The sequence below is a fragment of the Danio rerio genome, chromosome 21 (assembly GCF_052040795.2).
Source record: "Danio rerio strain M-AB ecotype USA chromosome 21, GRCz13ab, whole genome shotgun sequence".
In the NCBI taxonomy this organism is placed as follows: domain Eukaryota; kingdom Metazoa; phylum Chordata; class Actinopteri; order Cypriniformes; family Danionidae; genus Danio; species Danio rerio.
This window is the reverse complement of record NC_141041.1, coordinates 6457335-6592677: the sequence shown is the minus strand read 5'-3', so window position 1 is coordinate 6592677 and position 135343 is coordinate 6457335. Positions and strand designations below refer to the sequence as shown.

Below are 135343 nucleotides of genomic sequence, written 5' to 3'. Positions count from 1 at the left end.
TTATCCAATATTATTAATTATTAATAACCGATCAAGGAACAATTTACTCAACTTATACCGGACCAACACAATCCCACAGCAATTCGTAACTTTTTGATTTAGTGGCTAATTCGTATGAATTCATTCAATCTAATTCGTACAATTTAGTACAATTTGCTCATCCCCTCATTGACGGTTAGGGGTGGGGTTAGGTTCCACGCCTCCTTTTTAAAATTGTACAATTTCGTATGACTGAACTCGATTGTATGAATTGTGCGAATTTGTATGAATTAGCCACTAAAATACTTACGTTTTCTTGTGAGATCAGGCTGACCATACACATGCCGAAAACATGTTATGGGTTTTCTACAATGTCTACAAAAATCTCACTCTCACATGAAAAAACATTGCTAGTAACTCCTAGTAAATATTTAGCATAGTGTATTTGAACAATACTGTAGTAAAGTACTTGATTTATACCTAAATGAGTTTGTTGCAGTGATTCTGCAGAATGTAATAAGCATGTATGCCATTTCCCATTATTAGGTAGTGGCTGAAAGGGCATCATCTGTGTGTAAAAAATAGGCTAGAATATGCTGGTTCATTCCGCTGTGGTGATCTCTGATAAATGAGGGACTAAGTCGAAGGAAAATTAACGAATGTAGGCTATACCAAATAAAACATCCAATAAACATCTCATAAAAATTTAATTAAAACAAAATATCTATTTAAATCGTGAGTAATAGTTTGCTCTGATCTTTATCTTAAATAATAATATTAAATAATAATTAAAATTATAGATCATGTACACTGTATAAACGTAATCAATAAATTAGCAGTTTTACATAGTTTTCTAGCAGTTTTCTGACAACTTTAAACTGAATTTAATTAGCATTTTTAATAGTTTAAAGTGATATATTGTCTGAATTGGGGTTGTATAGTATGGTACAAAAACCTTGTAATAAACTGCCAGGACATTTTCTGTTATTTTACAGACTAATTTCTCATATAGATATTATTTCTTGTACATTATTTTATTTCAAACTACTAAAATATCAATAAAAATCACTTTCAATGGAAAGATAAATCAATGGGGAATGAGACAGGATGGGAGTACAGTGTTCAGACACAGGGATTGTCCCACAAAGTTGAGCTCCAGCCCTAGTAAACACACCTGAACCAGCATATCAGGTATTTGGGATTACGGTAAAACTCCAGGAAGGTGTGTTTGGGCAGGACAGATTAAAAACTGTTAAACACAATGTACATATACAACATTCCCTTAATGATATAGGAATATTTTACAAGTTAATATTCACTAGAAATATGCCATTTACATTAGCTTTTAACAATATATGTCATAATATAATACAGTTTTTGTAAATTCAATAAATTATAGTTTATATATACAGCAAATTGACCACATGTAAGAGACTTAATGTTTTTACATTTTGAATACTCAGAAATGTACTTATTCAATTGTGATCCTATTTCTCAATTTATTTAGAACTTCAGGGCAACTGTTTGATTAATAATGTAGAAATATAAAATGAATAATAATACAATATGAAATGCTTTTCAAAATGGATTGAATATAGGTCCAGCAAAAATTAGAAATATCTGTACATTAAATGCAAAATGTAAAGATTTTGCAACGTCTCATGATGCTGTTATTCATGTTTCTGTCTGCATCCCTGTAATGGTGTCAGTGTTTCCCCTACCATTATATCAGGGGGCACCCAACGGCTTTTGCCCTCTCAACGGCTTTTCCCGCCCCCCTTGAAGTCAAGTTCATTTCATTTTTTTTATAGATTTATATATATATATATATATATATATATATATATATATATATATATATATATATATATATATATATATATATATATATTACATATTGATATATTGTTTTTTATATTTTTTTTATAGGGCCCTTAATTTTTTTTTATAGAGCTAGATCACAACTTTTAATAAGCTAAATAGCCGTATGTAATATCTTCATTTTATAAGTATTAGACATTCATTTTGTAATTATTGCAAAAATATCAATAAGTCATCACAGAATTACTTAGTTGTTTCTGATTTTTGTTAGTCCTGATTGTTGTTTTCAAATACAATCAATCCATTATTATACAATTTGCAGTGGTGCTCATTCATTTTTGGTTGGTGCTTCTATATTTGTGAAGTGCTACCAAGTAAAAGAGTTCATTTCGAGCCCTGTACATGCTTAATGTACAGTATTAAAATGTAAACAATGTATTTTGTGACACCATGATATAAACAATAATTTTGTTAATACGATACAGTGGGGGAAATAAGTATTGAACACGTCACCATTTGTCTCAGAATTTTTAAAGTTGCTGGTGACTTGGAATTTGGTAACAGCCAAAGAAATCCGTGTATGCAAAGAAATCAAAACTAATTATTTTACAAATACAGTTACGTTTAATAAAATTAAATGACACAGGGAAAAAGTATTGAACACATGAAGTAAGGGAGGTGTAGAAAGGCATTGAAAGCCCAGACAGCAGCTGAAATCTCTCAGTAGTTCTTCAGCAACCCTCTGGCCTTTCTTAGAGTAAATGAATATTCGCTGCTTCAGTCCAGCATCTACATTAGCAGGAGGATGAAGATGAAACCAGGATGGACATTTCAGCAAGGCAATGATCCAAAACACAGCTAAGGAAACTCTCAAATGCTTTCAGAGAAAGAAAATCAAGCTGTAGAATGGCCCAGCCAATCACCTGACTTGAATCCAATAGAAAATACAAAATAAAGATCAGATTTGATAGATGAAACCCACAGAAGCATCAAGATTTTTAAACTGTCGAAGTCTGTGAGAAACTCAAACCTGAGAAATGCATGTTATTTAATTCTCCATGTGAGAGGCGACTTTAAGCTGTCATCATTTAAAAGCCTTTTCTATAAAGTATTAAATACATTTCAGTAGTTCAAGACTTTCTCCTTGTGTCATTTCATTGTCATTACACAGATCTAATTTTTTAGATTTTGTCTTGTTTTATTTTTATGTTTGTATTGATTCAATTCAATTCAATTCAGCTTTATTTGTATAGCGCTTTTACAATGTAGATTGTGTCAAAGCAGCTTCACATAAATGGTCATAGTAACTGGAACAGTGTGGTTCAGGTTTTAGTGTTTAAGTTCAGTTCAGTTTAGCTCAGTTCAGTGTGATTTAATCATTACTGAGAGTTCAAACACTGAAGAGCAAATTCATCGATGCGCAGCTCTACCAATCCTGAACCATGCGAGGCAGTGGCAACAGCGGAGAGGGAAAAAAAACTTCACCTGATGGGAGTGAAGAAAAAAAACTTTTTTTGGATTTTTTGGTATTGTTTGGATTTTTACCAAAATCTGGTTCAATTTCATGACAACAGCTCCTTTATATAAATTGCTCCCAGGAAAAAAACAACACATTTCCCCCGCTGTATATTGCACATCTGACAACTAAAGTCAAATAAAAAAGCTTGCTAAAATATATTTTCTTTCAACAGACTCACTGTGCTGTAAGAAAGACAGTCTAGTTTGCAACAACATGCGGGTGAGTACACGAGTGTTCATCTGAACTATTTGTTTAAACCACAAACTCATGCTCAGCACACTTTAGTTTATGTTTTGAATTAATATTTGTCTTCAAATTCCTTCTAAAAACCACCAACAATGCCCTTGAGCCGGAAATGAAGCATGTCAAAGATGACAAAGAGGACATTACAGAAGCTTTTAATTACCGTACACCTTTACACTATAAATAAGTGTACAGTAACTGACAATTAGACACTTGCATTAGAATGCTTAAGGTGTGGATTGAGTTCAGGTGGAAATGATTGAGAAATCAGGCCAAGATTGTTTTCCATTCAATGTGCACATATCATTTTTATTTGTATATTAAAGGACATGCTAAATTGTGAGTCTGTAATTGAAAGAAAGCAATTGTGAAAGTTTTTTTGTTTTTATTTTTATGACAAAGCTTTCAATTGCAGATTGAGATTGAGACTAAGACTTTGCTATGAAAGATCATTGTGTTTGATTTGTTCCACAGCTGTAAAATTAGAATTTTTCTTTTGTATATTTAACCTTAAAATATAAAAGCCGTCAACATCTATTAAAAAACTGGCACATCAAAGTATGAAAATTATAATAGATTTGAAGTAAAGGACACTGAATTTGGTTGAATGAGAAACTTTGGGGAAATACAGAGCATGAGAGATATTTTCCAGAATTCTCATGTTTTAAGCAGCGGATGCCCTTCCAGCTGCTATCCATCTCTGGGAAACATCCATACACACTCATTCACACACATTGACCATGGACACGCAACAAATTATGCTTTAGAGAATTTTTTTTTTTTTTTTTTACAGGAACAGAAAAAAAAGCTCATAACATTATTTCTGAGTGACATTTAATGCCCTGTGTAAATACAGCTTCATGAATCTATCTATCTATCTATCTATCTATCTATCTATCTATCTATCTATCTATCTATCTATCTATCTATCTATCTATCTATCTATCTATCTATCTATCTATCTATCTATCTATCTATCTATCTATCTATCTATCTATCTATCTTGTATGTCTATCAATTTACTGTATGTCTATCTATCTACTGTATGTCTGTCTGTCTGTCTAGATGTCTGACAAAAAAATAAAAAGTGATACAGGAATAACCAGTTCAGTTGCTCATTTCTGAATGGAAAGTATGCCAAGAAAGGGTTTGTGTTTTCAATAATGAAACCACTCGCAGTTCCTAAAAACATGTAGGTATAGGGACTAATTATCACTGTTATTAGGACATTGGCTGTTTATTATTGCTTATAAAGTAGATATTTTGCACAATCTTCAATATAATACAGTACAGTATGGTATCATCAGAGATGCTTGCGCTGAGATTCCATAACATGCAGGTTCTGATTAACGTGAATACTGTAATTACCAGTCTTTTCCTCTAGATGTCACTGTTGTATTTTCTTGGCTCGATGACACAAGATTGACTCAGTTTAGGCGGGAACATGGAGCTAGTCAATCAACCGATCTGTTCCTCCTTATATACAGTAAGCTACATAATAAAAATGGATATACTTCATAAAGCATGTATAAATACAGAATAATTTATCATCTCTAAACGCCAGAAACTGTGTCTTAATGTCAAACCAGAATCTGAAAAATACAGTATATACCCAATGACTGTAAAAAATATGGACGACGCGACAGCCCCTTTTCCCATTGAACGCCTTGAGGGCAAAACGCCTGCTTGACGGGCACAAACTGTCGCAAAAGACTGCTGAAATTGGAGCCTTGACATGCGCAGAAGGACTGTCTGATGGAGCCAGAGGAGGAGCCGCGAAAATGAGCGGAGTCGAGCTTCCAACCAAACGCTTTATGTAAAATCAACCACGCCCCCGAACTGCTCAGCATGCGTTTGCTGTCATATCAGCACAGATGGATGTAATAACGTTAACAAATATGAAGGTTTTATATATTTAATCGCGCCAGCTCCGGGCCGCAGCGCACATAATCTACTCGCGGCGTCGCGGGCTGATTCCGGCTCGCATGCGGCAGCGCCGGCTCGCTCGGCCGCCGCATCTGGCTTGATTGACTCGGGCTGGAATCGGGCAGTGAGTCCAGGCATCCGGAGTAGGTCCAGCAGAGGTAGTCAGTCTGAGCTCTGAGGGGTAAGTCTCCGGCAGGCGAGAATCTAGCCGAACTGGTCCTAGTGTATTTTGCCATCTGGGTGGTTAGGCGTGTCTCAGCAAACTAATAAAGCCCGAAAAAAGCCCTGACCTTAGCAAATAAACAGTGTTCCACCAGATCATGTATGTCAGAAACTGTAGTTTACTGCTGAACTCATGTTGTCATGGTAAAATAACACAGAAATCGAATAATAACACTTCAGTCTCCTGCTGAAGCTCAGACGGTCTGCTTTGAGAAACTGTCAATCACAGCTGTCAATCACGATGACACGCCCAGCATTAAATTACTGCTAAAAACAAACTGTTTACAAAAATGAAGATCTGCACCTATTTCAGCACAATAACCAGTGCCTTAATCGACCAGAACCATCTTTCGGGACATTTTATTGCAAGTGTAATAATTTTTTTTATTTGGGCTCAAGTCTCCTCCTTCGGAGGAGGCGGGCTTTATGACTTGTACTGCAGCCAGCCCCCAGGGGGCGATCTAACGGCTGAGACCTTCACTCAAACGCAGGCTTGCGGCACACTTGTATATACCTCAGTACAGTCATTTACAGTTTTTCTCAGTGGCTTTGGTGCATTTCAGGAAGCAGACGTTTCATTTGGATATTTTTTTACCCTTGGGAAAAGCAACATTTCAGTTCTGACATAACATTTATTTAATTAAAATAAGCAGTGGAATTTAAATCATAACAAAAACAGACAGGTGCAAAAATCTGGGCACCCCATCAGAATAATGACATCAATATTTTGTAGAACCAATAGATTTTTGATGATGTTCAAGTCTAGAGATTGGGATGGCCATTCAAGAACATTGTATCGTGTCTGAGCATGAATTCCTTGGTCGATTTGGAACTATGCTTTGGCTTATTGTCCTGGTGAAACATCCAACCCTGTCATAACTTTTGACTGATTTCTAAACATTGATCTTCAGAATCCGCTTATACTGGATGTAATCCATGTGACCTTCAACTCTGATAAGTTTTCCTGTACCATGTGCTGGCCTCACATCCCCACAGCATGACAGACCATTCACCATACTGTATGTAACAGTAGGGAGCAGGTTCTTCTAAAGCTGTGTTCTTTCTCTGCCATGCAAAAGCACCAAATAACTCTATTTTGGTTTCATCTGTCCACAGTGAATTTTTCCAAAATGATTCAGGCTTGTCCAAATGAGCCTTTGGATACCTCACGTAACTCTTTTTGTTGGCAGAATGCAGGGTAACACTTTATTTTGATGGTCCATTTGAGCATTAGTAGACTGTCTGCTTTATATCTGTTGATACTGATACTAAACAGACATTTAACTGACTTACACTAACCCTAACCCCAACCCTAAAAGTCTACGTATAATCTATTGAGAATTAGTTGGCTTGTTTATGAAATGTAACTTGAATTCAACAAACGGACCATCAAAATAAAGTGATAAAAAAAGGCTTTTCAGCGTCACTTTCCATTGAGCTGTTATTAGTGGAGAGTGTGCTGGACTGTGGAACGATCTACAATGACATTATCAGCAGCAAGATGTTCCTGGAGCTCTTTGGAGGTGGTCTGTTGTTTATCTGTGACCATTCTAACCATTCTTCGCCTTTGCCTTTCAGAAATTTTCTTGGCCTACCACATCTTTACTTCACCAGAACTGTTCTTAAGGCCTTCCATTTACTTACTATATTTCTAACTGTAGATATAGAGACTTTAAACCTTTGTGATAGCTTTTTGCATCCGTCTCCTATTTCATGTTGATGCATTATTCTAGTTTTAAGGTCATTAGGAAGTTCTTTTGAGGTTTTTGCTACTTTCTGGTGCACAATAAGGAGAAGCACAACTATCAGCTGCCTTAAATGTCATTGTTCATAATTGGTTGCATCTGTGTTAGGATTGTTAAGGTTCACTGAGTCACTCAAATCAATTTTGTGTTGTAATCAATTAGCATCAAGTGACTACAGGTTTTGAAGTCCACATGAAGTGCTTATGATTGAACACAGCTGATACTTCATCAGCTCCGTATATTGCACCAATCAGACGAATACTTTCACACTATAAGGGTGCTTTCACACCTGCCTTATTTAGTTCGATTGAATCGCTCTAGAGTTCGTTTCCCCTTTTGATACAGTTCGTTTGGGCAGATGAGAATGCAGCAATCGTACTCGAGTGCGCACCAAAAGCGGACCAAATAAGCGTACTGAGACCTGCTTGAAGAGGTGGTCTCGGTACGCTTTCAAACGAACCCTGGAGCGGTTCGTTTGTGGTGAGAATATGATCCGTACTAAAACAGGTCCAACCGCAAAAAGTACTGCGCGTTTTGGATTAATTCAGCTGCCGTAGGCCAATGCGCTGTGCATTATGGGATATGGAGGAAAAATATTTGTTGACAGCGCTTTACCAACAGAGAGAGAGAGGGAAAAACATTACCTGATGGATCGTTGGTAATATTTACGCAAGATGACCATGTCACAGTTTAGCTATATTAATTTACGTCTCCTCCTGAAGTGACGAGCGATGCATTAAAACATTGTTTTCCAGCTGCGGCCACGCTTCATTTTCGTAATGTATAGTTTGTCTAAAGCAGGGATACAATCAGCCAGCGCAGTCGTCCCTCCAGAGTAAAAGGTTTTGTTTACCTGCGGGAGCTCACTGGCATTTTCCCGCACGTGAATTCTGACCAATCAATAAGCAGTTTAGGAAATATATTCAACAACATCTGGCCAATGAGAGATGTGGATTTTGTCAGATGACTGCATTTTGGTTTGTTTCAACTGGTTTGGACCAAAGCCAGCAGTGTGGTGTGAAAACGACCCAAAGACGGCAGAAAGTGCAATAATCATTTTTTACCCTTGGTCCGGACCAAATGAAGCGAACTACAGATGTGAAAGCACCCTAAGTTACCAGAGCTTTCTACTCCAGTCATCTTCGTCTTGAAGAATCCCCCCTTCCAACTCTACTCCTCACCTTTTCTGATATGGCGGCATGGCTTCCCAGTGTTTAGCACTGTTGCCTCGCAGCAAGAATGCCGCTGGTTCGGCCTCTCTCAGAGCTGGTCGGCATTTCTGTACGGAGTTTGCATGTTCTCCCCGTGTCCGCGTGGGTTTTCTTCACACATGCACATTGCGCAAACACATGCACTATAGGTGAATTGGATGAACTAAATTGGCTCTGGTGTATGAGTGTGTGTGAATGTGACTCAAACCAGCAACCTTCTTGCTGTGAGCCAACAGTGCTAATACTGTGCTGCTTAGATTGTATTTTTTTTTCTTAATTTCTGTCTCTTAAAATTTGGGTTAGTTGAATGTTAATGAAATGAGTTTAATGTAAAAAATAAATAAATAAAAGCTGGTTCTGTATGCAATGAATGTTTTTCCTTTGTATGTTATTATTATTTTTTTTTGTTAAACTGGTTTCAGCCAAATACATTTCTATTGGTGGATTCAGTATAAAGTTTTAATATATTTTCTAATAACAATTTGTACTTTTTTCATTAAAAAATATATATTTTAATATGTAATAATTATGAGTTCATAAAAATACATTTAAAAAATGCATCAACTTGTTTTTGCTGCATTTGTTTGACTTGACTTTATCTTGATCCGCTGTGGTTCATATCATTGTGTGTTCTCATCAATTGATGTTGTCTTTACATTTTTCCTGTTTGTTTGTCTTGCACACACATCTTGGTTTAATGGTTGGGTTTTTAGTTATCGATCGATCTTTGGTTTAAAATGCTCTTCTGTTGAATGTGGCTTTTAGTAAGAGGCAGCTGTGAATTTCTGCTGAAGGCTGTGGTTTATGCACTTTAGGGTAGTTTCACTATGATGACAGATCTAAAATTTATTTACAGCGAAAAAACAGTAATATTTCAGTAAAGTTAAAATCAATTAATTACCCTATTAGCAAACGCTGTCGGTCATACTTTATTTTGATGGTCCGTTTGGTTAATTTAAGTTACATTTTATCTACATGCCAAGTAATGCTAATGATTTTTTTTTCTTTTTTTTCAATAGTTCTCATGTTTAACAGATGCAGGTAATTTTCACAGTATGTCTGAAAATATTTTTTCTTCTGGAGAAAGTCTTATTTGTTTTTTTCGGCTTGAATAAAAGCAGTTTTTAATTTTTGTAAAACCAATCAAGATTATTAGCCCCTTTAAGCTTTATATTTTTTCGATAGTCTACAGAACAAACCATCGTTATACAATAACTGGCTTAATTACCATAACCTGCTTAAATAACCTAATTAACCTAGTTAAGCCTTTAAATGTCACTTTAAGCTGAAAAGAAGTGTCTTGAAAAATATCTAGTCAAATATTATTTACTGTCATCATGACAAAGATAAAATAAATCAGTTATTAGAAATGAGTTATTAAAACTATTATGTTTAGAAATGTTGAAAAAAACAGAAATTGGGGGAAAAAATAAGCAGACTTCAACTGTAAATACATTTAGATCATTTACTTTATTCCTTACTATTGGAATGTGAAGAGACTTTCAACAAGCACAGCAAAAAATGTTTCTGAAGACAATCACCTACTACTGCACCTTTATTAAGGCTGATTTATACTCGACCCATCCACATATAATTATACATAATTCTGTAAGTAATTATTTTATAGTTTGAACTTAGTTGTGGTTTACTAAGTAGTTTACTTTTTTGTTTACTGACACATTTTTTACTTGAAGGATTCAGATTTCCACCTTCCAATCAGCATGGATCAGCGTTTATCCTTTTCTCATCATCCTGTTTCTTTTTTTTTATTAAAAATTATTATTGAATAATGAATAAATTTAACCCATTGCCTAATATAAGAATGTTCAGTGCATTTGCCTGTATTTTTGAAACTATTTTCAGGAGCCACCAAACTAGGTCATAGGTCACGGAGACCTCGAGTGAAACTGAAGGGCTGAGGACTGGAAACATCTGTTTCTATTGTTATTTATATCAATAGTTAATACTGTCTAAAATGTCTAAAGTGATTTTGCTATTTTTACAGTTAATTTTTAAAAGTTATTCCTTTTTATGCTCGATAGACTTTGTGTGTAGTGAAGATATTGTAGCTGAATGTTGTTTAAACCAGGTTTTAGCTAGTTTGATAAGTCAGCTTAACGTACACAAAACAACCTTGAGTTTCCTTAACAGATTGTCTCTTGCGTCTATGGATGCCTCCATGGTTCAGCTTTTCACATGTCGGAGATCAGCTCTTTATAGTTTAGGGTCAGCCTGACCCCAAGAATCATGCTGTCATCCATATCTGGAGTTAGATATAATCCTTCATTGATGCACACATTTAGAATAGTCTATTTTTGCTTTAACCAATGGGATGTTTACCCAATCACACCTTTTCTGGACTTGTATAAAGAGTATAATTGCTGCATTATTGTACTGTAAGGCAGACCGGCCTATAGGACCTCATTGCGAGTGTTGAAGCTGGATTCCAGCTCTTCTTCATCTGACAGACTGGTCATTCTTTTGGCTAAAACTGGAAATAACCCCTACATACTACTAAAAATAGCCCTTGTAACTGCAGCTTTTTTGGTAAATCAAACTTAAACAAAAATCAAGAGCTTGTGAATCTTAATCAGCGCTTGTCCTGCATCACATGATATTTTACAGTACTCACACATAATTATTTATTAAAATGTTTATTAAATGCCCCCAGGATAAATTTGGGCCTTTATTTTATAAAACATTACATCAGAATGTCACAGCAAAAATATCACATACAGTACAGCAAGTGCTCCAGAGACAATGCAAGTCATACTGTTGTGTATAAAACAGGCTGTAGAAGATTGTTTATTCAGAGCATCAGGAGGAAGGCGATCAGAGGAAGACAGAGAATCAGAAAGCTGAGTGACACTTTTAGCTCCGTTACATAGATTCCCTGAACAACAGGAGAAGCTCTTAAATGGACCCGTGTCTTTGGCATCACAGAAAGATTTCGATGCACATCCTTTTAAAATCTCTGGCTGGCCTGAGAAATCAGCTGGGGGAGGGGAAAGCTTAATTAAACTGGATTCTGGTAGATTGTGATCTGTATCAAATCTCAAACACAAGAGAAATACAAATAATGTCTCTTTTTTTTGTTTCCAGATTCTCACCTGTTGCTGTAACGCAGTGATCTTCTGTCCCTGAGCAGCTCAGAGAATATAAGCAACTGTTCTCCTTACAGTAGTAACACATCTTTCCATTAGGAGTGCCAGTGCTGGGATCTACAGCAGGAAAACAAAAGGTATTCCTTTATTTACTTTAGCTGCTGCATTTAGTCAATGGCCCATATGCACAGCTAGTGCTTTTCAGCCAACTATAAACTTCCAGTGAAAGGTTAATGTGACTATTTTCTATTTTATACTTTCTTTGTACAGCATCCATCATGTAATGTAATTAAAATACAATCAGTTATATAGATTTAAGCATTCATTTAGTTGTGCAAGCGTAAAACGAGATGAAAGACCGTGTAAACACAAAAATCATAAATAGCAGCAGGCTAGCGCAGAAACTCCATTAAAAATACTGGGGTATTACTCCATATTTTAAAGATATAGTGGGAAAAATTTAATTAAATGCAGTGCTTTCTGTCCAGTCTGAGACCCACTTTATATCGTATACAGAGATGGGAAGTAACGAGTAGAAATACTTCGGTACTTAAGCTGATTTTTCTGGTATCAGTACTTTACTCCACTACTTATTTTTTGAAACTTTTTTTTTTTTTACATTTTTACACATATCTATAATTTCTACTCCTTACATTTGTTAAACCACGGTTGTTACTTTCGTGTTCATGTGTTTGGTGGTGCGATCTATATTATTGCTTGTCATTGCGCAATACAAACAATTTTTTCTTATTGCGCAACTGCGTGCTGCAGCGCGCGGCCTTTTCAAGGCTATCGCGCACCATACATGGGCTTTATGAAGATTACTTTGAGAAAGGCTAGGATGACTACCCAGATGAGACGGAGGGAATTTAAAATGGCTGATGCTGCCCTGTTTACTTGGTAATATGGAAAAAGTTTTTTAAAGTTATGTGAAAAAAAAAAGTATTCATCAGAGTCATTGCTAGACATAAAGCTCTACTGGGGCACAGCACCCCCTCCAAAAAAAATAAAAATACACATAGCAGTATTATTGTTATTATACAATTTTTTATTCTAAATAAATACCAGAAATTAATCCTAAATGTAACTAAAAACAAAACACAACTGTAGTGATGCTAAGATACACTGTAAAAAATGGCCGTGATTTCAACAGTAATAAAACTGTAAAAATGCTACAGTACAAATCCGTAACCTGGTTAACGGTATGTTTCCTTAATATACACGGCCAATAACCGTAATTTGCTTTCCCAGAATTGCCTGTAACGCACATCACTTTTTAAGCTTTTTGTTGACATTGCTATGGATCTTTTTAGTTGTTTCCCCATCAGTTATGTACATTAGAAATTTATGTTACATCTAATGTTGATAAACAATGTATATTTCATGAGTTTAATTTTATGCATGTTACCATACTGGTGTTTACGAGCTGTGTGAATGACACTGAACACCTTCAATACTGATACACTTTTCTGCTTGTGGGAAAAGTTGATTGTGATGAGCATTGGTTCCTTTTTTGTAACTTGCTCTTCACCACCTGCATATGACTGTGTTAACGTGTCTAACTGTGTAACAAAAGATGTGTAGATGTTGATCATTCAAAATACAGACATATTACCTCTATACATTAATACAATATGGTAGTTTACCGTAAAAATGAGAAATTACTTTTACGGTTTGTACTGTAATTTTAACGGTAACGTACTGGCAACCACAGCATCGTTTTTTTTTTACCGTAAACTTTACGGATTTATTTTTTAAAGTGTAATTTAAGAAATCTTTTGAATAAATATTAATTTTATTAGAATAAAATTATATAGACAATTCAATAGACTACAAATGTTTTGCTAGAATGTTTTATAGAATTATCTGTTGTGTGTTGTCTTAGACCCGACTCAAGGCCGAGAATTACAGTAGGTTTATTAAGTCTTACCTCACTGACTTCATCCCTCCTTTCTGCTTCATACCAAAAAATCTATTAGGAGCCATGCAGTAAATAAGATCACCATCACATTATTTAAACTTAGTTTTGTTGACTTGCAAAACTCACTGCTTGTCGGTTTTCGGATTTTTTCGGCGTGCATGTTCACAACCAGACCGGGAGCAGAGCAGTGTGTCAGCGTCAAGCAGGAGTGGTGTGGCTCAGGCGCGCGGGTATTTTTTTTTTCCCCCCACATGCTCAGTTTGCTTTTTGATTAAACTACATTGCTTTCATCAGCGTTAGTTTGGTTGCACATCGAGAATAACATCTTTATTCAGGGATTTACACTCGTAATAAATACACTTGCATATAAGGTAAATCGTATCTCAAAGCATTTACTGGGGCACTGGCGATTTTTACTGGGGTATGAGCCCCAGTAAATGAGGTCTCTATAGCGATGCCCCTGGTATGTACACAACTAGCGTCTGCTTGTTTTTACATGTTTTTTAAAATATGTGGCTAAAAAATAGCTAATTAAAATTAGTTTTTTGATCGGTAAAAAAATGCTTAGCAGTTACCCCCTATGTACTGTAAATCTGAAATTTCATTTTTCATGGTCTTGAAAAAAGTTATTTGTGAAACCAGCAAAAACCCTGTAATAATGGACAATATTACTTAAATGCACATTTTAAAATAAATTAATATACCGTACTATACTGAAGCTTGTGATGCAAAACTTAATTAAATATTTTGTGTTGTTTGTGTTTGTTTGGGTGTTTTTAGACATCAGCTTTATAATCAGAAATGCTGCCGACAGGCACACTTAATTTTACAGTGTAAATAGTGTTGAATTACTGAAAAAATAGGATATACTCAGCATGGTATAATACCTGGAGCATCTTCTTTGTTGCACCGGTCACTGTTACAGCATGTAGAAGACATCTGTGAAACGCCAAAGTTTATGGTCCCAACTTCACAATCAGCAGAACAATCTTTACCCTTCATTTTAAGACCTAAAAATCATGAATGATCCATTTATGATCAACAGAACTGCAGGAATTGTTTTAAAACATTTAGCATTTTTAAAATACTACTTGTATTGTTAGCATTAATTGTCTGGTAGAAATGAAATAAATGCTGGGAAACTGTTTCTAATGATTTGTAACTGCACTATTATATATTCCTCCAAAACACACATGAGAAGAGTCATTTCCACTGCAGCAGCAGAAAACAATACCACAATCTGCATCAGTCAAATTCAGCAGTAAAGTTCAGCTCATAATATTGGCCTTACCAAGTTTGCTGACATATGTGAAACTCTCACACATAGACTTTCCACTGGGACAGGTTCTTTCTGATGGAAATATACATACACCCATCACACTGCCACACTGGTAACAGCTGAGAGAGTGTCCTGTAGTGATGAAGCAGAGAGAGAGAGACATCAGGGATCTGTGTTTGTGTTCAGTAGTCAGTAACATTACAAACACTGCGACTTACCTGAAGTAAAGGCGACAAAAAGAAGAAAAACTGACACTTGCAGATCCATCTTGCATGAAGCACTGAATGAAATAACGTGTGTCTCACTACACATTATATAGCTTGTAAGATGGGGAGGGTCTTCAATTTTTTTAAAAGAGGGGTGGGTTATGAAAAAAGCGAAAGTTTAACAGACCCTTGATGTATTTCTGGAATCAGAAATGTAAGTCATTTATTTGGCTGTTTGTTAAACAGGTTGAATGCACCATTACAGGTAGTATATCATCCTAAATCATTTTTAAAAGTGATAGTTCAGTCAAGTTGACTCTCATACTGATGTCTATCCAAGACCAGGGCTGAATCTGTAAAAGAAGGTTTCGTTTTCACACTTGAATTTACAGCCAGTTCACCCCAACTTCACATTTGTGAAACTTTACAGAGTGGTCAGATAGTGAGGGGGTCTCATCATGACCGCACACAGAAAGGAATGCAGTTCTTGGTGAGAATAAACTCGGCAATGTTTTAGGTTGTAAAAAAAATTCCGATAAGGATAAAGGTGTTTCCTTCAGTTTTTTGGCCAGGCAGTGGATTTGTGTTAACCCTCTCATTGACTTACAGGTCAAAAATGAGTCGTGCACTATTTCATCAGCAGAAAATAATCTTTATCTAAGTTTGGGGGCGACATGGTGGCTCAGGGGTTAGCACTGTCGCCTCACAGCAAGAAGGTTGCTGGTTTGAGTGCCGGCTGGGCCAGTTTGCATTTCTTTGTGGAGTATGCATGTTCTCCCCGCGTTGGTGTGGGTTTCCTTTGGATGGTCTGGTTTCTCACACAAGTCCAAAGACATGTGCTATAGGTGAATTGAATAATAAACTAAATTGTTCATAGTGCATACCTGTCAACCCTCCCGTTTTTCCCAGGATTCTCCCATATTTTACAGTTTTATCCTGCTATCATCCCGTAAAGGTATTTCCCTGTATTTCTCCTGTATTTTCAGTCTTTCTCTGAAGGGTAGCAAAAAAACATTTAAGAGCCGATCCTCCCTATACTCAACCCATACCACCGAACCACCAGGGGCCGCCATGACTCTTAAATGTGAGTCTGTTCTGTGCTTTCGCTTTGTTCGAGTATGAAAACACTTTGAAATAAACATAAAACGGTGCCATTCCCTTTTATTTTTATAACAGGTGCTGTCTCCCCTTCATATTCAATCCTCAAAAACAATAAGTCATATAGCGCTGCATGACTGTCAGCTGACGCGCACCATAGTGATAAAATAGAGTAGACGCTGTTTCCTAAATGGATTCTGTACTCGTGATTTGAAGCAGAGTGAAAGTCTGGGTTTTGGGTGCATGTTTGAACAGACATATAGACATCGGGGTCGGGGGAATCCCTTATTATGGTGGGCATATCCCTTATTTTCACATCCCAATGTTGACATGGTATAAGTGTGTGCGTATGAATAAGTGTGTATAGATGTTTCCCAGTACTGGGTTGCAGCTTGAATGACATCTGCTGTGTAAAACACATGCTGGATAAGTTGGAGATTCAGCAACCCCTGATAAATAGAGAGACTATGGGCCTACTCACTCTATGCCATCCATACCGTGCCCAGGCCCGTTTCCCGGACCGTTTGAGAAGTGTGAGTGCGCTGAATCGGGCTCAAGCACGGTTCACTTGGCCGGCCCTGGCCCGGTTGGAAGAGGTGGGCCTGAGCGCGGTTCACTTGGGCTTTGGCACGGTACGCTTGTGTGTGAGTGCAAAACGCGCCAAAGCCCGAAACTGAAAGCGAGACGTGACTTTTAAGGGGCTGTTTCATATGGATTTATTAATCATTCTTACTGTTCAGTGAACGCAAACTACCGTAGCTTATTAAATACGCAAACCGATAACTGCACGCCAGCTGCGCGCCTTCAGCAGACCTCCTCATTCCTGCAGCACGAGAGCTTTATGATTGTTTATGAGCGCCAAAAGTGGCGGATCTGTTCGGCGAAATATCTGACTGCGTGTCACCGCATCCCTAAGGACTGTTTGGCGAAATATTTGACTGCGTGTCACTGCATAACAAACGACTGAAACGATATAACTAGAGAAATCTCCTCTGTGCTGCTGAGTGAGAGAGCGCTTCTCATTGAACAGCGCAGCAGCGATGACGTAAGCGTGCCCAGGCCCGATTGTGTTGTGAGTGCGGGCCGGGAGGGGGGACAAGCGTGCTTTGGCCCGGTTCGAGGCAACTGTACCTAGTGTGAGTACAGCCTAAGCCAAAGAAAAAAATGAATGAATGAATGAATCTAAATTTGGGGATATTTTTTGTAAATGCCCCTTACATTAGAAAAAATGAATCATTTTTGTATTTTCAGTAGACAATAGAATAGAATTTTGTTTTAGGGTACAACTGTCCTGCCAGCTATCAAACCTTTTTTACACCACACCAATACAACAAATTCCAGAGGGCCAGGGTTTGAATTACAGAGAGGGTTGGGGATTCTGACCCCCTATCTAACGCTAAATCTCCCTGAAGAAAAACAAAACAAGATGTATGGGCAGTCACTACTTAAATAGTGAGTAAGAGTTTGCTCTGATCTGGATCTTACATAATAACATTAATAACAAAAATAATAGATCATATACACTATGATCTGTAATATTTGTAAAGTTTTTCCAATTTGTTTCATTTTTCCCAGTTTCCCTAGTGAAAAAAACAGCTTAAACCAGCCTAGGCTGGTTAACTGGTTTTAGCTGGTCGATCAGGCTGGTTTTAGAGGGGTTTTGGCCACTTCCAGGCTGGTTTCCAGCCATTTCCAGCCTGGTCTTAGCTGGTCAGGCTGGGAGATGACCAGCTAAAACCAGCTTGACCAGCCTAGCCAGGCTGGGAGCCCAGCCAAAACCAGCTATATCCAGCTTAAACCAGGGTGGTCAAGCTGGTTTTAGCTGGATTTAGCTGGTCATTTTCCAGCCTGACCAGCTAAAACCAGACTGGAAATGGCCAAAACCCCTCTAAAACCAGCCTGGTCAACCAGCTAAAACCAGCCAACCAGCCTAGGCTGGTTTTTGAATTGCATTATGAGACCTTGATCTTTTTTTTTTTTTAAGAATCTTTAACCTTAAAATGTACTTTTAAAAACTTTTGATATATTTTAAATTTATATATTGTCTGGGTTGGTGTGATATATATTACAGTACAAAAACCTTGTAAGAAACTGCCAGAACATTTTCAGTTTTTTTACAGACTTAATTTCTATAAAGATATTATTTCTTATAAATTATATTATTTCAAATTACTAAAATGTCAATCAAAGTCTCTTTCAATGGAAAGTGAATTCAATGGTGAATAAGACAGGAAGGGAGTTCAGTGTTCAGACACAGGGAATGTCCCAGAGTGTTGAGCTCCAGCCCTTTTAAACACAACTGAACCAACCTAAAACAGGATTACTGGAAACCTCCAAGAAGGTGTTTTTGTAATGCTGTGTAATATTGTGCTTATATAAAAAAAGTATTAATGTAAACAATGTATTTTGTGACACCACGATATAAACAATAATTTTGTTCATATGATATATACATGTGGGGAAATCAGTATTGAACGCGTCACCATTTTTCGCAGAAAACATATTTCTAAAGTTGCTGTTGACTTGGAATTTCCACCAGATGTTGATAAAGAAACCCATAGACAGTATGCTATGAAAACTAAACTAATTAGTTTACAATTGCAGTTATATGTAATGAAATAAAATGAAACAGGGAAAAAGTATTGGACACATGAAGTAAGGGAGGTGTAGAAAGGCAGTGAAAGCCCAGACAGCAGCTGAAATCTCTTAGTAGTTCTTCAGCAAACCTCTGCTCCTCCTTATGTGTAAATGAATATTCGCTGCTTCAGTCCAACATCTACATTAGCAGGAGGATGAAGATGAAACCAGGGTGGACATTTCAGCAAGACAATGATCCAAAACACAGCCAAGGAAACTCTCAAATTCTTTCTAATAAAACAAAATCAAGCTGTAGAATGGCCCAGCCAATCACCTGACTCGAATCCAATAGAACAGTGGTCTTCAAAGTATTTTCACTAAGTACCACTTCAGAATAAACTTGTCTTACCAAGTACCACCATAAGCAACAGTATTGAAAAAAAGTAGCGCAGTTAGCAAAATTAAGCAGCTACAGCACTACACAGTTTGAAAACAAGGCAGAGTCATATTTATTCAACGAAATTATATTCCATACAAAATATAAAGCCTATCAGTGGGTTTTTGTCACGTGACTCGAGGTGCAGTATTCTAAAAAGTTAATATGTTTTTAAGTGGGGACGCCTGCAATATGCAAGCGCGTCGTGCTGCAGTTTTTACTCATTTTGCTAGTCTGAGGGTTAAATTTTGGCACTCTAGTGACCGAGATGTTGATGTTAATTGAATTGATTTTTAGCAGCTGATGACTCGACGCACTAAAGTAAACATTTTAAACACATCACTTTGATCATAGGCTTTAGAGAACAGCCAATGCTGATCACAGTGGTGTTATTGTATGAATAAAATTATTAAATTGTATTAGTTTTTTCTTTCATTTCTCAGTGATTCCTCCGCGTACCACTAGTGGTACACATACCACAGTTTGAGAACCACTGCAATAGAACATACAAAATAAAGATCAGATGAGACCCACAGAAGCATCAAGATTTTTACACTCTGTTGAAGTTCACACTTGAAAAATCACACCCAAGCAATGCTTATGACTTCATTTTCCATATGAGAGGCGTCTTTTAGCTGCCGTCATTAAAAAAAAACTCTCTCTTTGTGTCATTTTATTGTTACTTAACCAATTTTTCAGATTTTTTTTGTTTCATTTTTTTTATGTTTGTATTGTTTGTATTTTTACCAAAATCTGGTTCAGTTACATGTCAACAGCTCCTTTAGAAATGTTATTCCCAGGAAAAAAAAATCTTATTGTCATATTGTACAGCTGACAACCAAAGTCAAATAAAAAAGCTTGCTAAAATATTTTTTTCTTTCAACAGACTCACTGTACCGTAAGAAAGAAGTCGTGTTTGCAACAACATGCGGGTGAGTACACGAGTGTTCAGCTGAACTATTTGTTTAAGCCACAAACTCATGCTCAGCACACTTTAGTTTATGTTTTGAATTAATATCTGTCCTTGAATTCTTTTCAAACACCACCAACAATGCCCTGGAGCCAGAAATGAAGCATGTCAAAGATGACTAAGAGGACATTACAAAGGCTTTTAATTACCGTACATCTTTACACTGTAAATCAGTGTACAGTACCTGGCAATTAGACACTTGCATAAGAATGCTTAAGGTGTGGATTGAGTCTGGGTGGCAGTCATAGGAAATTATTGAGAAATCAGGCCTATGTAAAAGGACATGCTAAATTGTGATGTCTGTAATTGAAGGAAACAAATAGGAAAGCCTTTTTCCATTCATCTTTCAGCAATGATACTTTGATGTAAAATGTTGTGTTATATTTGTTCTACAGCTGCAAAACTTTCATTTCAACTTTTCATTTTTCACCTTAAAATATAAAAGCCGTCAACATCTTTTAAAAAAACTGGCACAACAAAGTATGAAAATTATAATAAATTTGAAGTAAAGCACACTGAATTTAGTTGAATAAGAAACTTTGGGGAAATACAGAGCATGAGAGATATTTTCCAGAATTCTTACATTTTGAATTCACTTTTCATAGATATGCTTGGATGTTGTCAGACTATCCCGTATGTGCAGAAGTATGTGGACTCTTCTCCTTTTGATTAGTGGACTGACATCCTAGTGATTAAAACGTAAAGTAACATTATAATCACTCTTCACAGACTTTTGGGCTAAAATGTGAAAGACTGCATGAATGTGTAGCGCCCTCGTGTGGACATAAGAATAATACTGCTATAAACAAAAATGTCTATTTAGTTTAATTTATAAATGCTCGAATCACACAAAATCTGCAGAAACTCACGTCTGGTCCGAGCCCTTACCCTGGAGAATTGTCATTCTATAGCGATTGCTGATTAGCTCCAGAATCAGGGCTTAATTTGCCATATTGACAGTTACACTTTAGCCCATTCAAAAGTATTCGAGTGACATGTCTTTTGGTTCTACAGTATACAGCAGGGCCGGAGTGGGACTCCTTTTCAGCCCTGAAGTTTCAAGCCTTAGACCGGCCCACCTCAGTTCCCGACCAGTCATGTAAAGTAACTAATTACAAATACTCAAATTACTGTAATTGAGAAGTTTTTCTCAGAAATTGTAATTTACTTAGTAGTTTTATAAATGTGTACTTTTACTTTTCCTTGAGTACATTTTTAGTGCAGCATCCGTACTTTTACTCCACTACTTTCCTTCAACCTGCAGTCACTACTTAATTTTTTTTTGTCTATAGGAATTAGAAAAGTCAGTCCTGTAATTCCTGTCCAATCAAATCACACATAGAAGGTAAACCACCTCATAATGAACTACTTCAAGACATGAGCACTTTAAAGTGTCCAAAAGTGTCCAAGAAGATGTTCAAAATCTTTACACGCATTGACCCAGAGACTGTTTAGATCAGGGATGCCCAAACACAGTCCTGGAGGGCAGATGTCCTGCAGATTTTAGCTCCAACTTGCCTCAACACACCTGCACGGATGTTTCTAGAAAGCCTGGTATGAGATTGATTAGCTAGCCCAGGTGCGTCTAATTGGGATTGGAACTAAACTTTGCAGGACACCGACCCTCCAGGACCGAGTATGGGCAGCCCTGGTTTAAATGCATGTCACTGATGAGAAGATGACGGATGTTTACTCTATGATGGCGAAATGGCCTGAAACACCCAGCAGGCACAAGACGTCAACATGATGTCAGATTAAAATTGTACCCTAACGTTTTGGAGACGCTGCATTTTGTTTGGAAATGAAAATCGGGTTTACATCAGAACTCAACGTTAGCCCGATGTCAATGTCCAACGTCCAACCTAAAACCAACCAAATATCAACGTCTAATAATGTTACAGCTTGATGTTGTGTCGATGTTACCACTATAACATCTATCAGATGTTGAATTTTGGTTACCATAACTGATGAATAAATGTCAGTATTTTACATCAATATGATGTTTGTTAAAGATGTTGGCTCGACATTGGATTTTGGTCATTTTCTAACAACCTAAAATTAACCAAATATCAACGTCATTTGATGTCATTATTGGACATGAAAATAATGTTGTCCTTAGACACTGGCTAGACATTGAAATTTGACATCACAACCTAAATCTAACCTAAAATTAATGTTTTATGACATTGTGTGTCTGCAGAGCAATAACCAAATGCACTACAGAATGTTACGTTTACACACACACATCCACAAATTACATATAAATGCATCAACTTTTAACAGCGTAATACTCACTACTCATGAGTACTTTTAAAAGGGCTACTTTTTACTCCTACTTTGAGTAATAAAAAAGTAAAGTTTTGAAAGCTTGCAAGCTTTTCTAAGCATAAAAAACAATGCAGGACTTCCTCACCCTCTGGACCGATGCCAGCAATGAAACTAAGATTGAGGTAGGACTGATCATATTTTCTGTGTGGCTCCTTTTTAGATTTGGTTTGATTTGAAGACAAATGATAAGTCTGCGACGCCTTTAGTTTTAAAAACTGTTCCATTTACCAAACACTTTGCGTGCTGCACGCTTCTGACCTAGACACGTGACAGTTCAAAACAATGAATCTGACTCATTCAATGAATGCTGATTCAGACTGTTTCAGCTCATGTGTTTTAACCTAAATGATTCATTTGAAAAACAGAATCGTCTCTAAAGAGTCGTTCGCTCATTATCGTATTGGTTTTGATTCACTGCAATGTAAATATGGCTGCAGCTACGTGACGTTGCGCGACCCACCTTTGTTCACTGTGGGACCAACAGTTTGAAAACCCCTGGTTTAAACTGACCTCAAACAATCATCAAAATACGAGCTAATGGTTTCTTTTCTGGATTGAAGCATTAAGAAGTGACTCTAATGTGTTTATTTAGATGTGTGCAATCTGAATAAGATTTTACTATAATATAATTATTTATCAAACACACAGAAAATACAATTTAAAACCTGTGGTAACAATTATTATATCTATAAAATGATAGCAACTTGATCTGATAGTTGATTGTTAATAATTACATTTGGCCAAAGGTGCAAAGGAATTTCAATTCCAGGAAGATGATGCAGGTCAAAGCTTGATAAGTATGTACAGTATAAACCTTTGTGCCTGACAGTCATGTTTACAGTATGTAAAAATGCAACACAGAACCTGTTTTGGGAAGTGATGGGAAGTTTTCGAGATACTTGTTGCAAGGATTAAAATAGGTGAAGTATCAGTACGAGTTCCCTTTACAGTTTACAGTATTGGCAGAAAAATTAAACACTACAACTGATGTTTACCATGTTATCAGTAACCAGCACTCATCCTGATGAATAGGTTACACTTCAAAGCTCTTTTTTTTAGTTATTCGCATAGAATAACCTTACAGTCTTACAGTATTAAAGTCTAAAAGTCTTACAAAACTTGTCTTAAAGTCCCACAGTATATTTTGAAATAGACAAACATTTATAGAAGAAATCATGCATGGGTCAAATTTATATTTCTTTTATGGCAAAAAAAATTAGAACTTTACATAAAGATCATGTTCCATCAACATTTTGTGAATTCCTACAATAAATATATCAAAACTCAATTGCCGTTTAGTTTTGGTCACTGCTAAGTCCTTTACATAGACAACTTTAAAGGTGACTTTCTTAATTTTTTTTATAGTTCTTATAGTTTCTTAATTTTTAGATAGTTTTTTGAACAGGTTGTTTCTCAACCAGATATTGTTCTATTCTAACAAACCATACATCAATAGAATATCCAGTAATTACTTTGGAATAATGGTCCATAAGTTGATGTTAAAGTAACACTTTATTTTAATGGTCCATTTGAGTATTAGTAGACTGCCTGCTTAATATATTTTAATACTGCTCCTAAAGAGACATTTAACTGACTATAAGAACCTTTCTTGCAAGTTCATGTCACGTTCAAAAGATAAGAGTCAAAGAGGATCCAGGTGCGAGTGATTAAAGTTTATTTGACCAAGTCAAAATAAACGAACAATGAAAGTGACAGGCATGAAAGTGACAGTACATGTCAACTTACCCCAACTCTAACGCCAACCTAACAGTCTACTTGTAATCTAATAAGAATTAGTTGGCATGTAGTTGCAATGTAACTTTAATTCACCAAATGGACCATCAAAATAAAGTGAGACTGATGTTAATGTATTTGCTAACATTAACTAAACATGCATTACCTTGTAAAGCATTTATTATTCATAGTTCAACATTAACTTTAACATAAACTAATGTTATTTAATCTAAGTTAAATATTATCAAACATGCTGTGAAAATGTCCTTGCTCTGTTAATCATCATTTAGGAAATATTTAAAAAAGAAAACAAAAATGAAAGTGGGGCTAATAATTCTGACTTCAACTGTATATATATATATATATATATATATATATATATATATATATATATATATATATATATATATATATACAGTTGAAGTCAGAATTATTAGCCCCCTTCAACTTTTTAAATATATATTTTTACAATATTTACAAAAAAAAATTCCAAATGATGTTTAACAGATCAAGGAAATTTTCACAGTATGTCTGATAATATTTTTTATTCTAGAGAAAGTCCTATTTGTTTTAATTAGGCTAGAATCAAAGTTTTAAATTTTTTAAACACCATTTTAGGGACAAAATTATTAGCCCCTTTAATTTTTTTTCCCAATAGTCTACAGATGTACTATTACTTGCCTAATTACCCTAACCTGTCTAGTTAACCTAATTAACCTAGTTAAGCCTTTAAATGTCACTTTAAGCTGTAAAGAAGTGTCTTGAAAAATATCAAGTAAAATATTATTTACATTCATCATGGTAAAGACAAAAGAAATAAGTTACTAGAAATGACTTATTAAAACTATTATGTTTAGAAATGTGCTAAAAAACTGCTCTGTGTTAAACAGAAAGTGGGGAAAAAATAACCAAGCACTCTAATTATTCATGGGGGCTAATAATTCTGACTTCAACTGTATAAATATATATATTTATTAAGTGGATAAGACAGGGTTTCAGACAGGAAGTGAAGTGGGAGAGAGAGAGAGAGAGAGAGAGAGAGAGAGAGAGTGAGAGAGTGAGAGAGTGAGTGAGTGAGTGAGTGTGTGTAACCAGGGGAGAAACACTGACAACAGAAGTGAGGATCCATGCTGGTTTATTAGAATGGTCAGGCAAGCAGTGGTCAATACAGGGGCAAACAGATGTATGAGGGCAAACCATAGTCTTAGGCCCTGTTTACACTAGTGCGTTTTAGTTTTAAAACAGCGTTTTGGAATGAAAACGATCCCCGTCCACACTAGCGTTTTACCCAGTGTTTCTGAACTGCTCTCCGTCCACACCAAAATGCTAAAAACGCACATCACATGACCACACACACACTCGCGGGCAAGCGCTGCAGCCCATCTACCCAGATGAGAGCCAGGCCCAGATTAAGAACTCAGGGGCCCCTGGGCACATTGTCTTGTAAGGCCCCCTACCTGGCCGCAGCCCTATAGTTGAATTTAAAAAATAAGAATAATATAACAATTTTTAAATATGAATCTATAATTTGTTGCCCACATATTTAAATTAATGATATATAGTACATATGTATTTCTACAAAGATTTAACTTATTTTTCAAAGCATTGAATAAAATATTAATAAAACTAAAAAATTAAAATAAAAAAACTATATATATATATTATTATTATTATATATAAATATTTTTTTTTCTTTTTTTAAGGGTATTTTAATGTATTGCTTTTACAAACTTATAAAGCATATTATTGCCATGGCATATAACGCATAATGCTTCTCCAATCCAGTTCTATGAATCTGAGTTCTATCAATCTGAGTCTTTCATAATACAAACACTGATTTACTCTCTCCTCCTCTCCCTGTATTTTCTCTACTCTTCTCGTGATGAAGACTTGATTATAAACCTAAAAGTATCCGAAATCACACACACTATACCTCTTCTCTCCCGTCTCTCTCCTCTTCTGGGCCTCTCTCTCTCTCTCTCTCTCTCTCTCCTTTTCTGTCTGTCTCTCACACGATGAATTCAGTCCGCGCTGCGCTGCCGTTAGCCTCCTCCGCCTGGTTAATGCTAGCTTCTCATCATTTAAAGTTACCATAACGTCTTCTTCTGTACCCTCATTCTCCTGATCATGGGTCTGTTTAAAGATGGTGTGTATGGAAAATGCCTCAATAAAGATGCCTCATCTCCTCTTTCTCTCGCGTTTGCTAAATCCACTTGTCCACTCATTTTTGATCTATGACAGATATAACGTTAAACTGAAGTCCGCTCAGTTTAGTGCGGGTTATTTCAAAACTGACGTTTCCGCGCTTGACCAATTACAGCATTCTGTTTAGTTAAAGAAAGAAAGGCAATATAAATCTAATAATAATATTAATATGTGATCGCGATTTTTTTGCTCAGAGGAAATACAGTTGTCTGAGCAATATAGTTTTTGCAGAGAGGGAGGCACCTATAATAAGGCTAAACATTATTAAATACCCACGAGACACTTGTGACTTTATATCACATTTGCATTATTTTAAAAAAATGTTTCCTTCCTGTTAAAAATAAATATATTTCCAATCTGATATGTAATGGGGAGAAAACAAGTAGCACGAGTTCAGCTGATGGTGGATTCGAACCGAGTTTATGATTAATCGCGTCAAAAGAAGCTGTTGTGCGCCTTACAAGGTGCGCCACTGCGACTGTAATGAATGACAGCTCTTTACTCATCTTGTCTCTATCAATCAGGCATCGATGGGCGTAAACCCTGAATAGCTTATTCCAATTAGATGCGCTTTTTTGCAATTAGCCAAAAAAGACACTCCGAAATTGTCTTTTTTTTCTCCCCCTCGCAGGGGCCCCTAGTGCGCACGGGCCCCTGGGCCTGTGCCCATAAGGCCCATTGGTTAATCCGGCCCTGATGAGAGCTGTGCTCGTCGGACTGCTCATCAAGCATCTCACGCTGGATCTAATCTCACTATATTTGTTAAACGTGATATTTCATTCATCTTGTTGTCTTTATCTAACGACATATTCCTTGACTTTGGTCAATGGAAATTATTACTTGTTCTCAGGTAACGTGTTTTGGCTAAGCGCAAAGATGAGTTAATGATTAATGCAGGGGTCACCAACCTGTATGAAACTGAGAGCTACTTCTTGGGTACCAATTAATGTGGAGGGCTACCAGTTTGATAAACACTTCTCAAATAACACATTTGCTCAATTTACTTTTAATTATACTTTATGTTTTTGGTAATAATTAATGATATTCATCCAGGTGAAGACACTGATCATGTTAATGATTCTCACAAAAGTTATCAACAATGATTTAACAGGGTAGGAAATACCCTGTATTTAATGTATCAATGTGCAACACTTTATTTTTATATATCTCTGCAAATATTTACATTTTTAAATGGATACTTCTATATTAGATGAAGAAGCTTACTGGTAAGTGGCGCTAGTGAGCTATTTTTGGAACAGGTCTGCGGGCAACACATGTGATCCTCACGGGCTACCTGGTGCCCGCGGGCACCATGTTGGTGACCCCTGGATTAATGTAACCACGTAGCCTACATTCTGTATATTGACTGATCGCTTGCCTTTATTTCCTATAATGTATAAACTTATTGTATGTTATAATTTTATAATGGCCATTATCGATTATTAAAACTGATATTCAGCAAAAGAGAGGGTGTGTTTCGTATTTTCACTGAAATTGAAAGGAGGCAGTTGTTATCGGCTCCGTTTTGTTATAAATATCCACACAGTGAAGATGACGCTCATAAATGCAACACAACGCCTCAACATTTCTGCTGATGTTAAGTTGCTAACATTAAAATGAAAACATAAAGGCAGTTCCTTAAATCATGTTTACATTTTGTTGTTGAGAAAGTGAAACAATGTAGCCAGGGTGATGGGAATGAGGTTATAAAGTATGTTCCCTTTAAAGATCACACTGAGAAGGGGGAGACTGCAGCCTTGATCAAACTTGCAAAGTCTGAACTTACAAGGAGAGGATGCAGGGCTGAACTGTGTGTGTTAGGTTACTTATTATTGAGGAAAAGCCCCAATCAGATAGGCGAATGTCTGCAGCCCAGCCTCCATTTTCAGATGTCTCAGTTTCCCCCCATCCACATTGAGACGGAGAAGCAGCGATTTAGAATGAAAATGGCCTCTCCAGCGTTTTCCAGCATTTAGTGTGGACAGTTGGTGTAACCGTAGCAAAACTTATGCATTTTAAAATGAAAACGCATTAGTGTAAATGGGGCCGTAGTCAAAAGGCAGGCAGATGGTCACAAGGCAGGCAGCAGAAAAGAATTAAACAAATAAACAAGGCAAGGATCAAAACCAAGGAAAAACAAGACAAAGGAAAACGCATCGTAGTGTCACTAAACAGATAACAAGACTCAGCAACAGTGTTTGAGCTGTACTTATAGTCCATGAATCAGTCCTTGAGCAGCTTCAGCTGTGCGAGTGTAATCAGTCAGGATCTAGAACATGTGTGTGAACGGAGTGCATGTATGAAGTTGTGGTCCATGAACTGGCGGATTTGTTTGAACATGACAGAGAGGAGGTAAGGACATGAAATGTCCACAAGCCGGGATTCTAACTTTGGACGCCCTGAAGTGCTACTGCACCATATGTCAGCACGCTAACCACCAGGCTATTGCGCTGACAGAACAATGAGATTTTTAATTAACTTATTTTAATTTAGACATTGGTGTTTTATTTCTTTTTACTTGCAAGCACAGTACAGTGTTAATTTTCAAACTATTTATATTGTTTAAAGTGGCTGACAATAATAAATATTCATAATAATAAGAAATAATCTGCCTGGTTTTTGAACTGTGCAGTGCAGTGCTACGCTGCTGTATTTCTATGTCGGTCATTATGGTGATACATGGAGAGACCGTTGTTTTATTGAGGTGGTACTTGGTGAAAAAAGTTTGAGAACCACTGCTTTAAAGGGTTACTAATTATTTATTCAGTTTTTTCTGTTACACTTATTTGTGATCCAGGGTCACAAACGACAAGCATTATTAATAAACAAAAAAGGTTATTTAGTACATTTTAAAATAAAGTATTGTATCAGAACGTCACAGCAAATAATCAAATCAGTGCTCTAGAGATGTTACAGAGGGAACACAAACTATACTGTATATTGTGTATAAAGCGTGTCAGATTGTAGAAACTGAATGTGTGTTCAGAGCATCAGGATGAAGGCGATCAGAGGAAAACAGAGGATCAGGAAGCTCTGAGTGACACTTTTAGCTCCATTACACAGATTCTCTGAACAACAGGAGATGTTCTGAACTACACTAATTGATGTTACAGCAACACAAATAGAACTTGAAGCACAGCCTTTTAGAGTCATTTCCTGGCCTCCGATAGTCCCTGGTGAACAGAAAGAAAACTTGATTTAATCTGGGATTCTGTAATCTGTGTCAAATTCTCAAACACAAGAGAGAGAAAAAAATAATGACTACAGTGTACGTCTTTTTCCAGATTCTCACCTGTTGCTGTAACGCAGAGATCTTCACTGCCTGAACAGTTCAGTACATTAGAGCAGTTATTACTCTCATCACAATAGCAACAAGTGTTTCCATTGAGAGCGTCAGTGTTGGAATCTGCAGGAGGGAAGCAAAAGGTATAGTTCTTTATTTTCTGTACAAATTACGATATCTAATAAAGCAACACTCCTTTAGCTGCTACATTTAATCAATTCTTAACCAACATACAACCTTTATTTTAAAGTACAGGGCAATTCAGTTGGCGGCCCGCAGATCAAACCCGGCCCCTGATACAAAAAGTGTGAACAAGACATCGCAAAATAAATTTAGTTCAGTTGAAAAAATGGCCGCTGTAGTCATAAAGTGACCAGGCTGATCTAACGACAAAATGTATTACGATTTGTCAGTATAGTGGGTAATTTGTATAATTGTGTATGAGTTAAATCGTTCAAAAATGTACGATTTTAAAAAAAGAGTCGTGGCACCTAACCCCACCTTTAACCCCAACCATCATTAGGTGATGAGCAAATCCTACTAAATTGTATGAATTAGATCTGGGGTTCCTAAACTTTTCAGCACGCGACCCCTAAAATAACAATGCCAGTGACTCGCGACCCCCAATATCCTCTGAGGTGGTTATAAATACAGAAAACTTACATGCAATGGCGCACACACACACACCAATAGACCAAAGTCTATTCTTTGTTTACATTTTTTTAAATGTATGTCAGTGCTGTAAATGGGCCAGAAAATCAATCTGCTGCATCTGACGCTTTTGCTGTCTTTAATATAATGTATTTACCCCAGGGGTCGCAATCCAATAGAACTAGTAAATAGGCTACTATAAACGACTGTTTTTTTCTATCTTCAGTTGATTATGGATAAAATATGGTAATCCTTATGGCCTAATAATAATAAGTAGATTTTTGGAAATCACCAGGCGACCCCCCTTCATTGTTCCGCGACCCCTCAAGGGGTCCCGGCCCCCACTTTGAGAACCACTGAATTAGATCATACGAATAGATACGAATCAGCCACTAAATCAAAAAGTTACGAATTGCTGGGAGATTGTGTTGGAAGTGACGTGCTTCTGTTCAATACAGCAAGAGCTGTAGTTGAAGGCTGAGCAGAGTGAATTAAGCGAGTGGCACAGGCAGCCAAAAACATGTGGATATATTTATAGAAAAGGCCTTTTGGACAATGCACTGATATCGTTAATAGGGATGCAATGATTAGCCGATTTCACAATTAATCGCACTTTAATTCATTACAGTTAATTAATCATAAAGGCACCTCAACGCCACGTTTCTGTAGCACAGAAAAAACTGCTGCAACTAAACAATGCCTACTGTGTGCTTGTTTAAAGTTCCAAGCTTATACCCAGGCTAATATGCACACAAATTGGATTAACTATAGCAGCAGGCTGTTCAAATATTGCGTCTTTTCTACATGCAAGTTCATTATTTCCAATGGAGACGTGCGCATATTGCAAGCGATGCGCGCACGACTTGCAAGTTGACCGACACACTCGCGCCATCCAGACGCACACAGTAGAAAAGATCTCAAGCTGTTGAGAGTTGCATGTGGCTGTACAGTGCAGTGTAAACAAAATATACGTTAGACGAATTATGACAAATGATTAAAATGAATATGTATGTATGAGCGCAGATAATAACAACAACTCATTTAAATCTTTAGCTAATAGATAGCTTAAATTAACATTAGATAAATACTATTTTTTAACCCAAGTTCATTCTGAAAATGTAACCGCTGGACGTTTCTGGAGACCGTGATTTACATGGCTGGAGGTACGTATGGGCGCATTTCATTTTTTCAAGAGAATGCTACGGGTGGTGTGGCGCCGCTCCTCTTTGCGCTTGCTGGCTGACAGCTCACTTCCGTTTGAAGGGCTTTCCCGCTGCAACCAGTTTGTCCGGTTAGCTTGTCGTGTACGGCGGCGGAGCGGAGAGCTGGAGGGGAGCCGACGGCGATGACAGGGTTTGAGTCCGGGGAAGAGCGGTTTCAGAAATCAGGTAAAACAAAAACAGAATCCAAAAAATAAAGTGAACGAGTTCATAACTGGGGAGACTTTTCTGAAATCCAAAAACATGGTCAAAATCAGGCGAAGTCTTTTCTTTTACTGGAGGGCTTTTGTAAATTGTTGCTTGGGTTTAGGGAAGCGAGCGGGCAGGCTGGCAGGTCAATCGGTAAAACCGGTTGGGTTTAGGGAAGGAGGAGGAGGAGGATGGGTCGGACAAATAAGCCGGCCACCCAGTCAGTCATTCAGTCAGTCCGACAGACGGTCGCTCGACAGCAACCTCTGGCGGCTTTATGCGAGAACAGTGCGGGCACGAACGGTGCTCGCGAGAGGCATTCGCGATGCAAAAAAGCGCGCACAGCGGCCTCTTGTGGATTCGCGAAAACAAAAACTGCACAAATACGTACCTCCCGGGACTTTTTTATTCATTCTTACTTTTATTTATTTCTTCATTGTTTTGTTGTTTATTTTTGTTGTAAAATTATCACTCAAACAGACTATTTTTTATTTTTTATTTATATTTTGTGCTTTATTTGGTTACTGAGTAGCAATAAACAACACTTTAACACAGCGGCGTCCAAACTCGTTCCTTGAGGGCCGGTGTCCAGCAGATTTTAGCTCTAACTTCCCTCAACACACCTGAAAGGATGTTTCTAGAAAGCCTGATAAGAGCTTGATTAGCCAGCCCAGTGTGTCTGACTGGGGTCTGACTGCAGGACACCGGCCCTCCAGGACAGAGTTTGGACACCCCTGCTTTAACAAATAAGCTGTTTTCATGTAATTTTCTAAACTAATAGTGTTTTGAATAAACACATAATAATGGTGATAACTGTAAAACCATGATTATTCTTTAGACTATTTAATCGTACAACCAAAATCTATAATCGTTGCATCCTTAATTGTCATGCAGTTCAAAACATACAGTAAGACATGAATTTGTTTGAATGTAGAAGATGCCTACTTGAGTAATACACTGATTTTGTTGTGCTTCGAAACACAACAAAAAAAAAAAGCCACACTGTACAATGCAGTGATGTTATGTAGTTTTAAAATACAACATATTAAAGTTTTAGGGCCCTATCATACAGCCGGTGCAATGCGGCTCAATGCGTGATGCAATTGTTGTTTGCTAGTTTCGGCTCAGTGCAAGAGTCATTTTGATGTTTTGCACCACGTTGTTTAAATCGCAAATGCATTTGCGCTCATATGCGCGCCCATAGGTGTTCTGATCTACAAAATGGGGTGTGTTGAGGCCTATTGCTGGTGCGTTGCTATTTTGAGAAACTATAATAGACTGTTCTAAAGACCAGAACAAAGCCAATCTAAAGTACAGCGCAGAGCGTGTTAGTTGTGCGCCTCACTTACACATTGCTTAATACACACAGGATGTATAGCAATACGCAAGTATCTTTACATATGAAAAAGAATTCAAATATTAGGGATACATAAATATAAAGGATTAAAATATTACAAAACATATTATTTTCATGCCTTCTTCATCTCGGGGAGGCTTTTTTAGTTTATTCATAACAATTTGCTTTTTTATAATGTTATCATTTTTAGCAGTATTATTTATTATCTGCATATTTATATTAGTTTTATTAAAAACAAGCTTAGATTTGTCCACCTGTCAGGTTTTGGACCATATGGAGCACAGCATGTGTATTAGGATATAACTCAGTTTTTTGAGCACACTTCATTATTATTGTTCATTTATTTGTTTGCTGGAAATTAGAACTGAATTTAGAAATAGTTTTGAAACAAATCTTTGCGGTTAACAAACAAAATGAATTATTTATAGGCTAATTGATGTCTGTGCCTACAACACGTTTCTCTATCCACGAGAGTGAAATTGAAAGTAAAGAACGAGGAGGCTCATCTCTCATTCTCGCGCTGCAGATGCTATATTTAACTGTTTCCTCTTTAGTGAAGTGTTTAGTTTTTCCACTTACAAAGTCCGTTATGTAAATAGCAAATGCGCTATGGTGCGATGCAACTGACTCCCAAAGGGAATGGGAGATGAGACTCTGATTGGTTTAATCTCAAAACACACCTATAACTCATTAAGAACATAAGCTCAACCCTGTTAGACCATGCGCTACGGTGCAAAGCGGATTTTTCTGCCCTTATATTAGCAAAAAGTGGATTCTGACACGCCCTTAATGCTTATGCGCACTGCGCTTCAGACTTTGTGCAGGGATCTTCAAAATAGAGCTCATTATGTAGAAAAAGCCAACGTGAGTGTCTTAAAAAACAAAAATGCAGCATACAGGCTCTTATATGTGGTGTCATCACTCATATTGCAAGTCATATCTCTCAGGCCCCTCATTTGAGATGCTTTTTATGAACTGGCCCCCATGACAAAGTAATTGAATTGAGCCCTGTTACAGTGTAACGAGTCGTGACTTACAGATAAAATAATCAATTGGATATGGTGAGTGTAGTATAATACCTTGTGCATCTTGGATGTTACACCGGTCACTGTTACAGCACTCAGAAAATATCATTACAATGCTGAAGTTGATCGAGCCATTTCCACAATCAGCAGCACAACCTTTAAACGTCTTATTAGTACCAAGGTCAGCTAAAAACAATGCGACAACACATTATTTTAGTACATTTCACACATTTTCCTTTTTTATTTTTTTATGCACAGTTAGCATTAGGTATTGGTAGGTGTAAGATTTTGAAGTTATGATAATCTTGGATATAAATATCACGATTTCACGGAATCACTGTATTGTGATTACTGCTATAAAATATACTATTTTTAAAAGTCTGGGGGAAAAAAACAAAGACATCTTTTCCCATTTAACACAGGGTGGGCCATTTATATGGATACACCTTAATAAAATGGGAATGGTTGGTGATATTAACGTTCAGTTTGTGGCACATTAGTATATGTGAGGTGGCAAACTTTTCAAGATGAGTGGTGACCCTGGTGGCCGTTTTGAAGTCGGCCATCTTGGATCCAACTTTGTTTTTTTCAATAGGAAGAGGGTCATTTGACACATCAAACTAATTGGAAATTTTACAAGAAAAACAATGGTGTGCTTGTTTTTAACGTAACTTTATTCTCATATGAGTTATTTACATATAATGTGTCCAATGTGCTGCTCATTGTATTGGATTGTCAATGCTACCCTCTTCTCCCATTCTTCACACACTGAACTCAACACCGCAGGAGAAATGTCAGCACAGGCTTCCAGAATCTGTAGCTTCAGGTGCTGCACATCTTGCATCTTCACACCATATACAATTGCCTTTAGATGACCCCAAAGATAAAAGTCTAGATTGGGAGACCTTGGGGCCATTCAACTGGCCCACGAAGACCAATCCACTTTTCAGGAAACTGCTCATCTAGGAATGCTTGGACCTGACACCTATAATGTGGTGGTGCACCATCTTGCTGGAAAAACTCAGGGAAAGTGTCAACTTCAGTGCATAAAGAGGAAAACACATCATCATAGCAATTTCAAATATCCAGTGGCCATGAGGTTTCTATTAATAAAGAATGGCCCCACTATCTTTGCTGTCTATGGTGTGAAGATACAAGATGTGCAGCACCTGAAACTACGGATACTGGAAGCCTGTGCTGGCATTTAGGGTCCTGCGGTGTTGCTATCAGTGTGTGAAGAGTGGGAGAAGAAGGTTGCATTGACAATCCAACCCTGCTGAAAAAAACAGCTTAAACCAGCCTAGGCTGGTTGGCTGGTTTTAGCTGGTCGACCAGGCTGGTTTTAGAGGGGTTTTAACCATTTCCAGGCTGGTTTCCAGCCATTTCCAGCCTGGTCTTAGCTGGTCAGGCTGGGAGATGACCAGCTAAAACCAGCTTGACCAGCTTAGCCAGGCTGGGAGCCCAGCCAAAACCAGCTATGTCTAGCTTAAACCAGGCTGGTCAAGCTGGTTTTAGCTGGATTTAGCTGGTCATTTTCCAGCCTGACCAGCTAAGACCAGGGTAGAAATGGCTGGAAACCAGCATGGAAATGGCCAAAACCCCTCTAAAACCAGCCTGGTCAACCAGCTAAAACCAGCCAACCAGCCTAGGCTGGTTTAAGCTGGATTTTTCAGCAGGGAACACAATGGGCAGCACATTAAACACATTTTTAAGTGGTCAGAAACTTGTAAATAACTCACGAAGGAATACAGTTACGTTAAAACCAAGCACACAGTTGTTTTTCTTGTGAAATACCCAATAAGTTTTATGTGTCAAATGACCCTCTTCCTGTTAAAAAAACAAAAGTTGGATCATAGATGGCCAACTTCAAAATGGCCACCATGGTCATCACCCATCTTGAAAAGTTTGCTCCCTCACATACACCAATGTGCCACAAACAGGACCTTATCAACCACTCCCGTTTTATTAAGGTGTACCCATATAAATGGCCCACCCTGTATTTTAATTTAATTTAATTATTGTCTGGAGCAGTAAACATGTCAGACTCAATTTAAATGAATCGTTGACTTCTGCTGTCTTCATTTCTTTTAAAAACACTGATTTCTTTACAAATTAAATGTCATCTTTGGATATATTTTCTGCTGGAGTTACTGTTGTCCTTATACTTAAAAAACAGTAATAAAGAAATCTTACACATACACTACCTTAGGAAAGGTATTACAGAAAATTTTGGCCATTTTAAAACCCTGACTTTTCCTAACCGCGGTATACCTTCAAAACGGTTATCGTCCCATGCCTAGTTAGCATAACTGGTAGGAAATAAATAAAATGCTGGAAACCTGTTTGAAACATACAACACTAGCACCTTCCTCATTCAAATGCAACAGTAAAATTCAATCCATTATATTGGACTTACCAAGTTGCGGTATCATTGTAGTACTCTCACACATAGTAGTTCCACTGGAGCATGCTGTTTCTGTCAGGTTTACACAAGAACTGTTACACTGGTAACAGCTGAGAGAGTGTCCTTTAGTGATGAAAAAGAGAAAGAAAGAGACGTCAGCTTGTACACTGCAATTAAAAGCCATCTAACTACAAAAAAAAAAAGATTTAAGAAGATGTAGACTAGAAACAAGTCAAATCATTCGCTAGTTCAACAATACTGAGTACTTTTTAAAAAACGAGTACAATAACACTTGTTTCAAGCAATGTATTTAGTTGAATAATCTTAAAACTAGCTTGTTAAGAGATTTTTAAACTTTATGAAACACCAACTAAAGTTACTATACAGGAGAATTCCTCTTCATTTAAGAATTGTCATTGTACAATGCTCAGGATACGAGTACACCACTCATAAGTCTTTCTTTAAAATTTATATTTTTAATAGGAAGCTTTACTATATTATATTTGTGCATATACATTAGATTAGTCAGTTCTGAAGCCTAATCTGGAGTTTATGTAATGAAATAACTTATAATAACAGTCGAAAAACTTGTACAGCCAAATTTATATGTCATAAAAAATATTAAATACAAATAAAAAAAAGAGGAAAAATCAAGAGAAGCAAACAAATTGGAAAAAAATATTAGAAATTTTGTAGATTGTAATTTTTATTGTGATATTAAGCATGAATTTAATTGTAGTATATTTCAATTTCTAAAGATGTTCAGTGACTAAAATACTATTTTAATAAATATATCTGTTTAATATATCTGTTTTGTTTAAATGCACCTAAATATTCCCTGAGAAATACTGTAGATAAAATATACTGAAGCTTAATGCGAAAAAGACACAACAAAAATATTTTGTTACGAAAGAACGAGCATGTGTGATTGAATTTTTTTTTTTCATCGGTAAGCATAAAACAAATTACAACTGCTAAAATAAGAATACGTGTGATTATTGAACATTTTTGATGGGCCAAAAAAAAAAAAAACACACACACATACACAAACAAGTTATTATGAAGTATTTAAAATACAACTAAAAATAAACTATTATAAAGTATTTAAATTCTACTAAAACAAGTTATTCTAAATTATTTAAAATACAACTAAAATCAAACTATTATGAAGTATTTAAAATACAACTAAACAAGTTATTATAACGTATTTAAAATACAACTAAAAATAAATTATTATAAAGTATTTAAAATACAACTAAAAACAAGCTATTATAAAGTCTAGTAACACTGGATACTGCTCCTTCAACAGACATTTACCTGACTATAAGAAGCTTAGCAAGAACATGTCAACTTACACTAACCCCAACCTGACAGTCTACTAATAATCTAATGAGAAGTAGTTGGCATGTAGATGCAATGTAACTTAAATTCAACAAACAGACCATTAAAATAAGGTGTAACCTGAAGTCTTTAAAAGACAACAACAACAAAACAGCTAAAATAAAGTCTTTAAAAAATCAAGCTAATCTTAAATTATGTCTCTGATTTAATCTAACTTTGCATTTAAGCTTCATGAACGATAAATAATCTGTATATAATCATATAATGTTACACTACTTGATATTGCATGATAATTTGTTTTTAATACAAGATCAACATGATTTTTATTTACTAGAAATAAGATTTAACTTTAGTTTTTTTAACTAATTATTTGTCTTTGTACTGTACCTGTGGTGAAAATAACAAACAGAAGAAAAACTGTGATTTGCTTATCCATCTTTGATCAGGCGGTGAATGAGAAAACACACCTACTGTATGCGGAGCTCATATACGTTTTCAAAAGGGGAGGGTCTTGATGACAAATGAGAGCGTGGCAGAAATTTATTTGGACTTCTGGCAACACAAATCTGAGATTAAGTAATTTAGTTAATGTTAAATACGTGTTAGAAATTGCAAGGCATCTATAGGTTTGTAATTTAAACAAAATAACAACAACAAAAAATCTGACATCTCTTTGACATCTCTGACATCTCTTATATCTCACATTATCACTGTATGTTCAGTTTAGTAGAGAGAACTTTAATAAAATATGATTACTCTTAAGTTAAATAGGATAACTCTTAAGTAAAACTGTCAGAACTGTTCATCTCAGTGATGTTAGATAACGTTGATAGAAAGGTACTGTTAGTACCCGACAATATTTACACAATCATCAATAGTGTGTTGGTTCACCCTCAGTATAAGTGACATCCTGTTGTCACTGGGCTACGGTCAGCCAGGTTCATGCAAATCAGAACTTATTCAAAGCAACATTTTCACAGACTCGCCACAGCAGATTATCCAATATAGGCTGGTTTTAATTCACCAGAGTTTCTGGCAACTCAAGGACACCGTACAATAAAACAAGAACACTAAAACAACAAGAGAAATAATAAAATTACACACAGCAATAGTGCAGATAAAATTAATTCATTAAGTATTTCAAGAGTTCGCCCTTAGCTGATGATGGATTATGGAGCTTGTTTGGCATGCTGTCCCGGGAGAGAGCCCTGAACTTGTGAGATCCTCGAGCCCGGGGCTCCCTCCCATTGCAGGGCGAGAGGGGAGTCCGAGTTCCGGTAGGTCTCGAGAACTCCCCTGCTTGATAATGTTGGAAGTAGATTAATGCGATGAAGTGTCTATGCTGTCAATTTAGATTTGTCACATTACTTATGTTACATGTTTTTGGTCTGTGGGAGGAAACCGGAGAGCCCGGTGAAAACCCACACAAACACGAGGAGAACATGCAAACCTTGCACAGAAATGCCGACCTGGCCAGGAAGTGTCCGAGCCGGTGACATTCTTGCTGTGCAGCCGTGGTGCTAACCACTAGGCCTCCGTGCTGCCCTGACAAGGAAATGAGAGGAGTAGGGGTGGAAGGGGGGATTCTCCAAGACGAAGATGGCTGAAGTAAGATACTCTGGTTATTTATAGAGGTTAAGGAGTCGTCTGATTGGAAAATCAGCGTTAGCTAATGTGGACCAGGTGCTATTAATCGTAAGCACGTGCTCCTCTCGAAATTAGTTTATAAATAAACTTCACTAAAAGCCATCTTAAATAGGTGGGTTTGGAGTTTTGATTTGAATAATGTAAGGGAGTCAGTGTTTCTGATGGCAGGTGGTAGTGAGTTCCAAAGCCAGGGAGCAGAGCGGCTGAATGCTCTGTTGCCCATAGACGAGCAGAGGGAACAGACAATTGGAGGGAGGAAGAAGATCACAGTGTGCGAGAAGGAACAGAAATGTGGATGAGGGCAGATAAATATAGAGGGGCAAGATTGTGGATGGCTTTGAATGTTAACATCAGGATTTATAAATCAATCAGAAAATGAACTGGTAACCAGTGAAGCTGTTGCAGGACAGGGGTGATGTGATGAGAAGAAGGGGTTCTGGTGACGATATGTGCAGCTGAGATCTGGACCAACTGAAGGTTGCGGAGGGATTTATGAGTGAGACCAAAGAGAAGTTGCAGTATTCTAAACGAGATGTGACAAGGCATGGGGGGTAATAGAAGGGTGAAGACGGGTAATGTTGCGTAGGTGGAAATAAGCAGATCGGGTGATGTTATTGAAGTGAGAATCAAAAGATAGGGTGCTATCGAGGATGACACCCAGACTCTTGACCAGTTTGTAGGGATAAATGGAACAGTCATCAATAGAAAGAGCGAAGCTGTCAGTTTTGGAGAGTGATGATTTGGTCCCAACAAGCAAACCTCAGTTTTTAAGTTATTTAATTTGAAAAAATTAAGAGAAAGCCAGGATTTGATTTCTGCTAAGCAGACATTGAGGGATGTAGGTGGAAAACAAGAAGAGGGTTTGCCTGAGAGATAGAGCTGGGTGTCATCTGCATAGCAGTGGAACTGTGTGTTATATTTACGGAGAATATTACCAAGTAGAAGGAGATGGATGAAAAAAAGCAGGGGCCCCAGGACTGAGCCCTGGGGAACACCTGAAGAAAATGTAGTATGCTGAGAAGTGTGTGCTGAGTACAGCCAGAGAGATAAGATTTGAAACAGTCAAGTGGGATATTGGTGATGCCAAGAGAGGATAGTCTATTGATGAGGGTGCTGTGATAAATAGTGTCAAAGGCCGCACTTAGGTCAAAGAGAATAAGATATTAGTCCAGAATCAGCTGCCATAAGAAGGTCATTTGTGACTTTAATCAGGGCAGTTTCTGTGCTGTGGAGTGGGCAGAAACCGGACTGGAAATGTTCAAACAGGTTATTCTGAGATAAGTGGGTTTGGAGTTGTGTTGTTACAATTTTTTCAAGGATTTTGGAAATATATGGTAAATTAGAAATAGATCATAAATTATTAAAATTAGATGGGCCTGAACCAAGTTTTTGGAGTAATTGCTGAAGTTTTGAAGGAAGCAGGAACAGTTCCAGTGGAAAGAGAAGAGTGAATAATGGCTGAAATGAGAGGGACGAGAGAAGGCAGACAAGCTTTAACCAGAACAGTGGGGAGAGGATCTAAATGAGAAGAGATAAAACTAAAATGAGCAGTGCTTTATGGTTTTCTGGGGAGTCAAACAGTATTTAGGTGCAAGCGAATATCCAGATGTTAAAAAACACTGCATACTCTTCACTAAAGAAATAATGCTTGAAGCTTTCTTACAAACATGCAAATGACGGACTTTCACTCTGTTATGGTTAAACACTGCAGTGACTCTACAAATCTTGTGTGTTCTCAACTTTTGGGTTAAACAAATCACAGAGAACATCAACAGAGTCTGCAGGTACCTGTGTGCTCTGTGTTGAGATATAGCCTTCATAAACTGCACACTAGTGTTCTCATTTAGGCAGATCTTTCTGTCAGGTACTGACCAGTCTTCAATGCTTGAAGTGATATACTGCTGAATTCATGATTATTAGCCCTCCTATTTTTATTTTTATTTTTCAAATATTCCCCAAATGATGTTTAACAGAGCATGGAATTTTTCACAGTATTTTCTTTATTATTTTTACTCCTGGAGAAAGTCTTAATAGTTGTATTTTGTCTAGAATAGAAGCAGTTTTTAAGTTTTAAAAACTATTTTAAGGTCAATATTATTAGCGATATTTTTATTTTGATTGTCTACAGAACACGCTATTATGTTTGGAAATGATTTGAATAAAACTTCTTTCTGTTAAACAAAAGTTAAGGCAAAAATATACAGAGGAGCTACACTGAAAAAAATTATTCAAAGATGATTCCTTGGATTTACTCAATTTCTTTATGTTAAGAGGTGGTAAACAATCTATTTGGGCTGAATTTAAACAAACAAATTAAGTTGAACATTACTAAACTTAATTTGTTTGTTTAAATTCAACACAAACAAATTGTTTGCAACAGTTCTGCATGCAACACTTTTTACAGTGTATAATTTAGGAGGGCTAATAACTTTGGTCGCAAACGCATTCAGGGCGTGTCAGAATCCACTTTTGCTAATATAAGGACGGAAAAATCCGCTTTTCACCATGGCGCATGATCTAAAAGGGTTGAGCTTATTTTCCTAATGACTTATTGGTGTGTTTTGAAAATAAACCAATCAGAGTCTTATCTCCCATTACCTTTAAGAGTCAGTTGCATTGCGCCATAAGCCCATGTGCTATTTACATGATGACTTTGTAAGTGGAAAAACTGAGCATTTCACTAGCAAGAAGACAGTTAAACAGAGCATACAGCGCGAGAATGAGGGATAAGGCCTCTCATTATCTACTTTCACTTTCGCTCTCGTGGATAGGGAAACCTTGTACACACAGACATCATTTAGTGTATAAATAATTAATTTCATTTGTTAAGCGCAAAGATTTGTTTCAAAACTATTTCTAAATTCAGTTCTAATTTCCAGCAAACGAATAAATGAACAATAATAACGAAGTGTGGTCAAGTTATATCCAAATACACATGCTGTGCCTCATATGGTCTAAAACCTGACAGGTGGACAAATCTAAGCTTGTTTTCGATAAAACTAATATAAATATGGATATAATAAATAATACTGCTAATAATGATAACATTATACGAAAGCAAAATGTTATGAATAAACTGAAAAAGCCTCCCGAGATGAAGGCATGAAAGTATGGTTTTTATATTTATGTAGGCTAGAAATAATGTTTTGAAATATTTTAATCCTTTATATATATATATATATATATATATATATATATATATATATATATATATATATATATATATATATATGCATCCTTATTATATCCTATGTATATCCTTAATATTTTAAATATTTTTCATATGTAAAGACTATTGCGTATTGCTCTACATCTTGTGTGTATTAAGCAGTGTGTAAGCAAGGCGCACAACTAACACAATCTGCGCTAGACAATAGACCTACTTTGTTCTGTAGTATCTTCTGAGGACAGCATGCCAAGCAAGCATTGTTGTCAATCATCAGCTAAGCGTTAAGTCTTGAACTTGCACTGTATATACATACAGTGCCCATAAAATTGATTTTAGGCTGCACGACCAATAATTGGTTATTTCAAAGGCATATGGTGATTTTCTATTAGCACTGTATATAAATAGAGCAACAATGCCTCCATCACTCCTATCAGCTCTCTGTTTCATTCAGGGTTGCTGTACTACAACTGTCATCTAGCCTAGGGATTCCCAACCTTTCCAGCTTGTGATCAGTAGTGGAAAGAGTACCATTAGTTGTCTAAAAATAGTGCAAGCAAAATAAAAGTATCTGTTGTAAATATTACTCAAAGTATGAGCAAAAAGTAGACATTTCAAAAGTACTCAAGAGAAGTGAGTAGTGAGTATTACGCTGTAAAAAGCTGATGCATTTACATGTAACATTGTACAACGTAGCATTCTGTATTGCTGAGTTATTGCCCAGCAGGCACCCATTTTCATCACACAAAAAAAACAGAGATGTGGAACGCTACAGGCGCAGCTGGGTTTTCACTTGTTCTGTAAACACTTGATAAAGTTTCTGTTATCATTGCAGGGACTCAATACTCATCACTGAGGATCGTTGTTGTGTTCACCAGCTGAAGATGGAGAGTTGCGTTGAGGGCAGAATGCTCTCACGGCTTTTTGGTAATGACAGTAACTAAAATTTGACTAGATATTTTTCAGGACACTTCTATACAGCTTAAAGTGACATATAAAGGCTTAACTAGGTTAATTAGGTTAACTAGGCAGGTTAGAGTAATTAGGCAAGTTCTTAGATAATGATAGTTTGTTCTGTAGACTATCGAAAAAAAATTGCTTAAAAGGGCCAATAATTTGTCCCTAAAATGGTTTTAAAAAAATTAAAAACTTCTTTTATTCTAGCTAAAATAAAATAAATAAGACTTTCTCCAGAAGAAAAAATATTATCAGACATGCTGTGAAAATGTCCTTGCTCTGTTATACATCATTTAGGAAATAAAAAAAAAAAAAATCGAAAGGGGGGCTAATAATTCTGACTTCAACTGTATCCTGTATTGCTTCTTTATGTATTCAAGATATGTCTTCTGTATAGCTCATATCTCACTTTTGCAACTGTCTTACATGATGCCTAACTCATATTTTCTATCATCAAGGCAATTTTAGGGTCAAGATTATTAGCCCCTTTAAGTTATATTTTTTGATATCCTATCATTCAATACATACAATAACTTGCCTAATTACTCTAACCTGCCCAGTTAACCCAATTAACCTAGTTAAGCCTTTAAATGTCACTTTAAGCTGTATAGAAGTAAATCTAGTCAAATAAATATAAAAATAAGTAAAAATATCTAGTCAAATATTATTTACTGTCATCATGTCAAAGATTAAATAATCCGTTATTAGAATTAAGTATTAAAACTATTATGTTTAGAAATGTGTTGAAAAAATCTGCTCTCTGTTAAACAGAAATTGTGGGAAGAATTAAATAGGGGGCTAATAATTCTGACTTCAACTGTATATCGTTTATAGGTATAATTTATAATTCTGTATATTTATTGTGGGCCCCCTGATATCCTGCTTAACTTGCTATGTGTGTGTGCACTTATCGCGAGTGCACATGCACAGCCGAGAACTGCGAAGGCTTCTATACTTGACGCGCTCGCCGGAAACCAACTGTGCAGACGAACATCAAATATCGCAAATTAGAAAAGGTTGGTCAGTTAAATTATGCTACTGTAAGTAATGTTTATTCAGCAATAATTCTCTAGTACCGATAGCACTACCGTTAACGTCAGAGCTTATCAATACATCAGTCTTTTATACTGTAGCACCGATACCGATAAAGTACAGAGTTTCAGTACTCATCCATAATTTTAAGGCAATGAAATTACTTACTTAAAGTCAACTATTTGCTTTTAAAAATAAAAGCACTTAATAGATTTTTACTGTGCATCTTGCAGCAATAGAGTGTTTATTTCAAGCAAACTCAAGTTTTCCCATTTTCTCTGTGGAATTTAATAGGAGGATTTCGGAGAGACTGATAACGTGTCTGACGTCTGAACCTGTGTTATTGTGTGCTAAAATGTTGCCCTGGCTTTCCAGGTTATTTTCCAGGAGATTATCCTTGAGTCTTGAAGCTGTTCTGATATGAGACAGTGTATCTATGGTGAACATTGTGTTGGCTGCATGGTGTTATCATTGCTCTTGTGGGATGTGGCAACATTGTTTAAAAGGACTTCAAACCATTATAATCGAATTCAAAATATGATTTTCATTCATTTTCTGTCATCTCACCTCTCAGGTCGATTAAAACATTAAGAAGTGACTCTGAAGTAGTGCCATGTTTATTTAGATTTGAACAGTCTATCAAATACAAAGCTGAATTTTCATAGCACCTTGGTCATGGCAAGGTTATAATAGTTTTGGATTTTTCATTAGTTTCATTTTTCATTTAGTTTCTATTTCGTTTTGACTTTTTGTTTCGAAAATCAGTTAGTTTTAATTAGTTTTAGAGGCAGATTTACTAGTTTTATTAGTTTCTATATTTTAAAATGTATTAGTTTTAGTTTAGTTTGTATTAGTTTCAGTATCAGTTTCAGTTTAGTTTTTTTTCTAAATGAGTATTTTGTTGGGTGCAATATTTAAAATCATCAGAATAAATAATGTATAATAAAAACTCAGCCATACATTTTTGAAACCTGTATTCAGAGAACACATCACCACAATCATCTGCCTCTACCATTTACCCATCCTCACTTTCAAATACAACAGCCCACAAGATAGCAGCCTGAAGTACAATATGTGTGCAAGGCTGCTTCTGAGGTTAGAGACACAGTAGTGATGGGAAGTTCAGATACAGTATTTAACACAGATGTTTGGACTCAACATATTCAAATGATGTCGTCAGCAATAGTAGTTTCAGTCAGTTAAAACATCACAATGATCTCAAAAATGTCTTACAGTAAAGTTTTTCAACCCAACTGAATCATGATTTTCTTATTTAAATTCCATTACGATTTTCTGTTATGAAATAAACTTACGTCTTTTTCACCAGATCCTCTCATTTAAAGGTGCAGTAGGTGATCTTCCACAATGCTAACAGCTTAGCATAAATCTCTGAATCACAGTCCCTCCCCTGCTGTCTAGAGCCACGCCTCCTGAAACACGAGCACAGCAAAAGAACCCTCTTTCATGTGTTAAAAGCGACTAGTGCTTGTCCAGCAGCGTGCGAGCCAAACTGACATGCGATTTCAGAGTGAATATTTATAGTTGCATGGTAAACAATATAGGGAGAGACTAGGCGGAATAGCTTAGACAGCGGAACAGTTGTTCAAATCTCAATATATATGTTCAAATACTTATCGGTATTATGGGAGATGTCGGTCCGACTCTATTTAATTGGATGAACAATTTTTAGTTTTATGCCTTACCCAAAATATAAAAATACATAAAAATACATTTAGATCATTTACTTTAATCATTACTATTAGACTGTGAAGAGACTTTCAACCAGCACAACAAAAATGCTTCTGAAGACAATCCCCTACTGCACCTTTAAGCCCTCGGTTTACCACCGCTGCAGTTGTTCATGTTTAGTTCAGTCACAGCAGGCTGTCAAGTACTGTTTGTGTTCGGTTCACTGAATCACGCATGTGCAGTATTATCGGTTCACTGCTTCTCAATTTGATCTCAGAGTAGCATCACTGTTAACTGAATGAGAGTATATCTTGGATTATTTAGAGTCAGAGGAGGGTATTAGGCTTATTAAAAAGTAAGTAGTTTGTGGATAAGGGCTTACTGGGGACGCGAATCATTTCAAATGATTCAGTTCGATTAGGTGAACTAGTTCAACCGGTTCACTTAGAAGATCCGGTTAAAAAGATTCAGTCGCGATCACAGAGATAGATATAAAACCCATTATTGGGCACAAACGTTTTAAAGTAATAGTTTTAAGTCTCTGTATTTAATGCTGTCACCGTACTGCTGTCATGTTCACTCTTTATTTTTGTCGCGGAAGCAACAGCGAGGAGCTGAAGGAAAACCGGCTCGATCTGGCCAATTGCAGCAGGACTACAGACTCTAGGTGCCGCACGGTCAAACACCTGCAGCGCGAATTATATTTACTTCTAAAGGTCTTACAGTAAGATTATGTATTAAATACATTTACAAATACGAAAACGAATGAGGTTGTTGCTATAATTCTAGTTAGTTTCAGTTAGTTTTGTATGTACACAAAGCAGTTTCAGTTCAGTTTTTTACGAAAAAAAAAAAAAAACGTTTTCATTTTTATTTTGGTTAACGACAATTATTTTACATTTTAGTTTTTGTTTTTTCGTTTGTTTTTGTTAACTATAATAACCTTGGAGCATGGAATAATTAGCAAAAAGACTTGAAACTTAATAAAGTTGTGTCTTTCTGTGAATTTAAATGCATTATAAAGAGCGTGGTATTGGAAGCATGAGGTTGGTTTTAATGAGAGGACTATTGAAATGTGTTAAATTATGTATTTTAAATGTATTTTAAAATTGTTATACTGTATGACTGTTTCCTTGACCAGGTGTGTTACAGGTGTGGTCCTCAAATGGTTTAGATCTTACCTTGAAGGTAGAGGTTATCATGTCAGTATAGGTGACCATAGGTCGAGGTGGACACCCATGACGTGTGGAGTCCCACAAGGCTCGATTCTGGCACCTCTCCTGTTCAACCTTTACATGCTCCCTCTGAGCCAAATAATGAGAAAGAACCAAATCTCCTACCACAGCTATGCTGATGACACTCAGATCTACCTAGCCTTACTGCCTAATGACTACAGCCCCATTGACACCCTCTGCCAATGCATTGATGAAATGAGCAATTGGATGTGCCATAACTTTCTTCAGTTAAACAAAGAGAAAACTGAAATGATTGTGTTTGGAAACAAAGATGAGGTTCTCAAGGTAAATGCGTACCTTGGCACTAAAGGTCAAACGACAAAAAATAAGGTCAAGAATCTTGGTGTGACTCTGGAGTCAGATCTGAGTTTCAACAGTCATGTCAAAGCAGTCAGTAAATCAGCATACTATCATCTCAAAAACATAGCAAGAATCAGATGCTTTGTTTCTAGTGAAGATTTAGAAAAACTTACCTGCCAATTATTGAAAAAGTTTGGCAAAATTTGCATGAGAAACACAGAAGAAACTATTTTTGCAGCATTAAAAATAATTTTTATTATAGTCTATATTTTTTATTAAAAAAAAATACCTGTGTAACAATGTACGTTAAATCTTATATTGTTGTGATTAAAACCTTCTTCTAGGTTAAAAGATGAAACCATTTTGAAAGATGTAAAAAACACAGTAACTGCTAGCCAGTTTTGAGGAAAACATGACACAGCGGGGTTAGTTGTTACAGGGTGTTACAATTAAGCCACACACTGTTGGACACCAATTAAACTAACTAATTGTTGAACTTTGGGTGTAATGTTGGGAACTTTTTAAATAATTTTTTTTTTAATAGAAAATATTATTTTATTGAAAAAAATATTTTATTGCTAAAAATGCAAATAAACGCATTGTATAATAATGGATAAATGGTTAATAATGCAAATAGATTCAAATGTGTTTATCCAATTACCAAATAAATAAATAAACATACTGTGCTATGTAGAATAAAAAAGAAATGTGACAATTACTGAGGAAATATAGATACTATTTAAAGTAAACTGAATTTAAATTAATCGTGTGAAATCCGCCTTTATAAGCATGTGCTACAACTAACCCTCTGACTGTTACAACTTGCCCCACAGGTGAGGTAAATAGTAACATTTTTACTCCTGGCACGTTTGGCAGTACTGCACAGAAACCATAGGTCCGGCGATCATACTTTCAGTGCTCATTTGTACGAGAGGCTTGTGTGTTGCTGGTAAAAAAAAAAAAAAAATGGTTTATCTAACCCCATTACCTTGTTCATTATTTAGCTAAAAGCAAAAAGTGTTATTTTTTGTGCCCCGCTCCCCCCAATAATGTATTGTAATGTAATAATAATAATATTACCAAATAAAATATCCATCATGGAGCAACCCAGCAATCAAATTTACAGTATATATAAAAAAAACATTTATTATTTTTATTTGTAAATTAATTTTAAGAAAACTAATCGCTTACAATGAGATTGTGTTAATTTAAAACAGGGGTGACAAACTCAATTCCTGAAGGGCCGAAGCCCTGCACAGTTCAGTTCCAACCCTGCTCCAACACACTTGGAGCAGGGTTTCAAAGGTGTAGGTTTCAAACAAGCCTGAAGGACTCAATTAGTTTGATCAGGTGTGTTTAATTAGGGTTGGAACTAAACTGTGCAGAGCTGCGGCCCTTTTGGAACTGAGTTTGACACCTGTGATTTAAAATGTCCAAAAGATGATTGAGTGAACTAAAAAGCGGCAATATAAATAAAAATTAAGCAAAAGTAGAAAGGGTGCATATTCAGACCCCATGTCTGGAATTGCTTAGGGCTTCAAAATCACTAAATCCACCCCTGTGAATGACTAAACACTAAAAGTGGCATTCAACTTGTTATAAATAACCAGCACATTATCATTAACAGCTGTGTTTGTAGTTCTTTTGCTGGTTGCTCGCATGAAACAATTGACATGTTTTATTAAATATGACCACAGCAAAAAAGAAGATTTAGTTATTTATTTTTCAAATCAATTCATGTTTATTTAAATAGTGCTTTTATAATTGTGTCAAAGCAGCTTAACATAGAAGTTGTATTAAATTAAAACTGCATCCAGTTTTTAGAGTTGAAGCTTAGTTTAATTCAGTTCAGTGTGGTTACATTTTCACTGCTGAAAGTCCAAACATTGAAGAGCAAATTTATCAATGCACAGCTCCACAAGTCCCAAATATAAAATGTTAATTATACAAGATTTACATCAGAATGTCAGAACAAAAAATAAAAAATCTATTCAGTGCTCTAGAGATGTTACAGAAAGAATGCAAACTATAGTGTATACAGTATTGTGCGTAAAAGAAACTGAATGTGTGCTCAGAGCATCAAGATGAAGGCGATCAGAGGAAAACAGAGGATCAGGAAACTCTGAGTGACACTTTTAGCTCCGTTACACAGATTCCCTGAACAACACGAGAAGCTGTCGATTGAAGAAACGGATGTCGCGGTATCACAAAAAGATTTGGAGACACAGCCTTTCACAAGCCTAAATTTTCCTAAGAAAATCCCTGGTGAACAGAAAGAAAACAAAGATGAATATAAGCTGGAAGATTGTGTGTGATCTGTGTCAAATGCTTAAACACAAGAGAGACGATGTTTTGTTTTCCAGATTCTCACCTGTTGCTGTAACACAGAGATCTTCACTCCCTAAGCAGCTTACTTTTTTTGAGCAGCTCTTCCCATCGCAAGTGTAACATGTGTTTCCATTGGGAACGCCAGCGCTGGGATCTACAGGAGGAAAATGCGGTATTATTTTATTCGATTTCCTCCTGTAGTTGTTGCATTAAATAAATGTTAACATAATCAATGAAAAATAATACCTGGAGCATCGTGTAGGTTACACCAGTCACTGTCACAGCACGTGGTAGACATCTGTACAATGCCGAGGTTCAGGGACCCAGTGAAGCACTCAACAGAACAATCTTTAACCTTTAATTTAGTAGTAATGTCACCTAAATATCAAGAACGATCCAGAAATGATCAGAAAGCAGCATTTTTTTCAAAGTTTGTTAAACCACATCTCTTCATCAATTAGTAAAATTCAAGCCATATTATTGGACTTACTCCTTTGTGCTTCCATTGTTAAACTCTCACACTTGGAAAATATACCGTGGCATGCTGTTGCTGTTTGAGCCTCACAATTCGTTCCCAAGCACTCATAACAGCTGAGAGAGCGTCCTTTAGTGATGAAACAGAGAGAGATCAGTGATCTGTATTTATAATTATTAACATCAGAAACATTAGTTGTCTTTTGTACTGTACCTGCGGTGACAAATGCGAGCAGAAGAAAGAGCGAGATTTGCAGATCCATCTTTGGTCAGGAGGAGAATGAAGTAACGCCTCTGCAGAGCTCATTTTATAACTGTTTGAAAGGGGGGGGAGGGTCTTTAGGAGAAAACGAAAGTTTACCAGAACCTAAATGCCTTTCTAAAATCAGAATAATGAGCACTACTCATTATTCATTTTCAAATGAATATAAGAAAATAAAAACAAAGAATAAAAATGATTAAAAAAATTATTAAAACAGCTTATAAAAGAATTTAAAAAATAATAATAAAAAAGACATTAATAGTGTGATCTGTGGGACATAGCAGTGCTCATTCAGTAAAGGCACAGCTAAACAGATGTGTTTTTAGTTTTGATTTAACTGTCTAATGTTGGAGCACATCTGATAGTTTCTGGAAGCTGATTCCAGCAGTGAGGGGTGCAGTAGCTGAAGGTTGATTCACCCAGCTTTGACTGAACTCTTGGAATTTCCAGTTTATAAGATCCTAAAGATCTGAGTGATCTGTTGGGTTTGTATTCAGTCAGCATTTCTGTAATGTATTGAGGTCCTAGGCCAGTTAGTGATTCATAGACAAATAATAATACATTCAAATCTATTCTAAACGTGACTGGGAGCCAGTGTAAAGACCTGAGGACAGGTGTGATGTGCTCTAATTTTCTGTTCTGGTCAGAATCCTGGTAGCAGTGTTCTGGATGAGCTGTCTGTAACTGTCTGACTGTCCTTTTCAGATGGCCAGTGAGGAGTCCATTACACAGTAATCCGTCCTGCTGCTGATTAAAGCATGAACAAGTTTCTCTAAATCTTCACTGGAAAAAAAACATCTAATTCTTGCAATGTTTTTGAGATGATAGTATGCTGATTTACTTACTGCGTTGACATGACTATTGAAACTAGATTCTTGACAAGATTCTTGACCTTATATTATGCTGTTTGACCCTTAGAGCCAAGGTACACATTCACCTTGAGAACGTCATCTCTGTTCCCAAATGCAATGGCTTTAGTTTTCTCTTTGTTTAACTGAAGAAATTTTGGCACATCCAACTGTTAGTTTTATCAGTGCTCTGGCAGAGGGTGTCAATGAGGCTAAAGTCATTAGGCAATAAGGCTAAGTACATCTGAGGCCCCATTTACACTAGCACGTTCAAGATTTAAAATGGTGTTTCAGAATAAAAAAGATCCATGTCTACACTAGCGTTTCACCTAGCATTTCCGAACACAACTCTGTGTCTACATTAAAACGATAAAAACGCACATCACATAAGCACACACACACACACACACTGAGATCAGTGAGAGTTCGGCTTTATTACGGTGGCTTGGATCGCCGGCGTCTTGAGTTTAGTTGGAGTTGTGGCTTGCGTTGTGTGGGGCAGTTGGAGTAGAAGTTGGAAGAGCTGGTGTGCTAGCGTCTTGCGGGAATTCAGGCTTGATTGCTAGCAAGGCACCGATTTTGGTGAGAGCGGAGTTCTGGCTGAAGTTGTTGCTGTTTGTTTGTTCTTCCATGTCGAAAGGTTAAATGATGCTGAAGCGTAGGTTAAATGCTGGAGCATTTGTGGCGGGAAGCATTCTTCCAAAACGAAGATAGAGCAGTAGGGAGTAAATGATCCATTTTTAGTAAACTAGGATCACTCTGATTGGATTATTACTGATTACAGATGAGCGGCTAGTAGTGCTCAATCATATCACGTGCTCTTCTCGAAATTAGTTCATGAAACTTCACTTATTCTAAAATGAGCCTATTTGTGTCTCTGGAATGTGAAGTTTCAGGTCAAAATACCCATCATAACATCTATTATACACTGTTGAAATTGACAATATTTGTTCATCTACTCAAGGCAAATGTGATTCCCACCAAATGAGTAAATGCTGCTGTGTACTGTAGAGATCCGGGACTCCTGTTGTGTGATTGAAGTGTCCTCATTTATAGTTGTGTGCAGCTTTGCTGATTACAGCAATAATGAATTACCACAGTTTAAAAGGTATAGTTCAAAATGCATTAAAAACACAAAGTGTAGCACTGACTGCTTCTTGACATCTACCACAGCTATGCTGATGACACTCAGGCCCCGTTTACACTAATACGTTTTAGTTTTAAAACACATACTTTTTGCTATGGTTATGCCTTCCGTCTACACTAGGCTGAAGTTTTTAAGCCTTGAAAAGCAAGCATTTTGGAAATGCTGAAGAGGCCGTTTTCATTTTAAAACACTGCTGCTCATTGTGGATGGGGAAAACGGAGACATCTGAAAACAGAGGAGGGGCTGCAGACATTCGCCAATCTGATTGGGGCTTTTTCCTAAATATTAAGTAGACTTCACGCAGTTCAGTCCTGCATCCTCTTGTAAATTCAGACTTTGCAAGTTTAATATGGAAAACAAACTCCAAAGGACATGTCGGGTAAATCTTCAAAGGGAACAGTGTACTTTACTGATCATTCACATCACCCTCGCTATGCTGTTTCACCATCAATAAAATGAAAACATCATATAAGCATCAAACATCAAATATCATATAACATCATGCCTATTTTCGTTTTGATATTAGTAACTTAACAGACATCAAAGATGTTAAGGTGTCTTGTAGCTGCATAATATGACCACTAACTTCATATGCATAACAAAACAGAGCTTTTAAAGGTGAAACAAAAAGCATAATTTCATTCTTATTTGTAAAAATAAAAAAAAAGTAGTTATTATAGTTGTTATACAGTTTTTTTAATGCAAAAATAAACAAGAGAAGGGTGTATGATGGCAAATCTGAAGCAAAGATATACATTTTCCACCAGAAATTTTACATTTGAAGTTATTATTAGTAAATGTATATTTAAATCTGGTGTTTAAACAAACATATTTTAAATGTCATCTAATTACAGATCTGACAATGTGACACTATTTTTGCTGTTTAATTTCTGATGAAGTAATAATTGTCATATGAGAGCAAAATTGTATGACATGAGATAATTGTTACATTATGAACATTTCATTGCTATAATGATGTAGTAATAATCACATTATGTGCAGTTTTTACATTACATGTAGTTATTACATTATGATTTGCTACTTCTGGTTTTTGATAATGCCTTCACTCTTGCGGATGGGCTACACTGTTTGCCTTAAACCCCTGCCCACAGCTCTTGCTCACCCATGTTGAAAGGAAAGCCTTTTCAACATCATTATGATTTAGTTTATCACAGTGAAAATAATTGATACAAAAATGCACTTCACAAATAATTGTAGTTATGGAAAGCAAAATTGAATTAAAGGGATAGTTCACCTAAACATGAAAATTCTGTCATTATTTAGACTCCTGTTCTTTCTTATGTTGAACTCCAAGTAAGATATTTTGAAAGAAGATTATTTGAAAAATAACTTTACAGTTCTTAACAGGAATGGAATAATTGAGAAAAAAATAAAATAAAATAAATAAATATGTATAAAATAAAATAAAAAAACACAGAGGAGAAAGTACATAATTATCAAATTACATACAAATATATTACACACATTTCTTCAATTTTAGTTATTAACAAGAATCCCATATTTATTTTTAGTCTTATTTTCAATAAGTGATTTAGTTATTCACAGTGGCCTATTTTTGATGGCTGGATATCGCCACCAGTTGGATAAATGATGTAATTGCTGCCTACAAACTGCTATAAACCTCAGTGGTTTTATTTTAGCTATAAACTCATATCTCAGTTCTTCTGTATTATTTGACTGTTTGTAGCTTCATAACTAACTCAAAAGACAAAAGACTGAATCTCTTTGTTGATTTCTGCATTTTTCAAACACAGATTTGAACGCAGCGATTCGAAGGAATAATAGTCATATGCAAATCATCATTATTTATAATTTAAGATTGCAATCTTTTAATGATTAATGCAGCTTACACCGAATGCCTTAATGCAGGCTAAACAAGTAGTGACAGAAAACACATTTAATTAAACCCACCACATCCCAAATAATCTACCACAACTTCTGTCATCATTGTATTTACAGGAAAGCCTAAATGCTTTCATACATATGATTTGGATGATGTGAGAGACGATCTCTCTGTGATCGTTACAAATTTAGGATTAATCTACAAGTAAATAAATTTATTAATCCGCGGATCACATGTTCTGAATCGTGGGTTGTGATCCGTATGAATTACATATCAACCATGATCCGTTACACCCCTACTGAAATACTAAAATCCAACATCATCAAATCAGAGACGAGTCCCAGAGACACTTGTTTATTAATGTTTATGTTGACATTGTTTAAACTGACTACAAACCATTGCTAAAATTGATTTATTCTTTAAAGTTTTGCCTTGTGTATTTATCAAACACACATAGATAGACATCACAATTTAAAAACTATAATATATTTGTTTGAGTGTGCATTATTATATTAAAAAATGAATAGCAATAATTGTTATTTTTACATGTTTAATAATAATTTGTCTAGGGAGTGTCTCTTCAGTTAAAAGTCTAAAGACTAAAATGCTTTTCTTGTTATCAATATCCAGCGCTTGATAATGAACCGTTGCAGTTTGTAGCTTTTTTGCCAGTTACTCACATAAGAAACGACAAGAATTATTACATACGACCACAGGAAATAGGTAATTTAGCACTTCATTACATAAAAAGTTACATCAGAATAACACATTGAAAATATATTTTTAAATCTATAGAGATGCTGCAGAGAGAAATCAAGCTACACTGCATACAGTATTGTGTTTAGAGCATGTTAGATTATAGAAACTGAATGTATTCAGATCATCAGGATGAAGGCGATCAGAGGAAAACAGAGGATCAGGAAGCTCTGAGTGACACTTTTAGCTCCGTTACACAGATTCCCTGAACAACAGGAGATGCCCTGAACACTACTGACTGATGAGGCATCACAAATAGATTTGGAGGCACATCCTTTTACGACTATGGACTGTCCTCCAAATGTTCCTGGTGAACAGAAAGAAAACAAAGCTGAATGAAAGCTGAATGCTGGGAGACTGTATGTGATCTGTGTCAAATGCTCAAACTGATATAATGAATGTCTTCTTTTCCCAGATTCTCACCTGTTGCTTTGATGCAGCGATCTTCACTGCCTGAACATTTCAGTACATTTAAGCAGCTGTTCCCATCACAAGAGTAACATGTGTTTCCATTGGAAGTGCCAGTGCTGTGATCTACAGGAGGAAAAGGAAGGTATCTGTTTATTTTCTGAACTCCGTTAACTGTTGTATTAAATAAGTGCTCAACTGAAAAGACACACTCTTTATTTTATGATTGAGTGTCTTTTGAAAGTGCAAATGAGTGTCTACTTATTGAGAAGACAGTCAGTGATGTATAATACCTGGAGCATCTTGGACGTTACACCGGTCACTGTTACAGCACTCAGAAGACACCATTAAAATGCCGAGGTTCATGGATCCAGTTGCGCAATCTATAGAACAATCTTTAGCTTTTACCTTATTGGTAACTCCACCTAAAAATCAAGAATGATACAGAGATGATCAATTATTTTAAAACAGCATTTTAGCAGTGCTTTTTAGAAACTGACAGCAAGGTTATTATAGTTAAAGGAAACTAACGAAAAAAAGAAAAATGAATTGTAAAATGATTGTCGTTAACTGAAATAAAAATAAAAATGAGAGTTTTTTTTAAAAAACTAGAACTAACTGAAACTGTATTGTGTGCATCCAAAACTAACTGAAACTAACTACAATTATAGCAAAAACCTCCGTCGTTTTAGTATTTGTGATTGTATTTAATAATCTTACTGTAAGCCTTTTAGAAGTAAATGTAATTCTTGCTGCAGCTGTTTGACCCTTTTGCACCTCTTCGCCATTGGCCAGATCGAGCGGTTCCCTGCCAGTCATCCTCGCTGTTGTTCCCGCGACAAAAACAACGAGTGGACATGACAGCAGCACGGTGACAGCATTAAATACAGAGACTTAAAACTATTACTTTAACACATTTGTGCCCAATAATGAGTTTTATTTCTGTATCGCGATCGCAAACAAATCTTTTTAATCAAATCTTTTAAGTGAACCGGTTGAATTAGTTCACCAAATCGAACTGAATCATTTGAAACGATTCGCGTCTCTAAGGGCTCAAATGAGAGGATCTGGTGAAAAACATAAGCTTATTTGATAATAGACAATCATCATGGAATTTAAATAAGTGAATCATGATTCAGTTGGTTTGCAAAACTACTGTAAGACATTTTTGAGATCATGGTGATGTTTTAACTGACTGAAATGACTATTGCTGACTCCATTATGTTGAGTCCTAACATAAAAATCTGAACTTCCCATCACCAGCCCCGGATTAATAAGTCAGAGTCCCCTGTGCACAATGTCTTGCAGGCCCCCTATAGCCGCACCCCATAGTTAAAAAATAAGATTAATATAATATCTGTAAATAAAATTAATCGAAATTTGTATTGCCCACATTTTTAAAATAAGTGATATAGAGTACACATATTTCTACTCTACAAAGATTTAACTTAATTTTAAAACATTTAAAGCACACTTTGAAAAAAAATACTATTACAACTAGTGAAAAATGAATGGATTTTAATATACTTGTTTACTGAAGCAGTACTAAAAAAAATATATTTTAGAGTATTTTTAATGTATAACTTCTACAAACTTATAATGCACTGAATATGGATAACACCTCTTCAATCCAGTTCTAGGAATGTGAGTCCTGCATAATACACACACTTATTAATGATTCCTACTTGTCTTCCTCGTGATGAAGAGTAGACAAAATCTAAGTGCGGACGGGCCCCTTGGCCTGTGCCTAAATGCCCTATGGTTATTCCGGCCCTGCCCATCACTACTGTGTGTCAGTAGTGATGGGCAGCCATGAAGCAGCCTTGCACACATATTGTATTTACGGCTACTATCTTGTGGGCTGTTGTATTTGGATTTGAGGATGGGTAGATGGTTGTGGTAGATGATAGTGTTCATGTGTTCTCTGAATGCATGTTTAAAAAAATGTATGGCTGAGTTTTTATTTTACAATATTTATTCTATTGACTTTAAATCTTGCACCTAACAAATATCCTCATTTAGAAAAACAACTGAAACTAATACTGAAACTAATGACATCTTTATATATATATATATATATATATATATATATATATATATATATATATATACCAATTACTTTGCAATGTTGCCATTCCTTTTCACAACACTTAAAAAACTGTTAGGAACTGAAGACACCAAGTGATGAAATGTTTCCGGTGTAATTTTTTTTCTTCTTCATGCAAACAAGCCTTACAGTGAACAACAGTACAGGGTCTTCATTGTTATATTTGGCGCTTCAAAATGAGCCACATATTCTCTATTGGAGACTTGTTGGGACTACAGGCAGGCCAGTCAAGCTGCTGTATCCTCTTCCTCCACAACCAGGACTATGTAATGTGGTTTTGCATTGTCTTGTTGAAATAAGAAATAATAAATTTTCTTTTCAGCACTTTTCAGCATTAATGGTGCACCACATAAGTGCGAGTTACCTTTGCTAAAAGCACTGACTACATCCAATACCACGACAGACCCTGGCTTTTGTACTTGTTGCTGGTAACAATCTGGATGATCCTTTTCGTCTTTAGTCCAGAGCACACGGCGTCCATTTCTCCCAAAAAACATCTGAAATACTGATTCATCTGACCAAAGTACATGTTTCCACTGTGTGATGGTCTATTCCAAATGCCTTGGAGCCCAGAGAAGTCGAAGGTGCTTTTGGACACAGTTAACATAGGGCTTCCTTTTGGCAAAGTATAGTTTTAACTGGCATTTGTGGATGCAACTATGTATTGTGGTACTTGACAAAGTTTTGGTAAAGTAATCCCGAGCTCATGTGGTGATATCTCTTACAGATGAATGAGGGTGTTGCAGTGTCACCTGAGGGATTGTTGATCACGGTTGTTCGGCTTTACGCTCAGTATTTACGAACTGAAATTACTCCATATTCCTTGAATCTGTTAATGATGTTCGACACTGTTGAAAGTGAAACATACAAGTGTCTTGCTCTCTTTCTTTGAGGAACATTGTTTTTAAACATTACAAGAATTTATTTATTATTTGTTGGCAAACCGGCGATCATCTGCCCATCGGTGCTCCTAACTCACTAGACCTTTATTGATGCTGCTTTTGTACCAGATCATAACTACAATCACCTGTTGACATCACCTGTATCACATCACATCATTATTTAACCAGTTCACCTGATAGCCTTAAACTGCTCCTGTCACAACCTTCTTTTGGATTGTGTTGCAGGTCTGAATGACAGGAAAGGATGTATATTTACAAAGAACATGAAGTTGACCAGACAAAAGTATTTTGTGTTCATATTGTTTGCAATGTAATACAAGTCAAAGTAAATTTGTAAATTGATACTTTCTTTCTTTTTATTGGCATTTTTTCATACTGTCCCAACTTTTTCTGATTTGTTGTTGTTTGTGCGACTCTTATTTTGAAAATGGGACAGTCATTAGCTCTGGGGTAGGTCAATGCAACAACATCTTATCTATTCACAACTTGTCAAATAGCTAAATATTGGGATATATGGATTATAAATGTATTTATTCAGTTGATTAAATGTATTTAGTGCCAACCTGAAGAGACATAAAGTTTTATCTTGCGTTAGTGTTAGTGTAATGTGTATATTGTGAAATTTACTCTGTGTGTTTTTAATGAGGCAACAGACACATGTACATTTCTGAATATAAGTATTTAATGCACATTTATGCATTGTGTCATATCACTCAGCTCTTGCTGTCTTTTTTAATCTGGAGTGAAAAGGATGCCAATAAACAATACAACTGTTTATGCAGAGGTTGATAATACTTATTGATCTTCATATTAATCATCGCATCTACTCTATTTGTTTCTGTATTTTTTTACAACTCTATTATTTTGTACATGTATTTACATGTATTTCAGAGTACATCACTGAGTATTGAAGATATGAATCGCCGAAGCCAGAGCAATATAGGGCAGTCTATGAAAGCAGAGCTCATTATTATTCATGACCTTTCCAAATATGGTAAAAACAGCTTTCCGTTCTAGAGGGAAATTATAGGGCTCTAAGTGACCTTGTGAAACATTTTCTGGAGTTTTTTTTGCACTTAAATCACTTACAAATCACTGTACAAAAAATCCAGATTTTTCACAACATGTTACTGTAATTTTTTCAAAGTAAATTACATTAGTATTACTTTACAGGATTTAATTGTAAATATTCACAGTAATGTGCGGTATTCAGAATTTTACTGTGAAATTAATCAAATGAGCATGATTACAGCAAATTACTGTAGAAAGGGCTATATATTTTGCATTTTAGTTAGGAATTCACACTCTTTTTATTTTATTGAGCATAGGTATTAATACAAATTAACGTTTATGCTAGTATTGGCAGTTTTTTGATATTTAGAAATAACAGAATGTTATTGAGGACCCCCCACCCCCCCACCCCCCCAAAAAATAAAAAATAAATTTTAAAAATTGGCTACATCTTCAAAAATAACTCATTCTGTTTTGAAATGTCATGAATGTCAGTAAATTTTCATTTTTGCATGCACCGCATCTATTTCAATTTATAAGGTTAATGTGGAAATATTAAATAATTTTTAATGAACAAAAACACAAAATTTTGTGTTTAGCCAAATAAAAATAAACAAATAAACTGGAACAAAAGTAATTGATTCATAAAACCAAACACTGTTAAACAGCCAAAATGATTTCAAAGTCAGGGTAAATGTCAGAATGACTAGCCGAGGAAAGCCTGCTTCACAGTAAAATATATTTAATTCTGCAAGATAATACTGTAAAATCACAGTAATGGGCTTTACTATCTACTGTGAAGTTGCACTATATGCTGTAATTTCAAAGAAATTTTATGTAACAAAATCACAGTAAACCACTGTGAACTACCTCACAGTACATAGTTGTGAACCTACATACAGTATTTTACTGTGAAAGTAATGCAATTATTAGCCAGTAATTTACTTTGAATTTAAGGTCATTTTCTTTACAGTGTACCTTTTGTGCAGATAACACAGAACAAGTTAAATATAATGTATCAATGCATTCTATGGCCTCTTTAATACTTTTACTTCTTTATAGTTGATGCATATACTTGTACAGTCAGTCCTTTTAACATTTGTATAAGTGTATGTGTTTCATGTATGTAATTCAAACAGTGTTGTTGAATTGCCTGATAATGTTACATGACACTTTCCAAGGCAATGTTTGATTTGATTTGATATATTTTTTTTACCAGGATGTTTGCTGTAAGATCAGTGATCTCTTTGACAAGAGAGAAGACCTGCGCTAACAGCTCCCTCTTGTGGGTTATACAGGTAACTGCTCCAGCTTCTAATTCAGTTTTGTTCTGGGCTGTTTCTTAAAGGCATATTAGGATTAATAGAATACATGTATTCATAGTCTGTTTACTTTTTTAAAATCCATCATTATTAATAAATTAAATATTTAATATAGGAATTACTTGATAATGGTTCAAATAAGTCATAATTGAAAATAATAAAGTGGTTTGTGTGAATAAAGAAACATGTGTTTTTTTAACAAATAAAAATGTTTTGCTGAATAATAAAAGCACAGCTGAAACACTAAAAATCCACACAGTAAACTCCTTGATATTAATAGCATATATATTTTTACCGTTTTTAAAGAGGAACTATTATGGCCCTTTTTACAAGATGTAAAATAAGTCTCTGATGTTCCTAGAGTGTGTATTAGCTCAAAATACCACACTAATAATGTTTTATAACTCTTTGAAACTGCCCCTTTTAGGCTTTGATCCTAATTGTGCCATTTTGGTGACTGTCGTTTTAAATTTAAAAGAAATTGTGCTCTTTTCACAAGAAGGAGGAGCTACAAATGCCCGTGCATCAGCATAGTGGCAGATTCAAAAAGATTATCACTAATGGGCGGGGCTTTACCATCTGTGATGACACATACAAAAGGAGAATGTCAAAGTGTTTCTGCAGTGTTTCTATTTTTATATGAGGTGATTATAAAATATAAAATTTATTTATTTTTTTACAATTAGAAGCTGGTTATTTTCACAGACTGTTGTCATACAACTGTTTAAACTCCTTATAAAAGTGATTTTTGCATAATCAGCCGCCATCAATCAAAACAATTTATATTATTGTACATGCTGACCAGACTTTCTCATTGTCCATCATTTTGACGGAGAGGGTTGTAAAAATTCCGTCATAACCTGTTATTGACTGTCATTTAATTAGCAGACTTTCTAATAGCTTTTTTTCATTCATATTTTAATAATGAACTTGCACAACGAGCATATAGGATAAATTATTCATTTATTTATTTGACAAATAAACAAAAACTCCTATCTGCCTTACTTGCCTTATCTGTGTCGACCTGAACTGGGTGCTTGCCTGTGCGTAATCAAACACATCAAGGGAGACTGATGCAGAGGCAGTTGTCCTTAAATTCTGTGTCTTTGCCTCCGGGAGTTTTCCGGGAGATAGAACAATACGGGAGATGAGTCTGAAATACGGGAGACTCCCAGGAAAAACGGCAGTGTGGCAGGTTTGTCTGTTTTTGCAACTTCGCAGAAGTTAAAAGAGGAGACAAAACAAGGGCAATCGCCATCAGCTGGAAAACAGTGGGAATTACAGTTAGCAACAAATTACAATAGATCCCCCTCAGTCAGTCAGTGCTACACTTTGTTTTTAAATGCTTTTTCAACTATATCTTTTGAGTTTTGTAATTCATTATTGCTGCAATCAGCACAGCTGCACACAACTATAAATAAGAACATTTCAATGCATTTATTCGTTTTGTGGGCATCGCATTTGCCTGAAATACTAGATAAACAAAAACAGCACAACATTTTAGTTTTCCCACAACATGTCAGGACAGGCTTTCAGACCTCCTGTTCTCAGCACTGAAATTGGCGCACGTCTCAGATTTCAGACATTGTGAACTTTGTGCAGAAAAATGCATGAAATAATGAAGTTTGGACATTTTTATAGGTGAAACAAAAAGCATAATTTCATTCTTATTTGTACAAATAAATAAATAAAAGTAATTGTTATAGCAGTCTTGCAATGCAAAAATAAACAAGAGAGGGGTGTATGATGACAAATCCGAAGCAAAGATATTAATTATCCACCAGAAAATTTACATTTGAAGTTATTATTAGTGAATGGATATTTAACTCTGGTATTTAAACAAACATATATTAGGTTTAAAAAGATTATTACAGATCAGGGGTGTGTTTCCCAAACAACGACGTAACTCGCGGCTGTACTGTCATGGTACGATGCATCGTTTTGGAAAAGAACAATGTAGTGACGATTGTTTCCCAAAACGCATAGTTTATCTGTCGCAGATCCATCGCTGGAACCATGTTAGTTATAACGTAAAATGCCCATAATGACGCTCTAAACAGGGTGAAGTAACATTTTCTTTAGAGAAGAACTGTGATCTAAAGATACCTGAGATCTGTTATCCGTTACACCCCTACTGAATTTCATTGCTAAAATCGAACATCATCAAATCAGAGACGAGTCCCAGAGACACTTGTTTATTAATGTGTATGTTGACATTGTTTAAACTGACTACAAACCATTGCCTAAATTGATTTATTCTTTAAAGTTTTGCCTTGTGTATTTATCAAACACACATTGATAGACATCACAATATAAAAACTATATTTGTTTGAGTGTGGATTATTATATTTAAAAATGAATAGCAATATTATAGTTATTTTTACATTTTTAATATTCATGTGTCAAAGGAGAGTGTCTCTTCGGTTAAAAGTCTAAAGACTAAAACATTTACCTCGTTATCAATATTCAGTGCTTTATGATTAACATTTGCATTTTGTTGCTCTTTTGCCAGTTACTCACATAAGAAATGACAAGAATTATTACATACGACCACAGAAAAAAAGCTGATTTAGCACTTCATAACATAAAATGTTACCTCAGAATGTCACATTGAAGATATACTGTATATGTAAATAAATCTAATCAGAGATGCTGCAGAGAGAAATCAAGCTACACTTCATACAGTATTGTGTTTAGAGCATGTCAGATTGTAGAAACTGAATGTCTTCAGATCATCAGGATAAAGGCGATCAGAGGAAAACAGAGGATCAGGAAGCTCTGAGTGACACTTTTAGCTCCATTACACAGATTCCCTGAACAACAGGAGATTTGCTGAATACTACTGTCCGATGAGGCATCACAAATAGATTTGGAGGCACATCCTTTTACGACTATGGACTGTCCTCCAAATGTTCCTGGAAAACAGACAGAAAACAAAGCTGAATCAAAGCTGAATGCTGGGAGACTGTATGTGATCTTGATCAAATGCTCAAACTGATGTAAATACAAACATGTATTTACATGTATTTCAGAGTACATCACTGAGTATTGAAGATATGAATCGCCGAAGCCAGAGCAATATAGGGCAGTCTATGAAAGCAGAGCTCATTATTATTCATGACCTTTCCAAATATGGTAAAAACAGCTTTCCGTTCTAGAGGGAAATTATAGGGCTCTAAGTGACCTTGTGAAACATTTTCTGGAGTTTTTTTTGCACTTAAATCACTTACAAATCACTGTACAAAAAATCCAGATTTTTCACAACATGTTACTGTAATTTTTTCAAAGTAAATTACATTAGTATTACTTTACAGGATTTAATTGTAAATATTCACAGTAATGTGCGGTATTCAGAATTTTACTGTGAAATTAATCAAATGAGCATGATTACAGCAAATTACTGTAGAAAGGGCTATATATTTTGCATTTTAGTTAGGAATTCACACTCTTTTTATTTTATTGAGCATAGGTATTAATACAAATTAACGTTTATGCTAGTATTGGCAGTTTTTTGATATTTAGAAATAACAGAATGTTATTGAGGACCCCCCACCCCCCCACCCCCCCAAAAAATAAAAAATAAATTTTAAAAATTGGCTACATCTTCAAAAATAACTCATTCTGTTTTGAAATGTCATGAATGTCAGTAAATTTTCATTTTTGCATGCACCGCATCTATTTCAATTTATAAGGTTAATGTGGAAATATTAAATAATTTTTAATGAACAAAAACACAAAATTTTGTGTTTAGCCAAATAAAAATAAACAAATAAACTGGAACAAAAGTAATTGATTCATAAAACCAAACACTGTTAAACAGCCAAAATGATTTCAAAGTCAGGGTAAATGTCAGAATGACTAGCCGAGGAAAGCCTGCTTCACAGTAAAATATATTTAATTCTGCAAGATAATACTGTAAAATCACAGTAATGGGCTTTACTATCTACTGTGAAGTTGCACTATATGCTGTAATTTCAAAGAAATTTTATGTAACAAAATCACAGTAAACCACTGTGAACTACCTCACAGTACATAGTTGTGAACCTACATACAGTATTTTACTGTGAAAGTAATGCAATTATTAGCCAGTAATTTACTTTGAATTTAAGGTCATTTTCTTTACAGTGTACCTTTTGTGCAGATAACACAGAACAAGTTAAATATAATGTATCAATGCATTCTATGGCCTCTTTAATACTTTTACTTCTTTATAGTTGATGCATATACTTGTACAGTCAGTCCTTTTAACATTTGTATAAGTGTATGTGTTTCATGTATGTAATTCAAACAGTGTTGTTGAATTGCCTGATAATGTTACATGACACTTTCCAAGGCAATGTTTGATTTGATTTGATATATTTTTTTTACCAGGATGTTTGCTGTAAGATCAGTGATCTCTTTGACAAGAGAGAAGACCTGCGCTAACAGCTCCCTCTTGTGGGTTATACAGGTAACTGCTCCAGCTTCTAATTCAGTTTTGTTCTGGGCTGTTTCTTAAAGGCATATTAGGATTAATAGAATACATGTATTCATAGTCTGTTTACTTTTTTAAAATCCATCATTATTAATAAATTAAATATTTAATATAGGAATTACTTGATAATGGTTCAAATAAGTCATAATTGAAAATAATAAAGTGGTTTGTGTGAATAAAGAAACATGTGTTTTTTTAACAAATAAAAATGTTTTGCTGAATAATAAAAGCACAGCTGAAACACTAAAAATCCACACAGTAAACTCCTTGATATTAATAGCATATATATTTTTACCGTTTTTAAAGAGGAACTATTATGGCCCTTTTTACAAGATGTAAAATAAGTCTCTGATGTTCCTAGAGTGTGTATTAGCTCAAAATACCACACTAATAATGTTTTATAACTCTTTGAAACTGCCCCTTTTAGGCTTTGATCCTAATTGTGCCATTTTGGTGACTGTCGTTTTAAATTTAAAAGAAATTGTGCTCTTTTCACAAGAAGGAGGAGCTACAAATGCCCGTGCATCAGCATAGTGGCAGATTCAAAAAGATTATCACTAATGGGCGGGGCTTTACCATCTGTGATGACACATACAAAAGGAGAATGTCAAAGTGTTTCTGCAGTGTTTCTATTTTTATATGAGGTGATTATAAAATATAAAATTTATTTATTTTTTTACAATTAGAAGCTGGTTATTTTCACAGACTGTTGTCATACAACTGTTTAAACTCCTTATAAAAGTGATTTTTGCATAATCAGCCGCCATCAATCAAAACAATTTATATTATTGTACATGCTGACCAGACTTTCTCATTGTCCATCATTTTGACGGAGAGGGTTGTAAAAATTCCGTCATAACCTGTTATTGACTGTCATTTAATTAGCAGACTTTCTAATAGCTTTTTTTCATTCATATTTTAATAATGAACTTGCACAACGAGCATATAGGATAAATTATTCATTTATTTATTTGACAAATAAACAAAAACTCCTATCTGCCTTACTTGCCTTATCTGTGTCGACCTGAACTGGGTGCTTGCCTGTGCGTAATCAAACACATCAAGGGAGACTGATGCAGAGGCAGTTGTCCTTAAATTCTGTGTCTTTGCCTCCGGGAGTTTTCCGGGAGATAGAACAATACGGGAGATGAGTCTGAAATACGGGAGACTCCCAGGAAAAACGGCAGTGTGGCAGGTTTGTCTGTTTTTGCAACTTCGCAGAAGTTAAAAGAGGAGACAAAACAAGGGCAATCGCCATCAGCTGGAAAACAGTGGGAATTACAGTTAGCAACAAATTACAATAGATCCCCCTCAGTCAGTCAGTGCTACACTTTGTTTTTAAATGCTTTTTCAACTATATCTTTTGAGTTTTGTAATTCATTATTGCTGCAATCAGCACAGCTGCACACAACTATAAATAAGAACATTTCAATGCATTTATTCGTTTTGTGGGCATCGCATTTGCCTGAAATACTAGATAAACAAAAACAGCACAACATTTTAGTTTTCCCACAACATGTCAGGACAGGCTTTCAGACCTCCTGTTCTCAGCACTGAAATTGGCGCACGTCTCAGATTTCAGACATTGTGAACTTTGTGCAGAAAAATGCATGAAATAATGAAGTTTGGACATTTTTATAGGTGAAACAAAAAGCATAATTTCATTCTTATTTGTACAAATAAATAAATAAAAGTAATTGTTATAGCAGTCTTGCAATGCAAAAATAAACAAGAGAGGGGTGTATGATGACAAATCCGAAGCAAAGATATTAATTATCCACCAGAAAATTTACATTTGAAGTTATTATTAGTGAATGGATATTTAACTCTGGTATTTAAACAAACATATATTAGGTTTAAAAAGATTATTACAGATCAGGGGTGTGTTTCCCAAACAACGACGTAACTCGCGGCTGTACTGTCATGGTACGATGCATCGTTTTGGAAAAGAACAATGTAGTGACGATTGTTTCCCAAAACGCATAGTTTATCTGTCGCAGATCCATCGCTGGAACCATGTTAGTTATAACGTAAAATGCCCATAATGACGCTCTAAACAGGGTGAAGTAACATTTTCTTTAGAGAAGAACTGTGATCTAAAGATACCTGAGATCTGTTATCCGTTACACCCCTACTGAATTTCATTGCTAAAATCGAACATCATCAAATCAGAGACGAGTCCCAGAGACACTTGTTTATTAATGTGTATGTTGACATTGTTTAAACTGACTACAAACCATTGCCTAAATTGATTTATTCTTTAAAGTTTTGCCTTGTGTATTTATCAAACACACATTGATAGACATCACAATATAAAAACTATATTTGTTTGAGTGTGGATTATTATATTTAAAAATGAATAGCAATATTATAGTTATTTTTACATTTTTAATATTCATGTGTCAAAGGAGAGTGTCTCTTCGGTTAAAAGTCTAAAGACTAAAACATTTACCTCGTTATCAATATTCAGTGCTTTATGATTAACATTTGCATTTTGTTGCTCTTTTGCCAGTTACTCACATAAGAAATGACAAGAATTATTACATACGACCACAGAAAAAAAGCTGATTTAGCACTTCATAACATAAAATGTTACCTCAGAATGTCACATTGAAGATATACTGTATATGTAAATAAATCTAATCAGAGATGCTGCAGAGAGAAATCAAGCTACACTTCATACAGTATTGTGTTTAGAGCATGTCAGATTGTAGAAACTGAATGTCTTCAGAGCATCAAGATGAAGCCGATCAGAGGAAAACAGAGGATCAGGAAGCTCTGAGTGACACTTTTAGCTCCATTACACAGATTCCCTGAACAACAGGAGATTTGCTGAATACTACTGTCCGATGAGGCATCACAAATAGATTTGGAGGCACATCCTTTTACGACTATGGACTGTCCTCCAAATGTTCCTGGAAAACAGACAGAAAACAAAGCTGAATCAAAGCTGAATGCTGGGAGACTGTATGTGATCTGTGTCAAATGCTCAAACTGATTTAATGACTTTTGTCCAGATTCTCACGTTTTGCTGTAATGCAGCGATCTTCACTGCCTAAACATTTCCATACATTTAAGCAGCTGTTGTCATCACAAGAGTAACATGTGTTTCCATTGGGAGTGAAAGTGCTGGGATCTACAGTTGGAGAAAAGAAAGGTCTGTTTATTTTCTGAACTCCTTTAACTGTTGTATTAAATAAGTGCTCAACTGAAAAGACACACTCTTTATTTTATGATTGAGTGTCTTTAGAAAGTGCAAATGAGTGTTTACTTATTGAGGAGACAGTCAGTGATGTATAATACCTGGAGCATCTTGAACATTACATCGGTCAGTGCTACAGCACTCATAAGACATCCTGTAATAGCCGAAGTTAAAGGACCCAGTTACACAAACAGCAGCACAATCTTTAGTCTTCCCTTCAGTTCCATGTTCACCTAAAAATCAAGAATGATACAGAGATGATCAGTTAATTTAAAACAGCATTTTAGCAGTGCTTTTTAGAAACTGTGACAGACTGGTAGAAAATAAAATAAATTTACAGTCAAAAATATCCACACCCATTTATTTACAGTTATGGGGCCTTGATCTCTTCTCTCTTGACTTTTGATGTTGTAAATTCAACTCTGCAGTGACTTTTATTGACATTTTACTAGAAACAATATATCGATGAATGATTTGCACGACACATTTATTAAGTTTGTAACATTACAGAAAAAGTACTGGCAGTTTATTACCAGGTTTTTATACTGTACACTGTAATGCTGTACACACCAGACACGGCACACTCAAATAAAATGCGCGATAACTGCGTAAATAGACGCATGAACATTTTGAGTTCACTCGCTTCATTTGTGTGTCAAACATGCTTTATTTGTGAATTGAAATTCGCTTCACAATATCCTTTTCTAACATAGATAAGAAAGCACAACACTGATCTGGCAAGTTTGGGCGTTTTCTCGTAGAGGGTGGACTAGAGCCTAAGCGATCTGCCAGGGGGAATATGCTGATATCCAGGTCAGGTTGGGCCAGAGAGGCGCAACTAGCAAAACCTGCTCCTCGTCCTTCCTGGCCTTGGACAGTAACTCATTGGGGGAAACGCATATTTGCCATGCCCCGAGGCCAGCTGTGTGTCAGTGTATCCGTGCCGAGGGAGCACTCGTCAGGAAAAAAAAACACTGGCAATAAGCATTCTCAGGCGAAGCAAACAGATCGATCTGGGCTTCCCTGAAGTGAGCCCATATCAGCTGTACAGACTCGGAGTGTAGTCATCACCCTCCTGTACGTAAAGGCTGCTGTGTGAGTGCGTCGGCTGCATGCTTGAGCTCACCCGGAATATGAATAGGACGCAGCGATTTTAGCCATGCATTACTCCAGAGTAGCAGACCACAAGCAAGCTGAGACATGCGGTGAGAGAGGATACCCCCCATACAGTTGATATTCGCTACTGCTGCCATGCTGTCCGTCCTGACCAGCACGTGATGTCCAGTGATGTAGTCCTAAAAAAAGGTGGTGTACTATTACCTACCCAATCCAAATTTAAAAAGTAGGCAAAGAAACGACAATGTATCTTTAATTCAATATATATATATATATATATATATATATATATATATATATATATATATATATATATATATATATATATATATATATATATATATTAAACATCAGTTACCTGTAACTATTGACTTTCACAAAATAAAAAACAAGTAAACAAATACTATGGGAGTCATTGGTCACAGTTGTCCAGCTTTCTTCAAAATATCTTTTTTTTGTGTTCCACAGAATAAAGTGAGTGAATAGAGTGAACTATCAATTTAAAAAAGAAAAATATTTAAACATATTAATTCATTTTAATCCCAATTCAAAGATAATAGACCCCAGCAGCCCTGGAGATTGGCTGAGTATACTGAGCTGTATTTAAATGTACATGAGCCTATTTATATATGTATATATTTTTTTAATCTAGAAAACAAAAGCAAAGCGAACTTCTTCAACATTTTTTTTCTATGTGTTAAATAAAACGGCAACTTTTTAAACTCACAGTGGCATAAATATAAACATATTAAAAACTTACAGGCTATTTACTCACTATCGTAATATAAGTCATAATAGGAAATAATTTTAATACGATACAACACATGATGTTTCACACTGATGTCACTCAGAAATGCAGTTAAAATGAACATTCATTATGTGGTTCTGTCACTGTGTTTAATTTTGTGCATGAATGTATAATATAGTTAATGCCACATGCACTGTGTTTTATTTTCATTGTTAATTGTAAAATAAACAGCAACATGTCTGTTAAGAGTTACATTTTCACTGGAGGAAACAGCTGTGATGATGAGGGGAGTGCAGAGGAAACAAGTGTTCCTATAGCAAAGAACTGCAAATTTGCAAACATTCTAACATTCATTCATTCATTTTCTTGTCGGCTTAGTCCCTTTATTAATCCGGGGTCGCCACAGCGGAATGAACCGCCAACTTATCCAGCAAGTTTTTACGCAGCGGATGCCCTTCCAGCCGCAACCCATCTCTGGGAAACATCCACACACACACACTCATACACTACGGACAATTTAGCCTACTCAATTCACCTGTACCACGTGTCTTTGGACTGTGGGGGAAACCGGAGCACCCGGAGGAAACTCACACGAACACAGGGAGAACATGCAAACTCCACACAGAAACGCCAACTGAGCCGAGGCTCGACTCAGCGACCCTCTTGCTGTGAGGCAACAGCACTACCTACTGCGCCACTGCTTCGCCCCGACATTCTAACAATCTATTGATAAACACACCTTGTGCTCACGGTCTTCACAGCAGTGGTTTGCTGACTAACTGAAAAACGAGTTAAAAACAGAAGAGCGGGATTTTGCCGCCGTTTTGATATTAAAGGGGACTGAGGCGATCATTTAGTAGTTCATAAGGTAATTGCAAACGTTTCAGAGGGGGCTGAATGGAAATATGGGCTAAAGCGCCCATGCTGTTTTATAATTTTTGAAAAACTCAAATACTCAAACTCAGTACACAAAAATTAGGGAAGTCTAATCACCAAAACAAATGAGTATACAGAGGGTATGATACTCAGAAGTCATAATACCCAAACAGCTCATGGAAAAAAGTAGGCATACTGAGTATACGTGCGTAAACCAAGGACTACACCACTGGTGTTGGTGCTTCAGCACTAGTGAAAAACGGCAGAGAGTGAGAAACACTGCCAACAGCTCTAGGCAATTGATATGCCAATCCAACTTGGTTCCTCTCCACAGACACGCAGCTGCATGCCCGCAACACATGGCCCCCAGCCTGTGCTAGAAGCATCTGTTGAAATGACAATATATCTGGACGCCTGTCCTAGAAGCACTCCGGCCTGTAGGAAAGTGGGGTCGTTCCAAAGCTGATGGCGCGGCAGTGACAGTCACCCGGTGTGTGCCCGTGCGCCATGCACGTCTTGGGACTCGATCATGAAGCCAGCGCTGAAGTGGACTTGTATGGTGTAATCTGAACGGCATGACAGCAGCCCCAGGAGCCTCTGTAAGGGTTTCAGGGGGACCACTATTTTCCTGTCGAACTCTCTCAGACAGTTCAGCATTAGCTGGGCACACTCTCCACAGAGGCGGGCTGTCATGGTGACTCATGTATACTCTTTCAGATGCTTGGATCGGACGAAATCCTCCAAGTTCCTACATAGCACTGCTAATTCCCCGAGGACAAACTGAATTTTTTTAAAGGTGCAATGACTTTGTGAAACTTGTGGAAACCTGCTGAAAGAGGGGGATCGTTTAGAAAACTTAAACAGTATGAAAGGTTTGAGTTTAGAATGTTCCCAAGGAACTGCCATGTACTGCTATGCTGAATAAACCGCCTTATCATTTCTTCTTACAACACCAACTCAAACAGTATATAACCTCAGGCTCAAACTATTAAAAATATCAATAAAAGTCCTTTTTTACACATCAGAAGTTATTAGAGAGAGAGATCAAGGTACCATAATGCAATTCAAAAGCATAAATAAACATACAGAAATAATTTACTGATCTTTTTTGCTGTGTGTATTTTCAATATTTTGTAACTGAAATAATAAATTCATCCAGGAGCACACACAGTAGTTCTATAAGAACTTACATTTCCACTGCAGCAGCAGTAAATAACACCAGCATCTCCATCAATCAAATACAACAGTAAAAATTCATGCGCATTATTGCACTTACCAACTTGTGTTACCATTGTTGTACTCAGACAGTTGGAAGCTTCGATTGAACATGTTGTTTCTGTCTGATCTGCACAAGACGCTCCTTTACACTGATAACAGCTGAGAGAGCATCCTTCAGTGATGAAACAGAGACATCAGTGATCTGTATTTGAAATTAATAACATTAGAAACATTAGTTGTCTTTGTACTGTACCTGCGGTGACAAATGCGAGCAGAAGAAAGAGCGAGATTTGCAGATCCATCTTTGATCAGGAGGAGAATGAAGTAACGCATCTGTGCAGAGCTCATGTTATTCAACTTTTCAAAAGAGGGGAGGGTCTTTACAAGAATTTACTGAACTTCTAGAACAGGGGTGGGCAAACTCGGTCCTGGAGGGCCGGTGTCCTGCACAGTTTAGCTCCAACTCTAATTAAACACACCTGCTTATAGATTTCTAGTGATCTTGAAGCCACTGATTAGCATGTTCAGGTGTTTTTGACTAGTGTTGGAACAAGACTCTGCAGGGACACCGGCCCTCGGGGATCAAGTTTGCCCATCCCTGTTCTAGAATCAGAAATCTGAGAATAAGTTATTAATTTGGTGGCAAACGTTAAATAGCTGTTAGGAATTACAAAGAATCTGTATTTAAACCCAAAAAAATAAATTGATAACTTTCGTACTCTAAAACACGAAATATGTCATTATATAGAAATATATAAAAAACGATAAATATATAGTTTTTAACATTACGCTCAAAATTCAATAACATATTTTGTTAGTTTAATTAGTGTCCAAGAGTTGTGGATATATATATATATATATATATATATATATATATATATATATATATATATATATATATATATATATATATATATATATATATAAATATATTTATAAATCAGTTGAAGAATTATTAGCCCCCCCTTTGATTTTATTTATTTTTTCTGTTTTAAATATTTCCCAAATGATGTTTAACAGAGCAAGGAAATTTTCACAGTAGGTCTAATAATATTTTTTCTTCTGGAGAAAGTCTGATTTTTTTTATTTTGGCTAGAATAAAAGTTTTGAATTTTTAAAAAACACTTTTAAGGTCAAAATTATTAGCCCCTTTAAGCTATATATTTTTTAATCGTTATACAATAAGTTGCCTAATTACCGTAACCTACCTAATTAACCTAGTTAAAGGTGCAGGTGATTGTCTTCAGAAACACGTTTTGTTGTGCTGGTTAAAAGTCTCTTCACATTCCAACAGTACTGATTAAAGTAAATGATCTGCATGTGTTTATATGTATTTTTATATATTTTTTATATAGATAAGGCATAAAACTAAAAAATGTTCATCCAATTAAATATCGTCGGACCGTCAAGTAACTCAATTACGACAGGTATCTCAAACTGTCAACATATTTAAATTTCTATTAAGCAGATAGATATGTCACTCGTGCACTCACGTGAAGCACGCATCTACCGCTGACAGAAAGCCTTCATCCTGCAAACTCTGCATCAACCTGAACTTCTTTCTGAAAGACCTATGTGGCCATGTATGCTTGAAAAGAAAGATTGTATCTTAAAGGGCTTCTGCCAAAAATGCAGAATAAAAACTTCTAAACCCTGAATCAGTATCAGAATCACTTTTGCACAATGGAGGGCAATGACGTTATGCAGTTCAAAACATCGATGAGAATATGACATGTATATAAATAAACAATGATGACGTGTATGTGTGTGTATACATATATATATATATATTAGAGCTGCACGATTCTGGCTAGAATGAGAATCGCAATTTTTTGCTTAAAATAAAGATCATGATTATCTTACGATTCTGTAGATGTAAAATGAAGGTATGGTAAAAACAAACATATGGCACAACATCAATAATAATATTATGTGTAGGTCTACTGGTTTTTATAAATAATTTTATTCTACTTATAATAATCCTGATGTTGAATTATTAAATTTGAGATATATGCTTGCAATCTGTCATTGACAACATTATTAGACCGGTTCGCTATGAAAAAAAAAACATCAAATGCTTGTCGAAATCATAACTCTAAAATGTGATATGATCATTTAAATGAAGTGCACACTTTCGGTTTCATTTTGACTGCTAAGTGCTGTTCATTTGCTCGCAAATGATCACCCTGTGCCACAAACTGAATATTATTAACAACTGTATTACCTGTTCACAGCACGAGCACATGCAGGTTCTGTTCACTAAAGTAGACGCGCGCGCCCTCTCTGTGGTAACAGCTTACGGTTAGCAGCACACGTCACATGTGATTTCCCGGGCGCGAAAACATCATTATATGAAGAAAAAAATGACATTTTTAGGTGAATTATACCTTATAAATACAGTATGTGACTCATTCAACATCAATTGGTGGTGTCTATTTCACTGAGCAACAGGCCCGTGTAGAGACTGTCCAAAGGGTGGTGTCGCGGGGGCACTTTTTATCGTTTTGGAAGGGCACTTTCTATCCAAGACTAAAAAGGGCATGTGCACTGCACAGGTTGAGCCCTATGTGTGCACGTGCCTGCTGAGCAACGTGTGTGAAACAATGAAAAGACTCGCAGCCGCCTTTTCTTCTCTCCTGAAGTTGAAAATATGATTGACAGAATCGTAGAAATGCTGGATTAAGATCGTCTAGGGCAGTGGTTCCCAACCTGGGGTCAGAGTTCACAGGGGGGGGCACGGGAGAGGATAAGTATTGAGGTAGAAAAAGGCATAAAAATGCTCCACTATTATAAAGGGCTTTGCAATTAATCGTAAATCCAATTTAGATTTCGGTTTCAAACGATTATAAAAAAGCATTAATCGAGATAAATGATTATTGCATCATATTTTGCCATGTTCCAGTTGTACACGTGTTGCTCTTAAAAGCGCGAAAGAGCGCGTGCTTATGTGTGTGTGTGTGTAGCACGATCACGCAGTCAGAAGCATGCGGCCGGTCAGCATTCACTCTCATTCACACACTGAGACGAGCAGAGGAGCGCAGACATCTAAAGTCATCTTAACGTGAGCGCTTAAATGGTCAAATAGGTGTCAAAACGTGGTGTTTAGTGATTATTTACATTAACCCTCATTTGTGTAATAATCAAACTAGTTGAGGATCAAAAGACGTGAAAGAGAAACCATTAAAGAGACTAGTGCGCTATAATTCTTCTGCCGCCTGTTTTTATCATTATTAAACAAACATAACGAGAAAGCCCTCGCTGCTCTTGACTGAAGGACTGCTGTAGCTAAAGTGTTTTTCTTACAGTGAAGATGCTTAAAGCACAGTTTGTTTCATATTTTTATTCTATTGTATTTATTTCTCTTTCCTTTGCAGAGTGGAAAATAACTGTATGTATACAGTTGAAGTCAGTACTGTTAGCCCTCTTGAATATTAGCAAACCTTTTCCTGCCCAATTTCTGTTTCATGGAAAGAATATTTTATTAACTTATTTCTGAACATGATAGTTTTGATATCTCATTTCTAATTACTGATTTCTTTTTGTCTTTGCTATAATGACAGCACATAATATTTTACTAGATATTTTTCAAAATACAAGCATTCAGATTTAAATTTGAGTGCAGTTCAAAGGCTTAATTAGAGTTTATTAGTTTATTCTGCAGACAATCAAAAATATGTATTGCTTAAGGGGGCTAATAATATTGACCTTAAATTGGTTTCAAAATATTTAAACCTGTCTTTATTCTAGCTAAAATAAAACAAATAGAAGAAAAAATATTATAGGAAATACTGTTAAAATTCCTTGCTCTGTTAAACATAATTTGGGAAATATTTATAAAAATAAAAAAAATCTCATGAGCGCTAATAATTTTGACTTTAACTGGCAATGGTTTTGAATAATCGTGATTACAATTATGACCAAAATAATCTTGATTATGATTTTTCCCAAAATCGAGCAGCCCTACTATTATATATGTATTTTTAAGTACCAAAAAATTAAAAATAATCTAAACACATGCTTAAAATTCCAACATAATAGTGAAAATAATTAAAATAAATAACTTTGAATAATTATTTAAATTTTGCTCACTCGCGCAATCTGCTTGTCAACGTGTCGTAAAGGCAAAATCAAAACAAAAATGGCAGAGAAACGTAAATGCAGTGATTCTTCAGAGGCGAAGAAAAAGATTAGACAGTATGACAAAGCCTACCTAAATTTTGGTTTTATTGAAGGCCAAGACAAGTTAAAACTGATTAATTAATATTTTCTATACGTATTACTATATATTAATATTACACAAACACACACACACACACACACACACACACACATATATATATATATATATATATATATATATATATATATATATATATATTGTGCAGCTCTAGTATATATGTGTATGTACATTTATTGTATTTGCATATAAATTTGTGTACAAGTTGTGCACTTTTATTATTTTTTTCTTCCATTTGAAGTACATTTCTTCAATATTTTATGAACCATGTTGTTTTTTACAATCTGTTTTGCTAAAAAATCTTAGCAGTTACTATACGTCGTTTACACAGGAATCCTTCAGTTAGTAGGAATGTACTAGTGCAGGGTTCCCACACTATTTGTTAGAACTTAAATTAGGGATGCGTCATATTTGACATTTATTTCAAGAATGAACATGTACAGCTTGTTGTTGTGTTTGGTAGTATTTAACGCTGCATGTATTTATATTGAAATGTTTGCCAGAAGGCTAACTCCACAGATTTACTCCACGGCAATCACATCCACAATTATCACATCAACCAAACATCAATATCATAGTTGACCAGGCACTACAGTTCAGAACACATGTGGTTTGTGGTGTCACTGCAACATTTAACCTTAATACAGTACAGGTCTATCATTTGCATGCGTTTTTAAGGTCTGCAACTGTAAATATTTCAACAAAGATGATTTGTTTTTAGTTATTTACAGGTATAGAATGAGAATCTGGATACACCTACAGAGCTAAATAAGGGGGAGCGGGGCACAAAGTAACACTTTTTGTTTTGGCCAAATAATGAACAAAGTAATGGGGTTAGACAAACCATTTGTTTTTTACTAACAACAACCCAAGCCTCTCCTACAAATGAGCACTGGGTGTATGATTGCCGGACTTATGGTTTCTTTGCAGTGTTGCCTTAAATGCCAGGAGTATAAATGTTACTATTTACCCCACCTGTAAGGCAAGTTGGAACAGACAGGGGTTTAGTTGTAACACGTGCTTGTAAAGGCGGATTTTACACAATTCATTTCAATCCAGTTTACTTTAAATAGTAGCTATATTTCCTCAGTTTTTGGCTCAATTTATTTTTTAGCTCAGTTTATTTATTTATTAATTTATTGGATAAACACGTTTGGATTTATTTGGATTGTTATCCATTATTATACAATGCATTTATTTGTAGTATTAGCAATAATATATATTTTTGTCTATTAAAATATTCTCTATTAAACATTTTATTTAAAAAGTTTTTAACATTATGCTCAAAATTCAATAAAATATTTAGTTAGTTTAATTAGTGTCCAATAGTGTGTGGCTTAATTGTAACACGCTGTCGCAACTAACCCCGCTGTGTCATGTTTTCCTTAAAACTGGCTCACAGTCACTGTGTGTTTCATATCTTTTAAAATGGCTCCATATTTTAGCCTAGAAGACGGTGATAACAATATAAGATTTCACTAACATAATTTCACAGATTTCACAGATAAAATAATATTGACTTTAATCAAAATACTTTTATGTTGCAAAAATGGTTTCTCCTGTGTTTCTCATCCAAATTTTTCCGAACTTTTTCAATAATTGGCAGGAAGACATCTTCCAACACTGTGGTGAAAGCCTCGGAAGCATAACATGGTTAACCCTGAGCAAAAACCTTAAAACTCTGTGTTACTTTCTACCCTGAGTTACTTTAGGCCCTCGCTCCCCTAATAAGACTTCAGTACATGTAATGACAAATCGTGGCCCTTAAGCAGCCTTGTTTCCTTGCTCTCATTTTAATCATGTGTGTGTGTAAAATTTGAAAATCAGTTGAAAATCAGGCGTTTGACTGACCACATTTCCTAGTAAGAGTACAAAAATTATTACTGTTTTCCTTATTTTCAAAGTTAAATACAGCTTATTTTATGTCCTGTGTCCAACCCCCAATCAGAAAAAGTTAATAAAACACAAATAAAAAATTAAAGTAGTGATGTCTAAATTTACTTTGACTTGCGATTCATTGCAGACAATGCAACAAAGATTACTTGATTTATGTGTTTTACATATGATTTATGTGTTTCTTATGATTTTTATAGTTTTTTAATAAACATTCATTCATTCATTTTCTTTTCGGCTTAGTCCCTTTGTTAATCCGGGGTCGCCACAGCGGAATTAACTGTCGACTTATCCAGCATATGTTTTTTGCAGCGGATGCCCTTCCAGCTGCAACCCATTTCTGGGAAATCCACACACACTCATTCACACACATACACTACTGACAATTTAGCCTACCCAATTCACCTGTACCACATGTCTTTGGACTGTGGGGGAAACCGGAGCACCCGGAAGAAAACCACGCGAACGCAGGGAGAACATCCAAACTCCACACAGAAATACCAACTGACCCAGCAGAAGCTCGAAACAGCGACCTTTTTGCTGTGAGGCAATTGTCCTAACAACTGCACCACCGTGTTGACAAGAAGCCCACCACATCTCAAATACAATACCACAACTTCTGTCATCACTATATTTACAGAAAAGCCTAAATGCTTTCATACATATGATTTGAATGAAGCAAGAGGTGATCTCTTTGTGATCGTTACAGATTTAGGATTAATCTACTAGTAAAAGAAATGTATTAATCTGTGGGTTACATGTTCCGTGGGTTGTGATCCATACGGACCAACCGTGATCCGTTACACCCCTACTGAAATACTAAAATCCAACATCATCAAATCAGAGACGAGTCCCAGAGACACTTGTTTATTAATGTGTATGTTGACATTGTTTAAACTGACTACAAACTATTGCTAAAATTGATTTATTATTTAAAGTTTTGCCTTGTGTATTTATCAAACACACATTGATAGACATCACAATACAAAAACTATAATATATTTGTTTGAGTGTGGATTATTATATTTAAAAATGAATAGCAATTATTGTTATTTTTACATTTTTAATATTAATCTGTCAAAGGAGAGTGTCTCTTCGGTTAAAAGTCTAAAGACTAAAACATTTACCTTGTTATCAATATTCAGCGCTTGATGATGAACCGTTGCAGTTTGATGCTTTTTTGCCAGTTACTCACATAAGAAACGACAAGAATTATTACATACGACCACAGGAAATAGGCGATTTAGCCAGAGAGAAATCAAGCTACACTACATACAGTATTGTGTTTAGAGCATGTCAGATTGTAGAAACTGAATGTGTTCAGAGCATCAGGATAAAGGCGATCAGAGGAAAACCGAGGATCAGAAAGCTCTGAGTGACACTTTTAGCTCCGTTACATAGATTCCCTGAACAACAGGAGATGCCCTGAACACTACTGACTGATGAGGCATCACAAATAGATTTGGAGGCACATCCTTTTAAGACTATGGACTGTCCTCCAACAGTTCCTGGTGAACAGAAAGAAAACAAAGCTGAATCAAAGCTGAATGCTGGGAGACTGTATGTGATCTGTGTCAAATGTTCAAACTGATATAATGAATGTCTTCTTTTCCCAGATTCTCACCTGTTGCTTTGATGCAGCGATCTTCACTGCCTGAACATTTCAGTACATTTAAGCAGCTGTTCCCATCACAAGAGTAACATGTGTTTCCATTGGAAGTGCCAGTGCTGGGATCTACAGGAGAAAAAGGAAGGTATCTGTTTATTTTCTGAACTTCTTTAACTGTTGTATTAAGTAAGTGCTCAACTGAAAAGCCACACTCTTTATTCTATTTTAGGATTGAGTGTTTTTTGAAAGTAAAATGACAGTCATGTGGTCACAGTCAGTGTATATAATACCTGGAGCGTCTTGGACGTTACACCGGTCACTGCTACAGCACTCAGTAGACATCATTAAAATGCCGAAGTTCATGGATCCAGTTGTACAACCATAAGAACAATCTTTAGCCTTTATCTTAGAAGTAACTCCACCTACAAATAGTTTAAAACAGCATTTTAGCAGTGTTTTTTTAGAAACTGTGACAGGCTGGTAGAAAAAAAATTAAATGTACATTGAAAAAAATATCCATATTTTGTCATTTATTTAAAATTATTAATTGAGTTATGGGACCTTGATCTCTACTCTCTTAACTGTTGATGTTGTTAAGTCAACTCTGCAGTGACTTTTATTGACATTTGAGTAGTTTGAAACAATATATTGTTTAATGAATAAATTTAAAAATGTGTTAAGTCTGTAACATTACAGAAAAAGTACTGGCAGCGTATTACCATTTTTTTGTACCATAATTTAAAACACTAAGAATATACAGAAGTCTGGTATATATATATATATATATATATATATATATATATATATATATATATATATATATATATATATATATATATATATACATTTATAACATATATAATTTTTGATTAGCCTAATTTCAAGGACCACAGACAGGTTTTTTCTTTCTATTTGGCATGCGGTATCAAATTCTATTAAAGCAACACTCTTCCACCAGTCCTTACTTCACATTTTCATTCAATATCTCAGTTTTCTATTAGGGCATAAACAATATGTTGCCGAATGAAAGTGAAACTGCCAAACTGCAGTTTAAGTTGAAAAATTAAAAATGTAACTCTGAAGGAAACGTGGATACCCTGGTGACGCAATGACGTTTACGTTAATCGTTTTATACTAAAACTTTCCATGTTAAAGTCCTTCCTTGGTTTTATCCAATTTTTTGATGAACATAATGAACACATGTCGTCCGCAACAGGAAATAAAAAACCAATCACGATAATTACATTTTTTTTTTATCAAATTAATTGCATGCTTTATTGTGCTGAATTTGACAGTACTAATATATATATATATATATATATATATATATATATATATATATATATACATACATACATACATACATACATACATACATACATACATACATACATGCATACAGTTGAAGTCAGAATTGTTAGCCCCCCTTTGAATATTTTTTAAATATTTCCCAAATTATGTTTAACAGAGCAAGGAAATTTTCACAGTATGTCTGATAATATTTTTTATTCAAGAGAAAGTCTTATTTGTTTTATTTTGTCTAAAATAAAAGCAGTTTTACATTTTTTTAAACACCATTTTAAAAACAAAACTATTAGCCCCTTTAAGCAAATGTTCTTTTTCTCGATAGTCTACAGAACAAACCATCGTTATACAATAACTTGCCTAATTCCCTAACCTGCCTAGTTAACCTAATTAACCTAAATAAGCCGTTAAATGTCACTTTAAGCTGTACAGAAGTGCCTTGAAAAATATCTAGTCAAATATTATTTACTGCCATCATGACAAAGATAAATCAGTTATTAGAAATGACTTATTAAAACTGTTTAAAAATGTGTTGAAAAAAATCGTTTTGATCCTTTCAATTTGGTAACTGATGGGTGGACTGTTAACTAGCAATCGTAAATGGCTCTAAGGTTTACATTACAGGTTTACAGCAGCACTCATATGGACACTCAAGTATTTGAAAGCCACGTCTATTAGCTGATAGTCAGCGGATTGAACCGCCATTCAAAACCTGACAGACAATTTTAAACGCTTGAGTTCCCGAGGACTTTTATGTCCTTTCAAATTAGGTATGCGAGTTCAAATTTTGAAATAAGCACTTTTAAAATATAGAAACCTCTTGTGTTCGCTCTGATTTTAGGTCAGTATGTATTGCTGACAGACGGCGGTTGCTCACCCTCCTTTTTCTTTCCTGCTCTGCCTCATCATGCCTACACCCATGTCATCTGTATACAGCTTTTCAAACCTATTTAAGACTCCTTTTTTTTTTTACTTTGAGTTTACACCAAATCAAACAATATATAACTTCAAACTATTAAAAATGTGAAAAAAAGTAATTTTTTTACATAAAAATTAGAAAAGTAGATCCCATAATGCAATTCTAAAATATAAATAAATATACAGAAATTATTTACGGACATTTTTTGCAGTGTACATTTACAATACTTACAATACAATATTGTTAACTGATATAATAAATTATTCCAAAAAACATCACTACATCAGCTACATCAGCAGTCATCTTTATCAATCAAATACAACAGTAAAATTCATATTATTGGACTTACTAATTTGTGTTACCACTGTTGCACTCTCACAACTGGAGGCTCCAGTCGGACATGTTGTTTCTGTCTGACCTGCACAAGAACCTGTGCACTTATAACAGCTAAGAGAGTGTCCTAAATAAAACAGAGAGAAATCAGTGATCTGTATTTGTATTAATTAATATTAGAAACATTATTTGTCTTTGTACTGTACCTGCGGTGACAAATGTGAGCAGAAGAAAGAGTGAGATTTGCAGATCCATCTTTGATCAGGAGGAGAATAAAGTAACGCCTCTGTGCAGAGCTCATTTTATAACTGTTCGAAAGGGGGGAGGCTCTTTACGAGAAAATGAAAGTTTACCAGTACCTGAATTGCTGGAATCAGAAACCTGAGAATAAGTCAATTGTCTGGTGGTAATTGTTAAACGGCTGTTAGGAATTACAAAGAATCTAGATGTATTTAAACCCCAAAATAAATCTATGACTTTAAGATATTAAAAAAAGGGTAATAATTACTATATATTTATTATATATTTTTTTCTCTTTTATTGGAATAGTTTTTGCAATATTGTTTGGACCACACCGTTCTTTACAGCATCTTTTTTGCAGAAAGGTTTTGTAGGTGTTATACTTCTATTACACATCAATGTTTCAGTTATCGCTAACATTCTGTCTAGACTGGTTGGTTTTTGCATTTTGATATGGTGTATTGTTGTAAATAATTAACGTTTTACAGTTGGTGCAATTATTATGAGCCTCGCCTACACACCTGATGAATCACATCGAGTTCAAGCAAACCCTTAAGTTTCCCTTTCTCAGGAACAGGGAGCTTTAAGACTTGAGTGCTGCAAGGACTGTGCAGCCACGTGTGGCCTTATGCCAAAAGAGTAATGTATTATTATTTAATAATTTATTCATTAATTTTCTTTTCAGCTTAGTCTCTTTTTTAATCTTGGGTCACCACTGCGTTATGAACCGGCAACTTATCCAGCATATGTTTTACGCATAGGGAAACATCCATTCACACTCATACACTATGGACAATTTACCTTACCCAATTCACTTATAGCACCTGTGTTTGAACTTGTGGGGTAAACCAGAGCACCCAAAGGAAACCTACGTAAACACAAGGAGAACATGCAAACTCTAGAAATGCCAACTGACCCAGCCAAGGCTTGAACCAAGGCTTGAAGTGACCTTCTTGCTATAGGGTGATTGTTGCTACCAATTGCGCCACTGTGCTGCCCTATTATTATTTTTTTAATGTAATATATTACTTTTTTTTCTTTTACTGTAACAATCCAGGGTTCCCATACTATTTGGAAGAACTTCAAATAGGGATGTATTAAATTTGACATTAATTGTAAGAATAAATGTGTATGTCATTTTGTTTGTTGGGAGTATAAAATACTATTTATGGTGAAATGTTTGCCAGAGAATAGCTTCAAAGAAGTAGTATTATTTATATAGCGCCTTTGCTCAAGGTTGCTTAAAATAGCGAACATCCTTATTGACAAAACAAACACACAGGGGCATTGAGGTAACATACAAAATACAGATTGAAAAAAAATGCTTTTAGCTGAGCCTTAAAGGTAGACAGATATGCTAAATTCAGTGCTTAATTAGTGAATTGCAAAGTCCTGGAACAGATCAGGGTAATGGATCTGGCATGTTACCCGAGGATATCGAGGTGTCGCGTATGAAACAGTTTGTTGTCGCAGACGAAAGTGAAAAGCGTGGGGGGGCTGACGGTTTGGGAGTCGGGGATGGGGGTGGGGGTTATGGGCCAGTTGTCACGGACGAAAGTGAAGAGGGTTGGGGAGTCAAGGAAGTGAAAGTGAACAGCAGATGGAGGAGGGCGGTTGAGGAGGGGGATTGGTAAAATGAGGTGCCGGATCAGATTTCAGAGGTTCCGGATTCGGTGTGTTCTGGCACAAATTAAGCCCTGGCTATATTTCTACAGAAAGTGAATATTACTTAACTTGGAAGCAGAGGTCTGCATTCCTAAAAAAGCGTCAGAGCGGTTGGTAACTTGTGTAATTTTAGACGGGAGCGGGCAGTCTAAGAATATCCCTCCCGAGCGAGCGAGCACGTGTATGTATGTTTGTGAATGAAAGAGCGTGATGCTGTGTTTAGCTTGATTGTTGCTGTCTGTCTGTCTGTGTGTGTGTGTGTGTGTGTGTGTGTGTGTGTGTGTGTGTGTGTGTGTGTGTGTGTGTGTGTGTGTGTGTGTGTGTGTGTGTGTGTGTGTGTGTGTGTGTGTGTGTGTTGCCTCTGTGAAAATCAGCGCGTGCCCCAACTGACACCCATTTTTATGCTAATTTATAAGTAAAATGTTGCTTTCGAATGCACCAAAAATCTAAAAGTCTGTGTTTATTATTTTTATTTTAGATAGTTTATTTTATCTAATATCTGTGAGTAGCTGAAGGCCAATTCTCTCTGCTTTGACTGAACTTTCGGAGTTTCTTATATGATCCTAAAGATCTGAGTGATCTATAGGGTTTGTATTCAGTGAGCATATCTGTATTGTATTGAGGTCCTAGGCCATTTAGTGATTTATAGAAAAGTAATAATACTATTCTATACTAATACTAATCTATTTTGAATGTAACTAGCAGTCAGTGTAAAGACCTGAGGACAGGGGTGATGCACTCTGATTTTCTGGTTCTGGTCAGAATTCTGGCTGCAGTGTTCTGGATGAGCTGTAACTGTCTGACTGTCTTTCTGGGAAGACCAGTGAGGAGGCCGTTACAGCAATCCACCCTTCTGCTGATGAAAGCATGAACAAGTTTCTCTAAAACTAAGTCTTCACTGGAAACAAAGCATCTGATTCTTGCAATGTTATTTGTGGCGAGGGGGCGTGGCCGAGAGCCGTGGAAACGGAGTGAGGCCACCGCGTAAGTGAATACACCTGCGGTGCGCACCTGCCTCGAATCCCACGGAAGGAGCTCTGGACCAAAAAAAGGAGGAACGGTTGCAGAGGAAGCCGAGAGAGGACTGGGCCCGGACATATTTTATTTTGCTTTCAGTTTGACGGCAGTCTCCATGAGGAGCTGCCGTCACTGTTATTAATAAATAATTTAAACCTGCGTCGGTTCTCCGCCTCCTTCTTCCCGGCGGCCAAAGGGCCGTGAACGTCAGTACAGTGGTGCCGAAACCCGGGAGAAGGAGGGACGCGTTGTCCAGATGCCCTCGCCGCTAAGAGAGAGGGCGAGTGTTTGGGAGTTAACCCGAGTGGGGGAGAAACCCGTTCGTCTGCCCAGAGTGCCGGGGCGGCCTGAGGCTGGCGAGGAAAGGATCTGCCTGCTGCCGTCTCCCAGCATGGGGAGGAGCAGGGGACGAGAGGCTCCCCACCGGAGGGGAAAGTGCTGAAAGGAGCCATCCCACAGAAACCGGGGGAGTCGCCGCAATCCGCAATGATGCCAGAGCCTGCATTCGTCCACCGAAGCAGGAGCGGAGCAGGAGACCAGAAATGCCGCCAGCCAGCCAGGAGAATCGCCGCCGGACGCCAGAAGACAAACAGGTGGACAGATTCCGCCACAGGGCTCCCAGCACGTCGTCGCATCTCTCAGCTGGTGGAGGACAGAGTGGCAGCGTGTCTGGAGAACCGAACCCCAATTTTTATTTATTTTTTTCTCTCTCCCCTTTCTCGGTCTTTCCTCCTTTTTTTTCCATCTCCTTTTCTCTCGGCCCGTCTCATATAGTATGCACAGCCACGGGGTGCCTGTGATGGGAGATGGGGGTATGTGGCAAGGGGGCGTGGCCGAGAGCCGTGGGAACGGAGTGAGGCCACCGCGTAAGTGATTACACCTGCGGTGCACACCTGCCTCGAATCCCACGGAAGGAGCTCTGGACCATAAAAGGAGGAACGATGGCAGAGGATGCCGAGAGAGGACCAAGAGTTTGTTTTGGTTTAGATGGCAGTCTCCGTGAGGGGCTCCCGTCACTGTTATTAATAAATAATTTAAACCTGCGTCGGTTCTCCGCCTCCTTCTTCTCGGCGGCCAAAGGGCCGTGAACGTCAGTACAGTTTTTAAGACTATATTATACTGATTTACTAACTGTTGACATGACTATCGAAACTCCGAACTGACTCCACAATAACACTAAGATTTTTGACCTTATTTCTTGTAGTTTGACCCTTATAGCCAAGGTACACATTCACCTTGAGAACCTCATCTCTGTTCCCAAACACAATCCCTTCAGTTTTCTCTTTGTTTAACTAAGGAAAGTTTTGGCACATTCAACTGTTAATTTCATAAATGGGTTGGCAGAGGGTGTTAACACTTAAACTCTGCGGACCCGGTACCGGGTCCGTGACGTCATCGACTTTCGCTTTCAGACTTAAAGGGCTAGCGTTGCACCAGACCCCCGTAAGTGGTGTCGTTTGAAAGTGTAGAATCTATATTTTATGCACATATGCATCACTTTGGTTTTTATTCTACTGTATAAAAATTATTTACACTTAAATACACAGTATTTTGGATACCCGAGCTAGGTATTTTACATTGGTTCATTAGGGACCGAGCACCGAAACGGTGCGTAGGCCCTATTGGAATTGCTCTGTTTATTATTAGGGACCGAGCACCGAAACGGTGCGTAGGCCCTATTGGAATTGCTCCGTTTATTAGGGACCGAGCACCGAAACGGTGCGTAGGCCCTATTGGAATTGCTCTGTTTATTAGGGACCGAGCACCGAAACGGTGCGTAGGCCCTATTGGAATTGCTCTGTTTATTATTATTCTTCTTCTTCTTCTTCTTCTTCTTCCGCGGAATGAATCGCGGTTTTGAGGGGCTAAACATGCCCGAAAACTCACGAAACTTTGCACACGCCTCAGAAGTGGCGAAAATTTACGTTTGTTATGGGCTTTGGAAGTGGGCGTGGCAGAATGACTCTACAGCGCCACCTAGAAAAATTAAACGGACGAGCCCCCGATATACGAATCACGCACATGCATGAAAATTGGCACACACCTCAAACACACCAAAACATACGAAAAAGTCTCTTGGAGCCATATCTCAAACCCAACAGGAAGTCGGATATTTTTGAGTTCCTGCGGCGAAAAAGTGGCGTTTTTGCCATTTCCAGGCGTTGTATTTTAACGAACTCCTCCTAGGGATTTTATCCGATCGACACCAAAATTGGGTTTTATCATCTAAAGGACTTGGCGATGTTAAATTGCGAAGCTTTAGAGTTTTCGTCGATGGGCGTGTCCGTGGCGGCCTCGCAAACTTTGATGTATCGCCACAAAACAGGAAGTCGTTATAACTCAGGCATACATCACCCGATCTGCCTCAAAATTCACACGTTTAATAAGAGTCCTGACCTGAACACGTTTACATGCCAATATCCAGTTACAGTTATAGCGCCACCTGCTGGCCACAGGAAATGACATGTTTTACACTGAACCAAACTAACTCCCACAAATTTTATCGTATCAGCACCAAATTTAAGTGGTGTTATCTGAAAGCTCTAGCGATGATATATTGTAAAGATCTAGAGTTTTTGCAGATGGGCGTGTCCGTGGCGACATGACAAGGCTCAACGCTTCGCCATGGAACAGGAAGTCCTTATAACTCAACCACACAATGTCCGATCTGCCTGAAACTTCACATGGTTGATAAAAGTCCTCTCCTGAACACATGCCCATGAAATTATTGAAGTGGGTGTGGCAAAATGACTCGACAGCGCCACCTAGAAAACTTAAACGAACGAGCCCCCGATCTACGAATCACGCACATGCGCGAAAATTGGCACACACCTCAAACACGCCAAAACATCCGAAAAAGTCTCTTGGAGCCATATCTCAAACCCAACAGGAAGTCGGATATTTTTAACTTCCTGCTGCAAATAAGTGGCATTTTTGCCATTTCCAGGCGTTGTATCTTAACGAACTCCTCCTAGGGATTTTATGCTATCGACACCAAAATTGGGTTTTGTCATCTAAAGGCCTTGGCGATGTTAAATTGCGGAGCTTTATAGTTTTTGTCGATGGGCGTGTCCGTGGCGGCCCAGCAAACTTTGACGATTCGCCACAAAACAGGAAGTCATTATAACTTAGGCATGCATTATCCGTTCTGCCTCAAAATTCACATGTTTAATAAGAGTCCTGACCTGAACACGTTTACATGCCAATATCCAGATACAGTTATAGCGCCACCTGCTGGCCACAGGAAATGTCATGATTTACAGAGTAACAAACTCCTCCCACTATTTTTTTTTGTATCAGCACCAAATTTGGTGGGTTGTTATCTGAAAGCTTAAGTGATGATATATTGTGAAGATCTAGAGTTTTTGCAAAGGGGCGTGTCCGTGGCGGCATGGCAACCTCAACGCTTCGCCGTGGAACAGGAAGTCCTTATATCTCAACCACACAAAGTCAGATCAGCCTGAAACTTCACATGGCTCATAAAAGTCCTCTTCTGAACACATCCCCAAAACAGTAATGAGTCAGTCATAACGCCACCTGCTGGCAGAAGGTAGATAGGCTTATAACTCAGCCAAACAACATCCGATCTGCCTGAAACTTAACATGGTTGATTAAATTCAATTACTGAAGGCATCTACATGCCAATCTTAAGTCAGAGTTATAGCGCCACCTGCTGGCAGATGGTAGTTTGCATTATAACTCAACCACACAAAGTCCGATCAGCCTGAAAGTTCACATGGTTGATAAAAGTCCTCTCCTGAACACATCTACATAACAACATTGAGTCTGTCGTAGCGCCACCTGCTGACAAAAGGCAGTTTGGCTTATAACTCAGCTAAACAATGTTCGATCTGCCTGAAACTTCACATGGTTGATAAGATTCCTCTCCTGGTGACATCTACATGCCAATCTTGAGTCACAGTCATAGCGCCACCTGCTGAGAGGAGGAGGTTTGGCATAAATCGGTGATTTTCTCAGATTTTTAAAATATATCGGCTTAAATTATTACTGTTCGCTGTTCTCTGTCATCCTGAGGCCACCTGGCGGTGGTGAGCCCGGGTGCGAGGTCCCTATCATCGCTGCTTGCAGCTTTAATTATTCTTCTTCTTCTTCTTCTTCTTCTTCTTCCGCGGAATGAATCGCGGTTTTGAGGGGCTAAACATGCCCGAAAACTCACGCAACTTTGCACACGCCTCAGAAGTGGCGAAAATTTACGTTTGTTATGGGCTTCGGAAGTGGGCGTGGCAAAATGACTCGACAGCGCCACCTAGAAAAATTAAACGGACGAGCCCCCGATCCACGAATCACGCACATGCGTGAAAATTGGCACACACCTCAAACATGCCAAAACATACGAAAAAGTCTCTTGGAGCCATATCTCAAACCCAACAGGAAGTCGGATATTTTTAACTTCCTGCGGCGAAAAAGTGGTGTTTTTGCCATTTCCAAGCGTTGTATTTTAACGAACTCCTCCTAGGGATTTTATCGGATCGACACCAAAATTGGGTTTTGTCATCTAAAGACCTTGGCGATGTTAAATTGCGAAGCTTTAGAGTTTTCATCGATGGGCGTGTCCGTGGCGGCCTCGCAAACTTTGACGATTCGCCACAAAAGAGGAAGTCGTTATAACTCAGGCATTCATTATCTGATCTGCCTCAAAATTCACACGCTCGATAAGCGTCCTGACCTGAACATGTTTACTTGCCAATATCCAGATACAGTTACAGCGCCACCTGCTGGCCACAGGAAATGACATGATTTACGGAGTTATAAACTCCTCCCACAAATTTTATCGTATCAGCACCAAAATTGAGTGGTGTTATCTGAAAGCTCTAGCGATGTTATATTGTGAAGATCTAGAGTTTTCGCAGAGGGGCGTGTCCGTGGCGGTATGACAAACCTCAACACTTCGCCATGGAACAGGAAGTCCTTATAACTCAGCCACACAATGTCCGATCTGCCTGAAACTTCACATGGTTGATAAACGTCATCTCTTGAACACATCCACATAACAATATTGAAGTGGGCGTGGCAAATTGACTCGACAGCGCCACCTAGAAAAATTAAACGGACGAGCCCCCGATCTACGAATCACGCACATGCACAAAAATTGGCACACACCTCAAACATGGCAAAACATACGAAAAAGTCTCTTGGAGCCATATCTCAAACCCAACAGGAAGTCGTATATTTTTAACTTCCTGTGGCGAAAAAGTGGCGTTTTTGCCATTTTCAGGCGTTGTATTTTAACGAACTCCTCCTAGGGATTTTATCTGATAAACACCAAAATTAGGTTTTGTCATCTTAAAGCCGTGGCGATGTTAAATTGCGAAGCTTTAGAATTTTCATCGATGGGCGTGTCCATGGCGGCCTCGCAAACTTTGATTCGCCACAAAACAGGAAGTCTTTATAACTCTGGCATGCAATATTCGATCTGCCTCAAAATTCACACATTTAATAACAGTCCTGACCTGATCAGGTTTACGTGCCAATATCCAGTTACAGTTATAGCGCCACCTGCTGGCCACAGGAAATAACATGTTTCACACTGTAACAAACTCCTCCCACAAACTTTCCCGTATCAGCACCAAAATAGAGTGGTGTCATCTGAAAGCTCTAGCGATGATATATTGTGAAGATCTAGAGTTTTTGCAGAGGGGCGTGTCTGTGGTGGCATGACAAACCTCAACGCTTCGCCATGGAACAGGAAGTCCTTATAACTCAACCACACAATGTCTAATCCGCCTGAAACTTCATATGATTGATAAAAGTCCTCTCCTGAACACATCATTATAACAATATTGAGTCAGTCATAGCGCCACCTGCTGGCAGAAGGTAGTTTGGCTTGTAACTCGGCCACACAATGTCCGATCTGCCTGAAACTTCACATGGTTGATGAAAGTCCTCTTTTGAGCACAACTACATAATAATATTGAGTCATAGTCATAGCTCCACCTGCTGGCAGAAGGAATTTTGGCTTGTAACTCGGCCACACAATGTCATATCTGCCTGAAATGTCACATTGTTGATGAAAGTCCTCTCCTAAACACATCTACATAATAATATTAAGTCTTTCAAAGCGACACCTGCTGACAGAATGTAGTTTGTCTTATAACACAATCTCCACACAATCTCTGATCTGCCTGAAACTTTACATGGTTGATAAAAGTCCGCTCCTGAACACATCCACATAACATTATTGACTCAGTCATAAAGCCACCTGCTGGCAGAAGGTAGTTTGGCTTATAACTCAGCCACACAATGTCCCATGTGCCTGAAACTTCACATGGTTGATTAAATTCCTCTCCTGAAGACATCTACATGCCAATCTTGAGTCACAGTTATAGCGCCACCTGCTGACAGGAGGAAGTTTGGCATAAATCTGTGATTTTCTTAGTTTTTTTTAAATATATCGGCTTATATTATTATTGTTCGCTGTTCTCTGTCATCGTAAGGTCACCGGGCGGCGGTGAGCCCGGGTGCGAGGTCCCTATCATCGCTGCTTGCAGTTTTAATTATTATTCTTCTTCTTCTTCTTCTTCTTCCGCGGAATGAATCGCGGTTTTGAGGGGCTAAACATGCCAGAAAACTCACGCAACTTTGCACACGCGTCAGAAGTGGCGAAAATTTACGTTTGTTATGGACTTTGGAAGTGGGCGTGGCAAAATGACTCGACAGCGCCACCTAGAAAAATTAAACGGACGAGCCCCCGATATACGAATCACGCACATGCATGAAAATTGGCACACACCTCAAACACGCCAAAACATACGAAAAAGTCTCTTGGAGCCATATCTCAAACCCAACAGGAAGTCGGATATTTTTGACTTCCTGCGGCGAAAAAGTGGCGTTTTTGCCATTTCCAGGCGTTGTATTTTAACAAACTCCTCCTAGGGATTTTATGCTATCGACACCAAAATTGGGTTTTGTCATCTAAAGGCCTTGGCGATGTTAAATTGCGAAGCTTTAGAGTTTTCATCGATGGGCGTGTCCGTGGCGGCCTCGCAAACTTTGACGATTCGCCACAAAACAGGAAGTCGTTATAACTCAGGCATGCATTATCCGATCTGCCTCAAAATTCACACGTTTGATAAGCGTCGTGACCTGAACACGTTTACATGCCAATATCCAGATACAGTTATAGCGCCACCTGCTGGCCACAGGAAATGACATGATTTACGGAGTTATAAACTCCTCCCACAAATTTGACCGTATCAGCACCAAAATAGAGTGGTGTTATCTGAAAGCTCTAGCGATGTTATATTGTGAAGATCTAGAGTTTTTGCAGAGGGGCGTGTCCGTGGCGGCATGACAAACCTCAACGCTTCGCCATGGAACAGGAAGTCTTTATAACACAACTACACAATGTCCGATCTGCCTGAAACTTCACATGGTTGATAAACGCCCTCTCCTGAACACATCCACATAACAATATTGAAGTGGGCGTGGCAAAATGACTCGACAGCGCCACCTAGAAAAATTAAACGGACGAGCCCCCGATCTACGAATCACGCACATGCACAAAAATTGGCACACACCTCAAACATGGCAAAACATACGAAAAAGTCTCTTGGAGCCATATCTCAAACCCAACAGGAAGTCGGATATTTTTAACTTCCTGTGGCGAAAAAGTGGCGTTTTTGCCATTTCCAGGCGTTGTATTTTAACGAACTCCTCCTAGGGATTTTATCTGATAAACACTAAAATTGGGTTTTGTCATCTTAAAGCCTTGGTGATGTTAAATTGCGAAGCTTTAGAGTTTTCATCGATGGGCGTGTCCGTGGCAGCCTCGCAAACTTTGATGATTCGCCACAAAACAGGAAGTCTTTATAACTCAAGCATGCAATATTCGATCTACCTCAAAATTCACACATTTAATAACAGTCCTGACCTGATCAGGTTTACGTGCCGATATCCAGTTACAGCTATAGCGCCACCTGCTGGCCACAGGAAATGACATGTTTGACACTCTAACAAACTCCTCCCACAAACTTTCCCGTATCAGCACCAAAATAGAGTGGTGTCATCTGAAAGCTCTAGCGATGATATATTGTGAAGATCTAGAGTTTTTGCAGAGGGGCGTGTCTGTGGTGGCATGACAAACCTCAACGCTTCGCCATGGAACAGGAATTCCTTATAACTCAACCACACAATGTCTGATCTGCCTGAAACTTCACATGATTGATAAAAGTCCTCTCCTGAACACATCCACATAACAATATTGAGTCAGTCATAGCGCCACCTGCTGGCAGAAGGTAGTTTGGCTTGTAACTCAGCCACACAATGTCCCATGTGCCTGAAACTTCACATGGTTGATAAGATTCCTCTCCGGAAGACATCTACATGCCAATCTTAAGTCACAGTTATAGCGCCACCTGCTGACAGATGGTAGTTTGCAGTATAACTCAACCACACAAAGTCAGATCTGGCTGTAACTTCACAAGTTTGATAAAAGTCCTCTCCTGAACACATCTACATAACAACATTGAGTCTGTCATAGCGCCACCTGCTGACAAAAGGCAGTTTGGCTTATAACTCAGCCAAACAATGTCCGATCTGCCTGAAACTTTACATGATTGATAAGTTTCCTCTCCTGAAGACATCTACATGCCAATCGTGAGTCATAGTTATAGCGCCACCTGCTGACAGGAGGAAATTTGGCATAAATCTGTTATTTTCTCAGATTTTTTAAATATATCGGCTTAAATTATTACTGTTCGCTGTTCTCTGTCATCCTGAGGCCACCGGGCGGCGGTGAGCCCGGGTGCGAGGTCCCTATCATCGCTGCTTGCAGCTTTAATTAGGGACCGAGCACCGAAACGGTGCGTAGGCCCTATTGGAATTGCTCTGTTTATTATTATTCTTCTTCTTCTTCTTCTTCTTCTTCTTCTTCCGCGGAATGAATCGCGGTTTTGAGGGGCTAAACATGCCCGAAAACTCACGCAACTTTGCACACGCCTCAGAAGTGGCGAAAATTTACGTTTATTATGGGCTTCGGAAGTGGGCGTGGCAAAATGACTCGACAGCGCCACCTAGAAAAATTAAACGGACGAGCCCCCGATCCACGAATCACGCACATGCACGAAAATTGGCACACACCTCAAACATGCCAAAACATACGAAAAAGTCTCTTGGAGCCATATCTCAAACCCAAGAGGAAGTCGGATATTTTTAACTTCCTGCGGCGAAAAAGTGGCGTTTTTGACATTTCCAGGCGTTGTATTTTAACGAACTCCTCCTAGGGATTTTATCCGATCGACACCAAAATTGGGTTTTGTCATCTAAAGGCCTTGGCGATGTTAAATTGCGAAGCTTTAGAGTTTTCGTCGATGGGCGTGTCCGTGGCGGCCTCGCAAACTTTGACGATTCGCCACAAAAGAGGAAGTAGTTATAACTCAGGCATGCATTATCAGATCTGCCTCAAAATTCACACGCTTGATAAGCGTCCTGACCTGAACACATTTACATGCCACTTTCCAGATACAGTTACAGCGCCACCTGCTGGCCACAGGAAATGACATGATTTACAGAGTTATAAACTCCTCCCACAAATTTTATCGTATCAACACCAAAATTGAGTGGTGTTATCTGAAAGCTCTAGCGATGTTATTTTGTGAAGATCTAGAGTTTCGCAGAGGGGTGTGTCCGTGGCGGTATGACAAACCTCAACGCTTCGCCATGGAACAGGAAGTCCTTATAACACAATCACACAATGTCCGATCTGCCTGAAACTTCACATGGTTGATAAACGTCATCTCTTGAACCCATCCACATAACAATATTGAAGTGGGCGTGGCAAAATTGACTCGACAGCGCCACCTATAAAAATTAAACGGACGAGCCCCTGATCTACGAATCACGCACATGCACAAAAATTGGCACACACCTCAAACATGGCAAAACATACGAAAAAGTCTCTTGGAGCCATATCTCAAACCCAACAGGAAGTCGGATATTTTTAAATTCCTGTGGCGAAAAAGTGGCGCTTTTGCCATTTTCAGGCGTTGTATTTTAACGAACTCCTCCTAGGAATTTTATCTGATAATTACCAAAATTGGGTTTTGTCATCTTAAAGCCTTGGTGATGATAAATTGCGAAGCTTTAGAGTTTTCATCGATGGGCGTGTCCGTGGCGGCCTCGCAAACTTTGACGATTCGCCACAAAACAGGAAGTCTTTATAACTCTGGCATGCAATATTCGATCTGCCTCAAAATTCACACATTTAATAACAGTCCTGACCTGATCAGGTTTACGTGCCGATATCTAGTTACAGTTATAGCGCCACCTGCTGGCCACAGGAAATGACATGTTTTACAGTGTAACAAACTCCTCCCACAAATTTTATTGTATCAGCACCAAAATAGAGTGGTGTCATCTGAAAGCTCTAGCGATGATATATTGTGAAGATCTAGAGTTTTTGCAGAGGGGCGTGTCTGTGGTGGCATGACAAACCTCAACGCTTCGCCATGGAACAGGAATTTCTTATAACTCAACCACATAATGTCTAATCTGCCTGAAACTTCACATGATTGATAAAAGTCCTCTCCTGAACACATCCACATAACAATATTGAGTCAGTCATAGCGCCACCTGCTGGCAGAAGGTAGTTTGGCTTGTAACTCGGCCACACAATGTCCGATCTGCCTGAAACTTCACATGGTTGATGAAAGTCCTTTTCTGAACGCATCCACATAACAATATTGAGTCAGTCATAGCGCCACCTGCTGGCAGAAGAAATTTTGGCTTGTAACTCGGCCACACAATGTCAGATCTGCCTAAAATGTCACATGGTTGATGAAAGTCCTCTCCTAAACACATCTACATAGTAATATTGAGTCTTTCATAGCGCCACCTGCTGGCAGAATGTAGTTTGTCTTAAAACACAATCTCCACACAATCTCTGATCTGCCTGAAACTTCACATGGTTGATAAAAGTCCGCTCCTGAACACATCCACATAACAATATTGAGTCAGTCATAACGCCACCTGCTGGCAGAAGGTAGTTTGGCTTATAACTCAGCCACACAATGTCCCATGTGCCTGAAACTTCACATGGTTGATAAGATTCCTCTACGGAAGACATCTACATGCCAATCTTAAGTCACAGTTATAGCGCCACCTGCTGACAGGAGGAAGTTTGGCATAAATCTGTGATTTTCTTAGATCTTTTTTTATATATCGGCTTAAATTAATATTGTTCGCTGTTCTCTGTCATCGTAAGGTCACCGGGCGGCGGTGAGCCCGGGTGCGAGGTCCCTATCATCGCTGCTTGCAGCTTTAATTATTCTTCTTCTTCTTCTTCTTCTTCTTCTTCCGCGGAATGAATCGCGGTTTTGAGGGGCTAAACATGCCCGAAAACTCACGAAACTTTGCACACACCTCAGAAGTGGCGAAAATTTACGTTTGTTAAGGGCTTCGGAAGTGGGCGTGGCAAAATGACTCGACAGCGCCACCTAGAAAAATTAATCGGACGAGCCCCCGATATACAAATCACGCACATGCACGAAAATTGGCACACACCTCAAACATGGCAAAACATACGAAAAAGTCTCTTGGAGCCATATCTCAAACCCAACAGGAAGTCGGATATTTTTAACTTCCTGCGGCGAAAAAGTGGCGTTTTTGCCATTTCCAGGCGTTGTATTTTAACGAACTCCTCCTAGGGATTTTATCCGATCGACACCAAAATTGGGTTTTGTCATCTAAAGGCCTTGGCGATGTTAAATTGCGAAGCTTTAGAGTTTTCGTCGATGGGCGTGTCCGTGGCGACCTCGCAAACTTTGCAATTCGCCACAAAACAGGAAGTCGTTATAACTCAGGCATGCATTATCCGATCTGCCTCAAAATTCACACGCTCGATAAGCGTCCTGACCTGAACACGTTTACATGCCAATATCCAGATACAGTTACAGCGCCACCTGCTGGCCACAGGAAATGACATAATTTACGGAGTAATAAACTCCTCCCACAAATTTTATCGTATCAGCACCAAAATTGGGTGGTGTTATCTGAAAGCTCTAGCGATGATATATTGTGAAGATCTAGAGTTTTCGCAGAGGGGCGTGTCCGTGGCGGTATGACAAACCTCAATGCTTCGCCATGGAACAGGAAGTCCTGATAACTCAACCACACAATGTCCGATCTGCCTGAAACTTCACATGGTTGATAAACGTCATCTCTTGAACACATCCACATAACAATATTAAAGTGGGCGTGGCAAAATGACTCGACAGCGCCACCTAGAAAAATTAAACGGATGAGCCCCCGAGCTACGAATCACGCACATGCACGAAAATTGGCACACACCTCAAACATGCCAAAACATACGAAAAAGTCTCCTGGAGCCATATCTCAAACCCAACAGGAAGTCAGATATTATTAACTTCCTGCGGCGAAAAAGTGGCATTTTTGCCATTTCCAGGCGTTGTATTTTAACGAACTCCTCCTAGGGATTTTATCCAATCAACACCAAAATAGGGTTTTGTCATCTTAAAGCCTTGGTGATAATAAATTGCGAAGCTTTAGAGTTTTCATCGATGGGTGTGTCCATGGCGGCCTCGTAAACTTTGATTCGCCACCAAACAGGAAATCGTTATAACTCAGGCATGCAATATTCGATCTGCCTCAAAATTCACACATTTAATAACAGTCCTGACCTAACCAGGTTTACGTGCCGATATCCAATTACAGTTATAGCGCCACCTGCTGGCCACAGGAAATTACATGTTTGACACTATAACAAACTCCTACCACAAACTTTCCCGTATCAGCGCCAAAATAGAGTGGTGTCATCTGAAAGCTCTAGCGATGACATATTGTGAAGATCTAGAGTTTTTGCAGAGGGGCGTGTCTGTGGTGGCATGACAAACCTCAACGCTTCGCCATGGAACAGGAAGTCCTTATAACTCAACCACACAATGTCCGATCTACCTGAAACTTCACATGATTGATAAAAGTCCTCTCCTGAACACATCTACATAACAATATTGAGTCAGTCATAGCGCCACCTGCTGGCAGAGGGTAGTTTGGCTTGTAACTCGGCCACACAATGTCCGATCTGCCTGAAACTTCACATGGTTGATGAAAGTCCTCTCCTGAGCACATCTACATGATAATATTGAGTCAAAGTCATAGCGCCACCTGCTGGCAGAAGGAAGTTTGGCTTGTAAGTCGGCCACACAATGTCAGATCTGCCTAAAATGTCACATGGTTGATGAAAGTCCTCTCCTGAGCACATCTACATAATAATATTGAGTCTTTAATACCGCCACCTGCTGGCAGAATGTAGTTTGTCTTATAACACAATCTCCACACAATCTCTTATCTGTCTGAAACTTCACATGGTTGATAAAAGTCCACTCCTGAAGACATCCACATAACAATATTGAGTCAGTCATAACGCCACCTGCTGGCAGAAGGTAGTTTGGCTTATAACTCAGCCACACAATGTCCCATGTGCCTGAAACTTCACATGGTTGATTAAATTCCTCTCCTGAAGACATCTACATGCCAATCTTGAGTCACAGTTATAGCGCCACCTGCTGACAGGAGGAAGTTTGGCATAAGTCTGTGATTTTCTTAGTTTTTTTTAAATATATTGGCTTATATTTTTATTGTTCGCTGTTCTCTGTCATCGTAAGGTCACCGGGCGGCGGTGAGCCCGGGTGCGAGGTCCCTATCATCGCTGCTTGCAGCTTTAATTTTCATATGTTTTTATATGACACATGTACAAGTTATAGCTCAAATGAAAGCTTTTGCCGGTGCTCATACAGTTCTAGCATTCTTTTTACTGAATTCTATTCATATGCCAAACAGTTGTTGAATGAATTGTGGTGTTTCCATGGCGCAGAAATGTAAAAAATACATTCATGATCAATAAGCAGCCCCAGATAGCACAGGCAGCTGTCATCTCTTACCTTATGCTGTGTGCTTTAGGGCCATTCTCCTCTGTTTTTGAGGTGATGTGCATAAGTAATCCTTTTATATGTCTGATGTGGTCCCAACACAGTGAATTATGTTTGATCAAACAAAAGAATAGTGAAATATGTAAACAAGGATCGGTCTCTGTGGCTTGTACAGCACCGCTCATCAGTTGGAATGGAATAACTTTTGCATAGATTATGGTGGAGACATTTTTCTTTTTTTCCTATGATTACAGACACCAAAATTAATTACAGCACCCTAGACCACACAGAACCTGAAAGGTAAACTTTCAAATTTGAGTTTAAAAAGAAAATACAAAAAGCGCCTTTTTTTTTAGGTGTTTATTATAACACAGGCAACATATACAGTTATTTTAAACACTTTCAATAGTGTTTTATGAAAATTCAAAGGGTTTTCTTTAAAATTATACCAATTTTTTGCTTTTACACCTCTTTATGTGGATTTGGGAAGCTTTCAAATTTGGGTAGGCAAAATCCAGGTGGAAATCCCCAAATAGCAGCAGAGTTTAAGTGGTCAATGGGGCTGTAGTCATTGAGCAGTAAGGCTAAGTAGATCTGAGTGTCATCAGCATGGCTGTGGTAGGAGATTTGGTTCTTTCTTATTATTTGGCTCAGAGGGAGCATGTAAAGGTGGAACAGGAGAGGTGCCAAAGAGGGAGAGGTGCCAAAATTGAGCCTTGTCAGACTCCACATGTCATGGGTGTCCACCTTGACCCATGTTTATATATACTGACATAGTAACCTCTCCCTTCAAGGTAAGATGTGAACCATATGAGGACCATCCCAGACATCCTAACCCAGTTTTGCAGCCTATCCAGAAGTATGCTGTGATCGACAGTGTCAAATGCAGCGCTGAGATCCAGCAGTGCCAGCCGTTAGTTTATCTGAATCTGTATTTAGGCGTATATCATTGATTATCTTTATAAGAGCGCTCTCTGTACTGTGAAGTGTAGTCAACATGTGCAGCATCAAGCTCTTTTAAGCAATTAAAACCAGTCTGAAAACTAAAAGGCATACAGGTCAGACTTGTTTTTTTTTATTTTGCAATCAGCAGAGCAAATGTTTTTATGATTTTATTTAACATATTTGCAGCTGAATGGTCTAATTGTATGCATACAGCCATACCTGCAGCCCAAGACTGGTTACTCACTGAAGCTAAGCAAGGCTGAGTCTGGTCAGTACCTGGATAGGAGAACACTTGGGAAAAAAACTAGGTTACTGTTGGCTGTGGTGTTAGTAAGGCCAGCAGGGGGCACTCAACCTGTGGTCTGTGTGAGTCCTAATGCCCCAGTAAAAGTGAAGGGGACACCATACTGTCAGTGGGCGCCGTCTTTGGGATGAGAGGTTAAACCTCTAAAAACAACAAAAAAAAAAGGTCCTGACTCTCCGTGGTCATTAAAGGGCCATGAAACCCCCTCGTTTCAGCAGGGTGTTTTCACACCTCTTCTTTGGAAAAAGTCAGAAAAGTGGGCGTGTCCAGCTCTGTTTAGGGGGGAGTGTCGGAGGAACTAAAGTGGGATGGTGTGGGAGTGTCGATTTGGGCACGCGCGAGTTTCAGAGTCAAAATACACACACACACACACATACATACAGGAGAATGTGATGGTGTTTAACCTACATGGACATCTGTAGTCGAATTATTAGCCAAATTATTAAATGGTGGACTTTAACTGCAGTTTGGCTCTTTCATTCAGGGAATTCATTCATGCCCCTCGCGACACACGAGATATTTGATTCAAGGAGCTGCTCTAAGCGTGTATTTTTCATACAATGTTTTATACCGCACGGCGAATGAGAGAAAAAAACCCTCTGCATTTCCCAGAAACTTAGATGCACACGACAGGTAGTGTCAGAAAGCCGCGCGTGTTATTCCGGTCACTAAATGCGGTAAAAACCCTACACGAGGTTAAAGTTTGGTTGTGGTGCTAACGTGTTTACACTCTGTGCAATAGTTTGTTAGATACGAACAAACTGAATAAACAAAGAGCACTGGTCGCTCACTTACCAAATCTGTAGAGACAGGACAATCACCAGCAACTAGAGCCGCGTCTTTATGAAGAGAATACTACAAACGATTCCAGATCCCAGCGTTTGCAGATGAGAACAGCTCTCAGGTAAACAATAATCCTCCTTAGACACGTAAGTTATTGTTGTCGCGCGTCGTGTACACTGTAATCCACACGTGAGTCTGAGCTCTCACAGAGAGAAAATGAAAACGAAACTTAACTGCAGCAAACTATAAAAGCAACACTTCACGCTTGTTTTGCCAACACAACGTGGCGTCTCTGTCCTGAAAACACGGTGATAGTAATGAATATTAATGAAGTTGCACAATAGAGTGCGCTGATTGGTTTGACCCAAGCCTTACTCATGCATTAATGCAACACACTGTAAGACGTAATAAGACTCACTCTGGCACAGACGCCCAGTCTGCACGCTGGAATACACACTATTATGTCATGACCGTGACGCAGCTTCAAAAATTCGTTTCAAACAGGAAGTACGAATTTGCTTAAAATAACGCAAAAACAACCAATTTACACTTTTTAGTGAAATATAGGTGTCCTAATAGTGTTTTTAGCAGTGTGGGACACATATACGACTGTCAACAGCTCAAAAAATGTGTTTTGGTGTTTCGTGACCCTTTAAAAAATATGCTATTTAAATACACATTACATTACAAAAAAAATGTAAAAGATTAAGCATTAAATGAATGCAAATTCTAAATCGTATGAAGACATAACAAGTGATGGGTGTTAACGATGACTGAGGTAGAGCTGTAAGATCAGCCAGCTGTTGCAGCGCAGTACTCACGTGTGCTTGCGCTGGAATGTAAACACAGACGAGAATGAACAGGGAAAACTCTAGCAGTGAATAAAACAGCTTACAGTTAATGCAAAGCATCCACATCAGGACAGCACATCCTCTTTAACACAGCTACATATGTACACCACCTTCTGTTGATGTAAAAGCATGTCTCACCACCGCACGTTTTGCTCATTGACTCCGATCTGCTCTGTACAGCTGAAAGTCCTGTAGGTGTAATGCGCTGTCCGGAATGGCTTTGTTTAGCCAGGTTTGTGTGAAACACAGCGCAGCAGAGTTGTTAAAGTTCTTGTTTTTGCGTAAGAGCAAAAGTAGTTTGTCCATTTTGTTTGGAAGAGAGCGGAGATTCGCCAGATGGATGCTGGTCTTAGCCTGACGAGCGTGCCAGCTCTCTTCCCACGCCTGCGCGTCTTGTAGCGTTTCCACAGTGCAGCCGCTCTGCCGACGACAATGTTCGCAAAATGCCAGAGAAATGAAAATCTGGTTGGTCTGCACTGCCGAATGTTCAGTAACTCATCCCTGGTGTAACTGATCGTGTTTGATAAACATAAAACAGGACAAACTAACAAAAACAGTGCAAACACTGGAGAGCTCCACACCGTTGCACCATCTTGATGAGGTACTATGTATTTATGGTAGAGTTTATTCAAGCCTTTCTGAAAGGATGAGTCTCACACAAATGCCGTTTGCAGCAAAGACATTCACATATTAGCGTTTACTCACCATGCGACCGTGGTGATTGTAGAGGTTAAGAATTACGTAATGATTGTCTATATAACAAAAATGCTCTGTTTTAGAATTTTTTTTTAAATTATAAAAATCACAGAGATTTGGAACAGATATATTAATCTCAGTTATTTTACAAAAAAAAAGAAATTGTGGGCATGTGTATACTGTAACGCCGGGGGTGACACACACAACAGAAGGTAAGATCCACAATGCAGGTTTATTCGTGTCAGGCAAGCAAATCAGGTGCAAATGGGTATATACTAGGGATATAACGGTATTGCAAATACCGTCATACCGCAATATTATTTTTTTTCGATATTACCGAAGTCGCATGACTCGGTAAAACTATAGGTCTTCTGAGAAAATTTTCTCAGGCGAATGAAGCGAACGGGATGTAGCGAAAACTACAATTGCCATCAGCCCATGCTTGACCATCATCCCTTGCGGTCTGTTGTCGCTACAGATCCAGTAATGCGGAAATGGAGTGTGCTGCTAGAAGCGGGGATGAAAAGAGCTGGAAAACTCTAAAGCAGGTCGCACACCAGAAGCGGCGCTCGGCGGCGCGCCGCGCAGCGCAACGCAGCGCCATGTATTTTAGAATTCTAAACATAGGTTTCTATCAGGATACACACACCGGCGCCGCAAGTCGGCGGCTGTCGGCGGCGCCCGGCGACGGCTCAGGACGCAGTTCATTTTTCAGCCGCGCCACAGAGCGCCATCTGATTAGTTTCATGTTAAATATCATTCGAATGTGCGCGTCTGGTGTGTGATACTTATAAACTGTCATGTACATCTGAAAACGGAAGCGGGGCTGCAGACATTCGCCTCTCGGATTGGGGCTTTTCCTAAATATTAAGTAGCCTAACACGCACAGTTCAGTGCTGCATTATCTCCGTGTAAGTTCAGACTTCGCAAGTTTGATCAAGGCTGCAGTCTCTTCTTTTCAGTTTGATATGGAAAAGCAGATTATACCGAGGACACGGGTAAATCTTCAAAGGGAACAGTGTACTTTATAACTTCATTCACATCACCCTGGCTTCGTTGTTTCACTTTCTCAACAATAAAATGTAAACATGATTTAAGGAACTGCCTATTTTCATTTTAATATTAGCAACTTTGACAGCAGAAATGTTGAGGCGTCGTGCTGCATAAGATGAGCGTCATTTTCACTGTGTGGATATTTATAACAAAACGTAGCCAATTAAAACACTGCCTCCTTTCAATTTCAGTGAAAATACGAAACACAGCCTCTCTTTTGCTGAGTATCAGTTTTAAGAATCGATAATGGCCATTTTAAAAGTATAACATACAATAAGTTTATACATTATAGGAAATAAAGGCAAGCGATCAGTCAATATACAGAATGGACGTGGTTACATTAATCATTAACTTATCTTTGCGCTCAGCCAAAACACGTTACCTGAGAACAAGTAATAGATTCCAATGCCCAAAGTCAGGGAATATGTCGTTAGATAAAGACAACAAGATAAATGAAATATCCCGTTTAATAAATATAGTGAGATTAGATCCAGCGGGAGATGCTTGATGAGAAGTCCGACTAGCAGAGCTCTCATCTGGGTAGATGGGCTGAGTGTGATTAAATGTTGAATGTGATGAGTTTTCAACAATACTAAATTGAAACTTTATTTTTTTACATGGTTTAATAATTTTTTGTTATTAAAATTAAAGTTCCTGTTTCAAAAGCTTACAGATAGATGGCTAATTTGTATGTCATTGACACTTTTGGCACTTTTTTGGAGTATTTTCATAAGTTTTGTTTTTTCCTGTAAATGATTCAATAAATACCGTACCGTGACATTCATACCGAGGTATTACCGTACCGTGAAATTCTGATACCGTTACATCCCTAGTATATACAGGCAGTCCAGAATTGTAGTCAGTAAACAGGCTATAGGTCGTAAAGCAGGCGGCTAAACAGGAGAACACGGATAAACAAGCCTGGGGTCTAAAACACGGAGAAACAAGACAAGGAGAAATGCATTGTAATGTCACTAATAGCAAACAAGACTCGGCCAACAGGATGGGTAAATGAGTGGCTTATGTAGGGTGTGTAATGAGTCTCAGATAGTCCTCAGGTGTAGCGAGTGTAATCAGTCTAGATGAATGAGCAGGCGTGAGTGTGACCGGAGAGCATGTATGCATATGTAGTCCAGGAAAAGGCGGAAGTGTAGTCCATGGATATTGTGAGAGAACCAGCAATCTCTGGAGAATGATCGCTGGTTATTGTGACATACATGTTATCACTGAAACATGGCGCCTATTAATCAATTCTGCTGGCGGGGAAAACCACACTCCTATGTTACTCTGTGGTGGGCCTCAAGATCACTGGGATGTGGGTCCTATTCTAACATCAGGAAATATTAAAAAAGAGACTTGTTGGTTTTAAACACTCTAATGTAGACACACTATACCAACACACAGTTGTGTCCAAACATCTTCCAAAAGTTGATTTTCATCATAAGTACCCTTTAATGCATTGTGCCAATAGAAGGATACAATCAAGTTTTATTTTTCACTCATTTTTATATTTCCAAAATTTTTCTCAATGCACATGAGCTGAATATACTGGCCTAATTCTGCCCTGCATGCATTGCTGGTTGTGCTCCTCTGCACCCTTACGATTTTCTTACAGAACTCTGTATGTAGGCTTTCATTTGGGTTTTTATCCCATTTATCAATCTCAATAGAGGATCCCACACTTCACTCTTGTATAGCACTATAGGTTTAATCACTGACTGGAAAATTTTGAGCCAGATTCAAATAGGAATTTCTATTTATGTTATTTTTTTTATCTTTATTTTCTCTTTCACTTTCTCTCTCTCTCTCTCTCTCTCTCTCTCTCTCTCTCTGTGTGTGTGTGAGAGAGAGAGAAAAAGAGAAAAAGAGAGAGAGAGAAAGAGAGAGAAAAAAGGGATTATTATATTATTATATTATATGTATTAATTGACATATTACTTGATATGTTGATTTGTAGTGTGGTGATTGTGTTTCTGGGACATATGCGTGAGTAAAAGTGACTGCATTTGCACACTCATCAGTAAAATGACAGTATTTGCACATCATTTGTTTATTAATCATTATAATACTAACTTGTCATGTGCATTACATAGAGGCATTGTCTGTGTGCATTTGTTTGTGTCTGCATTTGCATTTGGTTCTTACAGTTATATAAAATTATGCTAAATAGACTCATAAATGTTACAGCGGAGTTTACAGCTGGACTTAAACCAGTTTGAGCCCACACAATCCTTCAATCATAAGTCTAACTGAACCAGTTAGAAAGCATACTTTTTGTAAAGGAATGTTAACGTTTCCCCTTTTATGAAAATTACAGTAATATTATGGAAGAATTAAATATTGGCGCTGACTTTCATTATAGACAATATATCTGATGCAAAAAATATATATATAAAGGTATAAATAAATAAATAAAATAAAATAAGGATACAAGCCTTCTGTAACTCAGAAGATGACATTAAGCTATTTTGGATATTAGAGGCATGGATATTAAAGATGTTCTATCATTAGGAACTTATGGTCAGCTAAAGTTCTAAAGAACCTTTTTAACAGATTAACCGCAATGTAAATTATTAATTCTAAAGCACTAATTTAGAAAGTGTTGCAAATGTTTGTTTGTTTTTTGTTTGTTTTGTTTTGATGATTTTTGCAGCCTGTTTGAACTTTAAAGTTCATATGTCATTGCTTAATTTTGTATACTTGCAGACCTAATATAAAAAAATATAATAATCAAATATAAATAAAATGATGGAAAATTAGATAATAATATAAATTAGTTAGTTATTAATCAAAATAATAATAAAAACAACAAATATATATATATATATATATATATATATATATATATATATATATATATATATATATATATATATATATATATATATATGAGTGGACAGCGACTGCTGTATCATTGATAAATTCTACTCTCTTGTTTCTCTGATATCCATTCATTAATTTTCCTTCGGCTTAGTCCCTTATTTCTCAAGGGTTGCCACAGTGGAATGAACCGCCAACTTATCCAGCATATGTTTTATGCAGCGGATACCGTTACACTCTGATTTACACTCGTACACTACGGTTAATTTAGTTTATCCAATTCACCTATAGTTTTTGGACTGTGGGGGAAACCAGATTACAAAATCCCAACTGACCCAGTTGGGCTCAAACCAGAGACCTTCTTGCTGTGAGGCCACTGTGACATTTGCTAAGGTGTTCTAAGTAGTTACTAAGTGGTTGCTAGGGTGTTCTGAGTGGTTGCTAAGGTGTTGCTAAGGTGTTCTTGTTCCTTGCAAAGGTGTTGCTAGGCTGTTGTTGCAAAGATGTTGTGAGTTATTGCGGTGGTTGCTAGGGTACTCTGAGTTGTTGCAAAAGTGTTGCTAGTTGGTTGCTAAGGTGTTCTAGGTCGTTGCTAAGGTGTTGCTAGGTGGTTGTTAAGGTGTTCTAGGTCGTTGCTAGGTGGTTGCCAGGGTGTTCTAGGTCGTTGCTTGGCTGTTGCTAACGTGTTCTAGGTTGCTGCTAAGGTGTTTTATGTAGTGGCTAGGATGTTGTTAGGTGGTTGCTAGGGTGTTCTGAGTGGTTGCTAAGGAGTTGCTAGGTGGTTGCTTTGGTGTTCTAGGCCATTGCTAATGTGTTGCTATAGGTGGTTGCTAAAGTGTTCTAGGTAGTTGCTAGGCTGTTGCTAAGGTGTTCTAAGTTGTTGCTAAGATGTTTAAAAAAGTCTTTGCTAAGGTGTTCTAGGTCGTTGCTAAGTTGTTGCTAGGTGGTTGTTAAGATGTTCTAAATCGTTGCTAAGGTGTTCTAGATCGTTGCTAAGTTGTTGCTAGGTGGTTGCTAAAGTCTTTTAGGTAGTTGTTAGGTTGTTAATAAGGTGTTCTAGGTCGTTGCTGAGGTGTTGCTAGGGTGTTCTGTGTGGTTCCTAAGGCGTTGCTAGGCGGTTGCTTAGATGTTTTAGGTTGTTGCTAGGGTGTTTTGAGTTTGATGGGCAGTTGCTGGGCATTGCTATGTAGTTGCTAAGGTGTTGTGAGTAGTTGCTAGGCAGTTGCTATCATAAATTATCATGGTTCTAGTATGAATTAGCATGTTGCTAGCATGTTTCTAGCATAAATTAACATGTTATTAGCATGTTTCTAGTATGAATTAGCATGTTGCTATCTTGTTTTTAGTATATACTAGCATGTTGTTAGTTGAATTTAATATGAATTAGCATGTTGCTAGCATGTTTCTAGTATAAACTACCATGTTGCTAGCATGAATTCAGTATGAATTAGCATGTTGCTAGCATGTTTCTATAGATAAGTATATTGATCGTATGGATTGGTATGTTGTTAATATGTCCAATGTAAAGTCAATGGCAATTTTTTTTTATAATGATCGGTTGCTAGGGTGCTGTGTGGCTATTAGTTGAAAGGTCATCAGTGATTGGCAGATTGGTAGAGTTAAATGAGCACAATCTTAAGACTCTATGACAATCTGGCACAAAGTTATGAGGTCATTAATCCAATGTTAAGTCATGGAGACTTTTTCGAATTTTCCAGGTCAGTTTTGAGAAAACCATAAGTCAGATAGTTTAGAATCTGGAGTTAGTTTGATGGTTGTAGTGTAAACAGTCTAGGAGGAGATGTGTTCCTAAATTAGTCTAAGAAGAAGACTGAAGAATAATAAGTCTATGAAGTATAACAGAATGTCGGCTTTCTCAAGCCACCATAATAATTTTGTAACTCTTAGACGTGCAGCTGGACTATAGTGTGTTAATCATGATCAGTACAGTAGTTTTTTTTTTTTTCTATAAATTTTTTTTATGTTTTTGCAATACAGCTGTTCATTTTTTTATAATACAGGATTGAAACTGGCTTTATTTAAGCTCTGCAATCATTGAAATATTAGATTAAACTTTAAAGCAGAATGTTAACACAGAGGATTTAAATCTGCGATAATTTCTTAACACAAAAAAGATGAGCCACATACAGTATATCGGCTCACAATCTGAAGAGCTGCAGGATTTTTAGAGCATCATTATGAAGAAGAGCAGAAAACAGAGGATCAGAAAGCTTTTAGTGACTCTTCCAGCTTCGTTATTTACAGAGCTCTGCTTGTTACTTTTAGCATCATCATACAGGAAGTTCTTGTCATTTTTACGACTTTTATGATTGGAACTCTTGGTGATGCTCTGGATGAAGCCTTCAGTGACGCTCCGCAAGACACTTTTATTACAGTGCATGGAGCTCTGGGTCACACTTTGGACGAAGCCTTCAGTGACGCTCTGGAAAACGCCCTCTTCACTGTCATACATAGAGCTTGTGTATGCTCTTTCTTCACTGTCATACATAGAGCTCTGGGTGGCGCTCACTTCATCATTACACAGGTCTCCCTTACAACATGAGGAATCCTTTTCAGTGATAGATAAATAATCACAAAGGGATCTAGAAGCACAGCCTTTTACAACTACTGCCTCGCCTTCAGAAAGTTCTAAATAAGAAAGAAAATGAGGTTTAGTCAGTATGAAATGTCCATTGATGTAATAGAATTGTATTAAAAGTTGTTAAAACTTAAAACAATAAGGTTGTTTTAGTTAATGTTAACCATTAGTTAGTTTTTTCCAACTGTTTACACACGTTCACCTTTTTTCTACTCACAATTCTCAGAACTGCACACACAAAATGCAGAATGCCTCACATCTCCTTCAAAATGTAGACAAATGTTGTGAAAACAAGAGATTTTCTGCATGAAAATTGTGCTAAATGCAGAGAATTGTGTGTAGTGTTTTGGAAAAAAGTGTGTTGTAAACCTGCAATTTGATTGTAAAGCAGGAATTGTGCTTGTAGTTTAGCAGAATTGGTTCAGGGGGTTGGTGCATCAGTTACATGTTGTAGTCATTGTGTCTGAAGTACAAGTAATTGTGTGTTAACAACTAAGAAAAACTGTAATAACTCAATTGTGTGTGGAAGGAGTCTCGGGGACGTGTTTATTACCTGCAGAAGTGTGGGCAAAAGGTTACCTCATACACTTTACAGCGCTAGGCTCAGAGGAATTGCTCTATTGTTTTTTAGAGGAATTTGGGATTTAGTAAAGGAGAAAATGGGGTAGGTACAAAACATGTGGATGGGTGGAAAACCCCTTTTTTACACTCAAAAAAATGATATGTTGGCGTTAATTAACTTTTTTTTGTCCACTCGTTCCACGTAACCGAGTTAAGTTACCTTTAAGAAAGAATATTAATTTTAGTGAACTTAAGTTAGTTACATAAAGGTAATGTAATGTTGTTTAGTTCAATCAACGTAACATTTATAATTTAGCTTTAATCAATGTAGTTATTTAAGTTCAATTATTGTAAAATTGATATTGTTATGTTTAACCAAATAAAAAAACTGTTTCTGTTTCATTGAGTTTATTCAATAGCATTTTTACAGTTTTACACATTTTCCAGCAATAAAATGATTAAGATCCAAATCCAAATAAGTCTTTATCTGTATCTTCACTTATTACAATAAGTTAAAATATCAATACTATTAAAATAATAGTAATACAAGTATGAAGCAAATTGAAAACAATAAATGATTTTAAAAATATGCTTACAAAAACATCATAAAATACACCTATCAAAATAATACTTTTCATATATTACAAAAAACATTCAAAAATAATATTCTGCCTTCAAATGATTTATCAAAAATATACTTAGAAAAATTAAGTCTTCTTTTGTAAACTATACTGTACCTTCTTTACACTGAAAAAGCAGATAACACTTCAGTTGTTCAAAGAAAGATTAACATTTTAAAGCAAAGTAACACGATCAGCACTACACCATAAATTAGACCAACCATCACAGATCATGCAATAGCTACAGACATTCATCTCTCTGACACTTGCACCATTTCTGCACATTTGCACCAGACACTTTCTTACAACCACTCCCTATATCTAAAAAACAAAAAAACAAAACATTGTGCATGAAGTCTGCTTCACATAGGTGTGTGGGCTTGACAAACCACATGTAGAAGCATTCTTAATTCTTAAATTTTTTTTGTATGATTAGCACATCTTGGGTGTATTGCCTCTTCTTGTTGATTTGCTGAATGTCTCCTCAATTGTAAGTCACTTTAGACAAAAGAGTCTGCGAAATGTTAATGTAACTACTGTAGATTCATAAGGTGGTGTTGCACATCAAGGTTTGTGCTTCATCATGTCCAGCATCCTAAAAATGTCAGGTAAAAAAATAAAACATATACCAACAGATCAAAGGTGAAAGGAGGAATTGGTTTAAGAGGAAAATACAAAATGTTTAAAAAAAATAAAATAAAATAGCTTACCATGTACTCCCTCACTTTGAGGGCTTTGAGGATGCATTCACACCTTTTTTTCCACTGGTGATGTTCTAAATGACATGAAATGACAATTAGTAATTTACTAAGTAATTAGTAGTTAAAATTACTAGTAATTTTTACTGTACATCATTTTAATGTGTATAGGCATCTAAAGGCATAGTACCTGGACGATCCACAGTCTCCTCAGCCAGATATGGGACTATAGAGGTTGAGCTGTAAACCTGTGAGGGAGAAAATAGATGTGAGTGAGCAAAGATTTGTAATAATAAAATATAATAATATAAATAGCAAACTACTAAACTTAAAAAATTAAACGTGTTAGATGACCAAACAAATAAGCTCACATTAAATATGTCATCATGTTAGATGTTATACTACTTAAGTGTCACATATGCTTTTTTGCTGATTTTTTTTTTTAAGTTAACAGGCTTGAATAATACAATTAGATAATAAATAACAATGTGCCAACACCACATTTTAATAAATTTTATGTAAGTTATCAAAACTGGCATTCAAACTCGACAAACTGCTTGACACTCATTTAAAATAAAGACCATCAAATCAAATAAAAAATCAAATCACTTTTATTGTCACATTATGAGCAGCACGTGTGCTATGATGAGTGAAAAGCTTAGACTATTCTAACATGACTATTCCTTACTACCAACGTTTGCAACTTTAGTTTGGGGGAGTTAATATATACCAAGTATAAAATTTCACAGGAATGCAAAACAAACTATACATTTATCTGTCTATAATGTGGAAAAGACACAGGGAACATGGCAATTTCATAGCAATACTATACACAAACACAACATAGTATTACAAGAGAGTACATTTATGATTCAAATGTTGTCACAGCCTCAGTATAAATACATAAAAAGTAAAAAAAAATCTCACCTGTGTGTCCACATTGGGAAAAGCTTTGTGCACGTTCTCAATTTGTACTGTAATCTTCATCTTTTGATTCCCATAATATGGCGCCGAGCTGAGAGTGATCGTTGTGGGTTGAATCTTCTTACTTCCTGTGTTGTTTTGAAACTGCGCATGTGCAGATATTACTCCACCTATTGACCAAAATGCAGTACTGCAGAAGCAACACAACTCCCTTTCATTCATGTTAATTAAGCGAGCTGTTTAAATGTGAAAACTTACTTTTTCTAATTTTTTCCAACACAACACTTTTATTTTTAATACACAAACATAAGCGAATTGTTTAATTTAAACATAGTTACATTCTTTGGACCAACTACAGCCATAATTTATTTTTTTGAGTGTACCAGAACAGCCCAGTGTCCCATCATCTTTATCCTATACTAGACTAAAGCAGCCACATTTCCACTGTCGGGCCAGTCCGAGCCGGGGCTTTAATCGGGCCAGGCCAATCGCCTGGGAGGTTGAGCAGTGAGGCTGAAATCATGTCGCGTTTTCACAGTCGGGCTAGTAGCTCGCAGCGCGTCACGCAAACTCCGCCCCCAGAATGTCCCCCAAATTAAAACGTCACACAACCCGCCCACTTCAGTGGGAATCAGGCACACCATCACATCATCACGAAACTATTCAAATACAGAGATCCGAAACAAACAAATGACACGTTACTGTACAGCAGTACATTGTATGTCTATACTGTACGCACATACCTGTGTGTTCTCAATCATGATATTCATTTACTCACTGATCGACTGTTGGCATCGAAATCGAGTGGTCTCGCCACTAACGGAGGGACCCAGTGCAGTGAGCGCACACATCCATAATATAAAACCACAGAAATAAAGACTTAATCGATTTGTGTTGGGTTAACATGAATCAGTTTTGTGAAATTAGCATTTTTTACCTCTTCTAATCAAACATGTAGCTGGAAATTGTGGCGTGGTGTTCATAAACATTACAGTCAAGTAATTTGTATTCTTTAGGCTTTTATTATGTCTTTGTAATACATCTGTTCATTTCTCACAATTGAATGCATGATTGAAGTGTGCTTTTTTTTTTTTAGCTTTGTAATAACTGAAATCATACACGAGTACTAACACAGAGGATTTATATCTCTGATCATTTCATAGCACAAACAATATAAGCCATACAGTTGAAGTCAGAATTTTTGGCCCTTCTGATTTATTAGCCCCCCCTGTATATTTTATTCCTCAACTTCTGTTTAAAATATATTTTTTCAACACATTTCTAAACATAATAGTTTTAATAACTCATCTCTAATAACTGATTTATTTTATCTTTGCCATGATGACAGTAAATAATATTTTTCTAGATATTTTTCAAGACACTTCTATACAGCTTAAAGTGACATTTTAAAGGCTTACCTGGGTTAATTAGGCAAGTTAGGGTAATTAGGCAAGTTATTTTATAATGATTGTTTGTTCAGTAGACAATTAGAAAAAAATCTTGCTTAAAGGGGCTAATAATGTTGACCTTACAAACAATTAAAAACTGATTTTATTTTAGCCAGAATAAAGCAAACAAGACTTCCTCCAGAAGAAAAATATAATAGGAAATACTGTGAAAAATGCATTGCTCTGATAAACCATTTGGGAAATATTTGAAAAAGAAAAACTTCACAGAAGGACTAATAATTTTGACTTCAACTGTACATGAAGAGCTGCAGTATTTTTTTAGGGCATCATTATGAAGGAGAGCAGAAAACAGCAGAGATTCAGGAAGCTCTGAGTGACTATTCAGGCTCCGTTATTTGCAGAGCTCTGCTTGTCACTTTTAGCATCATCATACATGTTCTTCTTGTGATTCCTGCGGCTGTTTATATATTTGTAGCTCTGCCTCACTCTGGATGAAGCCTTCAGTGACGCTCTGGAAGACTTTTTCTTCACGGTCATGTTTGGAGCTTTGGATGATGCCCTTTTCACCATTACACAGGTCTCCTTCACAACATGAGATGTCCTTCATACATGAACATGAGCTGTTACAAAAAGACTTTGAAACACAGCCACACCACACCGGATGCCACTCCTGTCAGCTCAGAACAGGAAACTGAGGCTACAATTCACACAGGCTCACCAAAATTAGACAATAGAAGACTGGAAAAATGTTACCAGATCTGATGATTCTCGATTTCTGCTGCAACATTTGGATGGTACCGTCAGAATTTGCCATCAACACCATGAAAGCATCTTTTATCAACGGTTCAGGCTGGTGGTGGTGGTGTAATGGTGTGGGGATATTTGCATCATGGATGTGCAGCCGACAAATCTGCAGCAACTGTGTGATGTTTCATGTCAATATGGACCAAAATCTCTGAAGAATATTTCCAGTAGCTTGTTGAATCTATGCTACAAATGATAAAGGCAGTTATGAAGGTCCAACCCGGTACTAGTACGGTATACCTAATGAAGTAGCCGGTGAGTGTATCTGGATATTATAATGTACCTTGATTGAACTGGTCATGAAACTAATGCAACATTTTGATTCATATCTCTTTATTAAAATACACATTTTGAAACTCAAATCATGAGACAATTATGTTTGATGTGGTTTTCTTTCTCCTGCAGTTAGACTCAGTGAAACAGGAAGTAGAAGAGCAGAGGAGACAACAGCAGGACAACACTTCCCTTATACATCCCATCTGAAAAAGACAGTGAGTAGTTTAGGATTAAGTAATAATAATAATAACACTCATTGATAATTGCATGTGCAATTTTTCTCAGTATCATCACAGTTTCTAAAAGCAATATGTCTGCAACCAATCATAGAACAAGACGTCAGATTAGTCTAAAACTTTCAGACGGAATTCAAATCAAATAATGCAAACAATATTAGGCAAACTGAAACTATTGATTGTTCATAAGAATAGAGCGATAATAAACTCAACCATGTGAAAAAGAGAAATCAGACATGTCCTTTTTATCTCTAAAACACAATTTTAACAGATGCTGCTCATTTTCTTGCTATTCAAGTTTTACCCTATTTGACTGGTATTAAAATTTGAGTTTCCTCAGTTATTCGCCTGTTTGTTTCAGTCTCTAATTATTTCTTTTATTTCCACTTACTCGTTATTTTATTTCTGAATTCATCAACTATAAGGGAAAATACCTGCGGCATTGCAGAGGTCAGTGTCACAGCACTTGGTGGTTATTTTGCCTCCAGTTGGTAGGTTTTGGGTCCCAGACTCGCACTGAAGTGCACACTGTTTAGTCGTGGTGAACACTTCAGTGTGTCCTACAAATAAGTGTATAAACTGTTATGCGACAGGATTATAAAACAAAATCTTTTTTTTTCAGTTTAGAAAAGATCAAGTATATCTCCTGTGCATCACTTTTAGTAAGCGATTACAGTAGATCTCCACAGTATATCTGCACTTACCTAAGGGTTGATCCACTGTTATACTTTGACATTTGGAGAATCCCGCTGAACATGTCTGCTCTTTTCCCTCACAAGAAGCCGTCGCAGAAATGCACGTGTAGCACTTGAGGGAGTTCCCTTAAAGACAGAGAGATATTCACTGTGTAATACTAGCAAAAAATACATTATTAAAAGCTTGTTATTTTTTTATTTGTTGTTTTACCTCTAGTGAGAAAAACCAGAAGAAGAACAGCAGACACACTCAGATCCATCATGTGTCAGGGACAACAAAGAGAAATTGTTTCATTTCCCTTTTTTATGTCTGTTGGAGAAGAGGTGGGTTTATTGATATTTCCTGTTGTCGTACAGCATGCGGCTTGTATGTCACACCATAAATGTTACTTCTAGACACATGCTAACATTAAATAATTCCATATATATCGTGATAATGAACCTGCAATATTGATGTTGTGGGCTTTTCAGTTTTACAGTGCTTTTTAAGAATATTCATGTTGTATTTTCATTGGTTTTCATAAAGTGATTATAATTATCTTTATTTATTTATTTTTTTTAGTTTTTTACTTAAAGATTTACAATGACAGACCAGTGGTATAGGTGTCTTATGTCATCGGTATACAATAATATAGCCATCTATTATACAATCGTCCATCGGCTAGTAATTTAAGTCTTTTGTGAAGCGTAAAAAAAATAAATTAAAATAAAAATGTAATAAAAATTGTCTTTCAAGATACATTCTCAAAAAAACTCCTATAGAGGATTCTAGATATGCCAGAAGTCATCAGATTTCTGACGCAAGTCATTGATCAGTTTTTCCAAGGCTAGGAAAAAGGCAATCTGATTTATTCACATATTGACCGAAGGAATGTTAGGAGAGAATCACAACAGAAGAATGCATTTTCTTGCAAGATATGTACAAAATTGTAACACAGATTCTAGTCCATGACTAAGTTGTAGAGCAGTTTTACAATTCAGAAGATAAACAGCTGGAGAAAGGGCAAACTCACGGACGCACTGTATTTTGTATGATTCCTTAGACTGGTTATCTTTATATCCTCTATTTCCACCTGGGGATACTCATCCCGAGGTCATCAGATTATGCGGAGTCACTGATTGGATCCAAGACCATCGACGAGATGATCCCAAGGTTTCCATATCCGGGACCAGGCCGTATCCTGAGCTGCTGCTGTGCTGGTGGTCATGGGGGAGTGGAGAACATGAGACTGATTCCAGTGACGCTCCAGGGACAGATGAGTCTTTGCTGAGGCCAGCTTCCAGCCTCCACCGCTGAGACTGCAGTTCTGCACAAGACTTTTGGCCAGTGGAGAAATTAAAATGGTCGTGCCCAACTGAGTCTGATTCTCTCAAGGTTTTTTTTCTTCACTCTCCTATCAGGTGAAGTTTTTTTTTCCCTCTCCGCTGTCGCCACTGGCTCGCATGGTTTAGGATCGATAGAGCTACGCATCGACGAATTTGCTCTTCAGTGTTTGGACTCTCAGAAATGATTTAAACCACACTGAACTGAGCTAAACTGAACTGAACTTAAACACTAAAAACTGAACTACACTGTTCCAGTTACTATGACCATTTATGTGAAGCTGCTTTGACACAATCTACATTGTAAAAGCGCTATACAAATAAAGCTGAATTGAATTAAATAGAAATTATATCAAAGGAGAAAATTACATCTGTACTTTTTTTATTTTAAAGGCTCTTTTAGGTAAATTACCATGCTATCTTACTAATTTGTTAACATTTTACACAAATAACCAACACACTAGATCTGGTTCATGTATTCGTCTAACAGTCCCAAGGGTATTGTCAGAACTTGGCAAACATGCTTTTTCTGTTTACGCTCCCAGGGCTTGGAATGACCTGCAAAATCAGCTCAATCTTGACACACTTCCGACTCTGAGTACTGTAGGGATAGTTTACCGATTGACCCAAAGAATGACCAGTCTGGTAGATGAAGAAGAGCCGGAGTAAAAAAAAGAAGTTTACTGAAGATAGTTTGCAGTTTCATTCGCAGAAGCCAGCTGCAACACTCGCAATGAGTTCCTAGGCCGCTCTGCTCACAATCACCAATCAATAACAATTATACTCTCACATAACGTCATTAACTGCGTCACACATAAAGGTGTCCTAACCTGATTGGTTAAAACACAGATAGACTAGGAACATTTCCACGTGGGGTTCGTGCGTATATTCTGAACAATATCTTAAGCATAAACGTCAGACATCCCTTAGACTGATTAGAGCTGACTCCAGACCTGTGAAACGGATCAACAATCAAATAGAACACACACACTTAAAGTATAATCTGTTTCTTATCCAAGGCTGAGTGTACTCTCAGCTGTCTTTATCGAAACTGGTTAAAAACTGGTATAATCTACATTCAGGCAGTTACATTCTTACTACACAAAGTTTATCTTGAATAAAAAGTAGAATCACTTTAAAAGATTTAACCGTAAAAATAGCAAAATCACTTTAGACATTTTAGACAGTATTAACTCGTAGAAATAACAATAGAAACAGCTGCTTCCAGTCCTCAGCCCTCAGTTCCACTCAAGGTCTCCATGAACTCTGACCTAGTTTGCTGGCTCCTGAAAATAGGTATAAAGAGACAGGCAAATGCACTGAACATTCTTATATTAAGCAATGTGTTAACTTATTCATTAATTAAAATCAATTCACAGTTAAATACTGAGAAACAGGATGATGAAAAGGATAAACGTTGGTCCATGATGAGATGGACTGGAAAGCAGAAATCCGAATCCTTCAGTACTTTTAAACATCTTCTGTACAACATCTTAAAAAACATCTAGTTTTTTATGATCTGATGTTTTTATGAACGGTGATTTTGTAACTTTGTGGTATCGTTTTGTGATTTTTATGTGAAACTTTATGTGCTGCCTGCCATCTTGACCAGGTCTCACTGGAAGAAGAGACAGTACTGTGTCAATGTGATCTCCTGGCTAAATAAAGGAAATATAAAAAGGTTTACCAATAATCTTCTGAACTAATTTTTGGATTTCTTTCCAGTATGTCTTCATCATGTCACAGTCCCAGAATACATGCATCACAGTACCAACATTGCATTTGCACTTAAAGGGCACATAGTTTACCCCTTTTTTATGATTTAATATTACTATTAAGGTTGTTCTGAGTGTGCCAGTTTAGGTTCAGTTCAACACACAGTTCAGATGTTTTTAATATAATGTGTTCAAAAGTGTTATTTTGGGGGCGTTTACACAGTTTGCTGTTTTAGGGGCGTGTAGCTTCACATGAAAATTTATTTCAAATTCCCGCCTAACGTATCAAGGAGGCGGAGCCAAGAGCTCGCCCGCTCTGTGTTTGGCAACAAGCAGGCAGACAGAGACGCTGCATGAGAAGATGAGCATTCAGCCTCAGCCACAGACCAAGCAGAGAGTACACAATCAAGTGTGTCTTTGTATAGTTTCTCAGCCAACTATGTGCTAGTTTAAAGTGCCGAGCTTCGTTAATCGTTAAATCAATCGTTAATTCCACAAACAATTCTGTCGCGTATTAATGAGTCTTTTATGTTGCCAAAACTGCATGTTCTCACGAGCATTCTTAGCTCCGTTTCATAATTATCAATCGACTGATCAACTCCCTGAGTTTTCGTGAAGAATCGATAGCGTTCTACTGTCTCATTTAGACTAGGATTGTAGTGTTCGTCTAACCTTGCAATGATGTTTGTTACCGTTCTTGCATCCGTTGCAACGTCAATCATTAAAGTTTCAAGCAGTTCCCGGCCACTCTTGCCAATTAAATAGTGCAACAGCTTGACTTTGTTTTTTTCCTCTACATCCGACATAGTGAGTTCCATGTAGAGTTGAAACTGGTCTTTCCAAGATTTCCAGGATTTTGCAAGATTGTGGGCATCCATGCAGAATGGCGTTGGAGGTTTTAGTCCGTCCATACTCGCTATTAGAAAAAAAAAAAATTCTATAACGTTATTTATCAGCTGTCTAGACTCTTAATCTTCAGATGTCTAGATCATCTCACCGCTGCCACCATGTTTAAAGGTTACTTTCTTCACCAGTAAAGAGACTCACTGAGACCATGATAACTGTCTAACTCAGTTTAATCCAAAAAACTTCCCTGTCACTCACAACATTGACAGTGCAACACTCAAACAGGTTCCTTCTCCCACAACACAGATATTATTAGTTCCTATTGTCACATAAGATACAGTATAACAACGTGCGTGTGTGTGGAACACAACTCAGATGAGCCTTCAAAACACCAAAATCAAGAAATCCGTTTAGGCAGTCAGCAGCACAGATTTTAACGAACACTTTAAAAACAAATCTTACCTAAATCATGAATGATACAGGGAAAAAAAATTATATTTCATTGGAAAATTGATTTATAAATAAGTAGAAATATATTTATAATCTCACAAAGCAGACGAAAAGACAAAATATAGATTTTGTCTGTGATGAAATAATTGTTTTATTACAAACAAAATGATGAGTGAGAAACACAGCTGACAACAATGTCTGGGAAAGTCTATGTAAACCAACAGCTTCCTGTTGTTGCCTTGAGTTGCACGTACAGTTTTTTTTACCGTCTTCATCTGTCATCTGTCACTATAGTATTTTAACAGTGGTTTGTTCTGTAGCCGTCTGCATGTGTCATTTTAAATCTGTTGGGTCATTTCAGTAATTTGTCATGAACATACATAAACATTACTTGGACATTGCTTTAGAAATAACCAATAATGGAACTGGAAAACGGGATTTTTAATGACATTCTTCTTAAGCATTCTTCTTAAAATTCAACATACAGTTAAATACTCCTAAAACATTGCTTAATGTAATTCTAGAATTCAGTGCATAATTAAATCCATGTGCTAGTAATCGGGGATTTATAAAGCATAAAGAATCCTCACTTTAGATTAACAAAGTTGCATTAAGTTGTGTTTATAAATCATTTATTGACTAACAAAGCAACAATTAATATATGCCTGAATAATGTGATATATAAATGATCAGTTTATTCATTATTTACTCACTCAATCTGAATAATCTTAAAACACCAGCTACTCTTAAACGACTGCTTTGTAATTAGGTGTTTGTATGTATATGTATGTAAAAATGTATATGATTCGATTTTTTAGATTAGAGTCAACTTTATTGTCATTACACATGTAGAACTTCTAGACAATAAAATGCAGTAAAATGCAGCAAAAAAATTTATTACTTAATTAATTAATAATAATAATAATAATATATAATAATATATATATATATATATATATATATATATATATATATATATATATATATATATATATATATATATATATATATATATATATTTATACAACAGTTCTGTCTGGTTCTCAAATCTGATTGGCTGAAAGCCGTAAGATATTCCGCAATATCAGAACTCATACAGCCTCTTTACCCTTTGTGTATTACTCCGCCCACATACAGCCAGCAAAAAGCAGACACTACAGACCTAAAGTTTAAAAGATGCTTTTAACTGTTTTAACAGCTGTTTAACTGTCAGCTTATGATTTGAATCCAATGCGGAAGAAAGTAGTACCTCAAACAAAAATGGTTTTGAGACTATCCATGTTTGATTTTGTTTTTATATACACAATTATGCCGTCAAACTGTTGTATAAACAGCCTGCGGCCTCGTGCCAACGCACGCCCCCCACCAGTGCCGATATACAGCCATATCGCACTGCTACAAGTGTGATATTGGGTTTATACAACAGTTTGACGACATAATTGTGTATTCATATCCATCAAAACTGTGCTTCTGCCCTCTGGCTCTGTGAAAGCACTCGACGTCACTTAAATACGCCCCTCCCTCTGATTAGCATAGGCTTTGCATACAGCTTGAAGTTGAAAATGAAATCGAAAATGAAAACTGAAATGAAAAAGTGTCAATAAAAGGAAAGCTTAAATTTACATTTTCATTTAAATTGTGTCACTATTATAGCGTGAACATAAATAACACGCTTTGTAAAAATTGTGTTTGCATTTTATTTTTCAGTTTGGCTTTTTATTTTAATATTGGCAGTATTGACGTGGAAATGCAGTGAAAATTAAAGGTTAATTTGGCAACTTCATTTTATTTATCAATTTGACAGGGACGATGTGTTGTCTAAGTGAAAATCAAAATAAAAATTAAATAATTTGTTTTCAATTTTGGCAGATATTTTGCGAACAGTGTTTTAAAATGAAATTGTTTATCTGATTTTAATTTCCAATGTTTATTTGATTTATTTAAAATTGGCAGGATTTACCTTCCATAATAGTGCAAATGCTGGCGGTCAAATGAGAAGTTCAGAAGTTATTTGATGTGCAAGCGTTTGGTTGAAAGCTTGATTGCGTGGCTCCGCCTCTGGATAAATCTGGTAGTTCTTTCTGTGCATGCCCAGGCTCCAATTTCAGCAGTTATTTGCAACAGTTTGTGCCCCTCATAAGGCGTTTTGCATTTAAAGCAGTAAAGCTGTCAATGGGAAAATGCGCTGTCACTTTGTGTATATGTTTTAAGCAAAATGTGTTTTTATTTTAACCTGTAAACTACTAATGATATTTCATACACATTTCAATTAAATATATTGTGATTTAAGGATCTGTTTTTTTGTTGTTGTTGTTGTTTGTTGTTGTTGTTGTTGTTGCATAAAATAACTCATTATTTATTTTAAATAAATTATTTTGTGTTGTGTCATTTCTAGACACCACAATAGTATTTATTTCAGCCTCAGGAAAATTCAAATGATAGTTCACCCAGTTCCTTTGCTTTCACTCTGGCAACTGAAGTTGTAGTTGACTTTTTATTTTCTCAATATACCATTAAAGAAGATTTTTAGCTGAATTCATCAGAAGAGACAATAAAAGGAGGATTATATATTTTCTGTATTCAAATTTTCACCTTGTAAAAAACAATGTAACGCAATGACAGCTTATTAATACAAATCCACAGTTTAATGTTCAAAATTCAAAGGTGTTTTTCTAGTATACAAACCATAGACTAAAAATATACATTATTATCTCCTGCCACCTGCTGGTAACTAATGATAAATTCACTTATTTAAATTTTGTTAGGATAGTGGCTCAATGGTTAGCACTGTTGTCTTACATCAAGACGTTTGCTGGTTCGAGTCCCGGCTGGCCCAGTTGGCGTTTCTGTGTGGAGTTACTGACAAATGTCGTAAGCTCATTCATGTAATACGAGCGAGTGAACGTGTCGGTTTCCTCTGTGGACAAAACTCCTCGCGTTCACTCAACACTGCTGGGCTGCTCACGTGCTAACGACCTGCTCTCGCTCCATCAGATGAGGTATACTGCCGATGTTTTAGGCTAGCATTTACAATGAATGCTTAAGCATACTGTCGTATTGAGAATAGTGAACTCATAAAATTAAATATAAAGTGTAGTTTTACTACAGTAAAGTGTGGTGAATTGTAGTACAATCTACCCCATATTGTAAAAAAAAACTACAGCACTGGATCATTTGTTTATATTACACTTGTTGTGTTACCATAGCAACTATAGTAATACCACAACAGAGTAATTAAAGTACTTAATGACAATGTGTTCAGGGGCCCTGTGGAACAGCTTCTTCTCAAAATGAAGATGATGGCAGGGAAAATGTCCTCCACAATCAATAATGTGATCAATCTGATCTTCTCAGATTAGAAAGTTTATTGTTTTAGTGCCTGACCATTCTCGTGGTCTTGTCTCATGTGGATTTCCATAACAGTTCTCAGGGTTTAATATTATGGAAAAATATAGCCATTCTTACACAGGCAAATAAAATGATTGAAACATTAAAAACCAATAATATAGACAGTCAACAAAACACAAGCATTATTTTGATCTTATTATGTTTACATTGATAATATAGTAAGTGGCTTGTAGATAAAGCAGTTAGTGGTGAGGTTTTAGCTTTTAATATTTTCGAACCATTGCTGTTGAATATATCCTAACTTACACCAGTTTAATCATCCTAATAATAAGCCTATTCAACATTTAATAGTTTGTATTTATATCACATTGTCTATTTCAAAGCAAGCTCATTTTTTGGGGGGGAATTTATGAACACTAAGTGCATGGTTCGAAGCACCTGCTAAATACACTTTTTTTTTTTATTCCATCACACAAAAGGACAAACACAGGGCAGTGTAACATCTCTGCACATAAAGCAGAATAAAAACAAAAGCTACGACATGAACACAAATATCAATGTATATGAACAACAAAACATGCAATAAATAATCCAACATTAGGGGAATTACATCATACAGTCAATTTTAAAAGCTTTATATGCTATTTTTAATTAGCTTCTTTTGTGTGTATGTGTGTGTGTGTGTGTGTGTGTGTGTGTGTGTGTGTGTGTGTGTGTATGTGTATATATATCATATATCTGTCATAGTTGATTTGAATATTAGTATTGCAAAATGTACTATGCAATGTAATTTAAGATAATTAGCTAAGATAATTAACAGATTCGTTATTTAAACTTTATTATCAGATAAATATGGGTATTTAATCCAAAGTAAAATATCATGAGGTTAAGTTTTTAATTTTAATTTAAAAAAAATTAAAAAAAAAAAAAAATTAAAAATAGGGGGTATATCTAGGGGGTATATCTATTTTTTGTCAAACCGCCCAAAAAAATGAAAACTAATAATAATAATAATAACAAGACTAAGCCATCATCCCAGCTTTCCTGGAGTGAAAATGAAAGTGAAATCGGACTCCTGCTTCTTTTTATTATTGCAGTCGTTTTTTTTCTCCCACATCTACTGCAAATATTTAACAATAAAGTCATTCATTGTTCCGCTAGTTTCACTTTTATTCTTTAAAGAGTCGTTTGGCCACAACGTGTCAGGACAGGCTTTCAGACCTCCTGTTCTCAGCACTGAAAGTTAGCGCAAGTCTCAGATTTCAGACATTGTGAAATTTGTGCAGAAAAATGCATGAAAATAACGAAGTAAGGACATTTCTAAAGGTGAAACAAACGCATAATTTCATTCTTACTTGTAAAAATTAAATAAATAAATAAAGTAATTGTTATACTGCTCATTATAGCAGTAATGCAAAAATAAACAAGAGAAGGGTGTATGATGGCAAATCTGAAGCAAAGATATACATTTTCTTCCAGAAAATTTACATTTAAAGTTATTATTAGTGAATGTATATATAAATCTGATGTTTAAACAAACATATCTTAGGTTTAAAAAGTTATTACAGATCTGACAATGTGACAATATTTTTGTTGTTTAATATATGTTTCTCATAAAGTATTAATTGTCATATGAGAGCAATATTTTATTAAATTTTGGGGAAATTTCATTACTATAATGATGTAGTAATTATCACATTATTTGCAGTTTTTACATTACATGTAGTTATTACATTATGATTTGCTACTTCTGGTTTTTGATAATGCCTTTAGTCTTGCGGGCGGGATACACTGTTTGCGTTAGACCACTGCCCACGGCTCTTGTTAACCCACGTTGAAAGGAAAACCTTTTTAATATCATTATGATTTAGTTTAACACAGTGAAAACAAATGATACATGCATGATACAATGCATGTCATGAATATCTGTGGTTATAGTATGTTAAATTAAAGAGATAGTTCACCCAAAATTGAAAATTCTGACATCATTTACACCCCCTTTCTTTCTTATTTTGAACTCCGAAGAAGATATTTAGAAAAATGCTGGAGCTGACTCCTATTGATGTCTATAATCATTTCTTATGTTTATTTATTATGTAAGTTCATAACTATCTTAAAAGACTAAAGACTGAATCTCTTTGTTGATTTTTGCATTTTTCAAACACAGATTTGAATTTAGCAATTCGAAGGATTCAAGAGTTCACCCTTAAGGGATAATTGATTATAAAGCTTGCTTGACATGCAGTCCCGGGAAAAAAACCCTGAGCTCATAAGATCCACGAGTCCGGGGCTCCCTCTTGTTTGCAGGGCGAGAGGGGAGTTTGAGCTCAGGTAGATCTCGAGAACTCCCCAAGATGCCTTAATAAGCTCAGGACAGCAGCCGTGTATTAAAGAACCCCCCAAAAGCCAACTATTTACATCTTCTAATCAAACATGTAGCTTGAAATTGTGGTGTGTTGATCGTAAACATTACAGTCAAGTAGTTTGTTTCTTTAGGCTTTTATTATGTTTTTGTAATACATCTGTTCATTTTGTCAATTGAATGCATGTGTGATTGAAGTGTGCTTTTTTAGCTCTGTAATAACTGAAATCATACACTCGGTTTTAAAGCAGAATGCTAACACAAAGGATTAATATCTCTGATCATTTCATAGCACATAAAATATAAACCATACAGTGGAAGTGAGAATTATTAGCCTTCCTGAATTGTTACCCCCATTTTATATTCTATTCACCAATTTCTATTTAAAGATTGTTGTCAACACATTTCCAAACGTAATAGTTTTAATTACTCATTTCTAATAACTAATTTATTTTATATTTGCCATGATGACAGTAAATAATTTTTTGACTAGATATTTTTCAAGATACTTTAGTATTCAGCTTAAAGTGACATTTAAAGGCTTAACTCAGTGGTTTGTTCTGTATACAATTAGAATAATATATTGCTTTAGGAGACGAATAATATTGAAAAATTAAAAACTGCAATTTATTGTAGCCGAAATAAAACAAGACTTTCTCCAGAAGAAGAGATATTATAGGAAATACTGTGAAAAATGCCTTGCTCTGTTAAACATCATTTAGGAAATATTTAAAAAAGAAAGCAAAACTTCACAGGAGGACTAATACTTTTGACTTCTGCTGCAGTATTTTTAGAGCATCATTATGAAGGAGAGCAGAAAACAGCAGAGGATCAGGAAGCTCTGAGTGACTCTTCTAGCTCCGTTATTTGCAGAGCTCTGCTTGTCACTTTTAGCATCATCATACATGTTCTTCTTGTGATTCTTACGGCTGTTAATATATTTGTAGCTCTGCGTCACACTCTGGATGAAGCCTTCAGTGACGCTCTGGAAGACTTTTTCTTCACGGTCATGTTTGGAGCTTTGGATGATGCCATTTTCACCATTACACAGGTCTCCTTCACAACATGAGATGTCCTTCATACATGAACATGAGCTGTTACAAAAAGACTTTGAAACACAGCCTTTTACAGTGGTGGGCAGGCCTGGTAATGTCCCTGATGGAAAAAAACACAACAGTTTTAGTCAACATAGTATATGAGTTAGTATTGATTTACTAGTTTAATGCTTCACAATTCAATCTGGATCCCCCTTCATTTCATCTCTATTCTCTAGCACCAATTGAATTCAAAATTTCCGGTTTTGATAAATGCATATCAAACGTTTTCTAAACATTTTAAAGTTTTTTTTTTTTTTTGTGATTGTCTGAAATGAAAGCAAAAGTTTACTTGCTTGACATTGCTGATAGCAAGTGCATGATGTTTGCCGTAATCAGGCGACAGTCTTCTTGCAGTGAACTGTCAGGACTCTCCCACTTCTGTCTTTTTGTGGCAGAGTCTGGCCACTTCACCTGTGTTTTCAGTTACGTGTTACTTGTTCTGAACGCGCATGTCAGGATTCTGCCACTCCAGTCTTGTTAATTCTTGTTTTGGTGGCAGAGTCCAGACACTAGTCAGGCTATGTGTTATATGTGGTGCTCGGTTTGAGTTTTCTCGGGTCAAGACCTCTTTTTTGTCATTTCCTTGTCATTGTGTGAGCGCCTGCCTGGTTACGCAAGGACCATGCATCAAGCGGGAGCGCGAGGTCCAGATGTGGTATGGGTGCGTGCTCTTGTCCTTGTGTTTGTTTTGTCTGCGGTGTGATGTTCATTCTCAGCGTCTCAGTTGCTTTCAGATAGTGCTGGGAGGGAACATTCACGTCGCATATGTGAACGCACGGTAAGTATCTTTATTTATCGTGTGCTTGTGTTCTGTTGTGTTGTGTAGCACGTGGTTTCAAGTTTACATTGTAACCACATGCTCTAGTATCTTGTTTTAGGTGAGCATGTAGTCAGTGAGCCAGGGGCGGACTGGGACTAAAAATCAGTCCTGGCACTGTAGCCACACCAGCCCACATTACCACATCGACACAGCCCCACCCACAGACATGCACATTCACTACTTATATTGGTGTACAGATGGTGAAATAATGTAACCATTACCATATTTTACGCAGCGGATGTCCTCCAAGCTGCAACCCATCATTGGGAAACCCCTATACACACACATTCACATACATGCACCACAGACAAGTAGACCTACCCAATTCACCTATAGCACATGTGTTTGGACTTGAAACCAGGAGGAAACCCACGCGAACATGCAAACTCCACACAGAAACACCAACTGACCCAGCCGAGGTTTGAACTATTGACCTTCTTGCTGTCGACATTGTCCTTACGAAACTATTTCAGTTAATTTTATGCATTTGGCAGCGTCTGATTTTACAGCAATTTTTGGCTTTCTCTGGGCTTTTCGGCAACGCCTTTCCTTTTTTATGGTACATCTCTGACAATTGGCGTGTGTTGCACTTACTGTTTGACATTCTCGCCAAATATTGATTACGTCCACGTAACCTCTGATTGGGTCGGCCCATCTCGAAACCAGTCGGCTATCGCCGATTGGGCCAATGCTTAACATTTATTATCATTATTATTATTATTATCATCATCATCATCATCATTGTCATAACATTCACATCTTGCAAGAGATAAAAGCTGCCTGCATGTAAAAACAAAACATATAAAAAACGTTATTAAAAAAATAGCATACCGGCCCACATTTAAAAAAAGGGTTCGGCCCTTCTGGCATTTGCCAGAATTGCCAGGTGGTCAGTCCGCCCCTGCAGTGAGCTCTCTCATTGGCTGCGTGTTCTAGTCCTGTTTGTATGTAATCACATGGTTGTGTTGTGTTCTTGTACCATGTGTTCTTTTGTCTAGCGTCTTGTTCCACCGACCTTGTTATCCTGTTTGTAATTATTTTTCACCTGTCCGCCTGTCTGTTTATTGGTTTGTCTTTCCTGTTTATTCTCCTAGTGTGCTCTGTTCTGTGGTGGTCCGTTGTTGATTGTTTGCTTTCTCTAGCTGTAGTATGAGGTCCGTTGATGTCTAATCTACATCAATTGTTTAATGTAGTGTGTCATGCCAAGAACCAAATCAAGTTAAGTGTGTAAAATAATGCCATGTTTTCCCCACATGGGGAGATTTGAGTTTTGTTTTTGTTTTATTTTTTAAATAAATCCTTCATTTACTGCATTTGGGACCTCGCCTCCTCTCCATCCACCCCATACCTTGACAGCGCAGTCTTGAGTAAGCGTGCATGCTTCTCTTTGTAGCAGTCACGCTCTAGAGGAGGCTCAGTTTGCGTATGCTGGCTCGTCTTGGTGTATGTTGTTTGTTCTCAGAGCTCCAGTCTAGTTGGTTTCTGTATTAGTTGGCGCTTGGATCGATACATGCATGTCGCATTTGTGAGTGCACGGTAAGTGTTTTCATTCATCGTGTGCTGGTGTCTTACCTTCAGTCTTCTGTTGGTGTTGTGTAATGTGGCTTGATGTTTACATTGTGGCCACATGCTTTAGTGTTGTTTTGCATGTGAACACAGTTAAAGTGTTCTCTCATTGGCCCTGTGTTCTAGTCCTGTTTTCTAGTGAGCTTGTGTTGTCGCTGCTTCATGTGCTCTCATGTCTATTGGCTACTCCCACCCTCCTTGTTAACTCATAACTCCTTCATGACTTCAGTTCACTTGTCTGTTAATTCTTGTTCCTTATAGTTTCCTATTCCTATTTTTGCTGTTTTGTGCCAGTTCATCATCATTCTTTGAGAGATTCTTGTCTTATCATGTCTTGTCCAGCCCTGCCTTTCTTAGCCCTTCCCTGTCAGCCCAGTCAAGTTTGTTGATGATTTCCCCCCTCTGGTTGTTTTGTTGTTTTTGTCTAAAGAGTCCTTGTCCTTTGCCTACACAACAAACCTTGACAGTGAATGTTCAAATGGGTGACGAGGCCACTTTCCAAAAAAAGAAAAGTTGACAGAAAAAAAAAAAGAATTTTCAAAGCTAAATGGACAAAAAGGTATCCATTTTGTTTTGCAGCAATCCAATTTTTCCAATTTAATAAAAATTGATTTGTAATAAAATATTTTGGTCTCACTTTTCATTAAGTGTCCTTAACTACTAATGTACTGGTCGCACTTTATATTAAGTGGCCTTAACTAATATGTACTTACACAGGAATTAATAGTTTGTTATGATGTACTTATTGTGTAAATACATGTACTTACTGTGTACTTATGCTTGATTAAATACATGTATGTAATTACATCTGTAATTAAATTTTGTAATTACATTTGTAAATACACTGTTTACCATCCCTTATACTTAACCCACCCTTAAACCTACCCATACCACCAAACCTGTCCATAACCCAACCTCTATCCCAACTCAAAAGCACCACAAGTGTTCTAAAATACATTATAAACACAGTAAGTACATTGTATTTATTTTTTGTTGTAAGTACATAGTAGTTAAGGACACTTAATATAAAGTGGGACCAATGTACTTACATCAAAATTAATACAATGTACTTACTGTGTTTGTAATGTAATTGAGTACACTTGTGGTGCTTTTGAATTAGGATAGAGGTTGGGTTATGGACAGGTTTGCTGGTATAGGTAGGTTTAAGGGCGGGTTAAGGTGTAAGGGATGATCAACAGTGTATTTACGAATGTAATTACAAAAGTTAATTACAGATGTCATTACATACAGGTACAGTATTTAATCAAGCATAAGTACACAGTAGATACATGTATTTACACTAAGTATATTGTAACAAACTATTATTTCCTGTGTAAGTACATATTAGTTAAGGACACTTAATATAAAGTGGGACCCAATATTTGGAGTTTTTGAAGAGTGGCATTGTCAAATTCTGAAAGCTCTTGTTGTGTTTGTTCATATAAATTCCTGAAACTTAAATTAATAATGTTGTGACATTTGCACTTGTTATTAATCATAAATATAAATCCGATATATGCCAAAATATGCAAATTACATATTTGACATACAAGTTGAAAATTGGATTTTCATTCATTCATTTTCTTTTCGGCTTAGTCCCTTTATAGATCAGGGGTCGCCACAGGGGAATGAACTTCCAACTTATCCAGCACATGTTTTACGCAGCAGGTTGCCGTTCCAGCCACAAACCCAACACAGGCAAACACCCCCACACACACATACACTACGGTATGTACGCTACCAATTTAGCTTATTTAATTCACTTGTACCGTATGTGTTTGCACTGTGGGAAAAACCCACGCCAACTCGGAAGAACATTTAAACTCCACACAGCAATGCCAACTGACCCAGCTGGGGCATGAATCAGCGACCTTTTTGCTGTGAAAAATCAAGAGAAACAAAAACATATAGATTTTTTTTTTTTCAGTATTTTGCTTGAATTTAAATGTATTATCTTTTTATTTCTAAAAATGTTTGGTGGCTAATATATTACTTGAATAAATATATCTGTTTCTGTTCCAATGCACCTAAATATGACATATTCACTGAGAAATTGATAAAAACATTAATTTTCAAAATTGGGTGTACTCAGTTATGCTGAGCACTGTTTTACACACACACACACACACACACACACACACACACACACACACACACACACACACACACACACACACACACACACACACACACACATATACAATATATATCTTATATGCAAGCGGACAATTCTATAATATTTTGAAATATATGTTGCCTATATGACATGTATTTGATAAATGTAAAATCTAATTTTGCATCTGTATCACATGCAGTTGAAGTCAGACTTACTGTATTAGTCCCATTTGATTTTTTTTTAAATATATTTCCCAAATGATGTTTCAACAGAGCAAATAAACTTTCACAGTACACTTCTAATAATATTTTTTTCTTCTAGATAAAGTCTTATTTGTTTTATTTTGGCTAGAATAAAAGCAGTTCTTATTTAAAAAAAAACAAGAACAAACCATCGTGATACAATAACACGCCTAATTACCCTAACCTGCCTAGTTAACCTAATTAACCTAGTTAAGCCTTTAAATGTTACCTTAAGCTTTGTAGAAGTTACTTAAAATATTTAGTCAAATATTATTTACTGTAATCATGACAAAGATAAAATTGGGGGGGGGGGGGGGGGTAAAAATTCTGACTTCAGCTGTATATATGTAATTTGTGCATATTTTCATGTATCATGTTTCTTTATAGGGTGTAGAAGTTACTTAAAATATTTAGTCAAATGTTATTTACTGTCATCATGACAAAGATAAAATAAATTAGTCATTAGATATAAGTTAATAAAACTATTATGTTTAGAAATGTGTTAAAATCTAAAAAAAAATAAATAAATAAACCAGGGGGGTAAAAATTCTGACTTCAGCTGTATATGTAATTTGTGCATATTTTCATGTATCATGTTTCTTTATGGGGTGTATTTTTGACTCTGATAAAAAATACAATGGATTTAGATGTTGAAATGAGAGTTTGAGAATTTGTGATTTCAGAGCAAAGATAGGAGAAGTACAGATTAAAGACTTAAATCTTCTTCCTTTTTTCCAGATTCTCACCTGTCGCTGTAACGCAGTGGTCTTCACTCCCGGAACAGCTCACTATATTTGAGCAGCTCTTGCCAAAACATGCGTAGCATTTCTTTCCATTGGGGACGAAAGTTGTGGGATCTACGGGTGGGGGAAGAACAAAACAAAACATTTATATTCTATACAAATATATAATTGGTGACACTTCACAATAAGGTTTTATTAGTTATGTATTTACTAGCATGACATAATAATAAAAAGTACAGGTACAGCATTTATTAATCATAGTTCAACATTTACTAATGCATTATTATAATCCAAATTCATGTTAACATCAGTTAACATAAACTAATAACTAACAGCTTTACCATTAACTAAAATTAACAAATGTGAATAAATACTGTAATACATGTATTATTCATTGTTTGTTCATGTTATTAAATAGATTAACTAGCATAAACTACTACCTTATTTTAAAGTGTTACCATATGATACAGAAATCATTTAGCTGCTCTGGTTTTGATTAAATCTCATTAATTGTCATATGAAGAGGTGACTTTAAAGAAAGATTTGAACTTGATCAGTAAAATACAATACCTGGAGCGTCTTTGTCATTGCAAAAGTAAGTGTCACAGCAGGTAGAAGCCGACCTAAAAATGCCAAGATTCATGGACGTATTTTGACAGTCAACAGCACAATTTTTGACCTTCATTTTGATTGCAGTGTTAGCTAAAAAAAACAAAATAAAAATCATGAATGATACAGGAAGATTTTCTACATGTTTCTAATTTCAAACATTTTTATTAATAAAGAAATGTAGTGTTACATTTAAGAAAAAAAAATAATGAAATATCAACCTATCAATCTATACATACAGTAATTATTATTTTTATTTTATTTTAATTTCCACCACAAATATTGGTGTTATAAGTTGTATATACTGTTTTTATAACACTGAATGTTATTCATTATATAAAGAACATACCAAATATCATTGTAGTACTCTCACACTTGGAGGCTCTAATGGGACACATTGCAAGTTGTTTTGAACAATAACCCACACCCACACATTCATAGCAGATGTGAGAATGACCTGAAACAAAGAGTCAAAGACGATCAAAACTCTGTATTTCTTTTACGCAAATAGCATTCTAAAGAGCAATATGTACAGTACCTGCAGTGAAAAGAATGAAGAGAAGAAAAACTGAGATTTGCAGATCCATCTTCAGTAAGGAGGAGAATGAAATAACATCATGTTTCTGTTTCGACACCCTGTCATACAGTAGAGTATCAGAAAGGGGAGGGGCTTTAGGGGAAAATGTCAGTTCAAAAAAAAAAAGAAGAAACGTAGACTGGCATAATTTTACTTGTCAATAAACTACAAAAACAAATGATCTATTTGTATGCAACTTAAGATAATTTAGTAAAATTATTTTAAAAAGTTATTTACCTTTTAATATTAATTATTTATTTACCTACAAAATGTTATATTTACAGAACTATTTTGAATTTAGATATTGGATTCGTGTATTTAAGAATCGTGTTTTGAACTTGCGATTTTGATTTGTGCATTTACGAATCGAGTTTTGAATTTGGATATTGAATTTGTGTTTTTACGAATCATGTTTTGAATTTAAATATTGGATTTGTGTATTTGAAAATCGTGTTTTGAATTTACGATTTTGATTTGTGCATTTACGAATCGAGTTTTGAATTTGGATATTGGATTTGTGTTTTTGCTAATCATGTTTTGAATTTTGCGAATTGGATTTTTTGTATTTCTGAATTGGGTTTTGAACTTAAAAAATTGGATTTGTGTATTTATGAATCTTGTTTTGAACTTATGAATTTGATTTGTGTATTTACAAACTGTTTTGAATTCATAAATTAATTTGTGTATTTACAAATCGTGTTTTGAATTTAGATATTGGATTTGTGTATTTAAGAATCGTGTTTTGAATGTAGATATTGAATTTGTGTTTTTACGAATCGTGTTTTGAATTTAGAAATTGGATTTGTGTATTTAAGAATTGTGTTTTCAATTTAGATATTGGATTTGTGTATTTATGAATCTTGTTTTGAATTTATGAATCTGATTTGTGTATTTTGGAATTGTGTTTTGAATTTACGAATTTGATTTTTGTATTTACAAATCATGTTTTGAATTTAGATATTGGATTTGTGTATTTACGAATCGTGTTTTGAACTTTACGAATTGGATTTTTTTGTATTACGAATTATGTTTTGAATTTAGAAATTTGAT

The 135343-nt window shown here is 36.8% G+C and overlaps 7 protein-coding genes and 3 long non-coding RNA genes across 13 annotated transcripts; 2 read left to right on the top strand and 8 right to left on the bottom strand.

Moving 5' to 3' along the window:
* Positions 1 to 11304: 11304 nt before the first annotated feature.
* Positions 11305 to 15267, bottom strand: LOC147831739 (urokinase plasminogen activator surface receptor-like). Its single transcript, XM_087300683.1, is given in 6 exon segments — positions 11305 to 11524; positions 11526 to 11661; positions 11777 to 11887; positions 14579 to 14701; positions 14983 to 15102; positions 15189 to 15267. Coding segments are annotated over 6 exon segments (588 nt in total). The 5' UTR covers positions 15238 to 15267; the 3' UTR covers positions 11305 to 11475.
* LOC147838730 (uncharacterized) lies at positions 13875 to 20748 on the top strand. Its single transcript, XR_015519976.1, has 3 exons — positions 13875 to 13921; positions 20174 to 20219; positions 20354 to 20748. It is a non-coding gene; the product is annotated as an uncharacterized LOC147838730 (long non-coding RNA).
* Positions 20749 to 25445: 4697 nt separating this feature from the next.
* On the bottom strand, positions 25446 to 38449 carry ly6m2 (lymphocyte antigen 6 family member M2). Its single transcript, NM_001386334.1, is given in 6 exon segments — positions 25446 to 25498; positions 28589 to 29697; positions 29817 to 29930; positions 34304 to 34435; positions 36666 to 36776; positions 38382 to 38449. Coding segments are annotated over 5 exon segments (597 nt in total). The 5' UTR covers positions 38431 to 38449; the 3' UTR covers positions 25446 to 25498; positions 28589 to 29506.
* Positions 38450 to 49723: 11274 nt separating this feature from the next.
* On the bottom strand, positions 49724 to 51104 carry LOC147838729 (phospholipase A2 inhibitor NAI-like). The gene is made up of 5 exons (XM_087300677.1): positions 51037 to 51104; positions 50839 to 50952; positions 50595 to 50726; positions 50392 to 50502; positions 49724 to 50282 (listed from the first exon to the last, which is right to left on the bottom strand). The coding sequence occupies exons 1-5, from the start codon at positions 51083 to 51085 to the stop codon at positions 50092 to 50094; spliced, it is 597 nt and encodes a 198-aa protein (XP_087156803.1). The 5' UTR covers positions 51086 to 51104; the 3' UTR covers positions 49724 to 50091.
* A 4177-nt stretch (positions 51105 to 55281) lies between these two features.
* On the bottom strand, positions 55282 to 73409 carry LOC147838728 (urokinase plasminogen activator surface receptor-like). Of its 3 annotated transcripts, none has more exons than XM_087300678.1 (5): positions 73337 to 73409; positions 73142 to 73255; positions 56401 to 56532; positions 56123 to 56233; positions 55282 to 56006 (listed from the first exon to the last, which is right to left on the bottom strand). In XM_087300678.1, exons 1-5 carry the CDS (start codon positions 73383 to 73385, stop codon positions 55819 to 55821), a joined length of 594 nt encoding a protein of 197 aa, XP_087156804.1. In that variant the 5' UTR covers positions 73386 to 73409; the 3' UTR covers positions 55282 to 55818. The 3 variants fall into 3 exon arrangements, with proteins under 3 accessions (XP_087156804.1, XP_087156806.1, XP_087156805.1); XM_087300679.1 differs by lacking the exons at positions 55282 to 56006; positions 56123 to 56233; positions 56401 to 56532 and adding exons at positions 68105 to 68838; positions 68949 to 69059; positions 69227 to 69358; XM_087300680.1 differs by lacking the exons at positions 73142 to 73255; positions 73337 to 73409 and adding an exon at positions 69379 to 69636 and having other exon boundaries at positions 56401 to 58225.
* provisionalck738836 (provisional gene CK738836) lies at positions 68105 to 83653 on the bottom strand. 2 transcript variants are annotated; one of them, XM_087300682.1, is made up of 6 exons: positions 83586 to 83653; positions 83396 to 83506; positions 81113 to 81244; positions 80838 to 80948; positions 80596 to 80721; positions 68105 to 68711 (listed from the first exon to the last, which is right to left on the bottom strand). In XM_087300682.1, exons 1-6 carry the CDS (start codon positions 83632 to 83634, stop codon positions 68692 to 68694), a joined length of 549 nt encoding a protein of 182 aa, XP_087156808.1. In that variant the 5' UTR covers positions 83635 to 83653; the 3' UTR covers positions 68105 to 68691. The 2 variants fall into 2 exon arrangements, with proteins under 2 accessions (XP_087156808.1, XP_087156807.1); XM_087300681.1 differs by lacking the exon at positions 68105 to 68711 and having other exon boundaries at positions 80065 to 80721.
* Positions 83654 to 90428: 6775 nt separating this feature from the next.
* On the top strand, positions 90429 to 98872 carry LOC147838727 (uncharacterized). Its single transcript, XR_015519988.1, has 3 exons — positions 90429 to 92787; positions 95073 to 95266; positions 97686 to 98872. It is a non-coding gene; the product is annotated as an uncharacterized LOC147838727 (long non-coding RNA).
* A 10830-nt stretch (positions 98873 to 109702) lies between these two features.
* On the bottom strand, positions 109703 to 134324 carry LOC147838724 (uncharacterized). The gene is made up of 7 exons (XM_087300401.1): positions 134255 to 134324; positions 134066 to 134173; positions 133678 to 133809; positions 133111 to 133221; positions 127317 to 127678; positions 114955 to 115069; positions 109703 to 110306 (listed from the first exon to the last, which is right to left on the bottom strand). The coding sequence occupies exons 1-7, from the start codon at positions 134301 to 134303 to the stop codon at positions 109843 to 109845; spliced, it is 1341 nt and encodes a 446-aa protein (XP_087156527.1). The 5' UTR covers positions 134304 to 134324; the 3' UTR covers positions 109703 to 109842.
* On the bottom strand, positions 111209 to 113158 carry LOC147838726 (uncharacterized). Its single transcript, XR_015519942.1, has 4 exons — positions 113063 to 113158; positions 112326 to 112383; positions 112148 to 112212; positions 111209 to 112032 (listed from the first exon to the last, which is right to left on the bottom strand). It is a non-coding gene; the product is annotated as an uncharacterized LOC147838726 (long non-coding RNA).
* LOC147838725 (mipartoxin-1-like) lies at positions 115589 to 116756 on the bottom strand. Its single transcript, XM_087300687.1, has 4 exons — positions 116691 to 116756; positions 116489 to 116605; positions 116219 to 116344; positions 115589 to 115751 (listed from the first exon to the last, which is right to left on the bottom strand). The coding sequence occupies exons 1-4, from the start codon at positions 116740 to 116742 to the stop codon at positions 115684 to 115686; spliced, it is 363 nt and encodes a 120-aa protein (XP_087156813.1). The 5' UTR covers positions 116743 to 116756; the 3' UTR covers positions 115589 to 115683.
* Positions 134325 to 135343: the final 1019 nt, after the last annotated feature.

What these genes read in the sequence shown, in the direction of transcription:
- LOC147838729 (XM_087300677.1), bottom strand. Translation starts at nt 51,085, where the DNA reads ATGGATCTGCAAATCTCGCTCTTTCTTCTGCTCGCATTTGTCACCGCA. An exon ending in GCTCGCATTTGTCACCGCAG is followed by an intron (nt 50,953 to 51,036) that starts GTACAGTACAAA and finishes TCATCACTAAAG; the next exon opens with GACGCTCTCTCAGCTGTTAT. An exon ending in TAACCTACACGATGCTCCAG is followed by an intron (nt 50,503 to 50,594) that starts GTATTATTTTTC and finishes TTCCTCCTGTAG; the next exon opens with ATCCCAGCGCTGGCGTTCCC.
- LOC147838728 (XM_087300678.1), bottom strand. Translation starts at nt 73,385, where the DNA reads ATGGATCTGCAAATCTCGCTCTTTCTTCTGCTCGCATTTGTCACCGCA. An exon ending in TAACGTCCAAGATGCTCCAG is followed by an intron (nt 56,234 to 56,400) that starts GTATTATACATC and finishes TTCCTCCTGTAG; the next exon opens with ATCACAGCACTGGCACTTCC. An exon ending in TCGCTGCATCAAAGCAACAG is followed by an intron (nt 56,007 to 56,122) that starts GTGAGAATCTGG and finishes TCTGTTCACCAG; the next exon opens with GAACATTTGGAGGACAGTCC.
- provisionalck738836 (XM_087300681.1), bottom strand. Translation starts at nt 83,634, where the DNA reads ATGGATCTGCAAATCTCACTCTTTCTTCTGCTCACATTTGTCACCGCA. An exon ending in AACAGTGGTAACACAAATTA is followed by an intron (nt 81,245 to 83,395) that starts GTAAGTCCAATA and finishes AACTATTTGTAG; the next exon opens with GTGGAGTTACTTCTAAGATA. An exon ending in TCGCTGCATCAAAGCAACAG is followed by an intron (nt 80,722 to 80,837) that starts GTGAGAATCTGG and finishes TCTGTTCACCAG; the next exon opens with GAACTGTTGGAGGACAGTCC.
- LOC147838725 (XM_087300687.1), bottom strand. Translation starts at nt 116,742, where the DNA reads ATGATGGATCTGAGTGTGTCTGCTGTTCTTCTTCTGGTTTTTCTCACT. An exon ending in TCTGGTTTTTCTCACTAGAG is followed by an intron (nt 116,606 to 116,690) that starts GTAAAACAACAA and finishes TCTGTCTTTAAG; the next exon opens with GGAACTCCCTCAAGTGCTAC. An exon ending in TGACCTCTGCAATGCCGCAG is followed by an intron (nt 115,752 to 116,218) that starts GTATTTTCCCTT and finishes TGTCTTTTTCAG; the next exon opens with ATGGGATGTATAAGGGAAGT.
- LOC147838724 (XM_087300401.1), bottom strand. Translation starts at nt 134,303, where the DNA reads ATGGATCTGCAAATCTCAGTTTTTCTTCTCTTCATTCTTTTCACTGCA. An exon ending in CAATGACAAAGACGCTCCAG is followed by an intron (nt 133,222 to 133,677) that starts GTATTGTATTTT and finishes CCCCACCCGTAG; the next exon opens with ATCCCACAACTTTCGTCCCC. An exon ending in CACTGAAGGCTTCATCCAGA is followed by an intron (nt 110,307 to 114,954) that starts GTGAGGCAGAGC and finishes TTTCTTATTTAG; the next exon opens with AACTTTCTGAAGGCGAGGCA.